The 112,306-nt window shown below is 40.0% G+C and overlaps 1 protein-coding gene and 1 pseudogene across 6 annotated transcripts; both read right to left on the bottom strand.

Annotated features, from left to right (window-relative positions):
• Window positions 1-33,243: 33,243 nt before the first annotated feature.
• Window positions 33,244-86,583, bottom strand: LOC128115855 (zinc finger protein OZF-like). 6 transcript variants are annotated; one of them, XM_052746974.1, is made up of 7 exons: window positions 86,451-86,583; window positions 79,922-79,989; window positions 77,906-78,102; window positions 55,196-55,322; window positions 54,931-54,991; window positions 52,511-54,395; window positions 33,244-33,491 (listed from the first exon to the last, which is right to left on the bottom strand). In XM_052746974.1, exons 4-6 carry the CDS (start codon window positions 55,227-55,229, stop codon window positions 52,682-52,684), a joined length of 1,809 nt encoding a protein of 602 aa, XP_052602934.1. In that variant the 5' UTR covers window positions 55,230-55,322; window positions 77,906-78,102; window positions 79,922-79,989; window positions 86,451-86,583; the 3' UTR covers window positions 33,244-33,491; window positions 52,511-52,681. The 6 variants fall into 6 exon arrangements, with proteins under 6 accessions (XP_052602934.1, XP_052602936.1, XP_052602935.1 ...); XM_052746976.1 differs by having other exon boundaries at window positions 86,444-86,580; XM_052746975.1 differs by lacking the exon at window positions 77,906-78,102.
• Window positions 33,415-52,504, bottom strand: LOC128115857 (40S ribosomal protein S3a-like; annotated as a pseudogene).
• Window positions 86,584-112,306: the final 25,723 nt, after the last annotated feature.

The following is a 112,306-nucleotide window of genomic DNA, read 5'->3' as shown; positions in this document are numbered from 1 at the left end:
GAGCCCAGCACACTGAGCCTGGGAAGGTCCAAGCCCCTTCCCACTGCACCAAGGCTGTGCAAGGTGTCACACCACAGCACCAGGTTCCAGAAGCCTGTCCATAGACCAGGGACAGATCCTGATCCCACTGCCTGGGTTCCTCCCAAACAGTTCAAGCCAAACAACCATCTTCTGTATCCAGAGGGCCTAGTCCAGTCCCATGGGGGCTCCACAGCCACCAGTCCACAGTTCATGGGCTTCCACTAGTGTGGCCGGTCATCTCTGCATGTCCTCCCATCATGATCTCGACATCCCCCACCTGCAGTATCTCTCCTCTCTCTATTCAATTGGATTCCCAGAGCTCAGCCTGGTGCCTGGCCATGGATCTCTGTATCTGCCTCCATCTGTAACTGGACAAAGGCTCTATGAATGACAGCTAGGTTATTTGCTAGGCTTGTCACCAGAGTAGACTGGTCCAGGCACCCTCTGGACCACTGCCAGCAGACCAAGGTGGAGTTAACCTTGTGGATTCCTGAGAGCCTCCCCAGCACTCTGCCTCTTCCTATTCCCATGATGTCCTCATCTATCATGGTATCTTCCTCCCTGCCCTCCCACTCTGTCCCTGTTCCAGCTTGACCCTCCCATTTCCCTATGTTCTCATCCCCCACTCCTTGCCCTCTGCCACCCCCCCACACCCAGTCCACTCATGTAGATCTCATCCACTTCTCCTTCGAAGGGTCATCCATGTGTCCCTCTTAGGGTCTTTCCCTGTTAGCTAGCCTCTCTGGAGTTGTGGGTTGCAGTCTGGCCATCCCTTCCCTCACATTTAGTATCCACTTATGAGTGAGTACATACTATGTTTGTCCTTCTGAGTCTAGGTTACCTCACTCAAGATGATATTTTCTAGTTCCATCCATTTGCCTGCAAATTTCATGATATCACTGATTTTTACTGCTGAGTAGTACTCCATTGTATATATGTGCCATATTTACTTTATTCATTCTTCAGTTGAGGGGCATCTAGGTTGTCTCCAGGTTCTTGCTATTACAAATAATGCTTCTATGAACATAGTTGAGCATGTGTCCTTGTGGCAAGATTGAGCATTCCTTGATTATATGCCCAAGAGTGGTATAACTGGGTCTTGAGGAAGACTTATTCCCAATTTTCTGAGAAACCGCCATACTGATTTCCAGAGTGGTTGTACAAGTTTGCATTCCCACCAACAGTGGAGGAGTGTTCCCCTTGCTCCACATCCTCTCCAGCATAAGCTCTCATCAGTGTTTTTTTTATCTTAGCCATTCTGACATGTGTAAGATGGTATGTCAGAGTTGTTTTGATTTGTGTTTCCCTGATGATTAAGGATGTTGAGAAATTCCTTAAATGCCTTTCAGCCATTTGAGATTCTTCTGTTGAGAATTCTGTTAAGCTCTGTAGCCCATTTTTTAATTGGATTGTTCAGTATTTTGATGTCTAGATTTTTGAGTTCTTTATATATTTTGGAGATCAGCCCTCTGTCAGATGTGGGGTTGTAGAGCTTTGAGCTACAAAAGCTTCTCAGTTTCAGGAGGTCCCATTTATTAATTGTCACTCTCAATGTCTGTGCTACTGGTGTTATATTTAGGAAGTGGTCTCCTGTGCCAATTCGTTCCAGACTACTTCCTACTTTCTCTTCTATCAAGTTGAAAGCTATTATTATGAACTATTGAAAATAATCAAGAAACACAAGTCAGTAGTTAGTCATCTATGACCATGAAATTTGTAGACATGTTAGGTGTGCTTTCAAGATCATATAGAGATATATTTTAGATAGGTAAATGGTTTTCAAAGAGCTCAAAGACATACAGAATATGGCATTTAAAAAGTTTTGTTAACTTAAGGTTTTTCATGACAAAGAGACACATCTGCCCCTGGCAGCACCATTTATTTCACAGACGATGGGCACTGAAGAAACTCCTTATGGAGTTTGCTTTCATTGTGACAAATTTAGCAATTTGGGCAAGAAACTGCTTTGGCCTTGACAGCGTGCTGTGCAGACTGGACATGCAGAACCTACAGGAAAGTGGCTGCTGAACTTTGCCCAAACAAGTTGGGACAGTCCGTTAGCATTCCTACTTTATGACAAGTCTGCCAGATATTCTGCAGGACACAGAGGAAAGAGACTGATTAACTTTGCCAATACAAGGCAGGACAATATTTCAAAGTTCCTGCTTCACTGAAAAGTTTAACAGATATTCTAGACCTGTAAGCTGAAGATGGATGCCCCAATGTTACAGAGCAACTTTGGGTGACTGTCCAGGCAGCCAAACATTTTTGTTATTAGATAATATTACATCCTTCTGGGGCTTTAATGGAATTAAAGACTAGATAGTTATAGTTGCAGTTTTCCTTAGTAATGGTAGAAATTAAGTTAACTGTAAAACTTTGGACTCACTAAGATAGGATAGATAATGCATGATTTTCTCTGAATATGCTGACTACAAATGGACGGAATATTGTAAATGTAATTCTTACTTGATAATTGTTTTTGTTGTATGTAGTTTTACTATGTTAAAGTTAAAACCTTTCTCTTTATTTAGAAAAAAAGGGGGAAATGTTGTGGAATATTATTTTAAGATGTGTTACATTTGCCTATGTTCTGGAACATTTGTTTAATGATGCAAAGATGTGTTGCATTCCTTTATATTGCATTTTTTTAACTCTGTGAAGCTGTGGTTCTTTGCCTGTCTAAAACACCTGATGGTCTAATAAGGGGCTGAATAGCCAACAGCGAGGCAGGAGAAATATAGGTGGGCCTGGCAGGCAGAGAGAATAAATAGAAGGATAAATCTGGGGGAAGAAGAAGGAGCAAGAGAAGAGAATGCTAGGGACCAGCCACCCAGCCACATAACCAGACACCGAGTAAGAATGAAAGTAAGATATACATAAGAAAAGGAAAAATCCAAGAAGCAAAAGGTAGATGGGATAATTTAAAATTAAGAAAAGCTGGCAAGAAATAAGCCAAGCTGAGGTTGGTCATTTATAATTAAGAATAAGCCTCCATGTGTGATTTATTTGAGAGCTGAGTGGCAGGGCCCCCAAAGAACAAACAGCCAAACAAGTAAAAAAGCAGCCAACAACAGGTCTTAAATTCCAGCCAATAGGGATAGTCACAAATCTGTCTGTTCCAAGCCCAGACCATGTCTGCTGGGACAAAATGGGGGAAGAAAGATCTTGTACCTGGATACTGAGAAGGTAAAACATGAGGATGACAACACTCAGCTTCCATAGTTAGAATCTGTGTTGCAAGATATGGATGGAATCAATTGTCTCTGGTTGAAGGCATGGAATTCTTTCTGATGTGGATTGGTTCTCAAGACCCACATGGTAGAAGAAGAGGGCTGGGTCCCACAGGCTGCCATCTGACTTTTGAATTGTGCTTTGTGTGTGCACACATAATGAGGAGAATGATAAATTAAATCTTAAGAGAAATATTAAAAGCTAAAGGGATGGCTCAACAGTCCAAGCACTGGCTACACTTGCAGAGGTCCCAGGTTTGTTTTCCACTACCCACATATGGCTTATGTCTGTAACTCCAAGTTCCAGGGAACACAATGTCTTCTTTTTGCCTCTGGATCAATACTTGAGTGTTAGTTCTGTCTTTCTATCATTTTGGGTGAGAACTCCAGTCAATAGGATTGGCAGCAAGCCACTCTATCAACTTGTCCATCTTGTTGGTTCTAATTATACATTTTGAGAAATATGGAGGTGTATGTTCACAGGGTGTGTGACTGGTAAATCTGCCTATGTGTGACTTCTAGATTTACATGGGAGGAACATGTGCAATGTGTGCCTCTGCATGTTTGCCATCTTGGCATGTGGGTGTGTTTGCAGAATTCTGCATGGGTGTGTGGGTTTGTGGACTTTGGTGTGCTGTGTTGTGAATGCACCATGATGCCTGTGTGAAGCTATTGAATGTCAATGTCCCCCTGGCACTGATGGTGACTCTGTCCCATTTAACAAGTCCCACAACCTCTCTCAGTTCCACTCACCCCCTTCCTGGTCTTTCCCATCACTTCTCTGGGCAAGTCATGCCTGCTTGCTGCTAGCTTGTTTTTATGCTGTGGCACTGCCCACACTTTCCCCCACCCTTTTGCCAGCACTGGCACCACCCACTGTGAATATGGCCTAACCATGTCCCTGACCTACACTGACTTTCCCCACATTTCTATCCCTATCCAAGTCTCCAACCCCACCAAGCCTCTGTCTCCTCCTCTGCAGCAGCATACTAACATCTTGGGCCCTTCTCACCTGCCCCTGGACCCTGCCCACCATCAGGAGGCTTATAGTTGCATACATTGCAACAGACAGCATTGTAGCAGGCATCGCAACCATAAACATCTGGGCAATTTCTTCATGTAACTTGGTTGTACCTTCAGGACTTGGTGCTGGCATGATGCTTTATTTGATAATAGATGTCTTAATAGCTGCAGTCTCATAATGGGCCGCTCAGCTTGCATGGTAATGACTAGACCCATTTTCAAAGGTTCAGTTTCTACTAAAGCACAAGAGCAGGCCAAAAACTGACTCTCAAATGGAGAATAGTTATCTGCAGATAATGGTAGAGTCTTGCTCCAAAATCCCAAAAGTCTCTTCTGTGATTCAACTATAGGGGGCAACCACGGGCTTCAAACAGCATTCCAATCTGCTACTGACACCTCAAGTGCCATTGGGTCTTCTGGGTCATATGGTTCAAGTGATACAGCAGCCTGGACCTGTTGAAGACCTATTTCCTGTCCTAGGCCACACACAATGATAGCAGCTTTCCATGTCACTTGGTATATGGACCAGGGTAGCAAACCCAAGTGAGGAATGTGCTATCTCAAGAATCCAAAAAGACCCACTAAACATTGTGCTTCTTTCTTGGTGGGGGGAGGGGGCCAGATGAAATAACTTATCCTTCACCTTAGAAGGAATGTTTCTGCATACCACTGGACACCTATGAATTTCAGTGATGTAGAAGGCCCTTGAATTTTTGTTGAATTTATGTCCTATCCTCTAATGTGAATATTTGTTACCAATGAGTTCAAGGTGGTTGCTACCTCCTTTTCATTTTGTCCATTCAATATAATGTCATCCATATAGTGCAACAATGTGATATTTGTGGAGGAAACAGACAATCAAATCCATTCTAACTAAGTTATGACACAAGGCTGGAAAGACAACATATAGTTGAAATAACAAACAAAAAATAATAAAATAAAATAAAATATTCTCTCCTAGAAAGAGGCTCATTGGACTCAGGAAATACTCAAAAGTCTGGAGTTATGAATCTCCAGAATTCTGGGGCCGGAGAGAGAGCTCAGAGGTTAAGAACACTGGTTGCTCTTCCAGAGGTCCTGAGTTCAATTCCCAGCAACCACATGGTGGCTCACAACCATCTATAATGAGATCTGGTGCCCTCTTCTGGCCTGCATGGATACATGCAGAGAGAACACTGTGTACATGATAAATAAAATAAATCTGAAGAAGAAGAAGAAGGAGGAGGAGGAGAAGGAGAAGGAGAAGGAGAAGGAGAAGGAGAAGGAGAAGGAGAAGGAGAAGGAGAAGGAGAAGGAGAAGGAGAAGGAGAAGGAGGAGAAGGAGAAGGATCTCCAGAATTCTGCAAAGTTCTAAACTGATTTGATAAATGTAACTTAGGAACATGTTTAAGAATCTGGGGAGCTGAAAGTAACATCATTCCTTTCCTCTGTGCTTAGCCATTTTCTACTTTCTCCCCATATAGATGGATCTCAAAATCATCTTGTGAAGATAAAATTAGATACAGGCACTTCTTTTTGTGCTTCTATGATATGGTATAACTACATTTCTGAATTTTTTTGCTTATGAATAAAATAACTTTTTGTTTGGCAAAAAATAAAGACTCTCCAGAAGTTTAAAAAGTTTCACAAGGTATCTATCCAAGGTTACATAAGGGGTAACAATTTCTGGGGATGGGAAACTCCACAGACAGCAGAGTTACATGTAAATTGTATGACAAGTTCGAGAGATACAGCTGTCAGGGGTCATCGTCATTCACATAGAAGTAGGATTTCCAATGATTAGTTGCCTTTGTGTCAATCCTATTTCTATAAGTATATCCCCACCAAAACTGCTGTAAGAAATTCCCATAACCTCACTGGTTCTCTAGACTGGACCTCAGTGAAATATTTTTCTTTCTTTGTTGTGGGTACCTTCTTTGGGGTGCATAGATGTTTGTTCATGTATCTCAATATTGTCCAACTGGTATGGGCATAATAAAACTCTACAACTTCAACTCTCAACAGATATTGAATTGCTGTAAAATCTTTGCTCTAGCTTTCAGGAAGCCTTTCATCGAATTTATTGCCAGAGCTGCTGCACATTATTGTGTTCTTTATTAGGCATTCTTCTCCCTAAAGATTAATTCAGGGCTTTATGAAGCTGCATGTTCCAGAGTAATAGATGATTGCAAGTAAGTTAAGAGTTGTTACATTCTTGTCACTATAGATACACAGAATTGTGGTCAAATATCTGGTGACATTCTTGACATGGTCCACTGGCTTTAGTTTACCATGACAACCCTGTCTTTGTGACATTAAATAGAGTCTTGATGATTGAAAATAAGGACAAGGAAGTGTCATGCAGTTAGGGTCTATGAGTTTCACTTAAGGAGTGAAACTCCTGCATAGACTGTGGTTTAGGTTAATGATTAAGAAAAACAATTGAGTCTCAAAAGCAAGGCTGGCTTGAGATCTTTTAATCTTAATGTTGAGAGATATATTCACAGATTTTGGTGTGCATCATAGCTGAAACAAAGCTTTAAAAATGACTTCAGGTTATGTTAAGATGTTTTTGTTAATAGCTTTGAGATGACTCAGGGGCAGTTCTGCTTGCCACCTGGTATGATAATGATGATGTCCAGGCTGGGCTGCTGCTAAAGGCCATATCGGGGACCCTGGTTCTAGAGTAGCCAGGGTCTATTAATGTCCATGACTTCTGTTGCCGGTGAATGCTATGCTGATTTCAGTGGCCTGGGTCACTTCCTGGGTCCATGTTTGAGTCCACAATCTATGCTGCTACTGGGACCATATCAATCAGTGTGAACTTTGCTGCCACCTGGGACCATGGTGACAACCAGGCCTAGGCTGCTGCCGAGGACCATGTCTGGGTCTGTGGTCCTACCACAGCTGAGGACTATGTTGATGCCTATGTCCCATGGTGCCACCAAAGGCCACATAAATCCTGGGATCTGGCCATAGCCTGTGGCCTTTTTGGTGTCCAGGGGCCATACTGCTACCAGAGCCATCCTGATCCACTTGGAGGTAGGACGTTGACCAGGCCGAGCTGCTGCCTGAGGCCATGTCTTGGCATGTGGCCCAGCTACAGTCTGTGTTGAAGTCTGTGGCCCAGGCTGACACTAGGGCCAATACAGAGGCCAGGGCGGCTGGATGCTCTGACTTGGTTGGAGTCTGAGGGCCACAACTCAGCAGGGCCAAACAGATATGGGTGGACTGTGCTCCCACCCAGGGCCATGACATCATCTGGGTGCAGGCTGCTACCAAGGGCCATGCCTGGGTCTGTGGCCCTATAACATCCAGGGTTTGGATTGATGCATGTGGTTCCTGTTGTCACCAAGTGCCATGAAGATGCCTAGCGTCAGATCAGCCACCTGAGTCCACTTTGATGTCTGAGGGCCAGGGTATATCCAGATCTGAGTGGCCTGCACTGCTACTCAATGTCATAGTTTTGTCTGGACCAGAGGTGCAGCCAAGGGCCATGTCAGAGTCCATGGCCCTACTTTAGCCATGGTCTGTGCTGATGTCCAATGCACCTGTTACCATTGAAGGATGTGCAGACACCTGAGATTGAGGGCCATGTTGGTGTCTCAGGTCCATACTGCCACTGGGGCAGTGCTGACATCCAGAGCCAACCACTATTGAAGACCATGTTGGGGTCCATGGTTCTACCATGGCTGGGGTCTGTGTAGAAGTCAAGGTCCTGCAGTGCCACCAAAGGTCACATAGATGTCCAAGGTTAGGGCTACAACCATTCCCACCTGAGTGGCTGCCCCACCTGCAGGGCTACAACGGGTTCTCGACCACCCTAAGGACGGAATGATAGGGACAGGAGATATAAAGAAATATACCAAGTCGAGATTCTGATCAAGGTGCCACTTTATTTTTCTCCAAGAGGGTTTATATAGTTCCTGCAGGGTGGGGGGAGCAAGAAGCTGTCATCTGCATAAGGTGGGGCAAGCTAACAGGATGTTTGTATAGGATGTTTACAGGGTGAAAGGGTCAAGGGCTCTGCCTCAATGTCCTGTTGCTAGGCAACCTGACTGTAAGATGATCTAGTTCCCTGTCTTATGGGGGTCTGTATTTTTCCACTAACTAGAGATTCTGTCCTTGTCCCTGACATCTCCCCCTTCTTAGTAATAAATCTAATGGCCAACATAAACCAGATTCGACTAGTCTAAAAGGGGGGCTCTGAAAGAGGCTTTGCATGGAGGATTACAGAGGCCCTATCCCTCTAAAGGTTGTGAAAAAAGGGTCCAAGAGGGAATGTCTCTCCAGACTCAAGCATCACAGGTGTCCCATAGTGTGGGAATCAATGGACTGTGCAGTTTTTTGAGGGAGCAGAAATGGGTAAGCGCAAGGCTGCTACTGCACAACCACTATGCAACAGGGCATATAATGCAGGCTCTCGGGATTTTGGGGTACCATGGTCCCCAGCCTGTGCAGTCCCAGCTGCACTCCAATCATGCCTTGAGTGAGCCTTTTTCCCACACACAGGTGCAGCCTCCCCCAGTGAAGGGGTCTGTGTGGGGCATCTCTCGTCAGGGGAAATTTCAACCCTGGAGTCCTGCATATCAAAGCAGTGGTAATGAACTTGGATCTGCCTGGCTGGCAGGTCTGTTATTTGGCTTTGGATGAACCAAGTGAGCCAGGAAAGTGCCCGTGGCCCAAAGGCAAGGACCAGGAGCAGGCCTACAACAGGTCCTAGGAGGGAGGGAAGAAGGGTTGTTAGCTAAGGGGAGTTGGAAAACCAATTCTGGAACCACCCAAGCTCTTGTTCTCCTTTTCTTTTTCTCTTTTTCTAGTCCTTTTCTAACCTACCATACTGTCACTGACTACCTCGGTGTGGTCTGTAAAGAAGCAACATTTCTCTTTGAGCCCAGTACAAAGGCCACCCTGTTGTAGAAAGAGGAGATCCAGGCCTCTCCTGTTCTGTAAAACTACCTCAGCTAGGGAGGAAAGGGATGACTCGAGGGCAGAAATTCCCTCTTCAAATTGGGCAATATCCTCGTCTATGGACAGTCGAAGTTCAGAGTAATGTTGGTTGGACAGGACCAGAGAGGCAATTCCTGTGCCTGTTCCCATTGCTCCAACCCCCAGGAGGTCTGCTAAGGTGATGGCAGTAACAGGCTCCCATCAAGGCAGTCGTCTCAGCGCGGCTTCTCTTCCTAGAGATCTAGGAATTGATCTGAAGAATAATAGGTTAGTCTAGGTGGAAGGGACCTAAGTGCCCTGAGTGGCATCTCTGGTGCTACCCTGTTTGTTGTGCTACCTGCCAGCCACAGGCTGTGTCAAGCTGGCCCAACATGGCTATGACCGCCTGTGACACCAAGGTCAGCAGGTCCTACAAGCCTTTCTGACACCTTGGATGAAAATTCAGCACTGCCCTTGGAAACATGACCCCTGCTGTCAGACTGGATTTGTGACAAGCAATGTACCTGCTCAGCCCAGAACGTGATTGACTATGGGACTTGTATACTGTGTGAAAGGTCTCAAACACAGTTTACTGTAACAGAGCTAAAGGGCTGGTGGGGGTTGCTGTGGATGAGGACAACAGCCTGGAGGGCTTGCCTGAGGGACAGCATTTGAAACAGAAGAAGATTCCTCAGGAGAGGGGCTATCTCTCCTGGGCAGATCAGGTATATTTACAGCTCTAACCAGGTGCTCTGGTAACCATCTGGGAGCAGAGTGTATCTCTTTTATGGCACCATTAACAGGATTTAGTCTTTCTGTGATGATCAGCAATGGTGTTAATGCTGAATATTCTCCTACCTCACATCATGAAAATCAGAAGGCTGCTGGCCTTCTCAGATTCCCCCCTCCCGCTGCCTGCAGTGACTCTCTCCCCATGAATGAAGAAGCCAGCAGGCGCCAAGGTGGAAAGGCCCTCCTCTCCATCCTCCAAGCCCCACAAGTTCCCCTCCCCCCAGTGCCACCAAGACCTGACCCTCCACAACAGCAAGCATCCGGCCCCACCAGCACTTCAGTTTTGGGAACTACTTCCAAGGCTGGTTCTGGCTCCCTTCATAAAGACAAACCATTGCCAATATTTTTTACACTTGGAGATCTTCCACCACCATCCCCTCCAGATTGGCCTTACTCTGTTGGAGCAGAAACACAATCTCAGAGATGACCCCGTCCTGCACACCAGGCCACTGCCCATCTAGAGACAAAATGTCCCCGTCCCCTCTAGCCTCCCAGGGGACTCATGGTTGCCTCGGCAAATCCCAAAAGCACCAGCAGCTACCCCAAGTCCTAGTTCCTGGCAGGCAGGGTTTGCGTTTTCAAAGGCCAAGTGTTTAATGAAGGTACTTTTGTTTTTGTCTGGTCCGAACAGTCTCTCGGCCGGGAGGGAATTTTGCCTGTGCTGCATTTGTATCATAGGAGGAGTTGCCGAGAAGTTTTTTTAGCGTCCAAGTTTTTGAGGACGGCTGTTCAAGTGAAGTAGTGGGAGTGGAGAAGGAACAAAGAAGTCTGTAATTGGTTGTGATCAATTAGTTGTAAACACCACTACCCTCAGACCAACCCTCTAGGGAGGCCTCCTCAGAAGGGTCTAGAGGAAAGTTAGAAGTAAAATTGTTAAGAGAGGGATAAAAATGGGCAGGGCTGGACCCCTGAGGATTCCTAGGTTTAAAAGTCATGAGCATCCCCTCTTCCATAGAGCGCAGGTCGTGAACCAAGGGACAGACTGAAGGTGGACCAGAAAGCGCTCCGGGGGTGTCTTAGGGCAGGTAGAGGGGGAGTGAAAGGCTTCTTTGAAGATTTTTTTCTCCTATATTAATAAGCTCTTGTATGTCAGGGGAATATTTATAGACCCTAAGAATGTCATTAATAATCAAAAAAGGCTTTAAGGTCTTTTTTTACCCTAGTTCCTTGTATCTTGAGGGGCTCTTTTAAGCCAGAAAGGAATAAATCTTGTGATGATGTTGCCTGTCCCATGGCTCGTCACTTTCTTACCTGCGTCATCTCCACCCTCCTCTGGGATTGAGTCCTGAACCGGGCGATTTCAGGGGGATCCAACAACTTCACCAAGGCCTTGGTCTTCCTCTGGGAGACGACGTTCCGAATCCTCAAGAGGTGGTTTCATCCACATTGGGCGCCATTTTGCCCCCGCCTGCAGGGCTACAAGGGGTTCTCGACCACCCTAAGGACGGAATGATAGGGACAGGAGATACAAGGAAATACACCAAGTCTAGATTCTGATCAAGGTGCCACTTTATTTTTCTCCAAGAGGGTTTATATAGTTCCTGCAGGGTGGGGGGAGCAAGAAGCTGTCATCTGCATAAGGTGGGGCAAGCTAACAGGATGTTTGTATAGGATGTTTACAGGGTGAAAGGGTCAAGGGCTCTGCCTCAATGTCCTGTTGCTAGGCAACCTGACTGTAAGATGATCTAGTTCCCTGTTTTATGGGTCTGTATTTTTCCACTAACTAGAGATTCTGTCCTTGTCCCTAACAAGTGGCCAGGCCCTCTATCCAGAGCCAGGATATTAACCAGCCCCAAGCTGCTGCTGAGGGTCATGTCTGGGTCTATGGTCCAGCCACAGCTGGGGTCTTTGTGGATGTCTGTTACCTGTGTCACCTTAGGAAGTTTTAGGAACCATGTGAGATGAAATCAGAGGGCAATGTTGAGCCACCTACACCCTTCACTGGCCCTGAGTAAGCTGGTCTTGCCTCTTGCTGGACACTACAGCAAGAGACCTGGCCTCTGCTCACTGGAGAGATGGCCCCCACCCCCTACCATAGGCCAAGGTGAACTGACCCTGAAGACATGCATGTAGGGGAGCTGCATCCACCCCCTCAGCTGAACTCATGAAAACTTGACTCATGTGACCTTTCTTAATCCTCAGATTAAATTGTCTGGGGCTATGATTAAAGTTCGCTATTGAATGAGACTTTAGTCTACTTCATTCACCTGTTCCTTGCCCCCCTCATTACATTGCCTCTAGTGGGGTCACAGGACTGTGCCAACACAACCTCCAAACTTTTGTTTTTAAAAATAGGGTCTCACATAATCCAATGCTTTTGAACAGTGGTGTCTATATAAAGTAGTGTCAATGGTGAACAAAACAGTTTAAAATGGGGACTTTCACTTGTGTGAATTATATTTCAATAAGGTAAAAATTGATGAATCTCTGGATTTACTATTTTTTCACAGAAATTCATTGCTCATTAATGACAAGAAAAGAAGAAAATTTGAGTCTTAACACCTGTGCCAGTAAGGTTGCTTAAAGGCAATTGAAGCCAAGCCTAATGACCTGAATTCATCTCTTGGAATCTATATGGTACCAACTTATGCACACTCTCCTCTGAATTCCACATGTGCACTGTGGTATACAGAGCCATTTTCTAGCTTGCTGCATGTGTGCACATATGTGCCCATCCAGAATAAAAATACATATACATACATGAATTTCAAAATGTCAAGTTTCTAGCCCTTGCATGTTCAGTCATGACAATGCTCTTACTCCAATTAGTACCAATAGTCTTGACACACCTACCCCAATGCACCAGAATGATACAAATTCTGAGCTCATCATTCAGAAAGGCTGGACTCTACATTTTATCCACTTGTTCATTTGTTTGTACACAGGTAAAAATGTAGTAAAAAAATGGCTTGAATTTGCAATGTACTACTGACTGGGCTGTACTTCAAGGAATGATCTTGTCTCTGTGTTTTACATAGTGAGATTACAGACAGGAGTCATGATGCCAAGTTTCAATATCCTGGAAAAAAATGGACTAATAACCTGAGTTAGGACTATTTCTAGATATTTTCAAATATGTATTTCCTAAAAAGAACTCAGAGTGTCAACGACAATTTTTTCATAAACCACTTCTTGGCCAAGTGTGGTACACTAACACTTCATGAATAACAGAAGGATATGCAGAGAGAGGCATCAAGATTAACATATGAAAGAACCTAGGGCCTGGGGATGAGGCTCAGTTGGTAGACTGCTTGGCTAGGATGTGCAAAGCCATGAGTTCCATTCTCAGTATGGCATAAACCAGGTATGACGGCTGAAGCCTTTCATCCCAGCACTCAGAAGGCAGCAGTGGGAGGCTGTGGAATTTGGAGTCATCCTCAGCTACAGAGAGAGTTGAATACACCCTGGGTTACATCAGAACCCATCCATCTTAGAAGCAAAACAAAACAAAACAAAAACAACAAAAAAGAAATGCTAGTTGGCAGAGAATGACTGGAGACCTTTTCCACCTGGACACCATGTAACAAATGATATGTATAAGAAAAGCCTAAGAGAAAACAGAAATGGTGGGTATTATGTAAATAAACTGTAAAAGATTAGGAGCTGGGAGATGGCTCACAAGAAAAAGCATCTTCAAAGCATGATGCTAAGTCCAACATTGTATCCACTGAGTGAATCCTGGCCCAGTTTCTGTTTTACTTCCCTGTGGAGGCTATTATTGTTTGTCCACTTCAATACATTTAGAAAGAACTAAATACAAAAATGAGGGGCACACCTGTGAGGGTTTTTTGCTTGATTTGAAGTATGTAGATCCACTCCTAATCTGAATCTTTGAGGTAGGAAAACACAAGCCTGTAATCTGCCTCCTGAACTCAGAAGACACATCTTATTATGGGCCACACCTTCTGTGGGAAGCCTATTTAAGGACAAGGAGGAAGGAAGGTTTCACTCTTCACCGCTTTCCCTCACCTTGGTAGCAATTCAGTTCCTTCACTGGCATTAGAGTACTTCTTCCAGATTGAAGGGTTTACTGAAGACCGTAAGAGACATAGACAATCATGGACTGAGTAACTTCTGGATTCTTGGACTTTCCACTCACAGCCAGCCATTGTTGGATGACTTGTACTTTTGCTTGGTCATTCAAATACTGCCCCCCTTCTCTCCTGTGTGTATATATATTCATATAAGTTTTGTTACTCTAGAGAACCTAGACTAATGCAGATTTTGATACTAGAAGTAGTTCTAGAACATCAGAACTATAAGGATGAATCTTTCAAGTATCTTGAATAGGCTTATTCAACCTGCCAGGACCTGTAATTATCAAAGCCTATCCAGTTACTGAAGCCTCTCCTGGGACCTAAGAATATCGAAAGCCCATTGTGTGAATAATATTACAAACTTAAGGAGAGAAATTAATTTGATTATCTTGATTCTCCATGGTGATTTGCGACTCCTTATTTTTAAGAGATTATCAACTTAATAATGATGAGAAGGATATGTTTTAAAGAACTTACTGATAAAGAGCCTATAAAAATTCTTGTGCCATGAAATAAAATGCAGGTTGATTATGTGTTTCATGCAGATAATAATTGGCAGGCTGTATTAGCATGTTATTTGGGATCTATAGCTAATCATTATCCAAAAGATCCCTTTTCAGATTTTCTTTAGAGATAATCCATGGGTATTGCCTAAAGTTACATCTAAAAATCTTAGAGAGAGTGCTGTTAATGCTCTTACAGATGGCTCTTCAAGAGTACATGGAGCATATGTGTTACACTGAAATTCCACATGCTTCACAAAAAAAGATTATACTCACCTCTTGTTGTACAGCTCAACTGTCTGAACTTGCTGTAATCAACCAGCTTTTATTAGATATCTCCCAAACATTGAATATTTTAATGGACCCTGCATATTGCACTCAATCAGTTCCTCTACTAGAACCTGCAAGATGTAAATCTACCACACTACTAGTGTGACTTCACAATTATTTGTCCCTTTCAATATCTATATGAAAATGAACTCATCATTTTTGCATAACTCATATTCATGCTGATTCTAATTTGCCAGGTTCATTAACATCCACCAATGATTAAGCCAATGGACTGCCCTTTTCCTCGACCCTAGCTTTTTCTTTTAAGGTCACGCAAGAATCTAATGAATTTCCTCATTAAAATGCAAAACCTTTACATGTACAATTCTCCTTGACTTGTGAGCAAGCTCAGCAAATTATCATGCCCCATCCTTCTTGTTCTTTTATTCTGCTGTCATCTGCTGGGAGAATTAATCCTCAGGGGTGAAAAACCAACACCAATTGGCAAACAGCTATTACCCATATCTTAGAATTTGGTTGTTTATGTTCACATAACAATCTATACCTTTTCAAATATGATCATCACTTGTGCTCACAGAGTGGAAATGACCTAAGATGCCATTAGTCATTTATTATACACCTTCCCCTTTTTAGGACTACCACAACAAATAAAAACATACAACAGCTCTACTTACAGCAGCAAATGTTTTAGAGAATTTTGCAGCTTATAAAATATTAATCATGTTACTGAAATCCCTTACAATTCAGAAGATCAAACTATTGAGGACTATACCATCAAATACTTAAATGACAAAAACTTAAAATGAAAAGAGTGTGTATACACTCATCAAAATACCCCACGCTGTGCTACATCTAGCTATCTTAAGTTTAATTTTTTCATTTTAAAGGATAATGCTTCTGCTGTTGCCCAAAAGCATTTTGCCCTAAAGGAGACAGAGTCTAAAGAATATGTTGAATGGAAAGACCTAGAGACAAAACAAAGGAGTTAACATCAGGGCAAGGTAATGCTTGTGTCTTCCCAGAAAATGAACAAAGTCCCAAATGGCTCCAGTTAGGATGCACCTGACAAGAACTTATAAAAAGAAATTTATTTGGCATAATAATCACCCATAAGTACTGTGCACAAATAACATGGGACAATATACAATACTCCCCTGTGTATATGTATAGGTCTTCCCTGATATTCCTGTTAATACTGTTTTTCTATCACATTGCTATACTGCGAATGCAGATATATCTTTCCTTATTGCAATTCCACTACTGTTTACAACCTTCTCTATGGTAAAAAACAGATTTTAAATGGACCTTTTTTTTGGGGGGGAGCACTACTTACACTTCCCTTACTGTGGGTTATAAACATTTATGTGCAATAAGTCCTATTATACTCATTTTTAAGCAAATCTCTTCCCCTATTATGGCCACTATTTTTTCTTTAAAATCTTTGAAATGGGGAGATGTAGAGTTCACTTGGTGAAAGGATGATAATCAGCACTGGTGGCGCCACTGGTTGTGACATGCAGAAGGTCATGCTCACAACAGAACCCACTGTAAGTTTTCAGAGCTTTATTAGGAAGGAAAAGGGTGGAAGGGGACCAGGTCTGGTGAGAGAAAGATGGGGGAAGAGGGGAACAAAACAGAGCAGAGAGAGAGCAGAGAGAGAGGGTGGGGTCTGCATCTGGCTTTTAAGGCACAGATTGTGTGACCATGCTGTGCGTACATAGTCACCAGTGCCCTCTGATGATGTAAGACACAAGACCCCGAGCTGCACATGTGCAGGAGTAAGGGCAGGATACTACCATTCCAGACTTTTTGCTTATTATAAAAAAGTGAGTGAATAGGAATACGGCCATCGTTTCTCCCAGAAAAACTGCTTCCAGCTGACTTGGTGAACTTCGATAGGCTCTTGGGGGCAAGGGTAGGGAAGGGTGCCTTCCAAGGTAGACAGGCATCCTGGGATAGTGGGCTGTCTTGCTGCCCTGGAGCTATCCATCGCTCTTGGCTTGGCACTCTGACCGCTTTTGTGTCTGACAGGATGCTGGTGAGTCAGAAAATATTCAACCTGTCCAGATGGATTTAAGCTGGTTTCTGCATCTTGGGAAAAAATTTGAACATGTTAAGAAGCAGCCATGAGAAAATTAGTGACCATTGTAGTGTTTAGTACTCTGCTTATATTGGTTAGTGTTAATGAGAGAGACAGAGAGATTGGAACTTGTTTTTAAGCTTTATCAGAGACAGATTATTTTAAGGCACCTGTTTCCTTTACTAGTTTAGCATCCAGGAGACACAGGTGATCAATTGTTGAGAGCATTTAGCAGTAATAGATGGTTATATTAAAGTCTGTTTTTGTAGAACCCAGACACTTTTGGGTCTGGGGGTGCAATACATTTTAGCTGTTACAGTTTCTTACTTGATCTCTGGACTCCAATTCTGTGGTGGACCAAAGCAGCCATTAGCTAAGCAGTTAATTAGAAGAGGGAACTGGGAAGAGAAAAGCCTGTGGTGCTTGAGAACTTATTTCTTTGGCATTAGGGACAAGGCAGAGATCAGGGCCCTGTCTGTGTGCATGAAGAGGAGAAGCACTTCTGACAGGTCTGGAGTGAGGCACATGGAGTGAGCAATGAAATGAAATCTCCTGTCTTGGCTGGAAAATCTTTTCCCATTAAGTAACCCTGAAAGTGCAACACCCCATTCCTATACACTTGTTTTTTTTATAATAAGCAAAAAGTCTGAAATGTTAGGAGTCTGCCCTTACTCCAGCTACATTACTGCACATGCGCAGTTCAGAAGTTAAGTGAAACGTCTTGTGTCATCAGTGTGCGCTGGCAACTACATGCACACCTTTAAATGTCGGATGCTGACCTCACCCTATCCCTCCACAGCACCATCTTTCCCTCTCTCCAGGCCTGGCTCTCCTCTCTCCCTCCCCCTTTTTCCCTCCAAATAAAGCTCTGAAAACTAACACTGGGTTCTGTCATGACCATGACCTTTCCACGTGGTAACCAGTGCCACCACTAGCACTGTGTGCCACCACCAGCACCATTTATTATCTTTCAGTAATTAATTGGGAGAACTATAAGTCCAGATTTAATTTATACATGCTCTCAAAATTAAGCCTAAATAACATTTGATTTTGTTTCCCCAACCTCATCATGATGTAGATAGCCACGTGACTGGCAGCCATCTTTTACTGAGGTTTTCTAAGGTTAAAACAAAATACATTTAGTCCTAATGAGCTCTCTGTCAGTTTTATCTCCTTCTAGAGTAAGAAAACAATAATCCTCAAATATCTTAGATTGGTATGAAATGTATCTGTTCAGATTAGCAAAAGCTAACTTAGAGATTTACACCTATGTCTTTGCCAAGTGTTCAACACCAAGATTCTAGAGAATTTAAATAAGTGATGGCATATATTTGATAAATAAGATATATATCCTATAATGGAGTTTCTGGTCCCCAAAGAGAGTCCTTTTCTCAGAGGGTCCTTTGCTCAGAGTTGGTCCACACTCCAACTCACAAGCCCCTTTTCTCCTGTTCCCATTTGGCCCTGGGATCTTTCCCCTGTCACTCTTCTTTGCTGTCTCAGGAGACAACTAAGTCCTAGTCTTATGAAAGCTGCCAACATATTGGAGACTTAGAGAATACTAGTTAATAGTCAGTCATTCATACCTAATGGACAGACAGCTCTGAAATGCTCAGAGATCTTGCAGAATACGACATTTAAAATGTGTAATTAAAAAGCTTTTTATGATAGAGACACATGCTGGCTCCTGCCAGCACCTTTATTTGCTCCAAAGAAGATGACGGGGCACAAAAAAACCTCCATCCGGAACTTGCTCCAGAGTGGCAGCACCAGCCACTGAGATGGGCACAGAAGAAGTTTGCTGCCAGGGCCTTCTTCAGGCCACGGAAAACAGGACTGTGGGAACCCATTGCCTCACTTTTACCTAGACAAGGTAGGCTGGTCCTTCCCATAAGTTCCTACCCCATGACTGTCAGATCTTCTGAGGCCTGGCGGCTGAAGACTGATGTCATTGCCCTGAGACCTCTGCCCTCAATGACAATGGAGGACCCTAAGGTGGCTGTCTAGGTAGCCAGCAAGTAAATCTCTGTCACTTTCAATTGCTAACTCAGGTAAAATTTATCCCTCTCAGATCTCTGATGAAATTTAACAACTAGGCTTTGTTTCAGCTGCCTTCTCAGTTCTCTGTGTAAAATTCACAGGCCTCGTTCTCTTGGGGCTAATACTGCTTTCAGTATCTCCTGGTGAATTACATAAAAAGAAACAGCTTTAAGGTTTGTTTACATCAAGATAGAAACACTGTCTCACTTCTGTTCACTTATTTTTCTCAGACCTGATAATGTTTGCCAGTTTTAACAGCTCTCTCTCCCAACTCCAAGGTTCCTGTGGACTTTACTGGTCTCAGCTTTTAGAGACAAGCTAGCATTGGAGAGCATAGGGAAGCCTCCCTCATCCTTCATTCACCCAACCACTTCCATTCAGTAAATTTCCTCCGATTATAGATTTAAAGATGTGTTTCATTGGTCTGAAATCTGGCCCTAAAAAATGTTCATATCTTTTTACCCAAAGCCATAGCCTTTTGCTATGACACCAAAATATGAACCTGTTCCAGTTGTTTTACACACTTACAGGTTCCTGCATAGATCCACTCCTCCTGCCAGACTTGTGCCAAGGCCAATCCACAGAGGATCCTCCAGATATTCCAGCCCCTGAACCAGCTCTGAAGATGCCAGCCACTATTCAAGGATGCCAACCGGGGATGGTGGTACTGTGACGTCACTATCCAGTGCCCACGCATGCGCCGTTTTCATCTCCTCTTGGAAGGCAGATTCGCTAATCCTCAGAGCCCTGGTTTCTCTAGTGTCTTCTAGAAGTTCTGCACTTGGCCCTGAACATTCAAGTGTAGGATCTGTCTGCAGTTAAGTCTATGTAGGGTGTAAAGTCTGTGTCATTAACACATTTGCATATAGATATCAGGGTGGGCCAGTCATGTGTGTCAGTAAGGACAGACTTACTGGGTTCCCTGGCCTCGTGTGTGAAAATTCACTCTATATTATTTGTTTGTTTGTTTGTTTTCGGTTTTCAAGACAGGGTTTCTCTGTGTAGTTTTTGTGCCTCTCCTGGATCTTACTCTGTAGACCAGGCTAGCCCTGAACTCATAGAGATCGGCCTGGCTCTGTCTCCCAAGTGCTGGGATCAAAGGCCTGCGCCACCACCGCTCGGCTCTATATTGTATTGTTATATCTAAGTTTCCTCTTATATTCTGCTCGTCTCTTCATTCTTTCCCAGACAGTACATTGCAGTTGTATAAGAAGTTTTTAACTCAGATGATGTCACCGTGTGTCCTATTTATTCAGTCTTTATTTGGATCATTTTTCATTCATGACGATTCTTTGTCATCAATTTTCTGTTGTTCATAGCATAAACCATTAGACGTTTTGTTGGACTCTTGTTGACTATAGCTCAAATTCTTTTCTGAAATAATATTGAGGCTTCCTGTCCAGAGCCATGGAATTTTTCCCCTTTTATCGAGTTCCTTGGTTCTTTTAATTACAGAGTTAGTTTGGAGTAGAGATATTTGTCACATTTCTATGCATTTCTGGTTGGTTTTATCCATAGAGACATATAAGAGATATGAGGGTATGTGTTTTTAATTTTTCTGCATTTATTTATTTCATACATATGAGTGTTTTGCTTGCATGTATGTATGTTCACCAATGTGTGTTTGGTGCCCACAGAAGACAGAGGGGGCATCAGATCCCCTGCAACAGGATCTAGGGATGATTGTGTGCGGCATGTTAGTTCCGGAAATGAAACTCATATCCTGTACAATAAGTTGCCTCAACTGCTGAGCCATCTCTCCAGTCCTAAATGTGCTAGATTTTCAAAACTTTATGTGTGTGTGCATGTGCACACACTTAAAAACAAGTGTTAAGAGAGTTAAGGTTTGGTTAAAAATCTGCTTTTGGGGGCTGTGAGATGACTCAGTAGGTATGCTGGTTAGATTTGGTTAGCTGACACAAGTTACAGTCAGACTGGCATGTAGTCAAACTTCTAGGGTATTTTATTCCTTCGTGATTGGTATACTGGGGCCCATCCCACTGTGGGTAGGGCCATCCTAGGCAGGTGGTCTTGAGTTGTATAAGGAAGCAAACTGAGCAAGCCATGATAGCAGGAGCACAGTAAGCAACATTTCTCCAGATTGACAGCATTATGTGGAATGCATAAGCCTATGGTGTATATAAGTTAGCAAATCTGTTCCTGGCCAGCTCCTCTTTGTGTGTTAGGTAGAGCTGGAGGCTTGTAATTACTGAAGAGATTTTTCTTTATTAAGCTCTAAGAGTGTGTTCTAAATTGCCTCAATCTCAATGTATAGCCCCACAGGGCACTGACGTTGCTGTCTCCCTGAATCCAATTCTCAATTATTAGATTAATCATTTATAGCACCACACAGTCCGAAAACTACTCATTTAAGTCATGGAGTGAGCTCTCCATTTCAGTAACAGGAAAAGGATTTGTGTGTAGAGGAGCATGGCTTCTTTATTGAGAGCAGAATAGAAGGAATAATTTACTATATACATTTCAAGGAGAAAGGCTAGGCAATAGCTGGGTTATAAGTTGTTTAAGTTTAAGTCATTAAGCTGCAGGAGTCTTTTCTGTAAAGAAGAATGTGATGGAGTAGGATGATTGACTTTATGTTTCCTTTCCTCTATGGTTTAATTCATGCCATGTGAATCATGAAAAATTGAGTTGGCGGGTGTACTATTTCTCGAGGATATTTTGAACCCCTGAAATTTCCAATTAGGCCCATCATTTCTGCTGGTGATTGCAGATATAGTTAGCTCACTTTAGTCTGGTGACAGGATTGAGACACAGAACATTGGTGCAATTTGTTTGTCACTCTACAAAGCATAGCTAACATTGTACAAGAGACAAACTCATACAGTCTCTTGTTAATAGCATTCCCTCTTCTAGGGAAGGGCCTATTCTATTTCAACATCAAAATAGCTAAGAGTCCTTTTAGTTATTTTTAATCTCTTTTAAAATGCCAGGTATTGGGATCTGACTTAGTATGTGACATGACCGTGGCAAACCCTCCCCCTCCTTTTTTTTCCACTTGGAAGGAAGGAGTTTATTTCATTTTACTGTTGTATTCCATTATGAAAGAAAGTCAAGGTACAGACTTAATTGCAGGAATTGAAGCAGAGGATATAAATGAGTACTGCTTACTGGTTTGCTCCTCATGAGTTTTTCTCTCTACTTTTTCTTCAACATATTTTTAATTGATTATTTAGGAATTTTATACACAGCAGCCTGATCACAGTTGCTTCCCATTTCTCCCCCTTTCCCATTCCTCTACCACCTTTGTGCCCTCTCTCCCCCACAAAATTTAAAAGATGTACACCAGGTACAATTTGTCTTGCCCATATACTTATTAGAGTATGGTCAAACTCCCAGTGGCCAGCACCTTAGAGAGAACTGAGTCTTTTCCCACCACACCCTGCCAGAAGCCATCAACTGTGAAGAGCTACAGTTCAGCATCTTTATCACAAATTTTAAGGACTTTCTTCAATGGCTTTCTGTCTACACTGTTTCTTTTCTTTTCTTTTTTAAGGGTGGGGATAGGTTGTTGCTTCATTGTCTCTTATTCTAAATTATGAGTCTGAACACATCTACATCACTGAAATAAAACTTTCCTACCAATAACAGCCAGCGGCAGCATAGATTGTTGACTTCAACATGGTTTGCAGTGGCTGCACAGAATGGGCAAGATTAATGTCTAAGACCACTTGACCTGTCAAGCTTCCATGCTTCCTTGACTATTAAGGGAACATAGAGAACCACAGAGAGGCCTGAATGAGTGCTTTGGTCTCTCAGAAAATGGAAGGCACATTGTGCCCTGGAAGCCATGGATTCTATCCTGAAAAACTTAGGACTCATGCCTCTCAAGGCAGCTAGGTCAGGCCAGCTCCATAGTCCCTACAAATCTGGACTGTTCTAGATGCCTCTGTACTGTGCTTTTTCTCCCACATATCTGTAACAAAAACCTCATTCCCTTAGGAAGAGTCATGTCCTTTTCTTTCTTTCTTTCTTTTTTTTCATTTATCTGGTGCTAAAACTGTTATGCCCAGATTGTGGGCATATAAACTGAATCCACAAAAGACCACCAAGAGACTAAATGTGTATGAAAAAGCAAAGAGCCTTTATTCAAGCTCGAGCATTGATGCTCTGTGTGTCTGACACAGCAGTATGATCAGAGAGTGCCAAGCCTGGTGAGTCTAGGGTTTTTAATCATCCTAGAAGTTGGGGGTGAGGTGATTTCCAGGGTTCAGAACCCTGATCGGCTGATATTTGTCTAGGGGTGTCTTGGTAAAAAGGGAATAGGTATGTGCTGGGCTCAGGGACATCTAGTGATCTTATCTAATCTTATCTTATGGCTAGAATGTTTAGAATGTCAGATGCTGTCTTGTCCCTGGGTGGTGTCTGCTTTTTCTGGAAGCATGGGCTGCCTGCCTATAAACCGAAACTTGAGCCTACTTTCTAATTAAACCTGTCTTGGCAGTTGTGTGGCTAAGTTTCCCTGGCCCCCATATGTCGTAGCCAAGCTGCCCTGGGCTCCACAAAATCAGGAGTGGGATAAATGAGTTCCCTCCCAAGGGACTTGACCACTGGGCCAAACTGCTGATTTGACTCTCCTAAGGTATGGGTGGATTGCTGTGGGATGGTCAGTATGTCAAGTGTGTTGCTGATTGGTCAATAAATAAATCACTGATTGGCCAGTGACCAGGCAGGAAGTATAGGCGGGACAAGAAGGAGAATAAAGCTGGGAAGTGGAAGGCCGAGTCAGAGACACTGCCAGCTGCCACGATGACAAACAGCATGTGAAGATGCCGGTAAGCCACGAGCCATGTGGCAAGGTATAGATTAATGGAAATGGATTAATTTAAGCTGTAAGAACAGTTAGCAAGAAGCCTGGTATGGCCATACAGTTTGTAACCAATATAAGTCTCTGTGTTTACTTAGTTGGGTCTGAGCGGCTGTGGGCCAGGCAGGAAAACTCTAGCTACAGTGGATCTTTTTTTTTCCTGCCTGCTTCTGGCATGCATCAAATTGATTATAAATTCTAGATTTTTGACTCCTCAGCCCCTTCTCTTCACCTACTCTGCTACATAAGTGTCTCTCTTCAACTCTAGACAGAGCCATCTTCAATCTCCTGGGGGATCCACCTGGGTACTCATCTCACATCTTTTAGGTTTGGACTGCTACACCCATCAGAATATCTCTACATCAATGTGAGCATCTACTAAAGACACTTACCATCTCCCTTTTCCCATAAGCCTCACCTGCTTTCTCCCCTCCTGTTCTACTGGTTAATTGTCACTCTGGAGCTTCCTGTTTTGTGTGCTATTATTACAAAAGCCATAGCAGTGTGCCAGGAAGCTCTTTTCATCCTGCTGGGGCCCTAATCTCCTAGGAGGGTATATCTCCTATGATTGGGAAATTTTTCTTAGACAAGTCTTTAATTCTGCTTGCGGATACCCTATGTTGAAATTCTTGTCTACAGGACATTTCCCTTTGTTCTCAGCTCACACTGTAATTCTACAACTTCTTTAAACCCTAATGGGTCACTGTGACCCTTTCCTTGTCTCCTCCTCCCATGATCTACCTGCAATCCTACAGCTTCTCTAAGTCTATTTGGGTTACTATGACTTTGTGTTTGTATTTCTTAAATTCTATGACACATATGTGTTGAGCACATATTTTGTCAATATATTTTTAGGACACAGTATAATGCAGTATCACCCTTTCTGTTACATACATACTTGGGATAATTTAGGATACCATGATCTGTGAGGATGTGCATGTGAATTTAAGGAAGGAGGAGTGGGCTTTGCTGAACCCTTCCCAGCACAGTCTATACACAGACAACAGGCTGGAAACTTGCAGAATCCTCATTGCTATAGGTATAAATGTGAGTCATTTCTTTTTAAAAGAAGGGGAGAAGAGCTTCTTGGTTATTCATGCTCCTTGGCTTCAGTTGTGAAAGAGAAAGAATATGGATGCTTCTAAGGTTCACTGAAGATAGTAACTCAAATTGTGCATAATTTTCAATAATATGTCATATATTTCTGGTACTATATTTTAGGCTACAAATGGGAAGACCACAATATCCAAGAACATTGTCAAGTCCTAGAAGACATGAAAGGTAATTTTCATATGAAAACTAATATAAATGTGCCTATGAAGAAAATTGAATGTGCCTTGAACTTTCAGGAAAAGCAACAGCATAAATAAGCACAGCTTCATGTGTATTGATGACTCTTGAACTCTCTTAACACCATGTACCTCACAGTGAGATAGATGATCCCTGTTTGCCAAACATATGTCTAAGAAAGAAGACAAGGAAATAATGCCTTAGCAGATGTCATAGTTTTAAACATAGCTCTGTGAAAACCATGTTGAAGAACTGTAAGTCATTTAGTTTCATACCATTCAAGTTTAGCAAAAGGTATACACCTTGATTAGGGATAAATGTATGTCCAAGACTTTTATAAGAAAAATCAAACCTATTAAAGGAGTGTTACTCATATACTTGAAGAGACTTAAGAGAACTGTTAATAATGACAATAAGAAGCATTTGCAGAGTCAATTCACACAGGGATAGAAATTCATTCAAGCTACCTAACCCTACCCCAGTTGCTGGTCAGAAGAGAACACTCCTGTGAGAAGGCCCCACCACCAAAACCGCCCATCAGACCCTGAAATCTACAAGACCCATGCCATACCCTAATACCCATCCATTGTGACCCCATTAACTTCCTGAGACATGGAATCTGCCACCTCTCATAGGACCAAGAGGTGATTGACTCTTCTTTCACCCAGAGAGTCCTGCCTATATGACCCAGGCCCTGGGACACAGCCAAGTCCCCAGGCACCCCTACCCAACTCTGCCCCAGTTGCCAGTCAGCAGGGAAAACTCCTGTGGGAAGGCCCCACCACCAAAATCCCCTACCATACCCTGCAATCTACAAGACCCATGCCATACCCCAATACCCATCTGCCCATGACCCCAGTAACTTCCTGAGACACAGAACCCACCAGCTCTCATTGGACCAAGAGTAACTTCTTGAGACACGGAAACCGAACCACTAGTTCTCATTGGACAAAGAGTCACTCTCTGAGACACAGAATCTGCCAGCTCTCATTGGACCAAGAGAGGCTTCCTGAGACAGAGAATCTGTCAGCTCTGACGGGACCAAGAGCCCTGATAAGACCAAGAGTGGCTCCCTGAGTCACAGAATCAGCTAGTATAGATTGGACCAAGAGCAACTCCCTGAGATATAGAATCTTCCAGCTCCAATAAGACCAAGAGTTAAGATTGAACCCAAGGGGCCCCCTGAGACACAGACACAGCAAGCACAGATTGGACCAATAGCAGCTCACTCACCTCTTGCACCTATTGGAGAAAGAGATGGTAGATGCCAGTGCAAAAATACATACAACAACATAAAGAGCAATATGGCATCACCAGCACCTAGCCCTTCTACAACAGCAAGACCTGAACATCACAATGTAGAAGCAGAACAAAGCGACCTTAAAAATCACTTCATGATGATGCTAGAAGCCTTTAAAGAGGAAATGAAAAATTACCTTAAATAAATTGAGGAAAAGACAAACAAAAAATTGGAAGAAATCAATAAATTCCTTAAAGAAAGCCAAGAAAACAACAAAAAAGCAATTAAACATATGAAGGAAACAGTTCAAGACCTGAAAAGTGAAGTAGAAAGAATGAAGAACACACAAACAGTGAATTCAGGAAATAGAAAATCTGAGTAAATGAACAGGAAACACAGATGCAAGCATAACCAAGAGAATACAAGAGATGGAAGAGAGAATCTTTGGTGTAGAGGATACAATAGAAGAAATAGATTCATCAGTCAAAGAAAATATTAAAGCCAAAAGTGTCATAACATAAAATGTCCAGGAAATCTGGGACACCTTGAAAAGGCTGAACCTAAGAACAATAGGGATAGAAAAAGGAGAAAAATGCCAACTCAAAGGCACAGAAAATATATTCAACAAAATCATAGAAGAAAACTTTACCAACTTAAAGAAGGAAATACATATGAAGATACAAGAAGCCTATAGAACACCAAACAGACTAGACCTCCAAAAACATCCCCTTGCCACATAATAATTAAACCACTAACCATACAGAATAAAGTAAGAATATTAAGAGCAGCAAAGAAAAAGGCCAAGTGACTTATAAAGGCAGACCCCTCAGAATAACACCTGACTTCTCAATGGAGACTTTTAATGCCAGAAGATCCTGGACAGATGTAATGCAGATAATAGGAGACCATGGATGCCAGCCTAGACTAATATGCCTAGCAAATTTTTCAATCATCATAGAGTGAAAAAGACATTCCAAGACAAAACCAGATTTAAACAATACCTATTCACAAATCCAGCCCTACAGAGAGCACTAGAAGGAAATTTCCAACCTAAGGAAGTCAGATACACTCACAAAAACATAGACAATAGATAACCCCACAGCAGTGAACCTCAAAGAAGAGAAATGAGCACACACTACCACCTAAAGATAACAGGAATTAACAATCACTGGTCATTAATATCCCTTAATATCAATGGACTTAATTTATCTATAAAAAGACGCAGCCTAATAAAATGGATACAAAATCAGGACCCATCCTGCTGCTGCATACAAAAAACACACCTAAACTTCAAAGACAGATACTAACTCAGAGTAAAAGGCTGGGAAAGACTTTCCAATCAAATGGACTTAAGAATCAAGCTGGTGTGGCTATCCTAATATCTAACAAAATACACTTCAAACTAAAATCAATCAAAAGAGATCGAAAAGGACATTACAAATTCTTCACAGGAAAGATCCACCAAGATGAAGTTTCAATTCTGAACATTTATACCCCATATACAAGGGTACCCACATATGTAAAAGAAACATTACTAAAGCTTAAATCACACATAAAAGCCCACAGATTAATACTGGGAGACTTCAACACCCCACTCTCACCACTAGAAAGATCTGCCAGCTCAAAACTTAACAGAGAAATAAGGGACCTAACATGTTATGACTCAAATGGACTTAATAGATATCTACAGAACATTCCACCCTAACAAAAAAAGAATATACCTTCTTCTCAGCACCTCAAGGAACCTTCTCTAAAACTGACCACCTACTCAGCCATAGAGCAAATCTCAGCAGATACAAAAAAGTTGGAATAACCTCCTGTTTTCTATTGTACCACCCTGGCTTAAAGTTAGATTTCAACAACAAAAATTACAGAAAGTCTACAATCTCATGGAAACTGAATAATGCTCTACTGAATCACCAATGGGTCAAGAAAGAAAGAAAGAAAGAAAGAAAGAAAGAAAGAAAGAAAGAAAGAAAGAAAGGAAGGAAGGAAGGAAGGAAGGAAGGAAGGAAGGAGGAAGGAGGAAGGAAGGAAGGAAGAAAGAAAGAAAGAAAGAAAGAAAGAAAGAAAGAAAGAAAGAAGAAAGAAAGAAAGAAAGAAAGAAAGAAAGAAAGAAAGAAAGAAAGAAAGAAAGAAAGAAAGAAATTAAAGATTTCCTAGAATTCAATGAAAATGAATGTACAACATACCCAAATTTATGGGACACTATGAAAGCAGTGCTAAGAGGAAAATTCGTAGCACTAAACACCCACATAAAGAAGTTGGAGAAATCTCACACTAGTGACTTAACAGCACATCTGAAAGCTCTAGAAGCTTTCTTTATTTCTAGAATAAAAAGAATCAGTGAAACAAAGAGTTGGTTCTTTGAGAAAATCAACAAGATAGACAAGCCGTTATCCAAATTAACCAAAAGACAGAGAAAGAACATCCAAATCACAAAAATGAGAAATGAAAAGGGAGACATAACAACAGACAATGAGGAAATACAGAGAATGATCAGGTCATACTTCAAAAACCTGTACTCTACAAAATTGGAAAATCTAAAAGAAATGGACAATTTTCTGGATAGATACCACAAACCAAAATTAAATCAAGACCAGATAAACAATTTAAATAGACCAATAACCCTTAAAGAAATAGAAACAGTCATTAAAAGTCACCCAAACCAAAAAATCCCCAGACCAGATAATTTCAGTGCAGAATTCTACCAGAATTTCAAAGAAGAGCTAATACCAATACTCTTTGAATTTTTCCACACAATAGAAACAGAAGGAACATTTCCAAACTCTTTTTATGAGGTTGTAGTTACCCTGATATCCAAACCACACAAAGATGCAACAAAGAGAATTACAGACCAATTTCCCTCATGAACACTAATGCAAAATACTCAATAAAATATTGGCAAACTGAATCCAGGAACACATCAAAAAAAATTATCCACCATGACCAAGTAGGCTTCATCCCAGAGATTCAAGGATGGTACAACATACAAAAATCTGTCAATAAAATATGCCATATAAACAAACTGAAAAAAAAAACTGACATGATTATGCCATTAGATACTGAAAAGGCCTTTAAAAAATACAACACCCCTTCATGATAAAGGTCTTGGACAGATCAAGAATACAAGTAACATACCTAAACATAATAAAGGCATTTTACAGCAAGATGACAGCCAACATCAAATTAAATGGAGAGAAACTCGAAGCAAATCTACTAAAATCAGGAACAAGACAAGGCAGTCAACTCTCCCCATATCTATTCAATACTGAGTCTTCTGGAGCAAACCATGATCATGCCTAACAGTGACATCTGATGTCTCCAAAAAGATGATGAGGCCCCACAATTCGACGAGGGCTATGATAATACCAGTAAGCTGATAAATACCACCTAAAGATTGGCTATGGACTACAAATTGCACAGGACAATTTTCGAGGTGGCTAGCTGAGATGATACAGTCTTACAGACTACTCTAGGAAGGACCTGAGAAAAACACTATACTTTCCCATTACGCAGAGACTGGACAACAAATGAAACAGCTACCTCTCAAAGGACTTGACAATCAACACATAATTTTTCTTTTCAAGATCTCCTAAAGATGCTGTCACCCCCAGGCAGCAGGAAGTAAATTTAAGAACATGTCACCCACATTCTAAAAAGGTGGGGTGGGTGGTTTTTGGTCATTCAATGGAGAGAAACTTAAAGTGATTCCACTAAAATCAGGAACAAGACAAGGCTTGTTCCTACTCTCCCTATATATATTCAATATAGTACTTGAAGTCCTAGCTAGAGCAATAAGACCATAAAGGAGACCAAGGGGATAAAATTGGAAAGGAAGAAGTCAAACTTTTCCTATTTGCAGATGATATGATAATATACATAAGTGACCCCAAAAATTCTACCAGGGAACTCATACAGCTGACAAACACCTTCACTAATGTGGCAGGATACAAGATTAACTCAAAAAAATCAGTAGCTCTCCTATATACAAATGATAAAAGGGCTGAGAAAGAAATCGGAGAAACATCAGCTATTACAATAGCCACAAATAATATAAAATACCTGGGGTAACTAACCAAGCAAATAAAAGACCTGTATGACAAGAACTTTAAGTGTCTGAAGAAAGAAACTGAAGAAGATATCATAAAATGGAAAGATCTCCCAGACTCATGGATAGGTAGGATTAGCATAGTAAAAATGGCAATCTTACCAAAAGCAATCTACAGATAATGAAATCCCCATCAAAATCCCAACACAATTCTTCACAGACCTGAAAAGAACAATACTCAACTTCATTTGGAAAAATAAAAAACCCAGGATAGCTAAAACAATTCTGTACAATAAAGCCACCTCTGGAGGCATCACCATTCCTGACCTCAAGCTCTACTATAGAGCTATAGTAATAAAAACAGATTGGTATGGGCATAAAAACCAACATGTGGACCAATGGAATCAAATTGAAGACCTTGACATTAACCCACATACCTATGAATACCTGATATTTGACAAAGAAGCCAAAACTGTTCAATGGAAAAAAAGAAAGCATCTTCAACAAATGGTGCTGGCATAACTGGATGTCACCATGTAGAAGATTGAAAATAGATCCACATATATTGCCATGCACAAAAATCAAATCCAAGTGGATTAAAGACCTCAATATAAATCCAGTTACACTGAACTTGATAGAAGAGAAAGTAGGAAGTAGTCTTGAACGCATCAGCACAAGAGACCACTTCCTAAATATAATACCAGCAGCACAGACACTGAGAGCAACAATTAATAAATGGGACCTCCTGAAAATGAGAAGCTTCTGTAAGGCAAAAGACATGGTCAATAAGACAAAACAACAGCCTAGAGAATGGGAAAAGATCTTCACCAACCCCATGTTTAACAGAGGGCTGATCTCCAAAATATATAAAGAATTCAAGAAACTAGACATTGAAATACTGAACAATCCAATTAAAAATGGGCTACAGAGATAAACAGATAATTCTCAACAGAAGAATCTGAAATGGCTGAAAGACATTTAAGGAATTGCTCAACATCCTTAGTCATCAGGGAAATGCAAATCAAAATGACTCTGAGATACCATCTTACACCTGTCAGAATGGCTAAGATAAAAAACACTGATGACAGCTTATGTTTGAGAGGAGGCAAAGCAAGGGGAACCCTCCTCCACCGTTGGTGGGAATGCAAACTTGTACAGTCACTTTGGAAATCAGTATGATGATGTCTCAGAAAACTGGGTATCAATCTTCCTTAAGACCCAGCTATACCACTCTTGGGCATATACCAAAAAAAAAAAATGCTCAATCATACAATAAGGACACATGCTCAGCTATGTTCATATCAGCATTGTTTGTAATAGCTAGAACCTGGAAACAACCTAGATGCCCCTCAACCAAAGAATGGATTAAGAAAATGTGGTACATATACACAGTGGAGTACTACTCAGCAGGAAAAAAAACAATGACATCATGAAATTTGCAGGCAAATGGATAGAACTAGAAAATATCATCTTGAGTGAGGTAACCCAGACTCAGAAGGACAAACATTGTATGTACTCACTCATTAGTAGATACTAGATATAAAGCAAAGGATAACCAGACTGACACACAGCTCCAGAGAAGCTAGCTAACAAGGAGGACCCAAAGAGGGACACATGGATCACCCTGGGAAGGAGAAATAGATGAGATCTCTGTGAGTAAATTGGGAATGAGGGGTGGGAAATGGAGGGTAGGGAATGGAAGATGAGAACACAAGGGAACAGGAGGATCAAGCTGGAACAGGGATGGATTGGGAGAACAATGAAAGAGATACCATGATAGAGTGAAACTTCATGAGGATACAGAGAAACCTGGTGCTAGGGAAGTTCCCAGGAATCCACAAGGATGACCCCAGCTTAGACTACTGGCAATAGTGGAGAGGGTGACCTAGCTGCCTTACCCCAGTAATCAGATCTGTGAATACCCTAACCATCATCATAGAGTCTTTCTCCACTAACTGATGGAAGCAGATGCAGAGATTCACAGCCAAACACCAGGCCAAGCTCCAGCAACCCAGTTGAAGAGAGAGAAGAGGATTCTATGAGCAAGGGGCATCAAGATAATGATGGGAAAACGTACAGAGACAACCAAACCAAACTCATGGGAACTCATAAAATTTAGACCAACACCAGTGGAGCCTCCACGGGACTGGACTAGGTCCTCTGCCTAAGCCAGACATTTGTGTAGCTTGATCTGCTTAAGAGGCCCCCTGCCAGTAGGATCAGGATCCATCCCTGGTGAATGAGCAGGCTTTTTGGAGCCCACTACCTATGGTGGGACTCCTTTCACAGCTTTGAGGCTGGGGGAGGGGCTTGGACCTACCTCTACTGAATGTACCAGGCTCTGCTATCTCCCCATTGGAGGGCTTACCTTCTTGTAGGAAGGAACAGGGGTGGGAGGCTGGAGGGGCATGAGGAGGGAAGAGGGGGATGTGTGGTTGGTATGCAAAATGAATAAAAAATTCTTAATTAAAAAAAGAAATTTTAAATATCATATGCAGCAGATCTCAGAGAGGTAAAAGGATCAATATTTGTTATGTACTTCCAGAGTACAAAAACTTAATTCCTAGTTCCTGATATAAACTCAAACCTGAAATCAATACATAGAAAGCTAAATGACGTCTTTTTTTCTAGAATTAGTTAGTACTCTATCATGACAAAAATGTTATATATATACATATATATGTATATATATATATATATATATATATATATATATATCTTATAAATTTTAAGATACCTTAAGTAAGAGTCAAACTAAAACTAATGGATTGTGAGGTTAGTGGCAATGGAATAGTCCCTATATTTGTTTTTTCTTCTGTCCCATATCAGGTGGCTCTTCTCACATGAGACAGAGATTTGGATTTTACTTTAACAAGCATGCTTAGGTTTAGAGAATGAGAAAGCCACGCTCCAACCCCAAAGGCAGCTTTAATTTTTAAAAGAACTGGGACTACAAAAATACCATTTGCATTATATGTCTGTAGAGAACAGCAGAAGCAAACATTTATGAAATTTTATTCTGTTGGAGATGTGATATACTAATAGACCAATTTACTCTTTTTTTGAGACATTTTTTTCTGGATGATTTGTCCTTTGTCTTCAGATGTCTCATTTGTCCAGCAGTCTTCAGATTCCTTAGCTGAATGCCTTCATTCTCCTGAAAACACAAAAAAAAATCCTTCAGCAACCCTAATTTTGTGCAGGTTCCCTTTTAGCATGTTATATGTGATCAAATGAAAAACATTTGTTAGTTGTATAAGTTAGTTTAAATTGAATGGTCATGCTAGTTAATGATCTATCATCTCTTCTAATTAAGAGGTCTCTCTTATTCAAATCAGACCTTAATCAATTTTAATGGAATCCATTGCTACTTTCTCCTGTGGAAAAAAAGCAAAATCTCTTGCCCAACATAATACATATACTGGTTTCCATTCTGAGGTCAATATGTCTTTAAAGTATACAGATTGATTTAATTCCATAGTTCTTTTCAATTATCCAATGTCTCTCCACAGCTGTCATTCCTTTCTCATTAGCATTTAGAAAATTCAAAGTTAATAAAGCATTATGCAATCTATTTCTGGGGGTCTTTATTACCCTTTTCTTATCATATCCTTTAGAGTTCAATTTGATCTTTCTATAACTGCTTGCCCTGTAGGATTGTGTGGTATACCTGTAATATGCTTTATACTGTAATAAGCAAAAAACCTAATTTATTTTACTAGAGAAATATGCTGGAGCATTGTCAGTCTTAATTGGTACAGGTATCCCCACGATGTCCATAACTTCTAGCAAAAGTGTGTTTACAGAATCAGCCTTATCAGAACTCAAAGCAGTTGCCCATTGAAATCCTAAATAGGTATCAATGATGTGGTGTACATATTTTAATTTTCCAAATTATACACAATGAAACACATTCATCTGCCAGATTCCATTCCTTTTAGTACCTTTTGGGTTACTTCCTGTAGGTAGTGGTGTTTGGTTGTATAAAGAACAAGTAGGACATTTCCTTATAATTTCGTTGGCTTGTTGTCAAGTGATAGAAAAATCCCTTTTCAAACTCTTGCTATTGATGTGGTGTTTTTATTAATCTCTGAGGCCTCTAGCACATTTCCTATCATTAATTGATCAATTTCACCATTACCTTGTGCTAGAGGGCCTGGCAGATCTGTATGGGATCAGATGTATGTTATATATAAGGGATTATTCCTATTCATGAATATTTCTTATAACTGAATAAATAATGAAGTTAATTACAACTCATCAGGAATAAATTCAACAGTTCCAATGTGTAAAATAACTCTTTCTGCATACTGAGAGTCAATAACTATGTTAAGAGGTTCTGTAAAGTCTATTACTACCATCGGAATAATATATAATTCTGACTTTTGGACAGAATCATAAGGGCTTTGAGCCATTTAAATTTTCTGATTTATAACCTGCTTTTACTGATTTATTTGCATCAGTATAGAATGTAGGGGCTCCAGATATTGGTGTTCACTGTACAATATGAGGAAGAGTCCAGACAGTTCTCTACATAAATTTAATTCTCTAGCTTTGAGGATAATTTTTTGTTAATCTCTCCCAAAAGCTACTGCAAGCTCTTTGCCAAGGTTCACTTTCTGTCCATAATTTATCAATTTCATCATTAGTAAAAGATACAATTTCTGCTGGTTTTATTTCTGCTAATTGATGAAGTCTTAATTTTCCTTTTAGTATCATCTCAGAGACAATTTTCCACATGTTTCCCTCTGTTTGTGTGGTGAAAAGATCCATTCTAAGATAATTAATATTCCTGTTGGAGAATGCATAGAGGGTAAAATAACCAGAATGCAATCAAGCTCTGGATCCAAACAAACCACATGTGCATTCTATAACTATTTTCCCACCAAAGCCAATTCTCTCTCAGCTTCAGCTGATAATTCTCTTGGACTATTTAAGTCCTTATCACCTCCTAAAGTTTAAAACAAATGTCTCAGTTCTTGAGTTTTTACTTGAATAGTGAGCCATAGATTAGAAATGTCTCCTAGCAATCTTTGAAAGTAATTGAGAGTCCACAATTGATCTCTCCTAATTTGCACCTTTTGGGATTTAATTTTTTGTAGGCCTAATTTATATCCTAAATAATTAATAGAATCTCCTCTTTGTATTCTTTCAGGAACAATTTGTAATTCCCTACAAGGAAAATTTTTCTTTACTTCTTAAAACATCAGGTCATACTTCAACAACCTGTACTCCACAAAATTAGAAAATCTGAAAGAAATTGACAATTTTCTGGATAGGTACCACATACCAAAGTTAAATCAAGACCAGATAAACTATTTAAATAGGCCAATAACCCCTAAGGAAATAGAAATAGTCATTAAAAGTCTCCCAATCAAAAAAAATTAAGGGCCATATGGCTTCAACACAGAATTCTACCAGATTTTCAAAGAAGAGCTTTCTAAAGTATCTTCATTTGAATCAGCTAGTAAGATGTTGTCCATGTAATGACAAACTATAGGTTGAAGAATTACTTAGGTATCATTTCCAATGGCTGACTTACAAAATATTGGCACAAGGTAGGGCTATTTAACATTCCCTGTGAGAGAACCTTCCATTGATACCTCTTAGCAGGCTGAGAATTATCATAAGTATGCCCCGTGAAGGCAAATTTTTCTGGTTTTTTTTCTTGTAAAGGTACAGTAAAGAAACAGTCTTTTAAATGAATAACTTTAAGAGGCCATTCTTTAGGTAACCGCGAAAGTAAAGGAATTTGTAGCTAAAGAGTTTTCTTGCTGAGTCCCGCCAAGCCCCGGCAGTCCAACAACCCACTTATAAAATAAACACAAGGACACTTATATTATTTAAACTGTTTGGCCTAATGACTCAGGCTTCTTGTTAACTGTTCTTATATCTTAAATTAATCCATTTCTATAAATCTATACCTTGCCATGTGGCTCATGGCTTACTGGCATCTTCACATGCTGCTTGTCATGGTGGTGGCTGTCAGTGTCTCCTTGTTAACTGTTCTTATATCTTAAATTAACCCATTTCTATAAATCTATACCTTGCTACGTGACTCATGACTTACTGGCATCTTCACATGCTGCATGTCATGGCAATGGCTGGCAGTGTCTCCCCACCCCCACCCCCCCGCCTTCCTGTTTTCTCAATTCTCCTCTCTGTTAGTCCCGCCTATACTTCCTGCCTGGCTACTGGCCAATCAGTGTTTTATTTATTGACCAATCAGAGCAACACATTTGACATACAGACCATCCCACAGCACTTCCCCTTTTCTTTTCTTTTTTTTTTTTAAACGAAGGTTTTAAATTTTACACATCTCCAAAGCCAGCTTGGAATATTTGAGAAGTTAGGCGTAGCTTCTTTTACTACTTCCTGCTGGAGGGGGGTGCTGTATCTTATGGGGACACAAGGAAAATTTTAGGATTATGGAGTAGTCCGTGAGGGTGTATTGTCTGAGCCAGTTGCCTTGAAACAGTTCTGGATGTTGGATCATCTGGGCCTTGGTGTCATCAGAGACCTTTCAGGGGGTCTTGGCTGGTCAAACCTGATGTATCTTTTTTTTTTAATCACAAATAACTTTTATTTGTCACTATTAAAAATCTGGATTTCAAACAGATTCTTGGACTGGTGGTTCATATCCATCAGCTCGTTCAACTTTAGCACCTGTCTCATCACCAGTAGCTTTTCCAGAACTACCACCTTCACCATGGAGCTCCATGAGTTTTCCCAATTCAAACTTGGGTTTCTTCAGCATTTTTACTTTTCTAACAAAGACATCATGAAGAGGATAAATGAACTGGCAAGCCTTTTCTATGTCTTTCCCAATGCTGTCTGGAATCAATTTATTAACCACTTCCTTCAAGTCATGTGTCTGCACTTCTCAGGTCATGATTTCCATCATCTTCTTCTGGATCTGGCAGACCTGCTGGTGTTGTGCATAAGAGGTCTTGTGTATCTGGTTGTTGCTTTTTTTTAGTGAAACCAACACAGAACAGATGGTGCAAATAACCATCAGTTGTCTTGACATCCACATGAGCTTCAATCATGATCTGCCACTTTTTGACCATGGAACACATTTTGTCCCGGTTAAGATCCATGCCATGGAAGTTAGTTAGACAGTTTTTGCCCTGAACATCCTTGGTAATTAGCTTGAATTTTCTAAACACAACTTCGTCATTCTGTAGATCAGCAAGGCTCACTTCAAACACATGACCCTTGAGGTCATCAGATGCGATTTTGGTTCCTTGAGTCCTCGTGACTCATGTCTTTCCAATGTTTCTAATATTGAACATAGCTGGAGTTTTCACATCATACCAATCTTTCTTCAAAAATGGATCAACCACTTTCTTCTTGGCTCCCTTTCATCATCATTAGGTGCCTGTTCTTGCTGACTACCATGGTGCTGTGGAGAGAGCCAAAACGACCTGATGTATCTTAATCTGGAACAAATCCATAGCCTCTGGCTTTCTGTGGAAACAAAAGCAGAACCTCCTTTCCAAAACAACATATCCTTACATCCAAATTTTGAAGTCAAGGTACCTTTAAAATATACATTTTGGAATAACTCAACAACTTTTGCAATCAAATGTTTTTCTTCAGTAACGAATATCAAAGAGAACATAATCCAGAGTCTCTGTGTGGTAGCCATCTTTATGTGGCTTATTTTTTATATTACCTTGAACCTATTGCTTTAAACTTCAGCATTTTAAGACTGAAACGGCACTGTGGTTGCTGGCTCCGCCAACTTCAGCTTCCCCACATGGCCGTGGTACATTTTCCACCAGCTCTGGGAGCCATCAACTCTCAGAAATAGTGGGTCTATGCTTCTATCAAAGCAGCATGTAGCCCAGAAACCTCTTTTTTTTGTTTTGTACTAGCAAAGGCTAAATCCACCATGCAGCTAAATGTGCCACTTGCAGAGGCCCAGCTTAATGTGCCACTTGCAGAGGCCTCATTCCCACCATACTGCAGGTCAAGCACGCGTGCCAGGAACCCGCCATAGTAGCTCAAACATGCAGGCTGCCACTAACTTGAGAGAGACAACTAGGAACTGTTTTTAGCTCCATTTTAGAATCTTCTTTTCTCAGGTTTTAAGTGGAAACTCTTGCCAACCCATTGGGTGCCATTTGTAGCTAAAGAGTTTTCTCTCCAGGTCCCGCCAAGCCCCAGCAGTCCAACAGCCCACTTATAAAATAAACACACAGACGCTTATATTATTTAAACTGTTTGGCCTAATGACTCAGGCTTCTTGTTAACTGTTCTTATATCTTAAATTAATCCATTTCTATAAATCTATACCTTGCCATGAGGCTCCTGGCTTACCAGCATCTTCACATGCTGCTTGTCATGGTGGCGGCTGGCAGTGTCTCCTTGTTAACTGTTCTTATATCTTAAATTAACCCATTTCTATAAATCTATACCTTGCTACATGACTCATGGCTTACTAGTATCTTCACATGCTGCTTGTCATGGCAGCGGCTGGCAGTGTCTCCCCCCGCCTTCCTGTTTTCTCAGTTCTTCTCTCTGTTAGTCCCACCTATACTTCCTGTCTGGCTACTGGCCAATCAGTGTTTTATTTATTGACCAATCAGAGCAACACATTTGACATAGCGACAATTCCACAGCAGGAATTCCAGACTATAGAGAGCCCATTGGCTGAATCACCTTATTAACAGCTCTTAGGTCTGTTATCATTCTCCATTTTCCAAATTTCTTTTTAATAACTAATATAGGAGAACTCCAAGGTCTGGTTGATTCTTCAATATGCTTCTTTAGATAGGCCTGTGTGGCTTAAACAAGTTGATAGTTTGAATTCCAGTTGGATAAAGATTTGGGAAGGGATACACTTCTGTCATTGCAGGAAGATTCACGGAATCATTATGGATTTCTCTTCAACTCTTCCAGCTCAAGGCCTTCAAGAACAACTGTACATGGCAAGGAGACAGGGATCCTTTACCAAGCTGCCCAGTAGAGGTGCAGATGTCCCTGGTTCCTGCCTGGATGGGTGTGGCCACTCACAGAGTACTTTCCCCCACAATATCACAGCACTGTCCAAAGATATCTTCATGCTGAAGAGTGCTCTGAAGGTGTAGCAGGCCTGCTCAGAAATCTTTGAGGAGGAAGCTGCATGTGGCCAAGTGATAGCATTGTAGCAGGTGACTGAGGTACTGGCACTGTGGAGCAGGGGGCATGTGATGGAAGACACAGGCAGAGCAGTCAAAGAGCACACAGGGATGGCTGGCAGAATCTATGCTTATCAGTGCACCTCAGGGTCATTTTCCTGAGTCAGTCATCAGTGGACACTGAACATGGGATTCTGACTCAGGTACAGAGTTATGCAAGTGTGTCTTGCTATGGAAGGGCCTCCCCTTCCAAATCATCTCCTCTCCTTTCTTCTACTCCACTCTACATCTTTGTTTTGAGGTAGGGTCTTATCTGATACTGGCTGACCTCAAATTCACTATGTAGCCAAGGATGGCCTTGAACCTCTGATCTCTCTGCTTCCCCTTCCCCTGTCCCCACAGATGGAGGCCCAGAAGCATGGTGCTTTTGTGGCTTTATATAACAGCCATCTCCTGTATGTGATTTGGATGAATCCACTGACTCCTGATTCCATCTTGGAGTTCCCACTTTCCTTGAGCATTCCTGTCACTGCCTGGGCCTCAATTTCCCCTTCTGTCCTGGGACAGGCTTATGGCATCTGGGAACCTCCCTGACCACAGGCCTAACTCATAAAGCATTAACAAACTTAGGCTTGAATGGGGGAAATGCAGGGGTCACTGGAGCACTCAACAGGTGCACCAGGCTGTGCCTCTGCTTGTGCCCCTTACCATCTCACTGCAGGGACAGATGGATGAGGACATGCAATGCATTATCAGCCAGATCCTGCAGATGCAGCAGTTGCAGGCTTAGGGTTGCTAAGGACACAGCTGAGGTCTTCAATCTCCATACTTCACTTCTGCAATCCAAAACCTCAGGGTCAACTTCCCCAGGCTGTAGGATAATGAATGGGACTAATAATGCACTGGAAGGCCAGCTTGGCACTTTATCAATGCCTAGCTGACTTCATCACCCTACACTCTCAGCTCACTACCATTTGGACCTCTGATTCCTATAATTCCTTATCTGATATGACTCCCTATATGCCACTGACATTAGAACTGTCCACTCAAGGGTATAAGGTCACTGCAAGACAGAGAAATGACCAGTATAAGATAAGGGCAGGGATGAGACAAGGGGATTCAGAAGAATTGAGCAAGAATGAGTAATTAGAAGTAAATGCACTCCTATCCACTATACCTTGGAGAAGAAAAACAAAAACAAAAAACCAAAAAACACCTTCCAAGAACAATTCTGTTTCTAAGAAATTGAGGTCACGAGACTTTGGTTTTCTTGGAGTGTTCTCACAAACTCTCAGAATTGCCACCTATGTTCCTGGACTGTGCTCTGTCAAATATGAAGCAACTTATATGTGACCTACTAATCCTAATCTTTCATATTTATCTTCTCAACCCAGGTCCTCACACTGGACATCTCTACTTTTGGGATCCTAATTTCTGTTGTTTTTGACCATAGAACGTTTTGGTCTTCTAATCCACAAGGAAAGACTAAAGATTTAGACTTTATTCCAACTCAGATTAAACGAATTTATTCTTATTGCTAGCAGAAGGAAGCCAGCCTTAGAGCCAATACAATATGCCATGTGGCAGTGGGGTAAGGTTGAGTTTTAAGGCCGACATCAGAGAGGTGAGTATTACAACTATCCATGGAATCCACAGCTGGGCAAGAAAATTGTTTTACGTCCCTCAATTGGTCCTTTTTTCCTGCTATAGAGTAATAAAAAGACCAATTCAACCTTTCAAATAGCGATAAGCAAGTTTTACATAAGCAAAGGCAGCTATTAATATCTCATAGCCATTATCCTATTATTACCTCATGTGCAGGCTACTAGGTTCTCCCAGAGCATTGGCTCTTGCAGCCCGGAGCAAAAGGTCAATGGCCCTTAAGACATGCCTGTCTTCACATTAAGTTTCTTTACCTATCACAGGGGACCTGTGTAAATTATTACTCTGGTCTGAGTACTCTAATGATAGGCTTAAGTCAGTTCATTTCTGGGCAGGCAAAAATAGTGTCATCATGTTACGGCTGGGTGACATGGCCTCACAAGACCAAACTGGGTTAAATTTTGGTGTTCTGCTTCCACCTCCAAATTGCTGACATGATTGGCCAGTGTCACCACAGAAGGCTGAAAAAGCCTTAAAAGTTTTGGCAAAAATGGTACAACTGAGACACATGTGAGCAAGTATAGGTGTTCCTTATTGAAACTGCTGATGCCTAGTGTTGTATATCCTGTGACATTATATGTTGGAAGTCTGCGATCTGCTTTTTGATTTTGATTTTATAGGAGATTACAGTTAAGAGATTGCCAAAATCTCAGAAGAGACTTTGAACTTTATAACATTGTTGAGACTGTAATAGATTACAGGGACTTTTGAAGTTGGACTAAATGCATTTTGCGTTATGATATTGGTACAAGCCTATTGGGACATTACCTACTGGGGGTAGAATGTGTGGTTGGAATGTAATTGGCCCCCATAAACACATAGGAAGTAGCTATTAAGTGGTGTGGCATTCTTGAAGTAGGCATGGCATTCTTGGAGGAAGTGTGTCCCTATGGGGAAGAGTTTGAGGTCTCATATATGTTCAAGTCATGCCCAGTGTCTCAGTTCACCTCCTGTTGCCTTCAGATCAATAGCTATCCAGAACCATAGGGACATGGGACAATGGAGCCTAAAAATGAGGCAGACTGAAGAATCGTGAAATGTCCAATTTTATTCAGAGCACCAGACAATTTTTACTCTTAAGGTTAAGAAAAGTCATACGAGTAATGTTCTCATGAGTCACAAGGACAAATTGTCTGTGGCAAAACAAGTTGTTCTATAGAGGCATATGAAATATAGTTTCAGTGTTTAATTGAGTAACAAGAGCAAGCAATAATGTGTAATCTAAAATAAACGCACCACTATCTGCTATACCTGAAGGAAGCATGAAAATACATTCCAGAAACGATCCTGTGGTTTGAAGAAAATGATGTGACAAGATACTGTGCTCTTTAGTTGGAGTGTTACCATATGCACTCAGAATTTCACTAACACTCCTTCATTCCTTGACATATTTCCAATTACACAATCTAATTAAATTTAAAAAATAACATATACATGAAGAAAGCCCTTTTCACAATATGGAGGTGCACGGGCGTGTGCACACACACACACAATCATGCCATTACACCATGTGTATATGTGGTACCCAAGGAAGCCAGAAGAGGGCATCATATCTTCTCAATCAGGAATTATAGGTAGTTTTGAGCCATCTAATGTGCATACTAGGAAACAAACTTTGGTTTCCAACAACAGCAGTACTAATGAGACAATTCTCCATCACATGAATGTGTCATTATAATGCAAAAGATGAAGTGAAAATGCCCCCGTTATTGATTCTGTCTTTTATCACTGGGAAATGATGAAAGTCCCTGCTATATGGTTATCAAAGGAATGAATGGACTTAAATCCCTCTGTAAATAGACTCTGCACATTGCTAATTGTCATTGGTAACACTTCTCATGATATTAATGAACTCAGCCAAAGCTTTGGTTGAGTACAGATATTCCAGATTATATTAGGAAAAATTCTATAATGTGACATTTATCTATCTATCTATCTATCTATCTATCTATCTATCTATCTATCTATCTATCCCTCTATTTATTAGAGACAGGATCTCTCTACATAACATGGCAGTCCTGGAACTCACTATGAGAAACAGGCTACACTAAAACTTACAGAGTTCTGCCTGCCTGTCTGCCAAGTAGTGGGATTACAAGCATTCACCACTATGCTCAGCTGAGATATGTTCTTAAATGACCTCTCTTTGTGAACCATTTTATATGTTCTTTATATTTTGGTTATTTTGTTTGTTTACTTTCATGTTTTTCAAAATTTTAATACTGTGTATACACCTGTGCCATGGTTTGCATGTGCCAGTCAGAGGAACACTTATAGGTGTCTACTATCTACTTCCTCCACGTGAGTACTAGAGATCAAACTGAGATAGTCAAGTTTGTCAACAAGTACCTTAAACTGGTGAATGAACTCACTGGCCATTATTTTGGTTTTAAAAATATTTATGTATGTGCTTGTGGTGTGGGGGTGTGCATATGCCACAGTCCATGTGAACTATTCTGAGGCAAACTTGTATGAGTAAGGTAGGGCTCCCAGAAAATGAACTCAAGTCAACAGGTTTAGCAGCAACCTCCTTTGTCCACTTGAACTATTCTCTGGTATTCATTAGTATTCCTGTGAAAGTAGTAAGAACAAGTGTTTAGTCCTCAAAATAAACTTAACAAAAAATGGATGACACTATAAATGACATGCTCATTTTAAAATGTTTCATTATTTAAATTGTCCTCTGTTTTTCTGTCCTGTGATGACAATATGGTTACAATTTCAAAATGAGACAATATTTTATTGATGGAATGGTTCTACTAATCTTACTTGAACACCAATGGGACAATTCAGTGTGAGAAGAGTGTTATGAAGGTTTTTACTATATTTATTAATTCATGGATCATCTTTCCAGTATGAATTTTTCCAGCCTTTGAACAGTAACTTGCAAAAGCTTTACCACATTGACTATATTCATAGGATTTCTCTCCAGTATGACTTTCTTCATGTGTTTCAACATTTCACTGATGTGCAAAAGCTTTACTGCATCAAATACATTAATTAATCTCATATGATTTTCTCCATGATTACAAAGACTACTGCAATGTACAACGGGATCAGAGACTGGGGGAAGGAACTCCCAGCCCTATCCCTAGGATGAAGAGTTCGGGGTCGATTGGAAGGGCATACCTGGTACTCTTGCCGCCATGCTCCTCACAATGCCGATAATTGAATATATGAAACTATAAATTAATGATTTCTGCTGGACAGTGGTGGTTCATGCCTTTAATCCCAGCACTCAGGAGGCAGAGCCAGGCAGATCTCTGTGAGTTCGAGGCCAGCCTGGTCTACAAAGCAAGATCCAGGACAGTCCCCAAAGCTACACAGAGAAACCCTGTCTCAAAAAAATAAAAAAAAAATTAGTGATTTCTTTAAAATACTTGCTGTAGTCATGTCATCCCTTCAGAGCTATATAACACTGGATAAGAAAGAAGTTGGTATCAGGGAGCAGGGTGCTGCTGTGACAGGCCAGACCATGCTGCTTGTTGGTAGAATGTGGTCTTTGATGCTTTGGATTAGGAAAGTGGTTGAATGCTTTAGGTTAGCCTTAGTGGGCCATAAGAGGAGTGTGGAAGACAGTAGTGCTGCAAGAAATGTAGATTACAATGGACCTGCTCAAAGGTTTTAGAGGAGAGTATTAGTAAGTGGCCTAGAGAATGTTCCTGTGATACTTTGGCAAAGAATGTGGTTTCTTTGTGCTCTGATTCTGAAGAGGGCTAAATTTAAGAAGTTTAGATTAATTACCTTGACAGAAGAGATGTCAAAATAGCCTAATATTGACTGTTTCCTCTGGTTTTCAGTGGGCACTCTTGTGCAGTTATAATGAAAGGCAGCAATCTGATCAAGGAAAAAATGGTATACTTTTGAGCAGAAAAGGAGAGACAGGAAATATAATGGAGCTAAGTCTGATGAAGAAAAATATAAAAAATTTAAAGAAAAGTCTGATGATAAATGGACTAAAGGAAGTGGTAACCTCACAGCAAGAACCCACTTAACTAGTGGATTCCAAATTGTGAAAAGGGATTAAAGAGAAGCATAAGCAGGGAAGGCAAACATCAGTAATGGAAAGCTGGTGCAAATGTAATTGAAGGAGGCGGCCAAGTCTAGCCCCAGCAAGCAGCAGAACTGGGCAGATATGGCTTTGGTTCTGGTTTTAAAGTCAAGGATATTGGAAAGGTGTTGTGGAATCTCCCTCTAAAACTGAGGACAGCTCCTGAGGCCAGGCATGTGTAAGGGGTTTCTCTCCATAGAAGTCCAAAGAAACCATTTCCTTAAGCTGTGAAGGTGACGCCTGTATTGCATTGGAGACCCTGAGCAGCTGGAGAAGCCAGAGTCATTAGATACCTACCAAGGAAACCTGCTAACAGGGTGTGAAACCAGCCCAAGGCAGAGAAGAGTGTTACTGTCAACAAAGCTGAAAGGAATTGGAGATGTGAAGAGTGCTTTGACATCAGACATGGAGATACAGAATGTGTAGTCTGCCAAGTTTGATTTTTGGTCTTGCTTTGTTCCAGTATTTCCTCACTGTGCTTTCATTCCACACTTTTGTAATAATATTTATGCTGGGAAACTACCCTTTTGTAATGGGTAATGTTGAAGTATGTGATTTGTTGCTGAGTGGCCCCTATAGGCCAGTATGTTTGAATGTTTAGTCATGATAGAATGCTTTGGCGGGATTAGAAGGTGTAACCTTGTAGGCATCGATGTGCTCTTTTCGAAGGGAGTGTGCCACTGTGGGTGGGCTTCAAGATTCAAGGTCCCAAAGTAGGCCAAAATACTTTCTCTTCCTGCTGCCTATAGATAGGATGTAGAGCTTTGAGACACCATGTCTGGTTATGCGCTGCCATGCTCCCTGTGATGCCAAAATGGACTAAACCTCTGAAACTATAAGCAAGCTTATATACTTAAATACTTCCCATTATAACAGTCCCCATGGTCATTGCAACTCTTCAAAGGAACATAAAATTGACTAACACAGATGCCAACATTTGACTTTAAAAGAAGATAAAAATAACCAAAGCGCACATAGCTGTCCACTGTGTGATGATATATTGCTGTGGTTGGTTTAATAAAGAGCTAAATGGCCAATAGCTAGGCAGGAGGTCCAGGTGGGACTTTCAGGCACAGAGAGGACTCTGGGAAGAAGGCAGAGTCACCAGGGTCGCCAACTAAACTCAGAGGGAGTCAGGAACAGAATGACGGAAAGGTAAAAAACCATGGGGTAGGACATAGATTAGAAGATATGGGTTAAGCCGGGAGGTGGTGGTGCACGCCTTTAATTCCAGCACTCAGGAGGCAGAGCCAGGCGAATTTCTGTGAGTTTGAGGCCAGTCTGGTCTATAGAGCGAGATCCAGGACAGGGAACAAAACTATATGGAGAACCTGTCTCAAAAACACAAAACAAAACAAAACAAAAAAGAAGATATGGGTTAATTATAAGAGCTAGTTAGAGACAAGCATAACGTAAGACTGAGCATTCATAATTAATAATGTCTCCATGTCATTATTTGGCAGTTGGCTAGTGGGATAAAGATTTCTTACAGTTAGCAAAATTGAATTTTAAAAGACAGTAGGATCTTTCCTGGTAGTGAGAATACCATTGGTAATAAATTATATGACTCCACCCTGTGTAAACTATTAGCTGTTAAGTGCTGTATGCTCACACACAAGCCACAGTCAAATGCCCTGTGTCTCAATCCTCTCACCAGACACAAGTGAGCCAAGCAGGTTTGCACTTACCAATATGAGAGTTGCCAAAATGGAAACTCCACTGGCTGAAGCTAACCTCTCCAAATTGTACACCCATCAATTGGTTTTCCTTCATTCATTTGGTATGAAGTATCACTTGCTGTAAAGTACACAGAAAGGTACTCACTGTGCCCAACAGAACCTCCTTTATAACAGAGACTGGTACAGCTCACTGACTTAATCTGAAACAACCTCTAATGTAGCTATTGCCTAGACTGCTTCCTCCTGCAGTGTACACAATAAACTATTTCTTCTATATCTGGTCTCAAATGAGAAGTTGAACTGCCCACACAAATCATTTTGTTATAATAATTAACAGCCCATTGTATGACTCAAATGGGTTCTATTAGAATCGTCTGATGTTACAAACTTTAATACAAGAATATAGGAGGTTGAGTCATGACAAGAAGGTCAATGCCCTGTGTGACTACACATAGAGATAAGGAAACATGAGTCATCATAAGAGACCTTGTTTCACAAGTATTTTTCTGAAAACCTGGAGTGAAGCTGTTCTGGATTTAATGTGCCATACCAATGGTTAATCATTCCACACACATACAGCTTAGTAAAGAATAGTCTCTTTAATAATAACAATTCTCCAGATTTACAAAATGCTCAAGAGGATCTGTCCAGGAACAGATTTGCTAACTCATATATACCAAAGGCTTAGGCATTGCACATATGCTATAAACCTGGAGAAATGTTGCTTTCTGACCTCCTGCAATCCTGGCTTGCTCAGTTTGCTTTCTTATACAACTCAGAATCACCTGCCAAGGGTGGCACCAACTACACTGGAATATGCCCTATTAAAGAAAACATTAATAATAAAAATACACTATAGGTTTTCCTACATGTCAATTTGTTGTTGAATTAAGCAGAGTCCCAGTATCTAGGGTAAACTTTAGAGTGAATAGTTGTTTTCAAGAAGTACTTTGACCATGAAGAAAACATTGTGGAAAACAATGATTGTTTTCCATGATTTGTAGAGTTATTTTTCTTAGAGGGCATTACAGCCTGTGCATGATTTTGGTCAAGACACTTCTGGCACATCAGAAGCTCTTGGATAACTCGGAACAAAAAATGGTACACAATAATGACTAAAGAAGTAGAGACATGATGCTTTCCTCTAGAGAAACATATAGATTAGATTAGGGACCTTGGTATAAGCACTTTGTGTAAAAATCAATAAACAGCTGGAGTTGGTAGCAAACACCTTTAATCCCAGCACTCAAGAGGCAGAGGAAGCAGGATCTCTGAGTTCGAAGCCAACCTCGTCTACAAAGTGAGTTCCAGGAAAACCAGGGCTGTTAAACAGAAGAACCCTGTCTCAAAAAAAAAAAAAATCAATAAACATGCCTTTCAGTGGCAGTCTCAGGTTGAGTCCATCAGAGGACTGACCTTTCTGTTGCCACAGAGGCCTAAAAGATCCATTTTGGAGTGACCTTTTTCTTTTACCAATTTGTGCAACCCACAGCACCTGAAATCAACATTAATCTAGCTGTATCAAGCTACCAAATCGAACAAGCATGCCTAGAGAGTCTTCTCCAGCTCCCAAACAGATTTTTAAGCAAACTTCAACTTTCTTAATACTCAGTTTTCAGTGTGTGGATCTGAATACACACAAACAAAATTTTGATAATCTGTCAAGTTCAGGACTGAAAAGATGGCTCAGTAGTTAAGTCTACTTAATCTTCTTGTAGAAGACATGAATTTCATTTCCAACACTAACATTGTGGTACACAATCATGCCTACATCCTGTTGCAGGTGATCGGATGCCCCTTCTCTCTTCTATGGGCACCAAACATACAAGGAAGCAAAATACACATACAGGTGAAATAAACTAAATAATTATGTGAATTAAAGACACACACACACACCCATGTTTCTTTTATGTCACGATGAACAAAACAGCCAGAAACACGTAGAAATGTGACAAATATCTGTAGGACTAAGTTATAACCAAGCACCTCATTGGGGACTCTAGGCAGAGGCTTCAGCACTAAGAAATGCCCAAAGATCTTCATTGAGGCTTTCAAGGCATGGTATTTACCCCTAAGCCACAACAATGTTCTTGGGTTTCTTTAAAGATTGCATAGCATGCCTGCTTACTGCCATAAGTGAGTTTTAGGTCCAGAAGCTCAAACTACCTTCTGACCCTTATTGCCCAAATGTTGTTTCCCCTCAGGCTCAATAGTATGCCAATAACTGTTTATAGGGACCAACAGAGGCTCTTAAGTGTATCCCTATCTGCCACTGACACCATGTAATATTGGTATGGCAGTCCAAGTAGAATAGAGACCTGCACAGCAGCCTTCAGTCATTAAAGAGCCTTCTCCTTTCCCAGGTCCCACAGAAGTGAGGAGGTTTCCACATCACTTGATATATGGGACAAAATAACAGAGTCAAGAGAGCAATGTGCTGTCTCTAGAATCCAAACAGGCACCATAAACATTGTGCTTCTTTCTTGGTGGTGGGAGGGGACAGGTACAATGACTTGCCCTTCACATTAGAATAAATATCGCTGCATAGTAACCACCACTGTACTACTAAGAATTTCAATGAGGTAGAAGATCCTTGAATTTTGGCTGGATTTATGACCCATCCTTGATGGGCATATATGTTACCAATGAGTTCAAAGTGGTTGCTACCTCCTGCTCACATGGTTCAACCAACATAATACCCTCAAAATATTTCATCAATGTGATATTTTGTTGAAGAGACAGGTGATCCATATCCCTTCTAAGTAATGACACTTGAGGATGGAAAGGTAATATATTATTGATGTAAAACTGTGAAGGAAGACAGTCCAGTGCCATCTATCCTATAGTTTTAAATAGATTGGTTAGTGCATAATTAGAGGTTAAACATTTTGATTTTGCTGAAATTGCACTGAGAATTACACAGTTCATGAGTGCTGTGGGATGGTATGTATTTCAAGTGTGTTGCTGATTGGTCAATAAATAAATCACTGACTGGCCAGTGGTCAGGCAGGAAGTATAGGTGGGACAAGGAGGAGAATAAAGCTGGGAAGTGGAAGGCTGAGTCAGAGAGACACTGCCAGCCGCCACCATGACAAACACCATGTGAAGATGCCGGTAAGCCACGAGCCATGTGGCAAGGTATAGATTAACGGAAATGGATTAATTTAAGCTGTAAGAACAGTTAGCAAGAAGCCTGCCATGGCCATACAGTTTGTAACCAATATAAGTCTCTGTGTTTACTTGGTTGGGTCTGAGCGGCTGTGGGACTGGCAGGTGAGAGAGATTTGTCCTGACTGTGGGCCAGGCAGGAAAACTCTAGCTACACATGAGGCCATGAAGGAAAATTGGTAAATGAAGTTAACCATCTGACAGACTCTCCTAAATTCTCATCAAAATGGAGAGAATTCAAGATTAGATTGATTAGTAAACTATTCACCCCATGCTTCAGGGTCTTTTTCAGAAAATGGAAGATATGATATGTCCCTAAAGGAGGCTCCAGTGAGGGAGCTGAGGGAGCTGGCACCTGCATCCATGTCAGTGGTGCTTTGCTCTCAATTTTGTCTGAACAAAGACATTCACCTTTCTTGCCTCTTTTACCAATTTTAAACTTTGGTCATGAAGTTTATATTCATTCCAAGAATTTGATATCACTTCTTCATGATTAACATTCTCCTTAATTACTGTGACTGCAGAACATGTTAATGAACAAGTGACCAAAATCAAAAGGGATCTTTTCTCCTTCTTTATGTCCTTTTATTTTCCTTTTGCACTCTGTCCCATACTTCACCTAAATTGCCTTCTGGATACCATTAAAAATAATGTGCATGCAACATAATGGTTGTGCTTTTAATACTTGTGCTCCTCCTTACATTTAAAATGAAGTACTTGTTCTCTGGTTTCTGCACCACTATTCTCACTCACCTCCTTCTCTGAGGATCCTCTCATCTTGTAGCCAATTTCTGGTGCCTGTTCAAGAGCCACTTGTCACCACTGTAGAGAGGGAGGGGGCCCAAGAACTGTGCTGATAAATCAGGCACACTAAAAACTCACGTAAGAGCCTACTTTATTCAGAGCCCCATATAATTTATACTAGGAGGGTTAAGAAAGATTACGTGAATAAAGTTCTAGTGTGTTCCAACTGTATACAATGACAAAAAACAATCCACATAATACAAAAATGTTTTCCCATGAAGACATATAAAGCATTGTTTAAGTGAAGAAAAACAACAATGAGTAATGTGAAGTAAATTCACTCCTGTTACATTGCAAAGAACACGAAAACATGTTCCAAGAACAATTCTGAGTTTTGAAGAAACTTATGTCACAACTGTCTTGTCCTGTTTTCTTGAAGTGTACACACAAGCACTCAAAATTTTCTCACATGACTTCATTCCAGGTCAATATTCCAACAATACACATAAACAAAATTAATTTTAAGAAAAGAAACATAGCATATACATGAAGAAAGCTTTTTTAAAAATGTGGAGTCTCTCATTCACACACATATACATACATAAAGATACATGTATATGTATATAGCCACCTTTATCATTAATATACCTGGTACCCAAAGAAGCCATAAAAGTACATCAGACCTCCTGGACCAGGATTTACAGGTACTGCTGAGCCACCTGATGTGGGTACTAGGAACCAAACTTAGATGCGCAACAGCAGCAGTGCTGGCTGAGTCAACTCTCCAGGTCACAAAGATGTCATTATACTGCAGAAAATGAAGATGCCCTTGACCCTTTACCCCTTCTGCCTTCCATCATTTGCAGGTGATGAAAGTCCCTGCTATTTATTCAGTGAAGGATTGAGTGGATTTCAATCCTTTTGTGAATGGACTCTGCACATTGCTTATTTTAACTGTTAACATAATTCTCTTGATGTGTTTGACTGCAAAAAAATAACTTGGCTGAGTAGAAATGAGTCCACAGTATTATAGGGAAAGTTCCACAATATGACATATACTTTCAAAAAATGTTTAATATTCTTTTAGATGAAAAAGTGTTTTGACTGAATGCATGTCTGTATGAGGGTGTTGGATCCCCTAGAACTGGACCAAAGTGACCAAAATCAAACAGATCTTTTCTCCTTCTTTATGTCTTTTCATTTTCCTTTTGAACTCTGTCCCATGCTTCTTCATCTAAATTGCCTTCTTCTAGAAACCACTAAAAATAACGTGCATGCAACATAATGGTTGTGCTTTTAATACTTCTGCTCCTCGTTACATTTAAAATGAAGTACTTGTTCTCTGGTTTCTGCATTAAAGGTCATTATGATCTTCTATGTAGGTGCTGAGAATTGAACCTGCATTCTGTGGAAATGCAAGCATCTTTCCAGATGCCTTTTTTGGATTTTTTTGAGAAAAGATATCTATATATACCTAAGGTCAAACTCAATATCAGGTGATGAGGCTTAGCAGCAATCACATTTACTGATAAAATTCTCTACCATTCATTTGTGTTTCTGAGAATATGGTAAGTATTTACTCCTCAGAATGAAGTACTATAAACCCCAAAAAATGGATGACAAGATAAATGTTTCATTGGCAAATATATTTATTATTCAAATTACCACGTGTTTCTGTATTCTTGGAATACAATATGTTTACAACTTGAAAGAGACATTATTTTAACTAAGGAAAGGCTCTACTAACCTTACTCAAGCACCAGTGAGACAGCTCGGTGGGAAAAACATGTGGACTGTAAGGCTTGACTCACTCATTAGGTTCATGGGGATTTTCACCAGTGTGATATTTTTCATGATTTTGAAGGACAATGCAACATGGCAAGACTTTACCACACTGATTACACTCATTGGGTTTTTGTCAAATATGATTTCTTTCAGGATTGTGAAGATGACTGTTCTGTGCAAAGTCTTTACCACATTGATTACATTCATAGGGTTTGTTTCCACTGTGAGTTCTTTCTTTTATTTGCAGGGGGCTGTTACATGCAAAGTCTCTACCACATTGATTATATCCATAGAGTTTCTCTCCAGTATGACATCTTTCATGACTCTGAAGATGACTTTTACGTGCAAATGCTTTATCACATTGATTACATTCATAGGGTTTCTCTCCAGTATGAATTCTTTCATGAGTACGAAGATTACTGTTACATGAAAAAGCTTTACCACACTGATTACATTCATAGGGTTTCTCCCCAGTATGAATTCTTTCATGACTTAGAAGATGACTCTTCTTTGCAAAACCTTTACCACACTGATTACATTCATAGGCTTTCTCTCCTGTATGATTTTTTTGAATGAGAAAATTCTTCTCCAATGCAAAGGATTTAGCACTTTGATTACATAGATAGGGTTTCACTGCATTATGTCTTTTTTCATGACTAAGAAGATTACTCTTCTGTGCAAATGCTTTACCACACAGCTTACATTCATAGGGTTTCTCTCCAGTATGAATTCTTTCATGAGTGCGAAGTCCACTCTTCTGTGCAAATGCTTTACCACACTGATTACATTCATAGGGTTTCTCTCCAGTATGGACTCTTTCATGAGTACGAAGGTCACTCTTCTGTGCAAAGGCTTTACTACACTGATTACATTCATAGGGTTTCTCTCCAGTATGGATTCTTTCATGACTCAGAAGAGTACCCTTCTCTGCAAAGGCTTTACCACAATGACTACATTCATAGGGTTTCTCTCCAGTATGAATTCTTTCATGAATGAGAAGCTTATACTTGTGCGCAAAGGCTTTACCACATTGATTACATTCATAGGGTTTTTCTCCAGTATGAATTCTTTCATGCCTGTAAAGATGACTCTTCTGTATAAAGGCTTTACCACATTGACTACATTCATAGGGTTTCTCTCCAGTATGAGTTCTTTTATGTATCTGAAAATAACTGGGACTTGCAAAGGCTTTATCACATTCAGTACATTCATAGGGTTTCTCTCCAGAATGAAGTCTTGAATATATTTCAAAATAACTGGGGCTTGCAAAAGCTTTATCACATTGCTGATATTCATACCGTTTTCCTCTATTAAGAGTTCTATGTACTTGAAGATTGTAACATGCAGAGACATTATCATTTTGATTATATTCATAGGGTTTTCCTTCCAAATGAGTTCTTTGGTTTACTTTTATAGAGGAATCATATCTAAAGGCTCTATCATGTTCCTTACATTCATAGAGATCCTCTTCATTATTGGTTGTTTTGTATGTTTGAAGATACCTGTGATGGTTAAAGTCCTCAGTACAAAACTCGAATTTATCACTTCCTCTTCCCATATGAGTTTTTTCACATCTTTGAAAAGAACTGGAAGAACTCTGATTGCATGCATAATGTTGTCTTATACCGTGAAGTGTACCAGTACACAAAGATGAATTTCCATATTCCTTGTACTCATAAAGGTTTTCTCCACTGTGAGAGTGTAAACTTGTATCACAGTCATCATGTCTTCTCATAGTAGGGACTACAACATATCTTCGAATTGTTCTGGGAGAAACAGAGGTATATCGCTTCTTTCCAAATCCCTTATGCTCACATGACTTGTATCCAGAAGGACAGTTGATATGCCTTTTAAAGGAAGAATAACAAATAAAAAGTTTTCACATTACATTCACATAGTCTAACATTTTGTACCTCAGAGATGTGGTATATGGATTCAAGTTTCTACACCATGATAAATTCCTTGTCTCTCATAAAGTGCTCCTCTCACTAAACTATGCTAAGTCACTCACTACAAGTATAGCTTTAATATGGAAGCTTTGCTTATAAAAGATCTTGGACATACTCAAATCCCCTTATCAACATGTATACCTTATATGATGACGGAATGGTATGACAATAATTAAACAGAAAATTCTACAACATGCCTCTCACATGGCTATGATTAAAATTGTGAAATCTATTATGGCATTGTTTCCTTATCTTATCCTTAAAAAAATGCTTTCCAAACAGTGATCAGTTCCCTGACAGTGGAGTACATGGTGTTGTAAGAATTTAAGAATATAGCTATGCTAATTTACACTGTTGCTTTTCTTTAAAAGTTCAGGGTACATTAACATTCCTTCCAAGGTACATATTGTATAAGTTTGCACATGAAAATTACCTTCCATGTCTTCTAGAACTTTGACAATGTTCTTCAATATTGTGGTCTTCCCATTTGTACCCTAAAATACAGTACCAGAAAATGTATGTGATATATTACTGGAAATTAAGCACAACTGAAATTACTTTCTTTTGTGAATCTTTGAACAATGCCCAATTTACTCACTAGATTCTTCCTCTTTCACAATCAAAATCACAGAAGAGCAACAATCTCCAAGAAAGGCTTATCTCCTTAAGTTAAAAAGTGACAAAGCTCACACTCCTACCTACAGAAGTGAGGTTCCAGTAGGTTTCCAGCATCACATCTTTGTAGAGACTCTTCTGGGAAGGATCCAGCAAAGCCCACTCTTCATGAGTGAAGTTAACATGGACATCCTCATAGGTCAATGAATCCTAAAGGATCCCATATATGTATATAATAGAAATGTTGAGACTGACTGCATGTCAAATGTACACTTCATTGATAATATATTTGCATAATTCATTGTGCTTGATATAGACTATGATGAGATTATAAAATATCAAATGCAGTGACCAAGACATTTTAAAAAGAAACAGAAAAGGACAATCAGGCCTTCGATTTCTGTGCCAACAAAACAGAATAGGGCATTGCAGGAGAAATTCCTAGTAACATATACAGAGAGACATGAAAACAGATTAACACTATTTAGTATACATCAGTAAAATTTTATCAAAATTATTAACTTCAAGAAAGGATAAACAATATGGGTGTGGTAGTGCCAATCTTTAATCCCAAACCTCAGGAGGCAAACACAGGTGATACTCTTTGATTTCTAAGCAGGCCTGGTCTATGTATAGATTTCCAGGACAGCCAGAGGTACATTGTGACACTCTATCTCAAACAAACAAACACAGAAAGCACTCAGAGGCTCACTTGAATTCCGCCATAGAGTTAAAACATTCACTCCAATTCTGTACTTGTCAATCATAAACTGAAGTGACCCCTTGTAAATTCGAAGGCTAATAATTCCTAGGAAGGAATGCATTTTTAGTAAGTTACTGCCTGAGAGATAAAAGAGTTCTCAAAAACATTAGTAAAGTAAATGCTGGTCCTAAAAAGAAAAATGACAAAAATGATGGAGTATATAAAGATTCATCAACAGTAAGATCACCTGTTGCTTTTGAAGATCACTCCTCCACATTCACTTGTGGTTACCAACTATTCCTATCATCAGGTCAAGGGAATCCAATGCTCTCTTCTGAGTTCAGTAAATACCAGAAAGACAACTGATAGTCACTCACAACCACCTGTAACTACAGCCCTAGGGGAACTGACTCTTTCTGGTCTCCATGGGCACCAGGCAAAGGAAGCATACACAGGTATGTGAGTAGACAAAAGCCGTACATAGCAAAATTATAATTAATATCCTAATTAATCAAAAGAATAAAAGGGATGAAGATGTATTTCAGTTAGTAGCATTCTTGCTTGCTGAGCATGCCTGAATCAATTCCTGTTACATAAAGGGGACAAAGATTGAGATGCTTCTAATCCCAGCACTTGGGAGGTGGAGGAAGAAGGATCAGAAATGGAAGGTCATTCTTGTGGACATAGGAAGTTTGAGGGTAGCCTGTGCTACATGACACACTGCCTTAAGAAACAAAAACACAGAAAGAATCACAGAAGAATGTCCTAGGAGCAAGAAGAAAAAAGCCCATGGGACACAAGTTACTAGAGAGTTATGAAAGGCCACAGAGCTGGAATAGGCAACAATTTCATTCATAGTCGACAGAAAAGGTAGCCTGGGTGTGGGAACTGAACACTATCTTCTGCAAATTTCATATACATGCATTCCACTGAGCCATCTTTCCAACTCTACAAACTGTTTATGCATAAACACGGCTTCAGTTTCTGACTGTTATTACCAGGAGAAGACATATTTATCTTGGAAGAAGATTTCAGAATGTCCCATTAATGCTTATATCTAAAAGAAACAAGAATTTACTATCCATAAGTAAGAACCCACAGGATGAAATGAAGAATCCTTGTTTCCAAGTAATTATCATCACATCCCTATAGAATTATGTATGGCTCTGAAAATAAAAGGTTGAGGTTTAGGCTAAGACTGAAACTTGCAGAAACAGAGGTCTCCCTAAAGTTAGGCCTTTAGTGAAAGGTCTTTTTCAAATAGGCATGGAAACCCCTGATCTCACCAACTGGGAGGTAGAAGCAAGAGATCAGGACTTCAAAGCCAGTCTTAATCCCATGAAGTCATAACTAAAAAAAAGAAAAACAAATAAACAGACAAAAAACAAAGTATCTCTAAGTTGAGACATAAAGGTCCCAAATGATTAAAAGGAATTGTAAGAAAAATAGAGAAATAGTGCTACAAAAAACACTTTATTTTCATCCCCGTATCTATTCAATATAGTACTTGAAGTTCTAGCTAGAGCAGTAAGACAACAAAAGGAGATCAAAGGGATACAATTTGCATAGGAAGATGATATATTTTTGCAGATGATATGATAGTCTACAAAAGTGACCCCAAAAATTCTACCAGGGAACTGCTACAACTGATAAACACCTTCAGTATAAACTCAAAATAATCAGTAGCCCTCCTATATACAAATAATAAACAGGTCAAGAAAGAAATCAGAGAAACATCACCCTATACAATAGCCACATATAATATAAAATACCTTGAGGTAACTCTAACCAAACAAGTGAAAGACCTGTATGACAAGAACTTTAAGTCCTTGAAGAAAGAAATTGAAGAAGATATCAGAAAATGGAAAGATTGCCCATGCTCATAGCTAGGTAGAACCAACGTAATAAAAATGGCAATCGTACCAAAATCAACCTACAGATTCAATGCAATTCCCATCAAAATCCCAACACAATTCTTCACAGACCTGGAAAGAACAATACTCAACTTCATATGGAAAAACAGAAAACCCAGGATATCCAAAACAATTCTTTACAATAAAGAAACTTTTAGAGGCATCACCATCCCTGACCTCAAGCTCTACTATAGAACTATAGTAATAAAAACAGATTGGTATTGGCATAAAAACTGACATGTAAACCAATGGAATCAAATTGAAGTTCCTGACATTAATCCCCACACCTATGAACAGCTGATTTTTGACAAAGAAGCCAAAACTGTTCAATGGAAAAAAGAAAGCATCTTCAACAAATGGTGCTGGTATAACTGGATGTCACCATGTAGAAGATTGAAAATAGATCCATATCTATCACCATGCACAAAACTCAAATCCAAGTGGATCAAAGACCTCAACATAAATCCAGCTACACTGAACCTCATACAGGAGAAAGTAAGAAATAGCCTAGAAAGCATTGGCACAGAAGACTACTTCCAAAATATAACACCAGTAGCACAGACACTGAGAGCAACAATTAATAAATGGGACCTCCTGAAAATGAGAAGTTTCTGTAAGGCAAAGGACATGGTAAATAAGACAAAACGACAACCTAGAGAATGGGAAAAGATCTTCACCAACCCCACATCTGACAGAGGGCTGATCTACAAAATATATAAAGAACTCAAGAAACTAGACAGAAAAATACCAAACAATCCAATTAAAAATTAAAACGGGCTATAGATGTAAACAGGAAATTCTCAACAGAAGAATCCCAAATGGCTGAAAGACATTTAAGGAATTGCTCAACATCCTTAGTCATCAGGGAAATGCAAATCAAACGACTCTGAGATACCATCTTACACCTGTCAAAATGACTAAGATTTTTTTTTTTTTTTTTTTTTTGGTTTTTCGAGACAGGGTTTCTCTGTGTAGCTTTGCACCTTTCCTGGAACTCACTTGGTAGTCCAGGCTGGCCTCGAACTCACAGAGATCCGCCTGGCTCTGCCTCCCGAGTGCTGGGATTAAAGGCGTGCGCCACCACCGCCCGGCTTTTTTTTAACAGGTTTTTTTTTTTTTTTTTTAAGATTTAATTATTTATTATGTACACAGCATGTATGACTGCAGGCCAGAAGAGGGCACCAGATCTCATTACAGATGGTTGTGAGCCACCATGTGGTTGCTGGGAATTGAACCCAGGACCTCTGGAAGAGCAGTCAGTGCTCTTAACCTCTGAGCCATCTCTCCAGCCCAAGATTTTTTTAAAAAAGGACAGCTTATGCTGAAGAGGATGTGTAACAAGCAGAATACTCCTTCACTGTTGGTTGGAGTAAAAACTTGTACAGTCACTTTCAAAATCAGTATGGCGGATTCTCAGAAAATTGAGAATCAATCTATCTCAAGACCCAGCTATACCACTCTTTGGCATAAACCCAAAGGATGCTCAAGCATACAACAAGGACACTTGTTCAACTATGTTCACAGCAGCAATATTCATAATAGCCAGAATCTGGAAACAACCTAGATGCCCTTCAATCGAAGAATGGATAAAGAAAATGTGGTACATATACACAATGGATTATTACTCAGCAGTAAAAAACAATGACATCATGAAATTTGCAGGCAAATGGATGGAACCAGAAAATATCATCCTGAGTGAGGTAACCTAGATGCAGAAAGACAAATATGGTATGTACTCACTCGTAAGTGGATACTAGATGTAAAGCAAAGGATAATCAGACTACAACCCACAGCTCCAGAGAAGCTAGGAAACAAGGAGGACTCAAAGAGGGATGTACAGATCAGTTTGGGAAGAGGAAATAAATACGCCTCTACAGCTGTTCGGGGTTCAGTCCAACAGAGAGGCTGGATCTGCCTGCTACCACACAGGCCTTAAAATTCCATCTTGAAGTGACCTCTTTCCACCAACCTGCACAACACAACACAGACTCTAGGATAGGGTAGGACCATGAGAAATTTCTCATCTCTGAAGCAGCAATACCTGCAGTTATTGAAGTGTTTGTTAAGAGGAAATGGAGTGAAAGTGAAAAAGAAACAACTTACCGAGCTTTTGGTAGCAAAGGGCATTGTTATTGGTTTCAGGCAACTCCTTATGTTCAATTAAAACTGATGGTATAGAAGCAAGTGTCGAGAGCCTGGAGAAGAGCTCAACAGACAGAGAAGCCTATACTGTTAAAAATTTGGTCTTTATGTAATTTTATTTCTAATGCTCTTTTGCCATTGCAGAGTGAGAAGTCACTGAGAGCTGGATCAGATGTAGAACACGGATGTGAAAAGGAGTACATTCTGGCTAGAAACTGTCTGTCAGCAGAGGACAATGTCCCTTCACAGAAAGATAAGAGTGCTGTTTTAAAAGGAGGGCAAATGAAAGTGAGGAGAGCAAAGACACTGGAGATGACTCTTCCTCCTTTTAAGAGTGAAACAGATTTAGAAATGAGAAAAGTTGAAAAGCTAGCTGCACGTTTGCAAATACATGAACACCTGAGACAAAAAATAAAAGAAGGCCGGGCGGTGGTGGCGCACGCCTTTAATCCCAGCACTCGGGAGGCAGAGCCAGGCGGATCTCTGTGAGTTCGAGGCCAGCCTGGGCTACCAAGTGAGTTCCAGGACAGGCGCAAAGCTACACAGAGAAACCCTGTCTCGAAAAACCAAAAAAATAAATAAATAAATAAAAAATAAAAAAATAAAAAAAATAAAAGAAGTAAAAAAGGAACCTTCTCAACAGAGAAAGGGGAAAGAAAGCAAGTTTAAAAAGGCATCTTCACAATAGAGAAAGGTAAAGGAAAAGAAATTAAAATAGGAATTTCCCCAGTAAGAAAAGGAGAAAGAAAAGGAATTTTCCCAACAGAAAGAAAATGTTTAATCGTGGACCTATGGCACCACCTTGCAAGGGAATAGAAGAATGGTTGCCAAAGGTCAAAGGGACACGTCCACAGGTGTTTCCAGTTATTTTGCAGCAAAAGCCTGCAAATGATCAATTTCCACAGGGCTTTGTTCAGACTGACTGGAAACCTACAGGCATGATTTAAAGAAGCAGTGGTGGCATATGAAATGCATTCACCTCATGTTTAAGTAACTGGGTCACACAGAATAGAATTATTCCACAAGATTAGAAGGACCACATGAATGCTATACTAGAAGCTGGTCGTTAATTACAATGACTCACCTGATGGAAAGCAGCAGCAGCCATGGAACAGCATAATTAGACTAGAGGAGGAAATAAACTAAAGGAACAATTGCTGGGTGAGGGTCAGGACACTAACTTACAAAGACAAGTACCGTTTGATGATGCAACTATTGTACAATGCCATTTAGCAGCTTTAAGGATTTGGGCCAGGAGGAAGAACTACCTCATTTACAAAATTTACACAAAGTTCAGGAGAAGCTTACACTAATGTTTTACCAAGATTAACTTCAGCAGTTCACAAGCAGTGGCTGATTTTGATGTTAGAAAGGTTTTGGTGGAGTCTAGCTTTTGAGAATGCAAATACAGAATGTCAGAAACCCATAAGGCCTTTGAAAGGTCAGGGAGCTTCTCTAGAGGAGTGTATTAAAGCCACTGCTGATGTCAGATCTGCTGCTTATAATGCCAATATTATTGGGCAGGCCTTGGCTAAAGGTCTTCAATCTCACAATACTGGATGTTTTAACTATGGGAAACTGGGGCATTTAAAAAAAGAACTGTCCGTGAATAATGTCAAAAAGAAATGTTTCTCTTGAAAGTAATCAAGGAAAAGTGTCTCAATGTCTGGGGGGTTGTAAGAGGTGTGGAAAAGGTAGACATTGGACTAATGAATGTAGACCAGTCAGAGATGTAGAAGGCAATCTTTTATCAGGAAATCAGATAAAGAGCTTAGCTCAGGGCCCAGGAATAAACAACACAAGCCAACAATATCCTGTCAGCAATGGCATGGCTCATCAACAGAGTGGCCAGGGGAACTTAGGCTCAGTTTGGGAGATTTAATGCATGCGACTCAGGAAGTGCTGTTTTGGATTTAGCAGTGGGTAAACATTTAACATTATCTACACAAATTCCTTGTTATAAAATAGCCACTGGAGTATATGGTCCTCTTCCCACAGGGAAAATAGGAATAATTATGGGAAGACGTACTTTAACATCTCAAGGATTTATTGTACACCCAGAAATTATAGATGAAGATTACCATGGAGAAATTAAAATTATGGCTTATGTAAAAAAAGACTATGCAAATAGAAGCTGGTGATAGAATTGTCCAATTAGTATAGCTTCTGTATCTTAAAAGTAAAGCAGTTCTAGTGTGTAGAACAGGAGGATCTGAAAATACTGGGGAAAAAGTATGCTGTTAAACACTCATTAATATGAACAGCCAAAATTAAAAAGAAAACTAAGTGGGATTGAGATTGAAGTAATATTAGATTCTGGAGCTGATGGAATCATGGAATCCCAACTGGCCTTTATAAGAAGTTTCTATTCAAGTTTTAAGAACTGGAACATTAACTCATATAAAACAAAGTGAGGAATGGATTAAATGAATAGGACCTGAAGGACAGGAAGGGTTATTAAAGCCTTATGTGGCTGATACAGCCATGAATTCATGGGAGAGAGATTTGCTTCAACAATGAGCTCAAATTAATATTCCTATGATTTCAGAAATAGCTTGGAAAATGATATTTAAAATGTCATATATTCCTAGAAAAGGCACTGGAAAGAATTATAAGGAAAAGTCACAGGCTATGCAAGTTGTCCAAAAGCAACAAGGACAGGAATTGGATATCCAGATTTGGAGTAAGGGCCACTGCCAGACACCCAAATGCTCTGCCTTTAAAGTGGTTAACTAATAAGACTGTATGGGTGGAGCAGTGGCCCTTGACTAAACAAAAATTGTAGGTGCTTGAGCAACTAAGACAAGAAGAATTAGATGATAAACACACTGAGGAAACTACAAGTCCCTGGAATTCTCCTACATATGTAATAAAAAAGAAATCTAGAAAATGCAAATGTTAACTGATTTAAGAACTGTAAACAAATTAATTCAACCCATGGGTCCTTTATAGCCTGGAATTCCTTTATATTCTTTATTGTCTAAAGCTTGAACTATAATAGTTATTGATTTAAAACACTGCTTCTTTACTATTCCATTGCAAGAACAGGATAGAGAAAAATTTGCTTCTATAGTTCCTACTTATAATAATGCTCAGCTATAAAACAATATCATTGGAAGATTCTTCCCAAGGGAATGTTAAATAGTCCAACTTTATGTCAATATTTTGTAAATCAACCACTAGGAATGTTCATAGACAAGTTCCTCAGTGTATTATTTATCATTATATGGATGATATCTTAATAGCTGCCTCTGATACTAATATCATTGAAAGGTATTTGCTGAGGTACAACAGATCTTACCTCAATGGGGATTGCAAATTTCTCCTGAAAAATTCAAAAAGGACATTCTTTTAATTGTTTAGGATTTAAATTGAGTAAAAAGAGAATTCACCCACAAAGGGTACAGATTAGAAGAGATCAATTGCACACACTTAATGATGTTCAAAATTATTGGGAGATATTAAATGGTTGCAGCCTACCATTGCATTGTCTACTCAAGAATTAGGTAATTTGTATCAAATTTGGCAAGGTGACTCAGATTGAAGCAATCCAACGCATTTAACAGCTAAAACAGAAAAGGAGCTGGCCCAAGTAGAACAAAAATGCAAAATGCCTATATAGATTGATTAGATCTCACAACTGAATGTATTTCGGTAATTTTGCCATCTACCTACTCCCCTACTGGACTTATTATGCAAAAGGAAGATAATATTTTAGAATGGATATTTTTAGCCCATAAAAAGAGTAAAAAGTTAAAAACCTGTATAGAAAAGGTTTCTGAATTAATTATAAAAGAAAGAATAAGCCTTTATCAATTGTCAGAAATAGCTCTGGCTGAGATTGTGGTACCTTATATTAATGTTGAAATTATGCAATTGTGGGTAATTAATGATGACTGGCAAAGAACATGTAGCAATTATGTAGGAGTCAACAATAAATACCCCAAAAGTAAAAGACTTCAGTTTATAAAATAAAACAGAATGGATATTTTCAAGCATAGTGAAAAGAGCACTATTTCTGGGGCTCTTAAATTCTATACTGAAGCAAATAAATTAGGAATAGCTGATTATAAGGTAGGAAATGTAGGTAAAGTAATTCAAAGTCGATATGCTTCAGTCTAAAAATCAGAGCTATATGTCATCCTAAGGGTTTTATTAGACTTTAATGAATCTCTTCATATAATTACTGATTCTCAATATGCAGAAGGGGTTGTATTGCATATCAAAACTGCTGAAATTACTCCTGATAATTTAGAATTAACTTTATTGTTTATACAACCACAACAGGCAATCCATGAAAGAAACTGCCCACTTTCTGTTACCCATATTTGGTCTCACAGTGGACTGCCTGGGCTATTAGCAAAAAGAAATGAAAAAAATGATCAACTATTAGTAGCAAACGTATTGGAAGTTTCAGAATTTCATTTAAAAAAAAACACAATAAAGGCTTAAAGAAAAAATTTTCTGTAACCTGGCAAGAAGCTAAAGAATTTATAAAAAACTGTCCTAATTGTTCTTTGTATAATCACATTCCTTTACCTGTAGGAAGCAATCCTAAGGGCATTTAAAGAAAGGAAATTTGACAAATGGAGGTATTTCATTCAGCAGAATTTGAAAAATTAAAATATATTCATTATATCACTGATACTGTATTTCAGTGGGCATCTGAAAAGGCTGTAATTTTGTAACTACACATTATTAGAGACAATGGCTCTAAGGGGTATACTAATACAAATTAACACTGATAATGCTCTTATGTTTCCAGTAAAATGAAACAATTTTTTTTCATGTTATAATATAAAACACATTAGAGGAAGACCATATAATCCCACAGGATAAGCAATTGTTGAAATATCTGACTGAACTCTAAAAGAGATGCTTATACAACAAAGGGGGGATGGATATGAGGACTCCCAGAGGTAGATTACATAATGCTTTACTAACTTCAAATTTTTTAAATGCTACTGAAACAGGGACAACAGCTGCTGAAAGGCATTGAACCACAGAAAAAACCTGCTGAATTGAGTCAGCCTGTGTACTACCAGGATGCTTTGATAGCAGAATGGAAAATAAGGAAGGTGTTACAATGGGGTCGAAGTTATGCTTATGTTTCTGCAGAAATTACAGAAATCATCGAAATTAATAAAAATAAAGACATGAGCAAGATGCCTTGGATGCTGATATGGATAATACAGTTCTTGGGAGAAAAAAATACAGAAAGACCTTGAAGCTGATCCTCCTTCATGGGGACAGCTTAAGAAACTGACTGAAGGAGAAGCAATAGTTTGGCTGCCCATGGAACCTTTGAATGCTACAATACTCTTCCTTGCTATGCTGTCTGTGGTAACTATGCAGGTAATGGGGACTAATCATTCTTACTGGGCTTATAGTCCCAATACTACAATTGACAAAAGGGTAAATTGGGGAGATACAGATATTCCTGTTGTCAATGAATCCTCTCGGCTACGTGGTCCTCATGATCACAGAGGACATGCTAATAGGCCTGAGGAAGAGGGTAATGAGATTATAAATTACACTGTAGGACTACAAGGAATTAATATTTGTAGAGTAATGGAATTTACTTTCTAAATATAATTTTTCCAATTTGGCTATCTATACTTAATCATAGTACTACCCAGGATTTTCATGATAAATACTCTTTTTTTTTTTTTTTTTGGTTTTTCAAGATAGGGTTTCTCTGTGTAGTTTTGGTGCCTGTCCTGGATCTCACTCTGTAGACCAGGCTGGCCTTGAACTCACAGAGATCCGCCTGGCTCTGCCTCCCGAGTGCTGGGATTAAAGGTGTGCGCCACCACCAACCAGCTCATGATAAATTTTATATGCTTCATTCATCTGCTGTTAGAGGATAGGAGATTAATGCTACTAGTTCCATTAATCTACCATCCTGAGAGAGGAATCTGGCTGGATACACCAGCAACAATGTAAAAAAAAAAGTAAGAAACCTCAAGCTTATTAATATCATCCAAAAAGACATCGACTGGAGCACTTATAGCTTCCATCAAGTAAAATATTCTCACTCAGAGTTAAGATAGCTGTGGTATAACTTGAATGGAATTGTGGAATTAGCTCCACTGTTGATGAGCCTATCGAATGGCATGGAGTTGGGATGTCAGGTCCAATGCTACTATTTGGAAAATCAGTCCAGATTAATTTGTGGAAATTGGCAAGTGCCTTATGCCCTCCTAAAGTATGAAAAGGAAAGTTAAATGTATATGATAGTAGCTTTACTTTGTCCTTTAAATTGAATCAAAGTCACAATTTTGTAGCATGTGTACTATTACCTTATATTTTAATTGAATGGGTCTGTACAAAGGACCCTAATAACTATAGTATTACTTGTGAAGATTGTACTCTTCATACCTGCATTAATGCTAGCATGTTACAGGATGTCACTTGTGAAAGTTTATATAGAGCAAGGACAGCAGTCTAGATACCAGTGAAGTTGTCAAGGCAATGGCAAAACTCACCTGTGCTGATTCTAGTCCAGAACCTCATTGAAAGAATATTAAGAACACGTTGGATGATTGGACTGGTTATTACTGTTGTTACAGGAATTATTGCATTGACTACTGCTGCAACAGCTGGAGTGGCCCTTCATAAAGAAACTGCTGAAATTGTAGAGAATGGTGTAGCTAGAGTTATCCTGCCTGGCCCACAGTCAGGACAAATCTCTCTCACCTGCCAGTCCCACAGCCGCTCAGACCCAACCAAGTAAACACAGAGACTTATATTGGTTACAAACTGTATGGCCGTACCAAGCTTCTTGCTAACTGTTCTTACAGCTTAAATTAATCCATTTCTATAAATCTATACCATGCCACATGGCTCGTGGCTTACCGGCATCTTCACATGCTGTTTGTCATCGTGGTGGCTGGCAGTGTCTCTGACTCAGCCTTCCACTTCCCAGCTTTATTCTCTTCCTTGTCCCGCCTATACTTCCTGCCTGGCCACTGGCCAATCAGTGATTTATTTATTGACCAATCAGCAACACACCTGACATACAGACCATCCCATAGCAGAATGGTATCAGCATTCTGCAGAACTTTGGGCTCAACAAAATAAAGTAGATCCTGAGATAGTTAATGAAATAGCTGGCCTAAGAAAAGCTGTGTTACTTTTGGGTGATTGATCAATTAGACTTTAAAGTAACAAATTAAACTAAAATGTGACATGGAATGTTACAACTTATTGTATTACACCTTAAAGTTTAATGAAAGCAAGTATGATTGGGAAAAGGTTAAATTGCATTTGCTGAGTCATCCTAATTTTTCTCAAATGATTTATGATTTACAACAAGAAATTAAGGAAACCTTTTAAAATAAGTTACCTGATGTGTCTGGAATGGATGTTATGGAAATCCTTGCAGAGACCATAGCTTCAATTTAATCTTATGAATCATTTGAATAGGTTTCTTATCCTAGCAAATGTTATACTTTCATTCACTGTAATAATTTTTACTGGCTTTCAAATGTATTCTGAATTATGGATGTGGCTTCATAATCTTCAATGCAATTAATATAGCTTAAAAAGGGGGAAATTAGTTGTAGGAATTTAGCAGTCACTGTATCTGGGGTAGACATTAGAATGAATAGTATTCACTGTATCTAGGATAATCTTTAGAATGAGTAGTTGTTTTCTAGAAGTACTTTGACCTTGAAGAATCATTGTGGAAAACGGTAAAGAATCTTTGTGAAAAACAGTGGTTGCTTTCCTTCATTTGTAAAATTGTTTTTCTGAAGGGGCGTTGTAGCCTTTCCATGACTTTGGTCACCAGATGCCTCTAGCACACCTGAGGCTCTTGCATTATTGTCTATTGCAAACACTATACAACTAAAGGACTAAAGTCATGAGGATCTGCAGGACCTTGGGATGAGGAAATGCTTTACCCAAAAAACAATTTTGTGTAACAATAAATATGCCTCTACAGCTGTTCCAGGTTCAGTCCATCAGAGAGGCTGGAATTTCCAGCTCTCACACAGGCCTTAAAATTTCATCTTGGAGTGACCTCATTCTTCAACTGAGCCAGGCAACACAGAACACCCTGACAGAGGCTAATAGCTTGTCCAAGGGCACACAACCCATTGAATGCCAAAAGTCTAATTCAAAAAGTCAAATTCAACAAATAGGTATCCATCTATTTACTCTTTAGAATATCATTTGTCATATAGCCAAGGTGTGTTCAAGCTCATGATCCTCCTGCTTCAATCTGCTAAGTATTGATATTTTGGGCCTGTATAACCATTCCAGGTCAAAATGTAGAAGTAGTCCCCATCAGAAGTCAGGCCTTAAACTGATTGCTCACGAATCTGACTGTGAGATGGGAGATGATGCTACTGTCTGGATAATTAGTGAACAAACAGATCAGAACAGCAAAGAGGGTTATTTTTGTTGTTGTTGTTTTTCAAAAGGGGGCTTTCTGATTATCTTAGGATTTCTATGGCTGTGATAAACACCATGACAAAGAGCAACTTGAGTAAGAAAGGGTTTATTTGGCTTACCCTTCAATTTCATAGTCCATTATTAAAGGAAAAAAGAAGAGGAACTCAAGGAACTCAGGAACCTGGAGGCAGGAGCTGATTTAGAGACTATGGAGAGGTGCTGCTTATGGGCTTGAACCCCAAGGATTGCTCAGCCTACTTTTTTTTTATAGAACCACAGGCGCATCCATAATAGGTTAGGCTCTCTCTATCAATCATTAATTAAGAAACTACCCTAAACAATGCCTACAACCTGATCTTATGGAGGTATTTTCTGAATTGAGTCATACTCTCAGATGTCTCTAACTTGTGTCAAGGTGACACAAAACTATATGTAAGTGACCCTACAAATTACACAGAGGAGCTCCTATGGCTGAAAAATCACTTTCAACAAAGTAGCTGGATACACAACTCACAAAAATCAGTAGCTCTCCTATGAACAAATGACAAAAGGACTGAGAAAGAAAGGGGAATGACAACTTATACAATAGTATCAAATTATATAAAATATCTTGGAGTAACTCTAACCAAGGAAGCAAAAGACTTGAATGATAAAATGTCAAGTCTTTGAAGACAGAAATTGAAAAAGATAGGAGAAGTGAAAAGATCTCCATGCTCATGGATTAGTAGGATTAACATAATAAAAATGGCCATCCTACCAAAAGCCAACTATATATTCAATGCAACCCCCATCAAAATCTGAATACAGTTCTTTACAGACCTTGAACGGACAATTCTCAACTTCAAATGGAAAAACAAAAAATCCAGGATAGCAATGAAATCCTGAACAATAAAAGAACTACTGAAAGTCTCATCATTCCAGATTGCATGTTGTACTATAGAGGAATAGAAATAAAAATCACGTGGTATTGGAATAAAAACATTATTTTTTAAATAATTTAAAAAGTAAATAAAATTAAACACACATGTGCCTACCCAGAATAAATGAAGAAAAATTCATACATACATACATACACACACAAATGTAAAAATATCAAGTTCTTATCCTGAAGCAGCTCATGGAGTGACATCATTCAGAGATTGCTGGTTCCAGCATGGATACAGGAGTGGAAAGAACAACACTGGACCTCAAGTGACCTCACAGGGACCTCAAAGAGACAAGAGGGGACCACTGGACATCACGTGATCTCAAAGAACCACAGGGCACCTCAAGGGACTTTAAGGGACGCAAAATTCCACTGCCAACTCCCACAGCCCTGGGAGGATCACACACTGACTCCCATGGCTCCTCCCCATGTGGGGACAACAGTCCCTTCCACACCATGGCATGGATTCAGAGCTCCACCTGCTCTCCTGAAAGCTCCTGGAAGGGGGTCAAAAGACAGCAAAGGAACCAAGAGTGCTTCATACAGTCCCAGAAACAGGCTTTTAGCATGGCAGACCAGAAGTGCCCCCACCCATTCTGACTGGCAGTCTGCCTGGAGGTCCTCATTGGCTAGTGTGGTCTGAGTGACAGGAGCAGCTCCCTTAGAGACAGAGTGCCATGAAGGGACATAGCACAATGGTTCCCAGCCCTGGCTTCCACCCAAGGCACAGAACTGTCCCAGACCTGCAGAGATTGACAATGCAGCAGAACCTGGATTGCAAAGTCTTCCATGCACTATCCCTGCACTCAGTAGGCACTTCCCCTTCTTCCTCTTGGAAACAAAAAACAGGGACTTTAGCATACACAGATCATTACTCAGTTTGCAGTGGTGTATTCCCCTGCCTCACAGATGAAAAGGCCCCCAGCCCACTCAGGTCAAGTTTGAACAACCTAATGGATATTCACTAGACAGCAGCAATTTCAATAAGGCATGCCTAGGACTGCTCACACCTCTCTCAGCTGCACATTGGTACCCCAGACATTAATACTTTCCCAGCCTTCTGTGTTAGGATTGAAGTGCTTTTACTTTAGATTACTCATTACTGCTTGCTACTGTTGTTTAAGTAACCGTATATGTCTCTATGGAAAACATATTTTCCATGTCTGGATTGTCCTGGTGATCATATACAGCTTTACTTTACTTATGTGACATTCTTATTCCTCAATTTAAATTGTCTGGGGCTATGACTAAAGTTGGCTATTGAATGAGATTTTAGTCCACATCATTCATCCGCTCCTTTCTCCCAGATTCCACTGCCTCTAGTGGGGTCACAGGGGTGTGCCAACACAGCCTCCAAACATGTTTTTAAAGATAGGGTCTCACATGATCCAATGCTTTTGGAATTAGAGCAGTCATCACTATGTAAAGTAGTGTCAAAGGTGAACTAAACAGTTAAAATGCCAAATTTCACTTGTGTGAGTTATATTTCAAGTTAGAAACAATATAATGAGTGTCTGACTTTACTATTTTTTCACTGAAACTCACTGCTTATGAACGCCAAGAAAAGAAGAAATGTGAGTCTTAACTCCTGTGCCAGCAAGATTGCTTAAAGGTAACTACAGCCAAGTCTAATGACCTGGGTTCATCTCTTAGAATCCACATGGTACCAACTCACAGATAGTCTCCTCTAAACTCCACATGTGCACTGTTACATACAGAGCCACTTCCCAACCTGATGTATATGTGCACACAAGTGCTCACCCAGAAAAAGAAAAATTCATACATATATATATGTATGCATACATATACATATGTATATACATACATACATATACATAAATGTAAAAATATCAAGTTCTTAGCCGTGTGTTCACTTATGACAATGCCCGTACTCCAGGCAGTACCAATAGTCTTGACACTAACCCCAATTCACCAAGAGAAAACAAATTCTGAGCTCACTGTTCAGAAAGACTAGACTCCATTTTCTCCATTTGTTCATTTATTATTAGTGCACAGGATATTATACCACAGTCTAAACTGGCCTGGATGTACAATGTACTACTGACTGGGCTGTACTTCATGGAACCGTCTGCCTCAGCATTCTAAGTGAAATCACAAGCATGAGCCAAGATGCCCAGTTTCCACATCTTAAAAACAATGAACTAATAGCTGAGGTAGGACTACTTGAACATATTTTCAATTATGTATTTCCTGAAAAGAACTCAGAATGTCAATAACAAATTTGTCATGACAAATGGCCAGGTGTGGTACACTAACACTGTATGAAGAACAGGGGTGTGTGCAGAGAAAGGCATCAGGATTAACATATGAAAGAAGCCCGGGGCTGGGGCTGAAACTGTTGGTAGACTGTTAGTCTAGGATATTCCCAGTGAAGGACTCTAACAGGCCCAACCATGCCAAACACAGGTCAGAGCATGGCAAACATGGTGCCAACAGGATTTACCTCCCCTACTCCCTCGCAAAATTGTTATCATACATTCCTAAAGCAAGCCACCAAGGTCTATTCCCTTTTTGGGCCGCTGATTCATTCCTGAGACTGATCACCAAGGTCCAACTACTAAAACATCAACATCTAGTGATCAAAATTTATTATTTTGACTAACCTAATTAAAATACCCATATAGAACTTACCAACATATCCTAATTCATTTTAACGCATACCTCTTTTCTCTCTTTAAAAAAACACTTGCAAAACTACCTGCTGCTGTTTCTGCCCAATTCAGATTCAGTCACCTGTCACTCTGCCTTGCTTAATGAATCTCTTTGCATTTGTTTTGTGCTTGGAAATTGGTGTTTGAGTGTGGTCTGTGCCTAGTCCAGGATCCAGAGGTGAGTACCCTGCACTAAGTAGGACCCTTCACAGAGTTCTAGGTTCCATCCTCAGTATGGCATAAAACAGGTATAGCAACTCATGACTGTCATCCCAACACTCAAAGGCAAGAGTGGGAGACTGTTGAATTTGGAGTTATCCTCTACTACAAAGAACTTAATTTTCACACAACAGTAGCAGAGGAATGACCTCGAAATCTGGCTTCTTCTTCCTTTCTAGGGGTTGGAACTAAAGCCTTGAGAAGCACACCTGGGTTCAATCTCCATCACTATTCTCCATCATTTTTATGGTCTCTTTGATTTGCAGATGGTGGACCCTTAGTAGAGCCTAGCCTGCTGGGCCTATCTAGGTCAGACTTTTCTTTGGAAAATCTTGGTAACAGCTGAACATTTCTCTCTAGCTGGGTTATTTCCTAGCAGTCAGACTGTTTGCAGACAGAAGGAGGTGGGGGGGGGGGAGCCAGTTGTCAGAGAAAGACTGGGAACCCTTTCCCACCTGCACTCCATATAACAAATGATATGCATAAGAAAAGCCTAGGATGGAGTGGAAATGCTGTGTATTATGTAAATAACCTAAAAAGATAAGGAGCTGGGAGAATGGCTCACAGGGAAAAGCACACTTACTGTGCAAAGCATAACTCTGAGTTCAGCACTATATCCACTGAGTGGATCCTGGCCCAGTCAGTCCCTGTGTCCTACCTCCCTGTGATGACTATTCTTGGTTGTCTACTTGACACATTTGGAATGAACTAAAACATAAAAATGGAGGGCACATCCAGACTCTCACTTCCCTATACCCTTTCATTTTAGGGGAGGTATCACATGCACTCTATGGCCTGCTGACATCTATGCTATATTGGTAAGGTACTATATTAGATTCTAGGCCTTTTTGTAATAGAGCCCAACCTCATAGTGACATGTACTTTGTAAAAGAGTTTCTATGTAGTCACATCTTAACCATTATTGTTCACTGGAATTGAAATGATTATGGGAATTATTGTTGTCTGGAGACACTTTTCCAAATTCTGTTCTGTATACATATGCCTACAATAAACTGTCTGATATTAGACTCAAGAGCATCTGATCCAGACTGACTGACAAAATCAATCTGCATTGAGTTTAATTCTCATCTCTTCTGTAGGCAGAAATGATGCCCCAACGTTGCATAGAAACCTTGCGTGATTGTCCAGGCAGCTAGCTGTTTCTGTCACATTTTTTGGAAGTCGCTTGTTTGCACTTCCTGTTTTACTAGGTAATATTATTTTCTTCTCGGGTCTCTGACAGAGTTGAAGATTGGATAATTAAAGAAACTCACTAAAGAGGTATAAAGTATATAAGTTTGAAAGATATCAAAAGATAATTTGGGTAATACAAATTAGGATAGAAGGTGAATTAGATACAATCCTTTGGATTCACAAGATAGGACAGATAATGGAATATTTTCTCTGAATTTGTCAAATGCAAATGGACTAGACATTGTTGATGTATTTATTGCTTGTATATATTGTATATAGTTATTGTACTTATTGTATGTTCTTCTATTAGTTATAACTTTTTTATTTTTTATTTTAGACAAAAAGGGGGAAATGTGTTGATATATTATGTCCCCCAAAATATTGTACACCCTAATAAAGCTAATCTGAGGATAAGAGGAAAAGGGCAGCTGCTATACTAAACATATAAGTCAGGCAATGGTAGCACAAGTCTTTAATCCTAGCATTTGGGAGGCAGAGATCTGGATGTGAGTTCAAGGCCACACTGGGAACAGAGCCAGGTGTGGTGGCACATGCCTTGAATTCTACCACTAGTTAACCATAAAGGTCTGGAGGTCTGTACAGACAGACAGGAAGTGACAGCTAGGCAGAAAGAGGAAGTGATGTAGCTTGGCAGAGAGAGGAAGTGATATGGCAGGGACAGAAATGCATATAGGCATGGGTACACAGGAAGTAGGTCTCTTCAGCTGAAGATTTCCAAGTAGGAAGAACATGGTTGGCTTCTTTCTGCTTTTCTGATCTCTCAGCATTCACCCCAACACGTGGCTCTAGGTTTTTTTATTAATAAAACCATTTAGCAATTCATCTTACATGCTTCATGTGGTTCGCTTCCCTGTCTGACACCTGCATGCTGTGATATAGGACTACACCAGCAGTAGAAACTATAGCAGTAACAGCAGTAATTCCCAGCATAATGGTAATAAGTACCCAAACCACTCTTTTAGTCCTTTCCTTCATTTGATCCAATATATGATGGACAGACATTGAGAAAGATTCTTCCCAGGCTCAATCCATCTGTTCAGGATATACAAACACCAATCTGGGCTCAAAGTACATAAGTGCTCTGGCAGCTCAAATAGGAGTACTAGCATTTAAACATGTATATAAAGAAAAACTGGAACAAGACATACATCCTTTAGATTGATTCAAAGTAGTTTTCCAATCATAAACCAATAAGGAAGATGAACACATGCCATATTAGTATGAGCTCCATTTTTTTGTACAAGGGGACATAGTCTTATTGTTAAGAGTATTTTCCATATATTCCCTTTCCAAGACTAAATGTTATCCAAAGCTGATAACAGATTCCATAGATGTTCTTGAGTAGCTCCTCCCTCTATATAAGGAGAGACAGGGGATTTCCCAGCCCCAGGCCATACTAACCCCACAGAACCATTATTATGAGTGGTAATGGCATTATTACTGAACCCCATCTTAATTCTTTGCTTTCCCATTTGGTGTGAGCATAGTAGCCTTCTGAGACACTTCTACCCAGTTAGAAATGCAGCTTCCAGTTGGTATCATCTCCAACAGTCACACTAAACCACACCAAGAGACGTCCTCTATTGTTTCCACCAAACCTGATCTAAAGTTTCCCAGGTTCTATTAAAGAACTGGGTAGGGAGAGAAACAAGGGATAATGCCATACTTTAAGAGAAATGATAGAGATGTTAACTTGAGTTTGGAGTTCTCAAATTGTTCAATCTCTTTGTAGATGGGGTCGGGAATGTTTTATTAAGGAATCCTGTAACCAGCCAGAGGAGTTGGCTCTCTTCCCCATTTGGAAGAAGTATGGTGTCACTGTGTCATTCCTTCTCTCTCTCCTTCTCTCTCCTCTCTTCCGTCCCTTTCTCTCTCTCTGTTTCCCTCAATAACTTTCACTCTTTTACTTTAGAGCCCTTTCTTCTTAGGTTGTGTTCCTGACAGGCTTCGTATTTACCCAACACCCTCAGGCTCCTATCTCCAAATTCTTGGTCCCCAATGAGTGGAACTAATTGTGTAAAATTAGGACGTGTGCCCTTTTGGAGTACGTGTGTCTTGTTTGTATAGGTGTGTCAGTGTAGGTGGGCTTTGAGATTTCACAATACCAGTTCAATGCAAGTGTTTCTTTCATCCTGCCTGCCTGTGTATCAGGATGTAACACTCAGCTCCATGCACGCCCTCTAAAGCTCCCTTTCAAGGTGATAATGGGCTAACCCTGTCACTGTAATCAATCCCAGAATTAAAAGTCTTTCATTATAAGAGTTGCCTTGGTCATAGTGCTTCTTTGCAGCAATAGAACAGTCAGAGTGAGACACATTATTTGTGTAATATTTTGGTGTATTATCTCTATGTATCCTGTCCATGTCCAGTGAGACTGAATAAGGCTCAATGGAAGTGTAATCGACTGATTTCCTGATTAAGCATTTCATCTGCAAGCCGGGTGGTAGTGGCTCACGCCTTTAATCCCAGCACTTGGGAGGCAGAGGCAGGTAGATCTCTGTGAGTTCAAGGCCAGCCTGGTCTACAAAGCGAGTTCCAGGAAAGGCGCAAAGCTACACAGAGAAACCTTGTCTCAAAAAACCCAAAAAAAAACCAAACAAACAAACAAACAAAACCCAAAAAAACAAAAAACAACATTTCATCTGCAGTATGGTAGTTTCTAGAAAGTCTTTAATTTTGCAACTTTATTTCCCCTCCTACATTCATGCTAACCTCACAAAGGTGTCTTTTTAAAGAAACGGGATAGTGTACATTTAACCTTTGAGAAGTATGAATCCCACTTGGACTTGTACATAATGGAAGATGGGATCGTCTCATCAGGGAGCTGGGCTACCCTTGAGTAGAAAGCAATCTGTGGTTTGCTGCTATCTTGGCTATTATGTCAGCAGTATATTACCACAATACAGAATTTGGCTATCCTTTCAGCAACAGTCCAATAAAATGTCTAACAATTAATTCTACCAACAACAGAAAACTGATGACAAAAGATCATTATTAATGACAAAATGATTAACTCAAGATTGAAGAAACAGCACACACAGTGATACCATCTGACTTCAAAACTCAGCACACAACTGCATTATCTGGGAAAGAACAAAGAGATCATCAGAACACAAGAGGAAACAGAAAAAAACTGCAATTAAAATAGGTAATTTTTATAAATGAGACTAGTAAGCCTGGCCTAATAGGACCTTTGTGGCCTCTACATGCAAATGTGCTCATGTCACAGACTTTACGCCCTGCACAGAATTAACTGTAGATGGACCCTACATCTGAATGTTCAGTGTCAAGTACAGAACTTCAAGAAGACACAAGAGAAACTAGAGTTCAGCAAGTTAGCAAATCTGCTTTCCCTGGTGACAGTAAAAGCAGTTGAGGCTCATGGCATGATTATATCAGCAACAAGGATGTTCCTGCCCAAGGGCTCCTTCTCCCCATGCTCTGCAAATTGCAACAAGTAGAACTAAGTCATTCAGAGACCCAACTTCCTACTAGGAGCTGAAGACCTCAGGGAACCAAACAGTATGGCACCAGACATGAAGTCTGGCCACAGGTTCCCATTAGCACCTCCCACCCTGGACAAACTCTACATGGGCTCTGGTGGCTCCTCCCCTTGTGGGAACTGTAGCCTTTAACTCACCATGGTGAGGATTCCAAGATGGAGCCACTCTCCTCGCAGCTCTCTACAGCAGAACACAGGTAAAAACATGGGAACACCAGAGCCTCCCACAGGCCCTGGACCTTTTAGCCTAAAGCATGTTAGACTAGTAGTGCCCTCACCATTCTGAAAGTGGGTGGGTTGTTGGGTCAGCCAGGACGCTGAGTGGCTAGTAAGGTCTGAGTGACAGGAGCACCTCCCTTACCTTCACAGGGTGCTGTGAAGAGACACAGCACAGTGGATCCAAGCGCTGGCTTCCACCTCAGGAACAGAACTGTCCCAGCTATGTAGAGATTTGCATTGCAGCAGAACTTGTACCTGGCCTCCAAAACTTGACCCTACAGTCTTCCTACACTCAGTGAGCACCTCCCCTTAGTCCTCCTGGGCACTGGGTCTCTAGCATACACAAACCATTGCTTAATGTACAGTGGAGTAATTCCTCAGCCCCACAACTGAAAGGGAACCCAGAGTCAATGCAGGTCAAATTTAAAATACCTAATTGATATTCACCAGGAATCAGCAATTCTAAAAAGGCTCACCTATATTTCCTCACACGTCCCTCAGGTGCACATTGGTAATCAAAACAATTACACTTTCCCAGCTTTGTGTGGTGGCACTGGCCTATGATGCTAGCTAGCATTTGTGAGGTCGAGCCAAGACAGCAAAATGGTTAAACCACCTTGGTCTCAAGGCAGCAAAAGGTTAAAACACTTTGGTCTATGACACCAAAGACCAACAATTAGGGTCACAAAAGGGAAGGTGACCAGGGTGAGGATGTGGGATGAAATATAAAACAGAAAGTTTGGGAACAGCATGTCTTGCATAAGCTGATGGCTCATGCTTAAGTTCTTTAAGATGTAGAGCTTTCATACACTATTGTTGGTAGAGAATGAGACACTCATTGGAAATATGATTTAGCATTGTTGGAAAAAGCAACACAGGATACCTCAGACTGAGCTCACAGTGGCCATGAAGAGCCTGGTTCCCTTGACTCCTTCATGATGCTCACTCAAGCATTGGACCAGACCTTCCCAAGTCTGCCCATGGGCAGGATACAAAAGTAGTTAGTGTTCCTTGGTGCTTTCATCATGGCATCTGAGAAAACCTTGAACAGGCCAGGCTCCCAAAAGGCCCAACTCCAACCTACACAAACAAAAACACGTATGAAAATGGAAACACAGGGATTAACACAGGGAAAAATAGGGCTTAGGAAAAAAAAAAAGACTAGTAGAGACTGGAGGTGGAATCCACATAATAGAGAATAAAAAAAATATTAATGACACCACTAGGTGATTTTTAATTGATATACCTGTAACTAAAATACTTTTAAAAGAAGATAGATTCAAATAGTTAATTCCCCATCTGAATTTAGAGCTGGGAATGCTCGTGCTATCCTGGAATGCCATCACATGGAAGGCTGAGGCAGGACCATCACAAGTTTAAGGCCTGGTATGCTACAGACTTAAGTTGACAAAATACTTGGCCAACTTTATCAGACCCTGCCTCAAAAATAACATTTGGTTTATAACTCAGTGTGAAAGGACAGCAGTGAGCCCCAAGCATGGCAGGGGCTCTAGACTAAGTACCCAGTCTTCTCTACCCCAAAAGTGAAAATAGAGCAACTACACTAATATACTGAAATGGGTGGGTTAGAAGAGAGTGCTCTGGCAGGAACCAGCTAGTTGGCTGAGTGAGTAAAGACACTTGCAACCAAGTCTGAGGGTCTGAGGTCAACCCAAGAGAGAACCCACATCTCCAACTTGTCCTCTGACCTTCACACATGTGCTGTGGCATGTGTGTTCACACATGTCTCAAGGCCCCAAATTCAAAATTTTTAAAAAGAAAACTGCAAACAAGAAAGACAAAAATGCAACAAAACTAAACATCCAGCAAAATAGCTAGTTATGTGGTAGTTCAACATTGACCAAAACAGAACTCCTTCAGAATAGGGCCAGCATGGCAAAGGGGAGCAAAGCATTCACAGTTCACTTCCTACCAAGTCATCAAGTTATCAATGCAGAGCTCCCTTAGGGTAAAATGGGAACAAATAGGTTTCACAGGATTACCTTTCTTCTAGGTACTTTCCTTTGTATTAAACAACCAACTCCACTCTAAGTTGGCAGAGAAAAGAAAAACAAAGACAGATGGAAAGCAAAGAAATTCATAATAGGAATGATGAATACAGGGGCTGTCAAATCCCACCCTTAGCAGGATGAACCCAGGTCTGTCTCTGTGGTATGGACTTAGTCTCAGGCCTGCTCAGGCAGTGATTTCACAGCATCCAGACTGAAGACTGAGTCTGCTGTATGGCCATCAGCTCATTACTGAGCTCCTTTCTGCTGCGTTTATTGTGGGCACTTTTCACCTCTGAGAATACGTGATTTTTTTTTTTTAAGGTTTATTTATTTATTTATTATGTATACAGTGTTCTGCCTACATGCCAGAAGAGGGCACCAGATCTCATTATAGATGGTTGTAAGCCACCATGTGGTTGCTGGGAATTGAACTCAGGACCTCTAGAAGAATAGTCAGTGCTCTCAACCTCTGAGCCATCTCCCAGCCCGAGAATATGTGATCTTAAGAGGAGGCAGTTCAATACACAACGGGGGAGTGACTCCCCTGGGTTTAAAGTGCTGGATCATGGATGAATCCTCCTCACTGCTGTCCTGGGCCTATGACACTTACAGATGGCACTGGGATCTCCACAGAGATAGAGAGAGGTGACAACCACACATGGTCACCCTCCTACTGTAGTGTTGTATAATGTGGGACAGGCGCAAGAGGTTGCTTACATGCCTTCCATCTGACAGACCCCACTCTGCAGTCCTGAGAGTCACCACCAAACATCATCATCACTATGCTGTGCTATCTAACAGCCTCCATATCCTGCACTGTTAACACCAAGGACAGGCCACCCTTTCCCGAGGGCTATGCAGGTAAGCCACTCTGGGACATCTCTTACCTGGCAGGTGAAGTGATACTTTGCTCCCTTCCCAGCCCAGCTGTGCTGCTAGATGGTTTCTTTGACATCTGGGAACAGAAAGTAGTGAGTGGTAGAAGGAACTGTGTTTTCAAACTTTATTATATATGTATGGGTGCTTTGCGTACATGTATGTCTGTCCTGTACATCTGTGAAGTGTCCTCAGAGATTAGAAGAGATGTAGTGGATCCCCTGGGAGGAATTACAGACAACTGTTGTTGGTGCTGGGATTTGAAACCAAGTCCTCTAGAAGAGCAACCAATGCTTTTAACTGTGGAGACATCTCTCCAGCCCAGGTAAAATTAAGTTTTCAAAACAGCCTACAATGAAAGTTTTTAACCTAATTTTGACTCTTAAGTTGCTTCTGGAAATAGAAATACAGTAGTGCATATCTGAAAAAAGGGCTGGAAAGATGGTTCATAGTTTTCAGACCACTGGCTCCTTTTGAGGAGGAAGAAATTTCAATTAATTACATTCACATACCAACTCAAACCCATTTGTATCTGCAGTCCCAGAGGAACTGACACAATCTTCTAGGTTCTTCAAGGCACTGAATGCATGTGGTGCACACACATACATGTAGGAATAATACCCATCCACATGAATAAAATTTAAGATCTTAAGAATAGAAACACAGGATCTTCTGGACATGTGGTACAGAGACAAACATCCCAACTCATCACAAGGCCTATCTGAGCTACAGAAAGGATGCTAGGTCAGCTTGTCACACTTTTAAAATACTTTGTCACCATGTTTCTATGGGGTGGGGGGGATTTGTATACCAAGATGCTTATGGGGCTCAGAAGCAACTTTGTGGAGTCTCTCCTTAGAGCTTTTACATGAGCTCTGGGGACTGAATTCAGGTAATCATGTGCTTCACATGCACACAAACACCTTTGCTCACTAAGCCATCTCCTTGGCCCAGCCTATCAAATTACATGCAACCTTTTTTCTTTGTTCTTTGGTTGTGTTGCTGAGACAGTACCACACTATGTATTCTTTCTGGCATGAAATTCACCATTAGACAAGGGTGGCCTGGAACTCAAAGGAATGTGTCTCTGCCTCCAGAGCACTGGATTAAAGGGATACTGTTAACAACACTGGGCTATAAAGAAAAGAATTTACAGGATGAACTTGACACTTTGGTATCCTAAACCAAAAGAGGCCACAAGTAAAATCTGAACTGGGAGGGTGGTGTCAACATGCTTTTATTCATTGTCTTGTTACCTTAGTGTCATGAGAAGCAATTTCAAGGTTAAAATCAGGAAGAAGTGAGGATTGTATTTGTGTTTATAAAACTACAATGCTACAGAATAGATTGGGAGTTGGAGAGTGTCACAATAAAGATAACAGACCTTTTCCCCTTACAAATATACATGTAAAACTTGTCAACAAAATACTCAAAAACCAAATTCAAGAACACTCAAAAAGAATATCTACCATATTCAAGTAGGCTTCATCCAAGACATGTAGAGATGAGTCAAGATACAAAAAAATCAAGATATGTAATCCACCATATAAACAATCAGAAAGAAAGAAAAAAAAACTGTCATCACCTCATTAGATAAAGAAAAGACCTTTAACAAAATCCAACACCCCTTCATGATAGAAGTTCTGCACAGATAAGGGATACGAGAAACATACCTAATCAGAAGAAAGCAAGTCTACAGCCAACATCAAATTAAATGGAGAAACTCAAAGTTATTTACCTAAAATCAGAAACAAAACAAGACCTCCACACTTACCGTATCTATTCAATATAGAACTGGAAGTCATAGCCAGAGCAATAAGACAACTGAAGGAGATCACAGGGATAAAATTGGAAAGGAAGAAATCAAAGCATTTTCTTTGCAGATGATGTGATAGGATACGTAAGTGACCCTAAAAATTCCACAAAAGAATTGCTCTGGCTGAAAAACATTTTGATCAAAGTTATTTTGATACACAATTAACTCACAAAAATCAGTAGCTCTCCTATGTACAAATGATGAAGGGAATGAGAAAGAAAGCAGGGAAATAATACCTTCCAAAATAAACTCAAATTATATGAAATGTCTTGGGGTAATTCTAACCAATCAAATGAATGACTTATATGATAAAACCTTCAAGTCTTTGAAGAAAGAAACTGAAGAAGATATGAGAAGATTGAAAGAACGTCCACACTCATGGATCAGTAGGATTAACATAGTAAAAATGGCAACTACCAAAAGCAATCCACAGATTCAATGCATTCCCCAACAATATCCCAATAAAATTATTTATAGATTTTGAAAGGACAATTTTCAACTTCAAATGAGAAAACAAAAAACCCAGGTTAACTAATGCCATTGTGAATAATAAAAGAACTGCTAGGGTTCACACCATTCCAGATTGCATGTTGTACTACAGAGGTATCATAATAAAAAGTAAATGGTACTGGCATAAAAACAAACACATCAATCAATGGAATAAAATTGAAGACCAGACATAAACCCACACTCCTATGGACATCTGGTTTTTTATAAAGAGGCCAGAAATACACACTGGAAAACAGACAACATCTTCAACAAGTGGTGCTAGACAAACCGGATGTCTGCATGTAGAAGAATACAAACAGATCTATACTCATTATTCTGCACAGAACTCAACTCCACATTTACAGAAGACTTTATGACCCTGCCCTGTGTGAAATATTAACTGCTGAGTACTGTATGTTCACACACAAGCCACAGCCAAATGCTCAATGTCTCAATCTTCTCATCTTACTAATGTGAGACATTGAGGTTTGAACTTACCAACATAAGAGGGTTGTCCAATCGGAACTTTTAGTGGCTCATGCTAACCTCCCCAAATTGTACACCCACCAATTTGGTTTTCCTTCATTCACATGGTATGAATTAATGTATACTGGAAAGTACAGAGAAAGGCACTCTCCCTGCCCAATCAGATCCTTGTTTAAAACACAGACACCTACACTACAGGTCAATGACTTAAAACAACCTCTAATCTAGCTACGGCCTGGTCTATGTTTCACTGCAGTGTACACATTACACTATTCATTCTATTCTGGTCTCAATGCAGAAAACTATGGTCTACACACAAATCCTTTTCCTATTAATGCAATGGACAGCCCACTCTGTGATTCAAATGGGTAAGAATTGTGTGATGCTACAAACCTTTAATCAAGAATTGAGGCAGTTGAGTCAGGAGGACAGCAGGGTCAATGCCCTATGGACCTAAACACTGGGATCAACCTAACAAACCCTGTCACAAAATATTTTTCTGAAAGCTGGAAGATGCAACTGTTCCAGAATTAATGTGCCTTCACAATGAGAAATCATGCCACAAACTTAGAGATTATTTCAGAAAAATCTCTTCAGTAACTACAAGTCTCCAGCTCTACCAAATACACAAAGGCGCAGCCACTTATAAAATAATTACTCAGAGGTTTATATATTAATTACTGTTTGGTATGGCTCAGGCTTCTTACTAGCTAGCTCTTACATCTTAAATTAACCCATTTCTATTAATCAATGTATTGCCATTTGTCTCGTGGCTTTACCTGTGTTGCACTACATCTTGCTTCCCCAGGAGGCTCTCAGCATCTCCTCCAACCCGGCCTTTCTCCTCCCTGTATCTCTGCTTCGATTTCCCACCTGCCTCTAAGCTAACCTGCCATAGGCCAAAGCAGCTTGTTTATTAACCAATGGTAACAATACATATTCATAGCATACAGAAAGACCATCTCACAGCACTTAGGCCGACATTATCTCTATGAAATCCTGTAAGAAAACTAAAACAATGGATAAGTCTCATAAGGACTAGCTATAATGTTTATAGCCAGTCTCAGAGTAATGGATAAAGCTTATCTGAAGTTCTGGCTAGAGATGTAAGATGATTGATTATCTTATTTAACCACCTTGTAACTGTTCTGAACAATTTGTAGTCCAGAGCCAATCGATCTTTGAGTGGTGTTTATAGCCTCAATGGCATCATTATGAACCAGGTAGAATCATTGTTGTGGGGCACCATCTTCCTTGTGGAGACTTCACAGATCACTGTTAGGAAAATTTATTGTTCACTGTAGAAAACTTAAATATTATTAATACCAAAATGAAAAGTTTAAATTTTAGGATATCACTATATCTAAAGAAAGGTTCAAAAAGAAATAAGTATGAGGAGAAATAGATTTTTGTCAACAGCAGTCCCTAGATTTTGGGTTTTCCTCCATTCCACACCAGGTGGCTCTTCTGATATGAAACAGAAACTTAATTTTTAAACAACGTGCTTGGATTTAGAGGACAGCCTCACTTCAACCCCAAAGCCAGCTCTGATTATAATTGAGTTGAGAGTACAACTTTTCTTAGAAGTATTTACTCGGGTAATATTATTTTCCTTCTCAAGTTTTTGATGTAGTTGAAGACCAGATAGTTATAGTTATACTCATTTCATATCTTAGCTAAGAACATATTAAGTCCTAGATTTAGATTGTTCAGGATGGGACAGCTTTTGGAATAATGTCTATAATTTGCCATTTACCTATGATCTGAACATTTAGCATGTTTCTTACTTAACTTGTTTTTGTTGGTTGTAGTTCCATTTTTGTTTATGATATTACCCTTTCTTCTCCTGGACAATACTTGATAATTGTTCTTATTGTATATAGTTTTGTATTAGGTTTTAGAATCTTCTTATTTAGACAAAGGGGAAAGTATAGTGGGTATTTGCTCCACCCATGAGGCAGTGCTTCTAGTCTGCCTACATGACCTCTTAAAAGAGAAGAGGGAGGGGGTCTTAAGCTTTCTTGGATGTGGAAGGCTTCCTGACACATGGTTTAGTGACCTAGTCTGGAGCTTTCCTGATCTTTCCCTGGGAGATGAAGAGACAACACCATTGTCGCTTCATTTTGTATAAGTGAGTGTGTGATCTCCATTCCATCCCTTAATAAATAAGTTTTCTTCCCAGAAATCCATGGATTTCTCCCATTATCACAGGCTTATACACTCTACATACGCTGTCAACCTGGAGAAATGCTGCTTACTGCCCTCCTGCTATCATGGCTTGCTCAGTTTGATTCCTTATAGAACTCAGGACCACCTACCCACGGTGGTACCAACCACAGTGGGATGGGCCCTACTACATCAATCACTAATCAAGTAAATACCCTATATATTTGCCTACAGACCAGTGTGACTCTACCTTGTGTCAAGCTGATCAAATCTAACCAGCATATCTACTGAGTCATCATCTCCCAAACCCCAAGGGCAGATTTATAAGCAAACCTCAACTCTCTTAACACTTGCTTTTCAGCATATACTTGTGCATACACACACATAAAGTTTTGAAAATCTGTCAAGTTTAGGGCTGGAGAGATAGCTCAGCAGGTACCACCACATTTTGCTCTTGTAGAAGTCCTAGGTTTGGTCCCAACACTAATAAAGTGGCACACAATCATCCCTAGATGCTGTTACAGGGGATCTGATGCCTCCTCCTGTCTTCTGTGGGCACAAAACACACATGTGGTGATCATACACATATGCAAGCAGATCACTCATACACATGAAATAAATAACATAGAAAAATTAAAAACACATACCCTATCTCTTATATGTCATCATAGAAAAATAAGCTAGAAATACATAGAAATATGACAAATATCTGTAGCCCAAACTATACCTTTGTAATTAAAGAGATCAAGAAACTTGAACAAAGGAGAAAAATTCCATGATTGTAGACAGGAAGCCTAAATATAATTTCAGTACAGACTTTGAGCTACAAATTCAGCAACACTCCAATAAAGTCTAACAATTTTTCCTATCAACAACAGAAAAATGATGACAAAAGCTCCTCATGAATGAAAAAATGATTAACACAAGATTAGGTAAAAAGCGCACACAGTGATAATACCATCTGACTTTAAAACTTCCCATACAACTGCAATAAAGACTGTACTGTGTGGGAAAGAATTAAGAGATCAACAGAACATAAGAGAAAACTTAGAGACAAAATTACAATTAAAACAGTATAGATTTGAACACATGAGGTCAGGAAACCCAATAAGTAAAGGCTACTTCCTAACAAATATGAACGGACCACCATGGCACCTAAAGGCAAATGCGTTAAAGACACAGATGTTACACCCTGCACATAATCAACTGCAGACAGATCCTACACCTGAATGTTCAGCAAAAATTGCAGAACTTCTAGAAGACACTAGAGGAAGTAGAGCTCTTTCACTTAGCAAATCTGCCTTTCAAGGCGAGGATGATAGCGGCGCATGCGCGCACGCTGCATGGTGTCCTAACAATAGGGAACTACATTCCCCCCCCGCCCCCCCCCCCGCCCCCCCGCAACCATAGCCGAAATAGTTATTTGGAGGCCGCATGACTCGGGAGTTGCACGGACAGCATGGATCTCAAGGACTTCGCCGGGTGCTAGTCCAGCCTCCTGTTCCCACAGCCCCGGGACCCCACAACAGCTCCCGTGGCTCCCCCCGCCCCGTGGGGACGGCGGCCCCTCCCTCACCCCTCACCATGGCGGATTCCGAGCTCTCCTCACAGCTCCTGGCAGCGCGTCAGAGGGCAGGACATGGAACATGAGGGTCTTACAGACTTCGGAGACGCCGAGCCTGCAGCATGGCGGACCGGAAGTGCCCTCCCTTATTCTGACTGACAGTCGGCTTGAGAGCCCTGATTGGCTAGTGCGTTCTGAGTGATAGAAGCAACTCTCTTGGGGACAGAATGTTGTGAAGGCACACAGCACAGTGTTTCCCTGCTCTGGCTTCCACTCCAGGCACAGAACCGTCCAAGACCTGCAGAGATTGGCATTGCAGCAGAACTTGATCCTGAACTGCAATGCAGTTCCTGCACTTCCCTACACTAAGGAACTTCTTCCTCCTGGGCACAGGATGTTAGATTTCAAACCTGGAATAAAAGGTTGAAGTGCATATTTAATCTATAAAAGTGAACACTGTCTGTAGGTTGTCACTGCCTCCCTCAGTCTCTACATGTTACAGGATATGGCTGCCATGCCCTAGCCCCTACCCTGAACTTCTCCAGCCCAGGGGCTGAGTGACCCTTCCCTATATAATCCAACCATTCTGATATCCCGTTTTTGCCCCCTGTCTATCCTTTTCCTTGCTGACCTCTTTGTCTGCCTCTTTCCCCTCCCCTACCTCCTCATGTCACATGGGTCAGGGCCTGAAGTCAATACCCAGGAGATTACCCACACCTCCAACTTGTCCTCTGACCTTCACATATGTGCTGTGGCACGTGTGTCCACATATGTTTATAATGGCCCAAATATAGAATTTTTAAAAAGGAAAGTGAAAACAAGTCCACTCTGGACTCTTCCAGACGTCCCTCTCTCTCCCTATACCCTCCCTTTTATCAACAACAAACTTTCTCCTCTACCATACCTAGGAGCACTCATGTCCTTTCCTTTTTTTAGTTCTTTTTTTTATTTTTCATTCAATCTGGTGGCTAAACCCAGGACCAGTCATGTCTTTCCATATATATATACATATGTATATATATGTATATATATATTTTTTTCCATTCACAGCATCCCTAGCATACATAGATGATTACTTAATGTGTAGTGCAGTGATTCCCCTGGCTCACAGCTGAAATGACACCCAGCCCATCCAGCTCAAATTTAAAACAGTTGATTGACATTCAGCAGGCATCAAGAATTTCAATAAGGCTCACCTAGGATTGCTCACACTTCTCTCAGTGGCACATTGTTAACCAAACATGAACACTTTCCCAGCCTTATGTGGTAGCACTTGTGTTTCATGCCAGCATTTTGGAAGTGGAGGCAGGACATCAAAAGCTTAAAAGAGCTCAATCTATGACACAAAACACCAAAAATTTTGGTCCCGAAGGGGAGGTGACCAATGAGGTATCAGTAGGTATTGCAAGAGCTGATGGCTCATACTAAGAAAGTTTATTAATAACTACAGCTCTGATATGTTATTTGTAGGGACAGAATGAGACAGAGAGCAAAAAGCTAATTAAGCCATATTGTCAAAAGGAACACAGGATACCTCAGACTGAGCTCACAGAAGGCATGATAGCCTGGTTTTCTTGACTCCTTCAACATGTTCACTCAAGAACTGGACCAGACCTTGTCAAGTCAGCCCTTGGACAAAGACATACAACTACTGTTCCCTTGGAGCTTTCATCAGGGCATCTGAGAAAGACATGGATTGACAAGGCTCCCAAGAGGCCCATCTCCAACCTAAAAAAAAACACATATGAAAACGGAAACAAAGGGATCAATGCATGGAAAGATAGGGCTTATAAAGAAAGACTAGTAGGGATTAGAGATAAAATTCACATTAGAAAATAAGAAAATATTACTAACAATAAAGTTAATTTTAAGAACCATAATTGATATACTTTAGCTACATTACATTTAAAAAAAAAGACAGATTCAAATTGCTGATTTCCCACATGAATTTAGAGCTGAGAGTAGTGGTGCAGCCCTAGAACCCCCACCACACAGAAGGATGAGGCAGGAACATCACAAGTTTAAGGCCTGGTGTGGCTACAGACTAAGTTGACAAAATACATGGGCAACTTAACCAGACCCTGCCTCAAAATAACTTTTGGTTTAAAATTCAGTAAATAGATGCTTGCCAAGCATGGGAGAGCTCTAGAATGAGTACCCAGTGTTCTCTACCCCAAAAATGAAAATAGAGCAACTAAAACCAATATACTGAAATAGGTGGGTTAGAAGGGAGTGCTCTGGCAGGAACGAGCTACTTGCCTCAGTGAGCAAAGGTACATACAACCAAGTCTGAGAGCCTGAGGTCAATACCCAGGACATTACCCACACCTCCAACTTGTACTATGACCTTCACATATGTGCCGTGGCATGTGTGTCCACATGTGTCTAAATGGCCCAAATACAGAATTTTTAAAAAAGAAAAGTGAAAACAAGAAAAACAAAAATGCACCAAAACTAAAAAATTCAGAAAAATACCTAGCTATGCAGTACTTCAACCTTTGACCAAAACAGAAGTCCTGCAGAACACTGCCAGAGTAAGTGTCAGGTCTGGCAAGCCGCCATGACCCCAAGCCCTTTGTAGCACTGTGGCAGACTGCAGAGTGAAGTGAGGGGCTCCCACCATCCCAGAGAAAAAGAGAACTGTGATACTTTAAACCTTTGCTGGGACCAGCCAGCTACGGGGTCAGTGTAGATGTAACTAACCGTCTTATTAAATAAGAAACACAGAACCAATGTAAAGAAGAAAGCCAAGAGATCAGATCTAAGAGCCTTACCCACCTACTGCAGCTAGTCTCTTAAGCCAAGAGACCTCTCCAAAAGAGACCTACTTTCTGTCTCTTTGTCTTTATATAGACTTTCTGTTCTGCCTTCTCATTGGTTGTAAACCCAACCACGTGACTGCCTCGCCACTGCCTGTCTGTACAGACCTCCAGACACACATTGGAGCATGTGTCTCCAATGCTGGCTGTATCCTTGAACACACAGAGATCTACCTAGCTCTGCCTACCAAGTGCTGGGGTTAAAGGGGTGCGCCACGAACGCCCAGCTGTGCTATGGCTTGCTATTAGCTCTGACCCCCGGGCAACCTTATTTATTAACATACAATTGAAATCACATTTCAGTACAAATAAAATACCACATATTTCCCCTTTTCTATTTTAATAAAAAGAAAAAAGGAAAAAGGTTATAACTTACATAAGAAAAACTATATACAAAAGTACAATAACTATATACAATATATACAAGTAATAAATACCTACACAATGTCTAGTCCATTTGTATTTGACAAATTCAGAGAAAATAATTCCATTATCTATCCTATTTTGGTAAGTCCAAAATGTACCTAATCACTTTCTATCCTAACTAGTCTTCAAATATAACTAACTAATCTTCAACTATAACTAACTAATCTTCAACTCCCTCAGAGACCCAAGAAGGAAATAATATTACCTAACAAAAATAAAAACAGAAGTGAATGCAAGTAACTTCCAAAAAATTTGTGAGTTGACAGAAACAGCCAGCTGCCTGGACAGTCACTTGAGGTTTCTCTGCAGTGTTGGGGCATCATCTTCAGCCTATAGGCTTAGCATATCTGACAGACTCATTTGTGAAGTAGGATGTACACAAGGTCAACAGTTCAACCTCACATTGGGTGAGAGCAGTCCATGTACCAGAAACACCTGAATTCCACTAGTGTCATGTCATGATTCAGGATTTTAAATTCTGGAAATTGTTGATGGTTTTTTGAATTCAGCTGTCCATTCTTCTTGGCTGTGTGTATATGGTTTCATCTCAGCATCCCGTTCTTCTCCACATCCCTCTACTAAATGCCAGTCTACTATTGAGAGATGTGAGCTTAGTTACTCTTCAAGAATAACTGTTTCAGCTGCTATCCCATTGCACATCAGAAGCCATCTGCCCACTGCCTGTTCAGCTGCCTTCGAAGAAAAGGACACTGTACCTTTTCTGAATTGCGAAGGCCACTTCAGGGATGGTGCCATATCATCCTGGCCTCAGAAGATGCCTTTTGATAAAGCCATAACCACACTTGTTTTGGCAAGAATCAGTAGTCCTTTGTTTCGTGTCCTGTCTGCCCTGTTTGTCAACAGTTGATTCCAGGATACTTTGTTGTCCATTAACTTTTGCCACAATGAAAGTTAACTCCATATGCAGTTTCTTCAATGCCCATATTTTCTCTGAAGTAGGTTGGTACTGCCAGGAGCCGACATGTCTCATAGTCATGACAAAAAAGAAAAATTTTCTAAGTTATTAAAACATTTTAAATGCCATATTCTGTAGATCTCTGAAGGGTTTGAAGATTACCTGTCTATCTAAAATATATCTCCTCAATTTTTAAAACATATCTAATATGACTACAAGTTCTATTGTAATGTCTAACTACTAGCTTTCATTTCTTTATATCCTAATAGTTGGTAATAACAACATTCAAGGATCAGAAAATTGCATTACATTGTTAAAGAATGGTATAAGTACAATTAGAAATATACATATAGCATTTTCTAACAATATCAGTTTCAATATATAGAATTTGTATACAATATAAAACAATCCAATCCAATGTAAAGTATTTAAAACTAGTAAATGTCTTTTTCTTTTCTTTTCCTTTTTTTTTAAACAAAAACCTTGAATCTAATCTCCTTTGCTTAGCCTTTTTCCTAACCCTTGACAACAACTTGTAACCAACCCCCTTAAACAATGAAAATTATCCCAGACCCAAAACCCATTAAAAAGACCAAAAAACCACCGGCCCCACACCACCTCTTTGGGAATGTGGGCGTCGAATTCTTAAAATTGCTTCCTGCTGGGTATGGGTGAAGGTATCTTTATCCTGAAAAGAAAAATTTTAGATTAATTGTCAAATTCCAGGAAAGGTAACTATATCCTTCGTTATCCAGTCTGTGTATAATGCCAAAGTTCAGGGTTTATCTCAAATCCTTATTCAAGTAGTTTTTGAGACTGGATCATCTCAGCTAGCCCTCTCAAAATTGCTCTGAGCACTTTGTAGTTCAAAGCTGATCTGAAGATGATGTTTGTCAGCTTAGTGATATTATTATTGTCCACGTGGAATTGTTGTTGTTGTGGGGCCCCATCTTCTTCCTGGAGTCTTCAGTTGATGTTAGGCCTGGCCGTGATTTCCTGCAGAAAACTGATAAGAGACTCAAACACAAAGACATATATATATGAAGCTAATTGAAGCCTTTTTTCTAGAATTAGTTAGTACTCTATATGACCATTCATATCTTAACAAAGTTTAAAATGTATATATATATTAATCTTGTAAATTTTGATATAAAATTCATACTTTAAGAAAAGTTTAAAGAATCAGAATAGAATCAAAGAGTTGAGATTAGTAATAGAATAGTCCCTTAATTAATTTGGCTTTTCTCCTGACCCATAGCAGAAGATGGCACTTTTCTCCTGGCATGATGCAGGGAGTTTGCATTTTCCTTTTAACAACATGCTTGAGTTTAAAGAGGGAGAGAGCCATTCTCCAACTCCAAAGTCAGCTTTAAATTTTAATTGAACTGGGACTATTAGAAGACCAATAGTGTTAGATCTTTAGAGAAGAGCAGAAACAAACATTTAGGAAGACATAAAATTTTTTAGATGATATACCCATATGCCATTTCACTCTGTTTCCTGGGATAGATGATTTGTCCCTTTTCTTCAGTTGTCTCATTTGTCCAGTGTTCTTCAGATTCCTTAACCTTCATTCTCCTAAAAGACAAAAACAAAAACCTTTCCCCAAGACTAATTTTGGGGATGTTCCTTTTTGGCAAGTTATTATCTGATTAAATGAAAAGACATGTGTTACTGGTATAAGTTAGTTTAAATTGGATGTTTATGCTGGTTGATGAACTATCACCTCCTCTAATTAAGAGGTCTCTCTTGTTCAAATAGAACCTTTATCAATTTTGATGGTGCCCACAGTTTATCTTCTCCTGTAGAAGCAAAAGCAAAACCTCTTCCCCAATGTAACACATATTCTGGTTTCCATTCTGAGGTCAGCACATCCTTAAAGTATATAGGCTGATTTAATTTTGTAGTTTTTTTCTATTATCCAATGTTTCTCTGCAGCTGTTGTTCCTTTCTCATTGGCATTGAGAAAATTCAAAGTCAATAGAGCATTATGCAGTCTATTTCTGGGGGTTTTTGTTACCCCTTCCTGTTTATTTAGCATATCCTTTAGAGTTCTGTTTGATCTTTCTATAACTGCTTGACCTGTAGGATTATGTGGTATGCCTGTAATATGCTTTATATTGTAATAAGCAAAAAACTGTTTCATTTTAACAGAGACATATGCTGGAGCATTGTCAGTTTTAATTTTGCGGGTATACCCATGATGGCCATAACTTCTAGCAAATGAGTGATTACAGAATCAGCTTTTTCAGAACTCAAAGCAGTTGCCCATTGAAATCCTGAATAAGTATCAATGGTATGGTGTACATATTTCAATTTTCCAAATTCTGCAAAGTGAAACACATCCATCTGCCAGATTTCATTCCTCTGAGTACCCTTTGGGTTACATCCTGCTGGCGTTTAATTGTAGAAGGAACAAGTAGGACATTTCTTTACTATTTCTTTGGCTTGTTGCCAGGTTATGGAAAAATTCTTTTTTAAACCTTTACTATTGACATGATGTTTTTTATGAAATTCTGAGGCCTCCAGCACATTTCATATGAATAATTTATCAATCTCATCATTGACTTGTGCTAGAGGGCCTGGCAGACCAGTATGGGATCGAATGTGAGTTATATATAAAGGATGACTCCTTTTCCTGATTGTAACTTGTAATTGAATAAATAGTGAAGTTAATTCTGAGGCATCAGGGATAAATTCTGCAGTCTCAATATAAAATACTACTCTTTCAGCATACTGAGAGCAGTTATTATGTTGAGAGGTTCTGAAAAATCCATTAATACCAACAGAATAGCATACAATTCTGATTTTTGAACTGAATTATAAGGACTTTGAACCACTTTACTTAAATTTTCTGATTTGTAACCTGCCTTTCCTTGTGTGTTGGCATCTGTATAAAATGTATGAACTCCAGATATGGGTTTTTTCCCGTACACTTCGAGGCAAGATCCAATCAGCTCCTCTTTATAAGATCAATTCTATTCCTTTTGGGATATTTGCTGTTAATTTCTCCCAAATATACTGCAAGCTCTTTGCCAAGGTTCACTTTCTGTCCATAATTTTTCAATGTCCTCCTTAGTTAAAGGTATGACAATTTCTGCTGGGTCTATTTCTGTTAATTGATGAAGTCTCAATTTTCCTTTCCAAATCAAGTCAGAGATTTTTTTCCACATAAGTTTTTAATTTTTTATTTGGTTTATTTGGTAAAAATATCCATTCCAATATAATATCTTCCCACTGCATTAATATTCCTTTAGAAGAATGCCTAGAAGGTAAAATAACCAAAATGCAATCCAGCTTTGGATCAATACGATCCACGTGCCCTTCACGTACTTTCTTTTCTACCAAGGCCAATTCTTTCTCAGCTTCAGGTGATAATTCTCTTGGACTATTTAAGTCCTTGTCACCTTCTAAGGTTTTGAACAAATTATTCAGTTCATCATTTTTTACCCCAACAACAGTTCTTAGATGAGAAATGTCTCCAAATAATCTTTGAAAGTCATTAAGAGTATGTAGTCTATCTCTCCTAATTTGCACTTTTTGGGATCTAATTTTTTTGAAGCTCTATTTTATATCCTAAATAATTAATAGAATCTCCTCTTTGCATCTTTTCAGGAGCAATTTGTAATCCCCAGCAAGGCAAAATTTTCTTTACTTCTTCAAACATTCTTTCTAAAGTATCTGCATTTGAATCAGCTAGTAAAATATCATCCATATAATCATAAATTTTTTTTTTACGTATCACTTCCAATGGCTGTTGTAAAAAATATTGGCACAGAGTTGGGCTATTCAACATTCCCTGTGGGACGACCCTCCATTGAAATCTTTTAACCGGTTGAGAATTATTATAAGTAGGCATTGTGAAAGCAAATCTTTCTCTGTCTTTTTCTTGTAAGGGTATTGAAAAGAAAGTCTTTAAAATCAATAACTATGAGAGGCCATTCTTTTGGTAACAGAGTAAGCAAAGGAATTCCAGATTGTAGAGAGCCCATTGGCTGAATTACTTTGTTAATTGCGCTAAGGTCTGTTACCATTCTCCATTTACCAGATTTCTTTTTAATAACAAATACAGGAGAATTCCAAGGGCTGGTTGATTCTTCAATATGCTGAGCATTTAACTGTTCTTCTACCAGCTCTTCTAAAGCCTGGAGTTTCTCTGTTGTTAAAAGCCATTGATGAACCCATACAGGCTTGTCTGTTAACCATTTTAAAGGTAGAGCTGTTGGTGTCTTTGGAAGATCATCACTTGTTGTGCCCTGTTCTTGTATAATGTGGATGGCTGGTGACCACTCAGAATAATGCCTTCTAATGTTCCTCTCAGAAACATGTGCTAGTTTATGATTTGTTTCTGAGATTGGAGGGATGTTAATCTGAGTATTCCATTGTTGCAACAAGTCTCGACCCCACAGGTTCATAGCTATGTTAGCCACATATGGTTTTAATTTTCCTCTCTGTCCTTCTGGACCTATACATTCAAGCCATCTTGCACTCTGTTTCACTTGAGATAATGTCCCAATTCCTAACAGTTGAACGTTTACCTCCTGAAGAGGCCAAGTTAGATGCCAAAATTCTGGTGCAATTATGGTAACGTACGCACCTGTGTCTACCAGATCAGACAACAAAACACCTTTTACTTTTATCGATAATTTTGGTCTTTGTTCATTAATAGAAGTTTGCCAAAAATTTTTCTTTATGTTTTCTCCTGAATTTTCTGTTCTCTCTGTTTCATCATCCTGACCAGCATGATTTATTCCAAAAGGCATTTGGTTATTTAATTGCTCTGAGTAGGGGTTTCCTCTATGACTGCAGGAAAGGTTTGAACTGGATTTGCTGTTGGGGCCTGCATGAGGCCCCTCTGGGAGTTTCCCAAAGACTGAGGCAAAGGATTACCCTGTCTGTCCCTTGTTGATCTACATTCGTTGGTCCAGTGTTTTCCCTTACCACATCTTCTGCATACTGCAGAAGGAAGGGGCATTCTGTTACCAGTGTTCCTTGAAGAGACATTGTTTCTAGGAATGACATGTCTACAGTCCCTTTTCAAATGTCCTTGCTTTCCACATCCAAAACATCTAACATTCCTCAAACCTTTTGAAATTGCTTCTCCTACCCACATATCATCATGGTCATGAGCCTCAACATTAACCGTATCTCTAATCCAATCTTCCAAAGGTGCAGATCTTGCCTTTAACGGCCTGATTATTCTTTTGCATGCTGCATTTGCATTCTCAAAGGCCAAAGATTCAATTATTATCTGACTAGCTTCTGAATCTGGAACCATTCTATTTACCCCTGAAGCCAGTCTTTGTAAAAAATCTGTGAAAGATTCTTTTGGGCCTTGTATAACCTTTGTAAATGACTCAGTTTTTTTCCTGGTTCCTCAACTCTGTCCCATGCATTCAATTAGGGTTTGGACATCATATAAACATTGTGTTTGTACTGAAGCATATTGGCCTTCTCCAATAAGTTGATCCTGGCAGACTTGTATTCCTTTATCATTCCATTGTTTTTCTATGTTTTTAGCCTCATCCTTGAAGCAAGTTAGCCACTGGAGCCTTTGACTGGGTTCCAGAACAGCTTGTGCCAGCTCCCATCTGTCCTGTGGTATAATCCTATTATATGTTGACCAAGAGTTTAACATTTGCTTTACATATGGGGAATGCATGCCATAAGATACTATTGCCTCCTTAAACCTTCGTAAATCTACCATTTCAATTGGTGCCCAAATATTTTGTGTAGTCATTTGATTCAGCAACTGCTGTACGGTTGCCAGATAAATTAAGGGTGACTGTGTGAAAACAGGCTTTCTTTCTGTAACCTTATGATCCAATCTTGAAACAACTTCACTGTTAATTTCTTCTGTCTGAATTTGAATTTCTCTATGATTCATTTTTACAGGTTTAACAAGTTTTTCTAAAACTGTTATCCTGGCACTTAAATTGACTATCCTTTTAAATAGTAAAATGAGGATAAGCATAGTAATAAACTGCATAATTTGACCAACATTAATCTTCTCATATAATTGTTCCCTTGTCAGACTGCCTAAAATTGCAAGCAAAGCCCAATTTTCTTCCAATGTACACAAAAAACCCATTTTTTTAATTTGGAAAAAATTTCTCTTTTAAATAGTTTCCTTTAAAATATTTGATATGTTAAATATTTGATATGTTAAGTGACTTACCAAGTCTGCATAGAACAGTAGAAATCCGAGGGAATTTCAAAACAGCCACCTAGTTTCCGAGGTTTGAATCCAGAAAGAGAGAGAGAGAGAGAGAGAGAGAGAGAGAGAGAGAGAGAGAGAGAGAGAGAGAGCAAGTGTAGCCACAAATTCTGGCTAAGAGCTTAATCAGCCACGTGTTCCCACTTGAGCTGAGTCAAGCCTTGGCTCTGGCTTCCTTAAGCCCCAACCACGTGCATTGGCTTTACAGGCAGGGGTCCTGTTCAGCAGGGCAGGCCTGAGTTGTTTGTAGCACCAGCTTTAAGCAAGTAGCTCCAATTGCGTGCAACCGCTTGGGGCTACAGTCAGTCCAGCCTGAGGCCAAGCCTACCTGGGCCAGAGGTGGGCCCGAGGTGGGTCCGAGCTAGAGAGCCAGGCTGCTCAGGCTGGAAACCGGACCTGCCGCCAAGCCAAGCCAAGTGGTTTTTAATGGATTCTTGTCACGTTGGGTGCCAAATGTAGATGTAACCGACTGTCTTATTAAATAAGAAACACAGAACCAATGCAAAGAAGAAAGCCAAGAGATCAGAGCTAAGAGCCTTACCCGCCTGCTGCAGCTAGCCTCTTAAGCCAAGAGACCTCTCCAAAAGAGACCTACTTTCTGTCTCTTTGTCTTTATATAGACTTCCTGTTCTGCCTTCTCATTGGTTGTAAACCCAACCACGTGACTGCCTCGTCACTGCCTGTCTGTACAGACCTCCAGACACACATTGGAGCATGTGTCTCCAATGCTGGCTGTATCCTTGAACACACAGAGATCTACCTAGCTCTGCCTACCAAGTGCTGGGGTTAAAGGGGTGCGCCACGAACGCCCAGCTGTGCTATGGCTTGCTATTAGCTCTGACCCCCGGGCAACCTTATTTATTAACATACAATTGAAATCACATTTCAGTACAAATAAAATACCACCATAGGTCAGACGTCAACTCTGATAATTTAGGACTCATTTCTGGGGCACTAGTCTTCTATGAAACTAAGAAAGGAAAAAGAAAACTTACCAGTTTCACAGACAGCCATACACTAGGCCAGCTGTGGAAAACATGTCATGGTTTTCCTTTTGGTAAAAAGAAAGTTTCATTAAAACTATGCACCAAAACTCTGCAGTCTCTTAAACAATTATTCTGTAGAAAAGGCCCATCAATGTAAATACAGATTTATAGTCAACGAAATCCTACAGGATCAAATAATTTGTACTTAATTACTCGACATTTACTATAGAGTCTCTGAATATTCTGATGACTAAATTATGCATATTATACTGTCCACTTGACATATGAGTCTACAGATTTATTTTTCTCTCAATTTGTGGGAGTCCACAAAGATTCCAACTTGTGGTTTGAATCAAGGTCAGAGAGTCAGAGTTTATGTTGCCCTCCAAGGCTGCATAATAGGGTGCAAAGGCATGGTTACCAGATATCTTATATTTCAAGACCTAATCCCAAGATGTGCTGCCCTGGGTCATGATTTCCAGGTGTTTTGAAGGGTCTACACTTGGTAGTATGTTGTGCTTTGATCTTGAAAAGGGGTGGTCTTTTGCCTCTCCCCTTGCTATTGGTTAAAAATCCCATTAGAAATAAGCTTGAGGCTGCTGGGTATTGACCCAGGGCCCTCCTGAAGCTATTCTGTGTCTCTCTATCCATCTATGTCTATATTTCTTCCTATTATTTTGCAATTCCTCACTCCCCACTTCAAGGGACCCTTCGATAGGTTGAGGCTGAACCCCAGCACTGAACCCCGACATCAATTCTGCATCATTTGTAAGAATTAAGTAAGCCACATTAAGAATAAGCATTTTTACATCATGCTCCTACTGTTTCACTGTCCTTGTCAGGGTCTCACTCTGTAGCCCTGTTTGTCAGGAGTTCATTATGTGGACCTAGCTAACCTGAAAAATCATAAAGATCAGTTTTCCTCTGCTGCAGAGTGCTAAGATTAAAGGCCTGTACCACCATGCCTGACATGGATTAATTCTGCACATTTACTCATTAAATACATAGAAAGTTGGTGTGACACACAATTGTACTCTGTACTGAGCACACTGTGGCAGAAGGATCACTCTGAAATTTTGGCAATCTTGGGTTATAAGCAAGACCTTATCTCAAAAAAGCAAATGGCAAAGCACATGCAGGCTCTGCCACCCCAGCTTTTAGGACCATTAATGTCAGTCTTTGTCTGGAGTCCACATGCGACTATGCTACCCTGGCCTTTGCCCCCAAGTTCACAGTCCACTTTTTGACATCCTGCCTTGAATCTGTGACAGTACTGAAGCAGCATCCAGCAGCAGTGGAAATGATATAAAGAATTCCTGAACAGCTGCTTTACTGTTATGATCCACTGCTTTGTGGGAGAGTTTTATCCTGTATCCCACTTTCAGACCTTCCACTGAGGATTGTTGCAAGTAACAGGAATATTTGAATGGCAAGTTCAGGCCGACATACTATGTGATTTCTGGCTCAGGGCTACTCATTTGTACCTGAGTTTGGAAAATAGCACGTGGAGTCCCATACTAATGGTGATTACCAAAGGATTGAACAATCACTGATAGCTCCTGCATAGGCCCAAGGTGCACGTGGTACTATATTCGCAATTTATAAACAATTGCTACAAAGACCTGGAAACAGAAGGTGATGGGAGGCTGAAGATGGCTTTTCCTTGCAAGATGACACTACTGAGGTCAAATATCTTCAAATTCCAGCACACCAAACATCTGGAAATTTCAAAGCATAAGCTTATGCTTATTTATACCATCTTATTTATAAACATGAAGACAGCCATAATGACCATGATCAGTAATTTTACAGTGACTCTTGCTCTTTTTGAGACTGTGTTGAGTGAATGTGATTTGTTTTTTTATTATTAGAAAAGAAAAGTTAAGTAAAACCATCTTCCAAGGGTACTGGCTCACCAGCTTCAGAAACCTGCAGTGTCTCAGCTGCCAAGACTCTGTGATGCTCTTGCTGAGGAAATGAGCTTGATTGTAACACCAACAATGATGGGCTCACAGGCCTATAACTCCAACTTTAAGGGATCTGACCATGCTTCAGTCCTCTGACAGACTAGGCATGCAAGTACATACATTCAGGCATGCACAAAACTAACATAAAATAAAGAAATAAACCTCAACAAAGAAATTGAAACAAAACCTGTCAGGGGAGTTCCAAACAATGTTAAAAAGAAGTATGCTATAAACATGGTATATTTACTTGAGTTCTAGAAGGCATTTTTTCTTATTTACCTCTCAGCTTGTGTAGATGTTATATAAAGATTATAAATATGGCCAGTTATTTTTGGTTGTGAGCCTAGCCTTTAACGGCTGAGCCATCTCTCCAAAAACCAAAAAAAAAAAAAAAAAAAAAAAAATATGGCCAGTTATGATGGCTTATAACTTTAATCATAACCCCTTTTGGACAGAGGCAGATGGATCTGCAACTTCCAGGCCAGATAGGACTACACAGTGAGACCTGGTCTCAAAAAGAAAATAAGTATGTGAGGAATGGAGGTAATTGTCATGTATTGTCGCTACACAGGTGTGTGGGTTCACACAGATCCGTGGTAAGAAGACTCAGAGGCACCATAAGAATGAATCTAGCCTTTCTTGGCTGCAGGAGGGTCCAGCCTCTATGGACTGAAGCACTTTCCCTTCACCCAGAGCATTTTCATTTTTCTCATTTCATTTCATTTCATTTTCACTTCAAATTTTTCTCAATATTTACACTTTAGCAAGTTGATTTCCATATGTTCAAAACAACCTGAAAGGAGCTCCCAAAAATACAGTGCCAAGTGCAAATTCCTCGATTTATCAGGTACCATGGTTTTACGGTTTCCTGAACCAAGTTTTGCATAGGCCTTTGTATCCTTGGGAGACTCTCAGACAAGATTCACATAGTGCAACAAGAGAAACAAAAGGTACAGTTACAGGAAGGATAGATTAGGGCTAGGTGCTAGTCTCTGGAGCCAAGCCAGGAGTAGCTCCGCAGGAATGCAGCCACAGGTAACAAACAGAGATTCTTTATTCTTGGAAAACTACTCTCTTGAATATAATTTCTGAGCATCACTAGTATATCGTGTGAATTTATTTTTCTCACGTAAATGTTCCTAATAATTATTTTAATCATTTTATGTTGATAAAAGAATCAACTTTTAATTGCCTGAAAAAAATAAACCTGTTTATTTAAAATTATAAAGATTTAATACACACACACACACACACACACACACACACACACATATATATATATATATATATATATATATTTTTTTTTTTTTTTTTTTTTTTTTTGGTTTTTCGAGACAGGGTTTCTCTGTGTAGTCCTGGCAGTCCTGGAACTCACTCTGTAGACAAGGCTGGCCTCGAACTCACTGAGATCCACCTGCCTCTGCCTCCCAAGTGCTGGGTTAATATTTATATTTTAGCTGGAGAGCAGTCTCAGCTCTTAGGAGCACACATTGCTGTTACAGGGAACTCAAGTTGCACTCTAGCACCTTTATCAGGCAGTTACATGGAGAGACCTTGAATCAAACTTTAATTAAAAATAAACATATCAATTAAATTAAAGTTCTTCTTTTTCAGACAGGTTCTCTTCTCTCTGTGTAGCTTTGGCCATCAAACTTACTTTGTAGACCAGGCTGGCCTTGAACTATAGAGATAATATCGCTGCCTATCAAGTGCTGGGATTAAAGGCTTTTATTGATCCTCTAGAGAAGCAACAAGTGATCTTCCTAGTAAAACCATCTTTATATACTCTACCTTTTTTGTTGTTGCTCTTTTTGTTTTATTGTCTTAAGATAAACATTTTATTTGTTAAAGTTTGGAGAACTGTTTGATCTGTCAGTCAGTATTGAAAGACCCCCACCAAAGGCCCAGACACAGTTCCCCAAGAAACCCAAAAGAGCTGAGGGAAGAGATATCTTAAAAATAAACAGAACTAAAAATAAAATAAAATAAAATAAAATAAACAGAACTGAGACAGTTCTCCCTTCCTGGAGAGGGTGAAGTCAGGTGTTTTCAAAAGAACAAAGTCAGGATGTCTGGTGGTGACCGATTAACACGAGATGCCCCTCTCCGGAGATAACATGACCAGACCCGGAGATGGGTTGTAAAACTCCTGACAGGGCAAACAGATAAGCTGAAATAAGACAAAGTCCAGGCCTGGAAAAAACTGGACCAATCAAGGATGGACCCGTACTAACCCCCTCCCCTCTAAGAAATTTTGTGGGTTTTGCCTATAAAAACTAACTTCCCCAAGAAAGAGTAACTCCTCCCTGCCTCACTGTGCTGCGGCCAGTGAATGCTTGAGATGAGTTCCCTGTTGTGGTGACTTGTAAAGGAAATAAACCTTGCTTTTGCATTCTGGTACGCTCATCCTCAGTGGTCTCTCTGGGGGTCACAATCTGGGCACAACAAGTATCATATTAAAAATGCATTCCTTCCTAGGAATATCATACTTGCCTTATATTTTAAACAGAGTCACTCCAGTTTTCTGTTAGACTATTACAAAACTGGATTGAATGTTTAATACCTCTGAGGAATTTTGAGTGAGCCCCTGAGTGCTTTCTATCTTTTCTCATTAGTTTGTTTCAGACAGGGTCTCATATGTACCTTTGGCTGTTCTATAAATGAAATCCATGCTGGTCTGGAAATGAGAGGGATTCACCTGCCTCTGCTCCTTAAGGTCTGGGGTACAAGTTGTGAGCTACCATACCCATCTTGTCCATCCTTCTTTGAAGCTAGTGGGGTTTTTTTATATATATAATTTTGCTGTTGTATACTCCATAGTGTTACTCTGTTTGCATGTCTCTCTGTATATGTTAGTAGGCATTTTTTCTGAGATGCCATATCCTATTCAGTAGGCACAGAAATGAGAGGCATCCTCCTTCTCTGTTTCCTTCTGAAATGAGTTGGAGATTGCATTTGAAATTGTGTGACATGGAAGTAGTATATCAGTACACAGCATTATGTAAATATATTCTCACTGAAACATACACTTACAATGCTGTCTCACCATTTCTATTATATACATATATGAAATATTTTATCATGTAGTGACCTATAAGGGTGGTAAAGCTCTGTCTGAGTCTTTCCAGTTCTCTTCCATGATGTGAAAAAAATATGGGAGCAATAAAGTTGAGCCATGAATTAAAATCTTTAACCATCACAGATATCTTCATAGACAAAAAACTATCAGTAATGAAGTGGATCTCTATGAGTACAATGATTATAATAAAGGCTTTAGGTCTTATTCCTCTTCACAGTTACACAAAAGAACTTATTTGGAAGTAAAACCCTATGAATAGGGGCTGGAGATATGGCTCAGAGGTTAAGAGCACTGACTGCTCTTCCAGAGGTCCTGAGTTCAATTCCCAGCAACCACATGGTGGCTCACAACCATCCATAATCAGATCTGGTGCCCTCTTCTGGCCTGCAGTCATACATGCTGTATACATAATAAATAAATAAATCTAAAAAAAAAAACCTATGAATATGATGAAGGTGATAAAGTCCTTTCATGTGATCATCAAGTACATAGAACTCATACTAGAAAGACAAGTTATGAATATCATCAATGTGGTAAAGCCTTTGCATATAAAAGTTATCTACAAATACATGAAAGAAGTCATACTGGAAAGAAACCTTATGAATATATCAGTGTTACAAAGCTTTTGCACATCTCAATCATTTTCAAAGACATGAAAGAAGCATACTAGAGAGAAACTCGCTGAATGTAATCTATGTGGTAAAGCCTTTGCATCTAATAGTGATCTAAAAAGAAGTGAAAGACATAATGTAGAGAAACCACATGAATGTAAACATTGTGGCAAATTCTTTCCATCCTCAAATTCATGAATGAATTCATACTGGAGAGAAATCAATGTGGTAAAGCCTGTGCACAAAAAAAAAGTAGCCTTCAAAAGCATGGAAGAATTCATACTGGTGAAAAATCCCATGGACGTAATAAATGAGTTAATGCCTTGGACACCACACACATTTTTCCACTGAGCTTTCTCACTAGGCTCAAGTAAGATTAGTAAAACCATTCTATCATAAAATACTGTCTCCTTCTCAAATTGTAAACACATTACCATCCAATAATACGGGAGCACAGGACAAGTTGAATAATAAACCTCTTTGTAAATGAAAATGATATTGCTACTGCCAACCATTTTATTTCAATTGCCAGTTCATTCTGAAGACTAAATACTTGTTCTTAATACTTTCTCAGAAATACCAATGAATAGCAGAGAATTGTCTCAGTGGGTAAAGGTGATTGCTGTTAACCTTGATGATTTGAATTTAGTCTCTGTGAGACCCACACTAATCATAAAAATTTTTTCTTGATTATTATACTTAGGCTGCTGCATATGTACACCCACACACCTGCACATATGTGAATACTTTTGAAACTGAAATAAGTGCCAGTGAGTTCACTTACCAGATTAAGGCATTTGCAGCCAAACTTGCCTGCCTCAGTTTGATCTCTGGTACTAAAACACAGGAAGTAGAGAATAGACATATGTAAGCTGTTCTCTGACTAGCACATGCAAATCATGTTACAGGTGTGTAACACACTTAAAACTTTTTATAGAGTTGAAATTAACAAACCAAAGAAATTAACCAAAATATTTAGAACACAGGACATGTTTTAGCAGATGAAATTAATGTACTGAAGGATACAAAAAGTATCATTGTTCATCTAATCAATGATGGTTCTGGCATGAATCTCACATTATCCTTTCATCTCTGATTTAAAGATGGTTCATTTTAAAAACATCTCAGCTGGGTATAGTGGGGCACGCTTGTAATCCCAGCACTTTGGAGACAGAGGCAGGTAGATCTCTATTAGTTTTAGGCCAGCCATGTCTGTACAGATTTTTAGAGTTTGTGAGGCACTCCTTCCCTCAGGATTATATTATTTATTACAAGGATGATATCCTGTTGGTCACTTTCAAAGAGCTACAATCCATATATAATATGACTCAGGATATGCTACATAAAAATGGGCTCAGTATAGCACTGAAAAGTTACAAAGATTAGACACTGTACAATATTTGGGACAGCTAGTTACTAGAACAACTGTTAAATCACAAAAAAAGTCCATTAGATAAGACAACATAAAAAAATCACATAATGACATTCAGAAATTCTTAGGGCATAATAATTGGCTACATCATACTTTAGGAATACCTACCTATACACTAACCATTTTATTAAAAACTGTAGAAAGAGAGATGACATTGGCTCATCCTCAAATAAGTGCCTGGAGAGACAAAGTAACAACTACAACTATTTTAATCCACACTAAAAGACGCATTTCTGTAGCATGTTGATTCTACCTTTACTTATTTCCCTTACTAACATGTCTCCTACATATATTATAGTACAAGAGGATAAACCTTTAAGATAGATTTATTTATACCATAACAGTCAAAAAATACTAACTGATTTCCTTACTCTTCTTGTTCAATTAGTAAATCAGGACAGGACCCCATATCGACAATTATAAGGATTCAAATGTTGCTGTATTGCATTACCCTTAATTAACTGTGCTTAAGCACATTAAAGAATTCTATGGACTCTCAAATAATTTACAGATTACAATGGATGGATAGAAAATAAATATCATACTGGCAAACTATGGGAGTTTCTTATGCAAACTAAATTTAAAATTACAAAAATTATGCAACCTTCTCTTATTCCACAGACAGATACTTCTCTTATTGTTAGCTTATCTAATGGATTAGGAGGGATTTATGGTGCAGGGATTCATCCATCTGTTATGACTTGTTTTTTTTTTTTCTGAGCTCGACAGGTGAAACTGTTTTGATTCATGTATTACAGTCAATTTATCAACCTTTAAATATTGTTTTAGATTCTGCTCAAGTTTTAGGAATGTTTTTCAGCAATAGAAACTGCTCTAATTATATTTGTATCATATTATACTACCAATACCACAGGAAGTACAATGTCTGGTAGAAAACCACAAATTTACTTGGTTACTGATACTTGTCCACACTCTAACCTCCCTGTAAAGAGTGGACTGTTACTCATATTATAGGCATCCCTTATTGCTGCAAGCCACAGGAAAAAGTAATGGACTCCAGCTACTATCACAAAAGCTACTACTTGGAAAGGTCAAAGACTTTTCCGAAGGCCAAGCCATGGCTTAAGAAGTCTTAGTGATGATATTTTAGCTTCTGTATATATATTAGCTGATTCTTACAATGATTTTCTGGTATGCTATGTGCTTCCAAGAACCCCTAATAGTGTATTCATCTAAAATACCTATCAAGCATCCAAGGCCAAATGATCTCCTGAACTAAGGTAACACCCTTATGGAAACAACGCCTGTCTCCTAGGTCAGGTGGATAGCTTTATTTATTGTGTAACTTAAGGTGAGACCCTTCTTTCTTATACAGTCTTACTAACATTATAGACTCCTAACTTCTTACCTAACCACTTCTAGGAATGTAGATTCAACACGTAAATTCCTTTTTTGATATACTAACTGATATTAGCTCTCAGTTGACCTCCTCCTTTAACCACTCCCTTTTTGGGTTGTAAAAGAAAGCCTGACAGTCACTGCCTGAGGAAAATTCTCACCTGCCTTTATGACCCTGCAGGAATTCAGGCCTGGTGACCTGGTTGGAGGGGGAGGATTGCTATTGCTTGGATTTATAACTGTAGACCAGAGAGACTGGAAAAAGAATAGATCGATGGACTAAGAGCTGGGTGTGATGAGATTCTTTTCCAGAAAATAATTCTTGCCATTCATAGCTTCTCTTCTGGGTCCCTGGGAAGAATATTATTAAGGCTGGTCCTTAGTAATATTCAAGACCTTATATTCCTCACAGCTGGGGCATAAATTGAAAGGGAAAAATCAATAGTCATTTTGAGAAATGCTCCTGTTAGAATTCTGCCATGCTCCAGCTGCATGACCGCACATGTGCAGTTCAGGAGCTAGACAAGGGGTCTTGTGTCTTAAGTCATCAGTGTGTGCTGGCAACTAGAGGCACACAGTGTGGTCACACAATCCGCTCCATAAGCCTGCCTGTGCATGTTCACCAGGAACCCTTAAAAATCCGGATGCAGACCCCACTCTCTCTCTGTTCTGCTCTGTTCTGTCTCTTCCCCACCATCCTTCCCTCTTATGGCATGTGCTCTTTTCCCAGGTCTGGTTCTTCTCCACCTCCCTTCCCCCTAATAAAGCTCTGCTACCAGGTAGTGTGGCCGTGGCTTGTGACCTTTTCACATGGTAACCAGCGCCATAACCAGCACTGTTTATCATTCATTTTAGCTCCATCCCCCACCCCCAAAAGTATTTGCTGACCAGCAGTTTTAGAACTGACCAGGAGTTGAACTCATGGGAAGATAAGGCTGGAACAATAAATCTATATACCCTGGACTTGGCAAAACAGGATATGGGGAGTAAGGACTCAATTGACTAGAAATTGAACTTATAGAAAAATAGGACTGGAACGATAAATCTGAATGTATATATCCTGGGTTCAGCAAAAGCAGGACATAGGGAGTAAAAAAATGTCTCTGTAGATACTCTGCATCCCGTTAGCCACTAGTAATTTCACTCTTATAGTTCAGCCAGTAACTTCAAAGAACTACCTCACCCTAGCCCCCTCGTCCAATCCTGAGATATATAATCCTCTGCATATAAACCTTTCCTATATAAAACCCTTGAAGTGAGTGCTCAGGGACCATCATTTCCACCCACTGTGTAGAGTGTTGGACATAGACCAAGCCTGGGCTTGCTTTGCTATTAATAAACCCCTGTGTTCTTACATCAGATATCAGCTCTGTGTGGTGGACTTGTTCGGGGGGAAGAGGGGGTGTCTTGCAACACAGGCACAACAAAATGAAAGTGCACATAAAACATTAAAACAATAATAATAAAAATTAAAAAGGGCGAGCACCAAGAGGTATTCTTGTATTTTCCTCATTCAGTCTTAAGTTTTAAAATTTGCCTCAAGGTGATATATGTTCAAGAGCACAAAAATATCCCTCTATAGAGCATTCTGTATAGTCTTTAGATAGGTCTGTGTGGCTTAAACAAGTTGATAGTTTGAATTCCAATTGGATAAAGATTTGGGAAGGGATACATTTCCCTCATTGCAGGGAGATCCCCTGAATCATTATGGGTGTCTCTTCAGCTCTTCCAGCCTGGGACAATCAAGGATAATTGTACACAGCAAGGATACAGTGTAAGTGACAAGAAAGAGAAGAACCCTCTATCTAAAGGGTAAAAGGAGATATTGAGCGCATCATCAAGTTCCAATTGGCCCACTGGTGGTCAAAGTAAAAACCTATACATCAAGGGAAAAAATATTCTATAAAACACAGAGTCCTAGGTCACCTGAGGTTTTTTTCTCACCAAGCGTTAGCTGCTTTAACCCATACATCTGCAGTGAGTGCCACTGAGTATCTATAATGGACTAAGATTAATCATCTTTGTATAAACTTTTGGATTGGTACACAGCTTCTGTTATTAATACTAATGTCTCTGTGTTTATGACTGGATCTTGAGACTGTAGTAGAATCGTTCATTCTTCTTAAGAAGGGAGTGCATTTGCTTTGCCCTTGGGATCTGAATCACTTCACATTTGCATAAGACATCATAACATTTGTATTCCTTAAAGTCAAAATGGAGTAAGTTCCAAGAGATACCAGAACTACTCGTCATATAGGTCTCTTTTCAATCTATTCCCTAGATTTTTGTGACCATCATGATAATGCAACCAATAACACTGTTCATAATTTTATTCTTGTTCTTGGTTGCAGAAAATGTTTCTAATTTGCTTGCTTATAACATACTCTTACATTAAATGACAATAAATTTTATTTACACCTGAATCTAGACCACTCAGGATATCCTGCATTTTAAAAAATTTTAAAAGGGGGGGTGAATGATGGAAAGTAGACGAGGACTGCAGTCATATAAGGTGAATTCTGGGTGCTTGTAAGAACACTTCAAGAAAACAAGACAGGATTCTTGTGACCTCAGATTCTTCAAAATATGGCATTATTATTGGAATATGTTTTTGTGCTACTCTCAGGTTTACCAAACAAAAATGAGTTTACTTCAGATATCACATTAATATTTATTGTTGTTATTCAATCAAATGTTTAAACTATAATTTTCATGCCCCTATAGAAAATCATGATTTCCAAGTCTGGCATGTCTTGTTATGATATACAGCTTAAACTCAGGAGAACTTTACTCATTTACCCTTTCTTAATTTATAGAGTATGAATTGTCTGGGGCTCTGAATAACTTTGGCTATTGCATGAGACTCTATTCACCACATTTACAGGCTCCATTCTCCCAGGTCTCACTGCCTATAGAGGACAGACAGGGTATGTCATCACAACCTGCAAACTTTTTGTTTTTTAAAGATAGGGACTTAAATACTCCACAGTTTTTGAATTGGAACAGCAATGGCTATAAAATATCATGTCAAGGATGAAGGAAGCATTCTACAATGGTGAGTTTCACTTGTTGGAATTGGACCACAATAAGGTAAAAACACTCTAAAGAATGCTGACTCTATTACTTTATTTCAACAAAACCCTTTGTTTATAAATACCAAAAAAAGAAGAAATTTAAAAGTTCAATATCTGTGCCACCAAATTGTTGAATGGTACTTGCAGCTAAGCCTAATGACTAGAATTCAAATCTTATAATATAAAGGGTACCAACTCCTGAACACTGTCTCACTTCTATACATGCATTCTTTTTTTTTCTTTTTTCCGAGACAGGGTTTCTCTGTGTAGCTTTGTGCCTTTGCTGGATTTGCTTTGTAGACCAGGCTGGCCTCAAACTCACAGAGATCCGCTTGCCTCTGCCTCCCAAGTGCTGGGATTAAAGGCATTCGCCACCACTGCCCGGCCTACACATGCACTCTTACATATACAGACAACCTTGAATTCATCACCCTCCTGCCTCTACTTACCAATTCCAAGGATAATAAGTTCCATGAACAATCTTGGTTTACACAGAGGCCTGATGCATCCTGGACCATCATTCTATACACCGAGATTCATCAGAGCTCGAAAACATTCATATAGCAGACTTGGTAATGCATGGCTGCACATTGAGATGAAAAGACCAAGCAGATGCCATAACAGGCTGCTCAGTCTTCTCTCAGAGATCAGGCCTCAATTTCAGTTTCCTGAGACTTGAGCAAGCAGTTTCTGGGAGGGCCATGAACAAAAGACATAGTCCTTGCAGTAGCTCCCTTTCTGCATGCACTCTGACTGCTCAAAGTTCAGCCAGATGTTTATTGTCTGGGGCCCCTCACCAACTTAGAGTTATGTGTAGTACGTGCTTGGCCAGTCAGCCCCCATGGTGGCTCAAGGACAAAGCCTGGGACTTGTGCTGGACTGCCCACAAAGTGATAATTGTAGCCACCAACCAGTAAATTCAAAGGTTACATGCCCTCACCCAATTAAAAGAGAACAGAGATAAAAGTAAACCAATCCGAGTTGCACCCATGCAAAACTCCCCTAACCCCCTGAAGGGCTTGTGGGTTTTGCCTTTAAAAAGCTAGCCACACAAAGAAAAAGCAAGCTCCTCCTGGCCTCACGGTTACTACGAGTGAGTGCTTTGGATCGAGCTTCCCTGCCCATGGCTTGTAAACAAACAGAAATAAACCTTGCTTTTGCATTCTGTACCTAAGGTCTTAGGTGGTATCTTTGGGGCACAATCTGGACATAACAGAGACTCCCTCAAAAATGAAACAAAACAACATGCAAATAAACAAAAAACTTCATTATAATGGTGTGTGTGTGTGTGTGTGTGTGTGTGTGTGTGTGTGTGTGTGTGTGCATGTGTGTGTGGTGTGTTTTGAAAAAAGTTCTCTCTCAGTTGCCTGGGCTGCCTTTGAATTCACACTGTAGCCCCTGAATTTCTGAGCCTCCTGCATCAGCCTCTAAGTTCCTGGATGACAAGCCTTCACCACCAAGTTAGGAAGGTAGGACCCAGAGAGGCTTAACTACCTATTATAGGACACACACCTAGTAACCAGAATTGCATGGCAGGACTATAATATTCCTCAGGTCATGTGGGAATCTAGAACCTTCCTTGAAGTAGAAAGCCAACTGCTCTGCATGGAAGGGTAGGAAGAGCATCAGCCTCCAAGCCTCTTTGGATTCCAAATGTCCAACGAATCATGGGTGGCCTAGGGCCACAGGTGCAGTGTAAAGCATTGTTTAAGAAGAGCCATACACCTGTGGCCCAGGCCCATCTGACCATAGCCCAGGAGTAGCACTGTGGGCTTTTTACAGAGTTCAACAAGGCATCCCAACCCCAGAGCCATGCCCAGGAGGCCCTGGACAAGGCCAAGGATAAGGAAAATAAGATGGGCTCCCTTCTTGCTCACTATCATGGCCAAAAAAGTTGAGGTTACACAGAACTGAGGATCCTCCCAGTTGGCAAGGCCTTAAGAAATCTGACCATCTCTATCATGGGAATCTGGGGCACAGAGAACAAAATAATTCATAGATAGAGCAACTCTGAGTGTGGATGGCCCAACTGGTAATTGTAACCATGGTAACAGAGGTTAGTCCTTACTGCTCTCCTTAACTATCCCCACTTGAAGTAACAGACACAGAGTGCTGAGTCACTCACACAAGGTCACACAGTCACAAAATAGATCATTAGCCAGGGTTTGAAACCATTTCCCATCTGCCTTTTTAACATTCTTTAATTACATGTATTTGTTATGTGGTGGACAGGGCAGGCATGTATGGAGGATAGAGGACAACTTGCCTGAATGTTTTTTCTCCTTCAACCATGTTGGTCCCAGGGATCAGACTTGGGTAGAGAAAGGTGTGGAAGCATGTGTCTTTGTCACCTGAGTCATCCCACTGGGTAACAATTGGATCTTTCTGTGTGTGCTCTTTGTATGCATGTGCATGTAGGGGGGGGGTCAAAGGTTAATGCTGGAAATCCCCTAAAATGAGATTAAAATCCAAATGCTGCTTATGGGTTACTGGGCATGGCCAGGCAGAGGGACTCAACAAGCAGGGAAGGCAGCTTCATTTGCTTTGAAGGGCTAATGGGACAAAGTATTTCCTGGCCAGTAGGCAATACTGGGTCTTCTTCCTATTTAGTGTGAGCACACAGGGCTGTGTGTCAATAAAATTTCATTGATAGATATCAAATTGATTTGGAAACCCTTTAGGGTTACAAATAAAGACACTTTCTTGGATTCGCCCCTCCCCCCAACATAGGAGGAATGTTTTTAGCCCCTAGGCTATACCAATAAAAGTTCCTAATCAGCTTGACTACTGCCCTGAATCAATGACCCTATACCAAGCTGCCCAGGAGAGATAAAGATGTCCCTCTTGCCTGCCTGGATGAATGTAGCCACTCACAAGAGTGCTTTTCTCCACCATCTCACAGAACTGTCCAAAGATATCTTCATCCTGAAGGGGGCACTGAAGGTGCATCAGCCTCCCAAAAAAGCTTCAAGGATGAGGAAGCTCTGTG

Source organism: Peromyscus californicus, unplaced genomic scaffold (assembly GCF_007827085.1).
Source record: "Peromyscus californicus insignis strain IS unplaced genomic scaffold, ASM782708v3 Scaffold_1__1_contigs__length_55948999, whole genome shotgun sequence".
NCBI lineage: Eukaryota > Metazoa > Chordata > Mammalia > Rodentia > Cricetidae > Peromyscus > Peromyscus californicus.
This window is presented reverse-complemented; position numbering and strand designations above follow the sequence as displayed.

Excerpts from the sequence above, each read along its gene's own strand:
- LOC128115855 (XM_052746973.1), bottom strand. Across the intron at positions 54,992-55,195 it reads CTGGAACCTCACTTCTGTAG|GGTACAAATGGGAAGACCAC; the intron begins GTAGGAGTGTGA and ends ACTGTATTTTAG. Across the intron at positions 54,396-54,930 it reads AGTTCTAGAAGACATGGAAG|GCATATCAACTGTCCTTCTG; the intron begins GTAATTTTCATG and ends TTCCTTTAAAAG.